The 144,179-nt window shown below is 44.8% G+C and overlaps 2 protein-coding genes across 2 annotated transcripts; one reads left to right on the top strand and one right to left on the bottom strand.

Annotated features, from left to right (window-relative positions):
• Positions 1–7,247: 7,247 nt before the first annotated feature.
• Positions 7,248–22,674, bottom strand: LOC140465574 (probable G-protein coupled receptor 139). Its single transcript, XM_072561117.1, has 2 exons — positions 22,584–22,674; positions 7,248–8,179 (listed from the first exon to the last, which is right to left on the bottom strand). Exons 1-2 carry the CDS (start codon positions 22,672–22,674, stop codon positions 7,248–7,250), a joined length of 1,023 nt encoding a protein of 340 aa, XP_072417218.1.
• Positions 22,675–60,354: 37,680 nt separating this feature from the next.
• LOC140465575 (uncharacterized) lies at positions 60,355–99,224 on the top strand. The gene is made up of 5 exons (XM_072561118.1): positions 60,355–60,421; positions 61,728–62,403; positions 76,042–76,266; positions 97,749–97,911; positions 99,081–99,224. The coding sequence occupies exons 1-5, from the start codon at positions 60,355–60,357 to the stop codon at positions 99,222–99,224; spliced, it is 1,275 nt and encodes a 424-aa protein (XP_072417219.1).
• Positions 99,225–144,179: the final 44,955 nt, after the last annotated feature.

Genomic DNA, 144,179 nt, shown 5'->3' on the forward strand with positions numbered 1-144,179 from the left:
CCTGTTTTTAACCAATTAGAAAAGATTTTCAGGATTACTCTATTGTCTTTATTAAATATTCCAATAATGTCCTTGACCAACATCTGAACTGGCCCCGCCGCGGTTTCAATATCCATCGCCTTAACGGCCTGATTGAGATCTTCCACCAAAATGGGGCAGGTCAGCATGTCATTCAAGGTATTATCTATATTACCTTTATATTTGGCAAAACCTGTTAGATTACTCTTTTCATTGGGAATTGATTGTCTATTAATAAAATATTCTTCCAATTCATCCTTACTTAGTGGACATACACATTTAGTTGGAGCTTCCATCAATGGTCTAGTTAGATATTGTTTTTTATATTTATATAGTGTCAGTGTTCCTTTAAATTGTCCTTTTTTCTTGCTCTATGACTTTCTAGCATTGTCAGGTGTTGTCCTATAACTTTGTCGAGTGGTTCCATTTTTATTTTCAACTTTTTCCTTATCTACTTTTTTACTATCCTTTTAATTACATAATTTACTAATTATCTCATTCATAATTCAGTGTTATTCACTTGTTTTTACTTATTTTGTCCTCAATAATGTCGAGTAATTCCATTAATGCTTTATTAGTCAATTCTGTCCTCCTCTTGTCCCTAATATTTCTTTGGTACTTATTTCCATCTATTATTCTTTCCTCAATTCGAACAACTATATTATTCTCACTATGCTCTTCATTCTCATTATCATTATTGGGGACTATTTCCTTGTTGCATGTATTATCCCTTGTTTTATCACTTTTTTTGTTCAATTAATCATCTTCTTTTGTGCGAAATCTGTTTTGACGTTTTTGTTTTTAATCCCTCAGCGATTAGTTTATTGATATTTTTACAGCCACTAAATTCTTGTTCCAATGTTTTTAATATCTCTATTTCGGAGCTGGACCAAACTCCTTTTCTTTTTTTGTACCCTTTCAGGATTATCTCTTTTATCTTTGTTCCTTTTAGTATTTCTTACTACAAGGTGCATGTGCCTCTCATGCTGCCCCAAACCTATAGCCGTTGTAAATTTTAGTGGACAAACTTCACATTGAAACATATTTTCTGTTTCTCTATTTTCTCTATTGTTATTACATTTTGGACAGTGACATGTGACTGAGTGATAGCTACCTTCCCAGTCGCATTTACTACATTTTATTCAAACCGATTTTACCCCTTTACATTTATTTGTTTCCTAAATTGTCCTGTTGTATGATAGATATTATTGCAAAATTTACATGTAAAATTACCTGTCGGATATTTAATCATTACTTCTATTTTATCCTTCTCAATGACAACAGGTGGAATTACCCTGAACTCAGTACTCTCTCTTTCTCTCTCTGATTCTCTCCTGCAACTAAAATCAAAGGGCCCTTCAAAACTCGAGTTAAAAATTGTCCATCTATCGAGAGGACAGGATGCGAGAGGGGCCTTCTCTGCGGATCTTTCAACTCGATTGTGTCTCATCCCGACACTATATTTGGTCCCCTCATGCCTGCCTGAGGGCAACTGTGTCAGGATAAGGATAAAAGTCCCATCCGTCCGTGTAGAAACAGATGGCATATTCCTTGTTTGGCTCATACACTTTGTGCATGGTGCCGCCAATAGCAACTGTGCGGGGCGGTTATTTGCCCGGTTTCCCACCCAACCGGGGTCGATGGAGTTGTGCATAATCGCCAAACTCCCAACAAGGTTATCTATTAAATGAGCTGAAAATGTGTTGCTGGAAATGCGCAGCAGGTCAGGCAGCATCCAAGGAACAGGAGAATCGACGTTTCGGGCATGAGCCCTGCTCCTTGGATCCTGCCTGACCTGCTGCGCTTTTCCAGCAACACATTTTCAGCTCCGATCTCCAGCATCTGCAGTCCTCACTTTCTATCTATTAAATGACCAAAGGTCACCAGCCACCTCGTGTTTCTTCTTGGGTCGTATTCACCAGCCTGACAAGAGTAATACTCTGGCAACGGAAGAGAAGATCAAAATCCCCTACTCTCGCTAACATTAGCACTGGATAAAATCAATGATAAAATCCATACCAATAAAACCACACAGAGCAGATTAAAACACCTCTCCGTTATTGAGTTTCCTCTGTCAGGTCGTTACCGGGGGGGAGCCACATGGAAATTCGACTAAACTTCGCAATCGATAAAAACACGTAAAAACGATTACAAAGGTGACTACGCAGGCAGTTGGGAGACCAACCAAACAAATCAATCTGTAGTCACATCCCCCAACAAGGCTGCCAGCTTTATTCCCAACTATTTCCCCGTTGGCATCCTGCTCATTAATAGTGTCCAAAGTCTGTTTCCCTTGTTGGGTCAGGACTCTGAGCTTATTGTCCTGGTCAGCCAAATCAAGGGCACGACTGGTTGATGCTCCTGTCCCATGTGCTGTCGCTAAGTCATTCAATATTTCCCTTTTATGTTGTATCTCTGTCCCAGGTTTGGTCTTTCTGTCATCTGTTCCTATCGCTCGTCCCAGTAATCAGTGGGACACTGGGAGGTATAGTATTTGAAGTTGGGGGGAGGGGGAGCACCATTCGGGCAGTTGGGTTCCTGCTAAATTCACCACCTTAGATACCAAATTCATGGGGATGGTATCATGCAGGACTTTTCCGATTAGTTTTAAACTGGCCTGTTTTGTGAACCTGATGTGGCTTCAAGACAAAAGGGTTAGGGTGCCTTTGCTGCTGGTTTCAGGCCATTCCTAATCTCTTATAGAATGAACTTTCCCTTTTTAGATTAGATTACTAACAGTGTGGAAACAGGCCCTTCGGCCCAACAAGTCCACACTGCCCCGCCGAAGCGCAACCCATCCATACCCCTAATCTACCCCTTACCTACACTACGGGCAATTTAGGATGGCCAACTCACCTGACCTGCATATCTTTGGACTGTGGGAGGAAATTATTGGGGCATCCCCACAGCACACCATCCTCCTATTCGCCTGCGTCTGGTGGGTCAAACCGTCTGTACCCCAGGGGCATGGACCCAGGTTTGTTTGATATCTCCTGTGGGTGGTTCCTGATGATCCCGATGAAGTAATCTTTATTGCGTTCCACGCTCTTGTGGTTATCCTGAACAGTGATCAAGGTTGTTTCTATCATTATCTTGTTTAATAGCTGAATACCTTTGAACTAAGGTAATGCCTATGATGTATATGCCCCAACCCTCCCCATTACAAGAGACCAATCATTGAAATGGAAGCAAAAATAAAGCTGACCTGACTGACAGAGACCACTTTAAATGGAAATGAAGATGAAAGTGATGGAAACGTGAAGAATTACTAGGAGGGCCCCCAGGAAGATCCTGACTCGCTTTCGTTCATTAGCGTCGAGCCCAGGTGCCTGGCGAGCAGCGTGGGCCGACCAGTAAACTCTCTCACAGGAGCTCCAGCGGTCGAGCGCCAGTTGGGCTCTATCCTGGTGACTCTGAGTTCCATCCCACACCTCATTGCCCTTCCATCTCTTTTTCCATCTCTCCCTACCTGTCTGTCAGCTCCTCTCCATGTCTATCCTTCCCCCTCTCTAGAACATAGAACATAGAACAATACAGCACAGAACAGGCCCTTCGGCCCACGATGTTGTGCCGAACATTTGTCCTAGCTTAAGGACCCATCCATGTACCTATCCAATTGCCGCTTAAAGGTCACCAATGATTCTGACTCTGCCACTCCCACAGGCAGCGTATTCTATGCTCCCACCGCTCTCTGGGGAAAGAACCTACCCCTGACATCCTCCTATACCTTCCACCCTTCATCTTAAATTTATGTCCCCTTGTAACACTCTGTTGTACCCGGGGAAAAAGCCTCTGTCTACTCTATCTATTCCTCCGATCATCTTATAAACCTCTATCAAGTCACCCCTCATCCTTCGCCGTTCCAATGAGAAAAGACCTAGCACTCTCAAACTATCCTCATATGACCTATTCTCCATTCCAGGCAACATCCTGGTAAATCTTCTCTGCCCCCTCTCCAAAGCTTCCACATCTTTCCTAAAGTGAAGCGACCAGGACAGCACACAGTACTCCAAATGTAGTCTAACCAAGGTCCTGTACAGTTGCAACATCACTTCATGACTCTTGAATTCAATCCCTCTGCTAATGAACGCTAATACACCATAGGCCGCCTTACAAGCTCTATTCATCTGAGTGGCAACTTTCAAAGAGCTATGGACATAGACCCCAAGATCCCTCTGCTCCTCCACCTTACTAAGAACCCTACCGTTAACCCTCTCTCTGTATATCTCTCAAACATACATTCTCTTATGATCACAATCCTCTTCAATCATTCCCGTGTTCACCATTTCTGACAAACAGCTCCGAATCACAGAAGGTTACTGTGATGATCCAGCCACCAAGCTGGAGGACAATTCCTGCTTTCCCATTTATTGCCAAGGGATTGGCATTGAAAGAGAAGAAGGCATCAGATTATTATACATCTACAGTGAAAAGATCAAACTTAACCTGGGATCTCAACTGCCTTTTGCTGATAAAATTGAGAAGCTTTATTTGACATGTCAATGTCCAGAATTTCCAGAAAGCATTCAATAAGGTGCCCCATAAAACATCCATCCATAAGATAAGAATGTATGGAATTACAGGAAGGGGACCATCGTGGATAGAGGACTGATTAACCTATAGAAAGCAGAGAGTTGGAATAAATGGGTTTTTCTCTGGTTGGAGATCGGTGGTGAGTGGTGATCTCATGGAAATATAGAGATCTTTTTAGGGTTGTGACAGGGTAAATATTAAAAGTGTGTTTCTGCTCATTGGAGAATCTCTGTTCAGACAGCACAGTCTGAGAATGAAGGGGCACCAGTTTCAGACTGAGGTGAGGAGGAATTTCTTCTCTCTGAGGTTTGAGCGTCTTTGGAACTCCTTGCCCCAGACGGCTGTGGGCCAGAGTCCTCGAGTATGTTTATGGCTAAGAGATTCTTGATCAGTTGGGGAATCAGGGTTACCGGGAAAGGACAGGAAAGTGGACCTGAGGAATCCTGGATTAGCCGTGATCCTGTTGAATAGTGGAGCAGACTTGAGAAGCCGAATGGCTGCCTCCTGTTTGCGATTACGTATCATCGTATTTATAGTTCTCTTTGTTTATGACACAATTGATTACCAAAATGAACACTAATCTTTGCACATTTGTATACAAGTATTGGTTTAAGTTAGCAAGTTTACATTAATGATAATGTATAATACAATTGAACATGGTTTAGCCGAAATTTCATGCAAATTTATGACACAAACGTAAATCTATTTTACAAATGAATGTACAATTTTATAAGAAATGCACTGAGGTTTATTCCACAATTGAATGTAAGATTATAAAACAAATGTACTTAATTTCTAGTAGCATTACAAGGGATATGACAACACTTAGTTTTTTTCATCAACAGTTCATCTCAAAGTAGGTGATTGAGACAAATTGTGTCAAAGATGTTCAAATTCAGGGTAGTATTAATAATTGCATATGTGCGTGCGTGCACACATTTTGTCACCTACAGCGATGTACTGAGGACTGTAAATATCTCACAAACTGTTAAACACACACCACAAACATGCGAGCGCATGAACACACACACGCACACAGACACCAACACCGGGGTTACATCGTGAGGAAAAATTAAACACATTAGATCAGATTTTGTTCTGTGAAGTTAGAAAGTTAGGGATGCTCTGATTGCAGTCTTTAGGATATGAACATGAAAAGAAAGGGTCAATGAAGAGAAACCATTTCCACTGGTTGGAGATTCTAGAACTAGGAACACAGTCTGAGAATTAGGGTCGGACCGTTTAGGGGAGCTTTTAGAAACATTGTTACACACGGGGGAGTGGTAGAGATATTGAACTCTCTTTTACAAGTGGTTGGCAGTGGATGCTGGATCCGTTGTTAGTTTTAAATCTGCAAAAGATACATTTTTCTTAAACAAAAGTATTTAGGGATATGACCAAAGGCTGATCCATGGAGATAGGCCACAGATCAGTCATGATCTCATTGATTGGTGGAACAGGCTTGAGGGGCCGAATGGCTTACTGCTGTTCCTATGTTCCAATTTAGAACTCAACAACTCACCAGAGTTTGATCTCTATCTGAAGTGTGATGAAAATATCTCACCCACCCACTCCCTCAGAGCTTCCTCTCCCTCTGCTTGGGACTGTAACTATCCCTCACACACATGCACACTCAGGCACCTCCCAACAGAATGAGAAACTAGCCTGCATGCAGGTAAACACACAAGCGCGTGTGCACACACATACAGCCTCACACAAAAATGTAGACAGATGTACAAACAGGAACAAATCCAGGAGCACACAGACTCACAGACCCTAAACTTGCACATAACCCCACACAGGAGAAAGTGAGGACTGCAGATGCTGGAGAGCAGAGTCGAGAGTGTGGTGCTGGAAAAGCACAGCAGGTCAGGCAGCGTCTGAGGAGCAGGAGAATCGATGTTTTGAGCATAAGACCTTCAGGAATGTAGAGAGAGGAGGAGAACTTCAATATCGGCATCCTTGGAATAGGCCTCACAGTAAGGTTATAATCAACTCGGAGAAAGTGAGGACTGCAGATGCTGGTTATCAGGAATGATGAAGGGCTTATGCCCAAAACGTCGATTTTCCTGCTCCTTGGATGCTGCCTGACCAGCTGTGCTTTTCCAGCACCACACTCTTGGACTCATAACCCCACACAGTCAGAGACAGATACTCATTGGACACACGCACTCACACAAAGATACACACAAGTCTACATTACAATTGTCCGAGGACATGTACAATTGCCGAGTAAGTTCAGCTGTGAATGAGAGTCAGGTTCCTGATGACAGAGCGGCCATACTGGAGAACATGTCTGTCTGGGAGGATTGACCACCTGAGCTGGATGACCGTCACTGAGCAGAGCTCCTTGACTTGCTTAGGGCTATTTCTGTCACTCTGTGATTGGCTAGTCTGGTTGTTAGGTGAAAATGGGGACTGCAGATGCTGGAGATCAGAGCCAAGCTTAGAGTGGTGCTGGAAAAGCACAGCAGGTCAGGCAGCATCCGAGAAGCAGGAAAATTTGAAGTTTCGGGCAAAAGCCCTTCATCAGGAATCTGGTTGTCAGACAAGGGACAGAATTCTGCGATTGGTTGACATTACAGTAAGTTAGTGGGCAGAGTTCTCTGATTGGCTAAATCAGCTACCAGTCACTGCGTAACCTTTCATGATTGACCATGAGAGCTGTCAATCACTGAGTAGAGCACCCTGGTTGTTTACCCCACTCTGGACATGTCCCTGTTCATATGTTTCTTCACTAATGGAAGAATTGAAGTAACTGGATATTTCACCATACTCTTCAGCTGATCTCGGAATTTGGATTGAGTCACCATGTAAATAAAAGTGTTTGTGCAGCAACTGAGATTCCGCATCATTGCTCCCACTTGTTGGAAAATGTATTCTGATGGTGTGTAATCTGTTGGATCTGCTCCAGTGATGTTATAATATACAAATTCTAAAACAAATACTGACCAGAGAAGGATGAAGCTGCCAGATATTGTGAACAGTAAAATCATAGACTTCCTTCTGCTCTCCATTTCGGTGTCTCTGTGACTCTCTCCCTTGCTCTGACCCCTCAGGCCCTTACGCACTCGACTGGCTACTAAAATGTATCTGACGGTCAGAGCATTGATCAGTAAAATCAAAGCAAAAGGTAGCAATGAAGTTAAAACAGTGTCAAACCAAGAAAACCCCATCCATTTGTGATCTGTATAATAGCTTGGCTTCACAACACAGTACCAAGGCACATTGTCAATTATCACCCAAGGTTTGTATGCAAAGTTATAGGGGATGTTTTTCAAACAAAGGAAGATACATGATGTTGCTAGAACCACAGTCGCAATCTTCCCCGTGCAATATTTTGTTTTCAGCTTCTGGCAACAAATGGCCACAAATCGATCAAAGGAGAAAGTGACAGTGAACCAGACAGAACAGTCAGTGGCTGCCGATGACACGACAGCGTTTACACTGCACACAGGAGTGATATCGAGGAAATTCTTTGGGAAATAATAATAATTGATTTGATAGATGATGACCTCAGTAATAATGACCAGTAGATCAGCTATTGCCATGGACACCAGGTAGCGTGTTGTGCAGGTAGAGAGACCACACTTTCCATGGGAAAGAATCACAATTCCCAGTAAATTCACTACAGGAGAGAATGGAAAATGAACTGTAGTTAATGATCAATCATCTTGCATGTCACACTAACACAGCAAGGGTAAGACTGCAGCAATAGAAATGAAATGGTGGTTCAGATGGTTGTTATTTGGGAACAGGAAGCCCACTCGCTTGCCCGTTTAATGACATCCGGACAACAATCAGGCGGATAACTGCACCCAGTGGTAGATTGCTCATTTTGGGAATAGTGATCACAATTCCATTAGTTTTAGAATACTCATGGACAAAAACATAAGTGGTCCAAAAGGAAGAGTGCTACATTGGGGGAAGGCCAACCATAACAAAATTGAGCAGGAGCTGGGGAATGTTGATTGGGAGCAGCTGTTTGAAGGTAAATCCACACTTGATAGGTGGGAGGCTTTTAACAAGAGCTTGATTAGAGCGCAGGAAAGACATGTTGAGGGATAGAAATGGAAAGGTTAGGAAATAGGCCAAAAGGGCCTGTTCCTTTGCAACAATTTTCTTTGTTCTTTGAATGACAGGTGAAATTGTGAGACTAACGAAGAGAAAAAAGGATGCGTACATAAGGTCTAGGTTCCTGAAGACAGACGAAGCTTTGGAAGAATATCGGGAATATAGGACCAATCTGAAAGAAGGAATTAAGAGGGCTAAAAGGGATCATGAGATATCTTTCGCAAACTGGGTTAAGGATAATCCTGAAATCTTTTATTCAGATATAAGGAGCAAGAGGGCAACTAGAGAAAGGGTTTGCCCACTCAAGAGCAAAGGAGGAAAGTTATACGTGGAGTCAAAGAAATTGTTGAGATTCCGAATGAACACTTTGCATCGATATTCACTGAGGACAGAAACATGAAGGATGCTGAGGTTAGGGATAGATGTTTGATTACTCTAGGTCAAGTCAGCATAAGGATAGAGGAAGTATTGGGTATTCTAAAAGGCATTAAGGTGGACAGGTCCCCAGGTCCGGATGGGATCTATTCCAGGGTACTGATGGAAGCAAGAGAAGAAATAGCTTGGGCTTTAACAGATATCTTTGCAGCATCCTTGAACAGGGGTGAGGACCTGGAGGACTGGAGAATAGCTAATGTTTTCCCCTTGTTTAAGAAGAGTAGTCGGGATAGCCCAGGTAATTATAGACTGGTGAGCCTGACGTCAGTGGTAAGGAAGCTACTGGAGAAGATACTGAGGCAAAGGATCTATTTACATTTGGAAGAAAATGGACTTATCAGTGATAGACAGCATGATTTTTTGAGGGAAGGTCATGTCTTAGCAACTTGATAGAATTCTTTGGGGAAGTGACAAAGTTGATTGATAAGGGAAAGTTGATGTTGATATTATATACATGGACGTCAATAAGGAATTTGATAAGGTTCCCATAGTAGGCTGATGGAGAAAATGAAGGTGCATGGGTTCCAGGGTGTACTAGCTAGATGAATAAAGAACTGGCTGGGCAGCAGGGGACAGAGAAGAGTAGAGAAAAGGAGTTTCTCAAAATGGAGACCTCTGACCAGTAGTGTTCCACAGGGATCGATGTTGGGACAACTGTTGTTTGTGATATACATAAATAAATTGGAGGAAGGTGTAGGTGGTCTGATTAGCAAGTTTGCAGATGACACTCAGATTGGGGGAGGAGCAGATAGTGAAGGGGACTGTCAGACAATACAGCAGAATATAGACATATTGGAGGGTTGGGCAGAGAAATGGCAGATGGAGTTCAATCTGGGCAAGTGCAAGGTGATGCATTTTGGAAGATTCAATTCAAGAACAAATTATACAGGAAATGAAAAGGCCCTGTGGAAAATAGATGCACAGAGAATTCTGGGTGTTCAGGTCCACTGTTACCTGAGATAGCAACACAGGTCGATAGAGTGGTCCAGAAGGCAAATGGCATGCCTTCCTTCATTGGGTTTTCCAGGCTGAGTTCACCACTCACTGTAACCGTGTCTAATCTTAAATGGTACAGTTGTCATACCAGGTAGTGGTATATATCCAGACAGAATGCTCTGGATGGCATGCCTATAAAAGTTGGCAAGAGTATTTGGGTCATGCCAAATTTCCTCAGCTGCATGAGGAAGAAGAGATGTTATTGGACCTTTGTAACCAATGCATCTACGTGAACAGTCCAAGAAAGCTTGTTGTGGATGACCACTCCCTTCCGTTCCATCTCTGTGCTGTTAATCTAGCTGTGATCTCCACTTTCAAGAAACTATGAACCTTCATATGCTCATAAAATATCAGAGCAGGATTAGGCCATTCAGCCCATCGAGTCTGCCCCATCATTCATTCATGGCTGATATACTCTTCATCCCCATTTTCCTGCCTTCTCCCCAGTTCCTTTCAACTCATTAACAATTAAAAATCTGTCGAACTCCTCCTTAAGTGTACTCACTGTCCCAACATCCACCGCACTTTGGGGGAGCGAATTGCACAGATTCACAACCCCTTGGGAGAAATAGTTTCTGCTCGACTCTGTTTTAAATTTGCTGCCCCTCATCCTAAGTCTATGATCACTCGTCCGAGATTGCCCAACAAGAGGAAGCTTCCGCTCCACATCTATTTTATCCACACTCTTTATCAATTTAAATCCCTTAATTTGGCCTCCGCTCATTCTTCTAAATTCCCCACAGTATCGGCAGAAACTCTTCAATCTCTTTTCATACAACAAACCGCTCGTCCTTGGGATCTATCGAGTGAACCTCCTCTGAACTGTTTCCAACAACACCACATCTTCCCTCAAATAACGGGACCAAAACTGGACAATACTCCAGGTACAGTTCACAAATGCCTTGCATAGTTGCAACAATATTTCCTTACCTTTATATTCTATTCCTGGAGCTATAAAAGCCAACATTGCATTCACTCTCTTTATTATCTGCTGTCCCTGTATGCTCGTTTTCTGTGACTCATTAAATGTGGATACCCAGATCCCTCTGTATTGGAGCACCCTGAAGACTCTCCTCAGTCAGGTAACAGGTCACTCCATTTTGATCAAACACAGTTTTTTTTCAGAAACACTTATCCACGTTACCTCCATCTGCCACCTTCGGCCCACTCTCCTCACCGATCTATATCCATTTGTATTGCTCTTATTTCCTCAGTGTAATTTCCCGCCCAGCTGATTGTTGTGTCATTCACTAATTTGGCTGTACAGCCTTCTATCCCTGTATCCAAGTTGTTAACGTCGATGGTAAATACCAAGGACCAAGCCCTCTGTCACCCCACTAGTTACAGCTTGCCATCCATAAAAAAACCCCTTTATCCCAACTCTTTGTCTTCTCTCCATCAGCTAGTCACCTCTCCAAGATAATAAATTAGCCCAATCTCAGATTATCCAACCTTGTGAATTAACCATTTGTGTGGCACTTTATCAAATGCCTTCCAGATGTCCAGATATATTACATTGACAGGATCCTCTTTGTCCACTTTGTTTGTTACATCTTCGAAAAACTCTGGCATATTAGTCAAACATGATTTGCCCTTCATAAAACCATGCTGACTCTGATGGATAGCATTTTGACTTACCAAATGTCCTGATATTGATATTTGATTCTGACACTTGACCAACAACAGATGTTATACTAATTTCTCACATTTTGTCTCCCTCCCTTTTTGAATAAGGTTGTTACATTAGCACTTTTCCAATCCACTGGAACCTTTCCCATGTCCAGGGAATTTTGGAAAAGTGTAACTAATAGATACACTACCTCTACCACTACTTCCTTTAATCCGCCAGGGTGTAGGCCATCAGGCCCGGGGGTCTTGTCTGTCCTCAATCCTAATAGTTTACTGAGTATCTTCTCTCTATCGATGTTGATTGTTCTAAGTTTGGCCTTATCTATTACGTCGGTCTTGCCCGTTCTAGTGGGCACGGCACTGTAGTGCCCCAGCGTGAAAACTGAGGCAAAGTATTGATTCAGCATTTCTGCCATTTCTGTGTTCCCCATGAGGAACTCTCCAGTTTCATCTTCCAAAGGACTAACATTCACCTTAGTGATTCTTTTCCCTTTGAAATGCCGACAGAAGCCCTCGACATCCTTTCTGATGTTTTGTGCTAGTTTTCTTTGATAATTTACCTTAGCTTTTTTTATTAAATGTTTAGTATCCCTTTATTTATTTGGTAAGTTTCTCAATTTTCCAGTCTGTCATTGGAATTTGGAATTTGGTTTGCCTCTGCTGGCCCTGGAGGGGGTTCAGAGAGGGGGTCACTAGGTTGATTCCAGAATTGGGGAGGTTGGATTCTGAGGGAGACTGAGTAGATTTGAATTATATTCATTGAACTTCAAAAGAATGAGGGAGGGATCTTATAGAAACATATAAAATCATGAAGGGGATCGATAAAATAGAAATAGAGAGGATGTTTCCACTGGTAGCTGAGACTAGGACAAGAGGGCACGGCGTCAAAATGAGAGGAGGCAGATCTGGAACCGAACTGAGAAGGAATCTCTTCACCGACAGGGTTGTTAATCTATGGAATTCCTTGCCCAGGGAAGTAGTCAATGCTACTTCAGTAATTGCTTTTAAAGCTAAGGGAGATACTCTTTGAAAAATAAAGGAATTAAGGGACAGAGTGAAACTGCGGGTAAGTGGAGCTGAGTCCATGAGAAGATTAGCCATGATCTTATTGAGCGGCGGAGCAGGCTCAAAGGGCCGGACGGCCTACTCCTGCTCCTAGTTCTTATGTTCTTATCTTAGTTTTTGACTTTATGTTGTCCTTGATTTCCTGGTTTAGCCATGTGCTAACCACCTTTCTTCCTGTTGGAACATATTTTAATTGTGAGGCATCGAGTAGTTCCTTAAACATCAGCCACTGTTCATCTGCTGACTTACCTTTAAACCTTCCTGTCTAATCTACTCAGGCCAAATCTGTCCCATGGCTATGTAATTTATTTTCTTTAATTCCAGAACACTACTGTGGGACTCCACTTTCTCACCCCCAAACTGAAGTTTGAATTCTATCAGACTATAGTCACTACTCCCCAAGGGATCCTCCTTTAAAAACTTACCTCATGAGATCAGCAGCCTCCATTCTTGCAGCAGCAATGGAAACAGTGAGAGCAAGGACCAGGGAACTGCTGGCAAATTAATTTAATCTTTAATAACTTACCTGATGAATATCCGGAGCGCACAGAGCAGGAGCAGACACAGGGGCTGCTGACAAAGTGAGGTATTATATTTGTGCGGCTGCTTTACCTGAAACTCGACTTAGGTAGTGCCTCCCACCCAACTTCCTCCACTAACCAAATCAAAAAGCTTCACTGTGCCCATTTGATATGGTTACTAGTTTTTTCAATCAACTCCTTGGGAATTCAGAACAATGGGAATTGATGTTAGGACATTTGCATGCTCCTCCTGTCGGATATGGGAGGTAAGGGTCACCACTACTGCCCCCACTGACATCATCTGCAGCAAGTGCACTCAACTCCCACTCCTCAGAAACCGTGTTAGGGAAATGGAACTGAAGCTGGATAAAGTTCGGATCATTCGGGAGGCGGACGGGTAATTGAGTAGAGTTACAAGGAGGTAGGCACACCTGAGGTACAGGGTAAAAGGTAGATGGGTTACAGTCAGGGGACAGAAAGGGAACTGGCAGACAATGCAGGGATCCCCTGTAGCTGTTCCCCTCAATAATAAGTATACCGTATTGGATACTGTTGGGAGGGGGAACAATCTACCGGGGAAAGCCATAGTGGCCAAGTCTCTGGTACTGTGCCTGGATCTGTGGCTCAGAAGGAATGGGGGAGAATAGAAAAGCTGTAGTGGGAAGAGACTCAATAGTTGGAGGGACAGACAGGAGATTCCGAGGTTGCGAGCGGGACTCTCGGAAAGTATGTTGCCTTCCAGGTGCCAGGGTCTGGGATGTCTCTGATCGAGAGAGTGGTGCTGGAAAAGCACAGCAGGTCAGGCAGCATCCAAGGAGCAGATAAATTGATGTTTTGGGCAAAATCCCTTCATCGGGAATGTATTTTTTTCAAGCTTTTGCCTGAAACATTGATTCTCCTGCTCCTCGGATGCTACCAGACCTGCTGTGCTTTTCCAGCACCACATTCTCAGCTCCAATCTACAGCATCTGCAGTCCTCACTTTAACTGACTGTCTCTGTCTTAGTCTATAAGATTCTGAAGGGGGAGGGGGAGCAGCCAGAATATGTGGTGCACATTAGCACCAATGACATAGCCAGGAAAAGGGATGAGGATCTAAAAAGTGATTTCAGGGAGTTAGGTTGGAATCTAAAAACCAGGATGAGTGGAGTAGTAATCTCAGGATTACTACTGGTGCCACATGTTCGTGAGGCGAGGACCAGGGAGAGAGTGTAGCTAAACACATGGCTACAAGGTTGGTGCAGGAGGGAGGGCTTCAGATACGTAGGTCATTGGGGTACCTTCTGGGGAAGATGGGGTCTGTACATGAAGGACGGGCTGCACTTAAACTGAAGGGGCACCAATGTCCTGGGCGGGAGATTTGCTAGAGCACTTTGGGAGGGTTTAAACTCATTTGGCAGGGGGATGGGAACCAGAGCTACAGATCAGAGGAGAGGGTAGCTGTTGAATGGGCTGAAATGGAATGTAGAGTCTGTCAGGAAGAATACACAGTTGCTAGGACAAAGGGGTGGGTTAACGTGTGTCTGTTTCAATGCAAGGCAGCACGGTGGCTCAGTGGTTAGCACTGTTGCCTCACAGCACCAGGGACCTGGGTTTGATTCCAGCCTCAGGTGACTGTCTGTGTGGAGTTTGCACATTCTCCCCATGTCTGTGCAGGTTTGCTCTGGTTTCCTCCCACAATCTAAAGACGTGGCCCGTTAGGTGAACTGGCCATGGTAAATTGCCCATAGTGTTCAGGGATGTGTTGATTAGGTGCATTCGTCTGCGGTCATTGTAGAGTAGTAGGGGAATGGTTCCAGGTGAGTTACTCTTCGGAGGGTTAGTGTGGACTTGTTGGGACGAAGGGCCTGTTTCCACACTGTAGGGATTCTATGATTCATGGAGTGTCAGGAATAAGAGTGATGAACTGACAGCATGGATCAGTACTTGGAACTACGATGTAATGACGACATGGATTTTACAGGGCAGGAATGTTTGCTGGATGTGCCAGGGTTTAGATCTTTTACCCCTCCCTGTTCTTTTTAAAAGGGGAGGGGAGTAGCATTGTTAATGAGAGAGTGCATCACAGCTGCAGAAAAGGAGGTTGCTGAGGAGGGTTTGTGTCCTGAGTCAGCGTGGGGGTGGAAGTCAGTAACAGGAAAGGGGCAGTCCCTTTATTGGGTGTTTTCTACAGACCCCCTCCACAATAGCAGCAGAGAGATGGAAGAACAGATTGTACAGCAGATCTTGGAAAGGTACAGATGGAACAGAGTTGTTGTTATGGGTGACTTCAGCTTCCTCAAGATTGATTAGAACCTCCTTAGTGCAGATGGTCTGGATGGAGCTGATTTTGTCAGGTGTGTCCAGGATAGATTCCTGATTCAATATGTAGCTAGGCCGACTAGGGAAGAGGCCATATTGAATTTGGTGCGAGGCAATGAGCCAGGCCAGGTGTCAGATCTCTCAGTGGGAGAGTATTTCTGGGACAGTGACCACAACTGCCTCACCTTTACCAGAGCCACGGAAAGGGATAGGAACAGACAGTACAGGAAGGTATTTATTTGGGGGAGGGGACATTCTACTGCTATTAGACAGGAGCTGTGGAGTATAAATTGGGAATAATTGTTCTACTGGAAATGCACAACAGAAATGTGGAGGCTGTTTAAGGAGCACTTATTGTGAGTATTGGATAACTTTGTCCCACTGAGACAGGCAAGGAACAGGAAGGTGAAGGAGCCTTGGATGACAAGAGAAGAGGAGCTTCCTACCAAGAGGAAGAAGGAAGCTGACTTAAGGTTAAAGAAGCAAGGAGCTGGCACAGCTTTAGAGGATTAGAGGGTAGTGAGGAAAGAACTCCAAAATGGACTGAGGAGAGCTAGGAGGGGACAGGAAAAAGCCTTGCTGGAAGGATTAGGAAAACCCAAAGGTGTCTGACATTTATGTGAGGAACAAGAGAATGATCAGAGAGAGAGTAGGGTCAATCAGGGATAGTGGAGGGAACTTGTGCCTGAAGTCTGAAGAAGTAGGGGAGGCCCTAAATGAGTTCATTCCTTCAGTATTCACCAGAGAGAGGGACCTTGTTGGTAGTGAGGATACAGTGGATCAGGTTAATAGGCTTGAACAGATTGATATTAAGGAAGTGGATATGCTGGAAATTCTGGGAAGCATCAAGATAGATAAGTCCCCAGGGTCAGACCAGATATATCCAAATTACTGCAGGAAGCGAGGAATGAGATTGCTGTGCCTCTGGCGATGATCTTTGTGTCCTCACTCTCCATGGGAGTCGTACTGGATGATTGGAGGGAGGTGAATGTTGTTCCTCTGTTCAAGAAAGGCAATAGGGAAATCCCTGGGAATTGCAGACCAGTCGGTACTATGTCTGAGGTAAGCAAGGTACTGGAAAGAATTCTGAGAGACAGGATTTATGACTATTTGGAAAAACATAGTTTGATTAAAGTTAGTCAGCATGGCTTTGTGAGGGGCAGGTCTGTACAGACTTTGCACATTTTCCCCGTGTCTGTGTAGGTTTACACTGGGTGCTCTCGTTTCCTCCCACAATCCCAAATGTGTAAGTTAGGTGATTGACCATGCCAAAAAATGCCCATAGTATTCAGGGGTGTGTAGGTGAGTCAGGAGTTAGTCAGAGGTAGGTTCTTTATGCATTCGTCGGGGCAAATGTGGAGTACTGGGGAAAGGGGTCTGGGGGGTTACTCTTCGGAGGGTTGGTGTGGACTTGTCGGGCCGAATGGCCAGTTTCCACACTGTAGAGATTCAAACATTCTAACATATGTTACAAGTGTTATTGAGTTCTTTGAGGATGTGACAAGGCAAGTTGATGAACGTCGAGCAGGGAATATGGTGTATATGGATTTCAGTAAGGCATTTGATAAGGTTCATTCAGAACATTAGGAGCTATGGGATACAGGGAAATGTGGCTGTCTGGATACAGAATTGGCTGGCCGAAAGAAGACAGTGAGTGGTAGTGGATGGAAGGTATTCCACCTGGAGGTCCACCAGTGGTGCCTTGTAGGGATCTATTCTTGGACCTCTGTTCTTTGTAGTTTGGATGAAGAAATGGAAAGGTGGGTTAGCACGTTTGCTAATGACTCAAGGATCAGTGGTGTTGTATATAGTGACAAGGCCTGTTGCAGGCTTCAACAAGACATTGAAAGAATACAGAGCTGGGCTGAGAAGTGGCAGATGGACTTTAACCTGGATAAATGTGAAATGATTCATTTTGGAAAGTTGAATTTGAATGCTGAATACAGGGTTAAAGACAGGAGTCTTGGCAGTATAGAGGAACAACAGGATTTGGGGTCCACATACATAGATCCCTCAAAGTTGCCATCGAAGTCGATTGCATTGTTAACAAAGGTGACGGGGATTGAGTTTTTTAAAACCGTGTGGAAACAGGCCCTTCGGCCCACCAAGTCTACACCGACCCTCTGAAGAGCAACTCACCCAGACCCATTTTCCTGTGACTAATGCACCTCACACCATGGGCAATTTAGCATGGCCAATTCACCTGTCCTACACAGCTTTGGACTGTGGCAGGAAACCGCAGCACCCGCAGGAAACCCACGCAGACACGGGGAGAATGTGCAAACTCCACACAGACAGTCGCCCGAGGCTGGAATTGAACCTGGGACACTGGTGCTGTGAGATTTTGCTGCAGGCCGATAAAACCCTGGTTCAGCCACACTTGGAATATTGTGTCCAGTTCTGGTTGCCTCACTATAAGAAGGATTTAGATGCTGCAGAGAGAGGTACAGCGGAGATTTACCAGGATGCTGCCTGGATTGGAGGGCTTGTCTTATGAAGAGTAGAGAGTGGATAGAATACGAAAGAGAGGTGACTTGATAGAGTTATACAAGGTAATGAGAGGCATAGATAGAGTGGATAGCCAGAGACTTTTCCCCAGGACAGAAATGGCTGTTATGAGGGGTCATAATTTTAAGGTGATTGGAGGAAGGTTTAGGGGATTAGGGGATTTGTCAGAGGTAGGTTCTTTATGCAGAGAGTGGTGGGTGTGTGGAAGGCACTGCTAGCCGTGGTAATAGAGTCAGAGACATTAGGGACATTTACGCGACTGCTGAAGAAGCACGTGGCTGGCAGAAAATTGAGGGGTGTGTAGGTTTGGTCGATCTTAGATGAAGATAAATACTCAGCACAATATTGTGCGCTGAAGGGCCTGCTCTGTGCTGTACTGTACTATGTTCTATGATGTAATCAATTAATCTCTCCTTATTTCACAATACTAAACCCAGAGTAGGCTCTCCTTGGGTGGTTCCACAGTGTTCTGTTCCAAGAAACAATCTCTAATCCATTCAATGAACTCTGCCTCCAGGCTGCCCTTGCCTGTTTAATTTTTCCAATCTCTGTGCATGTTAAAATCATCCCTGATTATTGCCATACCTTTTGTGTAAGCCTCTAATATTTCCTGGTTTATACAGTGCCCCACTGTTTGGGGACCTATCGATTACATCCACCACGTACTTATTCCCTTTGCTATTTCTTATTCGTACCCAGACTAGTTCCACAACACGATCTCCTGCATTTATGCCATTTTCCATTACAGCAGTGATCCCTTCCTTCACCAACAAAGCTACAGTACCTGCTTTTCCTGTCAGTCTATCTTCCTTGGATATTCAATTCCTCGACCTGGTCTCCTTGGAAACATGCCTCAGAAATCACTACCAAATCAAACCCATTTGTTTCTATATGTGCCATTTACTCATTAATTTTATTTCAAATGTTTTGAGCACTTAGGTACACAGCTTTTAAGTTTGTTCTCCTGGAACATTTCCCTCCATTTTTATAATAGCTTGGTGCACAAAGACGTTGACCAGTTCTGTCCCTCCCCTTTATTGTCTGGTAACCATCTGTCACATCGTTGACCTGCATTATTACCTCCTCCTTTCATTTGGGATTTCGAATTCCCCCGACAACTGAACCCCTCCACCCCTCCCATTTCATTAAACCCCTGTCTTCAGGGTTTTAATCTGAGCTCCAAGGTCTCTTTGTTCAGCAACACTCCACAGGATCTTACCATGAAGTGTACAAGTCCTACCCTGATATATCTTTCCAAAATGCAGCATCTCACATTTATCTAAATTAAACTCCAACTGCCACTTCTCAGCCCATTGGCCCATCTGATCAAGATCCTGTTGTAATCTGATGTAACCTTCCTCACTGCCCACTACACCTCCAATTTTGGTTTCATCTGCAAACTTACTAACCGTACTTCCTATGTTCACATCCACATCATGTATAGGATGCCTCTGATCAAATCTCTTTTACAGCTTTCACTGACCAGTTGTGTTTCCACATCAGGCCCCACACCCTACACAGAGACAAACTGCTATTGCTGATAGAATGATCTTAGCTTCAGAACCGATGGGAATCAGACCCCACAATTTCATATCCTCTCGCCAGGGATCCGAACAGACACCAGGAGTCAGGGAATTCAGAAACACAAAGGGAAAAGAAAGACTCATCATCCGAATAATCGTCAGCCAGCAAACTAAAGAATGAGAACCAGTTTGTAAATAATTTTGTGTCTCCAATGAAGAATCAAAAGGAATATGAGAACAACTCATTCCATTTTGTGGTCCTGACTGATGATCCTCAACAATGTTTCTCTGACAATCTTTATTTCCCTCCTAAATGTTTTATTCTCTTTGTGTGTCTGTCTGCATTTGGTGGGAAGTTGAAAGAAAATAGAAATTCATTTTTCAGTTCTCCCCATCAGTTACAAAAATTGTATTTTTTGCAATATTTTGTTCTGTTAATGACAAAAAATAATGTGAATTCCCTTTCACCTGAATCAGACAGTTAGGACACTGGGCATTTTACACATTTATTTACATTTTGACTTTTCTAGTAAAAAAATGAGTTTGCAATCCTGACCAGAGAGAATAGTGACTGCTCAACATCAATGGCCCTCATGGTTCTCCATAGGAATACAGAGAGGGTGAAAAATGACGAGGAGTACGTATGAGTCAGAGCATAGAGTATGAGAGCAAGGAGGTGATATTGAAATTGTACAAGAGACTTATTCGACCTCAGCTGGAGTGCTGTGGGCAGTTGTGGACATCACATTGTAGGAAAGAAGAGAATGCATTGGACAGAGTCCAGAAGCAGTTCACAGGAATGATTCCTGTGGTGTGGATAGATTGAATAGTTGGGACTGTTCTCCTTGGAGAGAAGGAGGCTGAGAGGGATACCTGACCAATGTTTTCAAATGTATGAGTAGGCTGGATAGAGGAGATAGGACTAAACTTCTCCCACTTGTGAAAGAAACAGGAACAAGAGGGCGCAGATATGAAGAGATGTGCAAAAGAAGTGAGGGAGATCTGAGAAAAAAATACCTCTGCCAATCAGAGAGCAGTTAGAGTCTGGAATGTACTGACTGGGAAGGTGGGGAATTGAAACATTGAGGAGGGTATTCGATGATTATTTAGGTTAAAGTATACGGAAGGGCATGGGAATAAAAGCAGGCGATTGGCACTCGGTGATGATGCTCATTTGAGCCGTCAATGAGGTCACAATGGGCTGAGGAGGAGAAAGTGAGGACTGCAGATGCTGGGGGTCAGAGTCCAAGAGTGTGCTGCTGGAAAAGCACAGACGGTCAGGCAGCATCCGAGGAGCAGGAGAGACAACGTTTCAGGAATAAGCTCTTCCTGATGAAAGGCTTTTCCCCAAAATGTTGACTCCCCTGCTCCTCGCAGACTGCCTGACTAACTGTGTTTTTCCAGCACCAGACTCTTCCACAATGGGCTGAATGGTCATCTTCTACACGTGCTCATGTTGGGGGAGACAAACAGGAAACATGTCAGACAGTGACAGAGGACTTTTGAGTGTGTTTTGATGTTGAGAGCTGGCCAGTCCAACCACACCCACCATACTTAACGAGCCAAAATAAAAAAAAATGAACATTGGGAACCTTTGTGCTTGTCTCACGATCAGTAAATGCAGCCTCAGAACAAGCTCCAGTATGCAAAATTAATTCAACTATAAGACCGAAACCAAACTCTGATCAAACCAGCTCCCCCTTCAGGGTAACATGGTGGAACCTACACCCTCAGGTTCACAGAACAATGAAAACAATTTTCAGTTTGATGAAATCTCCCACAGGACAGTCTTGCAAATTAGTTAGTATTATTATTAGAAGCTAACAGCAACATTTTATTTCATGGCTATTTTGAATTCACCGTTTCTGTTGTGTTTATTCACCTGAGAAGAATGTGTAATATTTGCTGTGCGTACATTCACTGTTTGACCACTGACCCATCTCTGAACAAAGTTATACATTCTGTTGCAGACAACTCTCTCCTGAATAACTTTGTTTATATCTCGAACAGACTGGCTCATGTTCTACCCAGTGTAGAAATCTTTAGTGTTATACTCCATTTTCCCTCATGAACTTTCTCAACCAGATTATAGTAACATCGGAGGAGAGGAAGGTCATTCAGTCACTCAAGACTGTTCCACCATCCAATGAGATCATGGCTCATCTGTGGCCTTACTCCAGATACTTGCCTTTGGCCAATATCCCTCAATACATTTAGAATTAGAATTAGAATCCATTCAGTGTGGAAACAGGCCTTTCAGCCCAACAACTCCACACTAACCCTCTGAAGAGCAACCCACGCAGACACATTCCCCTACCCTATAATTTACCCCTGACTAATGCACCTAACCTACACATCCCTGAACACGATGGGACAACTTAGCATGGCCAATTCACCAAACCTGCACACCTTTGGATAGTGGGAGGAAACAGGAGCACCCAGAGGAAACCCACACAGACACAAAGAGAATGTGCAAACACCACACAGTCAGTGGCCCAAGGCAGGAATTGAACCTTGAACCCTAACACTGCGAGGCAGCAGTGCTAACCACTGAGACACCAATAAAATAAAAATCTCTCTCAGATTTCAAACTAAGAACTGATCCAGTATCCATTGCTGTTTGTGGAAGAGAGTTCCAAACCTTGAATACTGTTTGTGTGTAGCCATGCTTCCTCAGATTGCTCTGAACACTGGGCACTACCTTGCAGACTATTCAGCCTCGTTCTAGGATCCACTGCCAGTTGAAATAATTTCTCTTTTTCAACCCTATTTTTTCTCGTTAACACCTTGAACTCTTCAGTCAGATCACCCTGTAACTTTTTAAAGTTGTGGACAAAACATGCCTAATCTCTCGTCATAATGTAACCCTTGGAGTTTAGGTATCACTCTTTTAAACCAACATTGAGTTCCCTCCGAGACTAATCTACTCTTGCTCAAATGTGGTGCCCCAATCTGCTGACAGTCTTCAAGTGGGGTCTTACCAGGGCTTTTGTTTAACTGCAGCATAACTTCTGCATCCTTAGACTTTAACTCTAGTTCTCCAGATATAAAGACCAACATCCCATTAGCCATCTTGATTATTTTCTGAACTCTTTGTGATATTTTAAAGATCATTGCATCTGAACCTCAACTCGCTTTGGCCAACCACTTTGTACCATCTAGAGAATGCATTGACCTACCCTTTTTCACTCCAAATTGGATAACGTCATGCTTGTTTATATTGAACTCCATCTGCCACAGTGTTACCCATTAGTTTATCAATGTCCATTTGTAATTTTATGCCGTCATCCACACTGTCTACACTTCAGTTGAACTTTATACCAGAGGAAATTGATATAGATGACCTTCTATCATGAGAGAGGGACAACTGGCGGTAGTTCAACCTGAGAGTTGCCATCCCTCAGGCAGAGAAGAGCTTGAGAAGGAGAATCCTTCATGGTAACCTCAGCCATTGGGGATTGGAAGCTACACTATTGGCATCACTCCACATTACAAGCCAGTCATTTAGCCAAGTGACCAGTGGTGTGCCACCAGGATCAGGGCTGGGTCCACTTCTTTTTGTCATTTATATAAATGATTTGGATGTGAACATAGGATGTATAGTTAGTAAGTTTGCAGATGACACCAAATTTGGAGGTTTATTGGACAGCAAAGAAAGTTGTCTCAGAGTACAATGGGATCTTACTCAGATGGCCAATGGGCTGAGGAATGGCAGATGGAGTTTAATTTAGATAAATGAGAGGTGTTGCACTTTGGAAAAGCAAATCAGAGCAGGAATTATACATTTAATCCTGGGGAGTGTTGCTGAACAAACAGAGTTTGGACAACAGGTTCATAGCTCCTTGAAAGTAAAGTTGCAGGTAGATAGGATAGTGAAGCAGGTATTTGATATGCTTTCTTTTATTATTCAGTGGAGGAGTAGAGAGGCCATGTTGCATCTGTAGAAATTTTCCCACCATCGCAAGCTTCCCCTCTGCGGGGCCTGCTCTTCGACACCACAGTTTTTTTTCTGCCAATGCGTATTGGCAAGGGCAATTCTGATCTCTTTCCTATTGGAAGGATGTTGTGAAATTTCAAAGAGTTCAGAAAAGATTGTCAAAGATGTTGCCAGTGTTGGAGGATTTAAGCTATAGGGACAGGCTAAATAGGCTGGGGCTAAGAACAAAGAACTAAGAAAATTTACAGTCCAGGAACAGGCCCTTCGGCCCTCCAAGCCTGAGCTGATCCAAATTTACTGTCTCAACTTGTCATCCACTTCCTAAGCATCTGTATTCCTCTGCCCCCCATCTACTCATGCATCTGTCCAGACGCATCTGAAATGAATCTACCGTGCCGGCCTCTACCACCTCTTCTGGCAATGTCTTCCAGATACCCACCACCCTCTGTGTGAAGTACTTGCCGCATGTATCCCCCTTAACCTTTCCACTCTCACCTTGAAAGTGTGATCTCTCATTATTGAATCCTTCACCCTGGGAAAAAGCTTGTCTCTATCCACCCTGTCTATACCCTTTATGATTTTGTAAATTTCAATCAGGTCCCCCCTCAATCTCCTTTTTTCTAAGGAAATCAAATCTAACCTACTCAACCTCTCTTCATAGCTGGCACCTTCCATACTGGGCAACATCCTCGTAAACCGTCTCTGCACCCTCTTCAAAGTTTCCACATCCTTTTGGTAATGTGGTGACCAGAACTGTACACAGTATTCTAAATGTGGCCGAACCAATGTCTTGTACAATTTTAACATGACTTGCCAGCTCTTATACTCAATACCCCGTCCAATGAAGGCAAGCATATCATATGCCTTCTTGACCACTCCATCCACCTGTGCAGCAACCTTCAGGGTACAATGGACCTGCACTCCCAGGTCTCTCTGCCCATCAACTTCTCCCAAGGCTCTTCTGTTCAATGTATCATTCACTCTAGAATTAGTCTTGCCTAAATGCATCACCTCACATTTGCCTGGATTGAAATCCATTTGCCCCTTTTCCGCCCAACTCTCCAGTCTATCTATATCCTCCTGTATTCTTTGACAGTCCCTTATGCTTTCTGCTACTCCACCAATCTTTGTGTCATCTGGAAACCTGCTGAACATACCAACAGTGCCCTCTTCCAGATCATTTATATATATTACAAACAACAGTGACCCCAGCACTGACCCCTGTGGAACACCACTGGTCACCTTTCTCCATTTCGAGAAACTCCCTTCAACTACTACTCTCTGTCTCCTGTTGCTCAACCAGTTCTTTATCCACCCAGCTAGATCACCCTGCCCACCATATGACTTCACTTTCTCCATTAGTCTACCATGGGGAACCTTATCAAATGCCTTACTAAAGTCCTATGTATATGACATCAACAGCTCTTCCTCCATCTATCAACTTGGTCACTTCCTCAAAGAACTCTATTAAATTAGTAAGGCACAACCTCCCCCGCACAAAACCATGTTACCTATCACTGAAAAGCCCATGCTTTTCTAAATATAAAAAGATCCTATCCCTTAGTATCCTCTCCAGCAACTTTCCCACCACTGACGTCAGGCTCATTGGTCTGCAGTTACCCGGAATATCCCTACTACCCTTCTTGTACAGGGGGACAGCATGTGCAACCCTCCAGTCCCCTGGCACCTCACCTGTATTTAAGGATGCTACAAAGATATGTGTCAGGGCCCCATCTATTTCCCCTCTCGCCTCCCTTAGCAACCTGGGATAGATCCCATCCAGTCCTGGGGATTTGTCCACCTTAACCTCTAGCCTACCCAGCACATCTTCCCTACTTATGCCAATGTGATCCAGACTAATCAAATTTCTATCTCGAATCTCAACATTCATCATGTCCCTCTCCTCAGTGAACACTGATGCAAAGTAATCATTCAGAATCTCACCCATTCTCTCAGGTTCGACACACAGCCTTCCTTCATTATCCTTTAGTGGACCAATCTTTTCTCTAGTTATCCGCTTGCTTCTTATATAAGAATAAAATGTTTTGGGATTCTCCCTAGTTCTGCTCACTCAAGCTATTTCATGACCCCTTCTCGCCCGCTTGATTCCTTGTTTAAGATTTGTCCTCCTATTCCGATATTCCTCCAGGGCCCATCCTGTTCTTAGCTGCCTAGACCTTATGTACGCTTCCCTTTTCCTCTTGGCTAGTCGTACAATTTCTCCTGTCATCCACGGTTCACGAATCTTGCCCTTCCTATCCTTTGCCTTCAATGGGACATGTCTATCCTGCACTATTTTAACCTATCTTTGAAAGCCTCCCACATCTCAGATGTGGACTTCCCTTCAAATAGCTGTGTCCAATCCACATTTCCGAGCTCCTCCCTAATTTTGATATAATTGGCCTTGGCCCAGTTTAGTACTCTTCCCTTAGGACCACTCTCATCTGTAGTTTGAGCTTGCAGCACTTGCTACTGGGGTCCTGAAGATGTGGAAGCTGTTTCTCCCTCTCTCTGTTCCAGCTACAAACTGAGAGTTCTCTTCTTGCTGCTCGAATTGGATGTGAGACAAATCTGTTTAACTGAATGTGCCTTTGTCAAGGGGTGTGGTTATGGGATGTTCCTAGATTGGAACAGGTAATTATTAATAGTTACTCCATCTATTATTTGGTTCTGGATTTGAATCAAGTTACACATGTAGCTTCTGTGCATGTGCTGCAGCTTCTGGCCAATGAGGGCCATTGTGTCCCACAGCCCAGCCTGCTGCCCCTGGCCCTCCCTGTGCATCTGGATGAAGTCCCTGATTGTCAACACCACAGGCTCCTCTCCTGCCTGGGCCTGAGCAGGTACCCGGTGTCTGACCATCCTCCCAATGCCAGCCACCTGGGGCATGTCTCCCTCACCAACTGGGGAGCTCTCACCGTGAGCTGCTCACCAGATTGTGCTCCCGTACTCTCTTAAAATTACAACATGTATTATGGACCTGACTGAACACCCTCAACATACAATAAGATGAAAGACTAGACCTGAACTATTTTGTATTTGAAAGGTAAGTGTGAGATGTTGTGTTCCAGGTGCAATTGGATTGGGAAAACCAGATATGAAGCAAAACACACTTTATTTGTACACTATCGTTAAAAAGACAACAGAAGGAAGATAAAGAAAAGAACTGGCTCATGTGGACCGTCCATTTTGTAATAGACCCACCTTCCCCAGAACCGGTCTCAGTGTCCAACAAACCTGAACCCCTCCCTGCTACACCATCCCTCAAGTCACGTCCTCAACCTGCTTATTTTTTTTTTCATTTCTATGCTGGCCAGCACGGGGCTGTTTTCCCTGGAGCGTTGGAGGCTGAGGGGTGACATTACAGATGTTTATAAAATCATGAGGAGCATGGATAGGATAAACAGACAATGTCTTTTCCCTGGGGTTGGGAGCCCATTACTAGAGGGCATAGGTTTGAGGCACGGTGGCTCAGTGGTTAGCACTGCTGCCTCACAGCTCCAGGGTCCCAGGTTCGATTCCAGCCTCGTGCGACTGTCTGTGTGGAGTTTGCACATTCTCCCCGTGTCTGCGTGGGTTTCCTCCTGGTGCTCTGGTTTCTTCCCACAGTCCAAAGACGTGCAGGTTATGTGAATTGGTCATGCTAAATTGCCCGGAGTGCTCGGTGCATTAGTGAGGGGGAAATAGGTCTGGATGGGTTACTCTTCGGAGGGTCAGTGTGGACTGGTTGGGCCGAAGGGCCTGTTTCCACACTGTAGGTAATCTAATCTCAAACAAAACTGGGTCTTTGAGGTAATAGCATAATCGAGAGCAAGCTAAATACAAAAACACATCAGTATGCTGATATGAAAGGAGTTTATTCCAAGTTGCTCAGATCGAATGGATGTTTCAATAATCAGAGACAAATACCAAATTCAGTGTTGAAGCAATTGTCTAAGAGACTCTCTTGAACCACAGATTCTCCAGGTTAAATGAAGGGGCAAGGGAAAGTCACATGAAATACAAATCAGTGTTTGCAGGAACCCTTTGCAGTGTCAGAATAAATCGATCGAGTTGGTAACAGTGTTTCCACATTCGGGAAATCGTTTACATCTGTTCCTGCTGGAGAACCTCAGTAAGAAATAGACAATGTTGATGCATTGCTCCTCGTGTACTTATTTCTGAGCATCTTCCAACAATGGGAAATAGGGTTCTGCTCACACTGCATAAAATCCAGAAGTACAGACTGTTTCGTCAAATGGAACCATCAATCCACTCAAACATTGATTTCATTATTGAACCAACTTATGTCAATCCACTGTGGCTTTATGTACCTTCTATACTGGCCGAAACGCACTGTATACATATTCAGTACGATCATAGAGTCATAAAGTCATCGAGCTTGACAGCACAGAGACACACCCTTCAGCACAAACTGGTCCGTGCTGACCAAACTGTCCATCCACACTAACCTCATTTCCTTGTACTTGGCCCATTTCCTTTTGAACATTATGTATTTGTCCACGTGTCTTTTAAATGTTGTTAATGTACCCACCTAAACCACTTCCACTGACAGCTCATTCCATATGCGTTCCACCCTCTGTGTAAAAATGTTGCCCCTCAGAATCCCTTTTACTCTTTCCCCTCTCACCTTAACCTGATGCTCTCTGGTCCTCGATTCCCCAACCCTGGGAAATAGAATGAGTTCATTCACCATATCCATGCCTCCCATGACCTTATATGCTTCTCTAAGCTCCCCCCATTAATCTCCTACATTCGAACGAAAAACAACTTAGCTTGTCCAACCTCTCCCTATAACTCAGACTATTGAGTCCTGGCAACATCCTTGTAAACCTTTTCAGCACTCTTTCCAGTTTAATAACGTCCTTCTTACAACAAGGTGACCAAAACTGAACATAATACTCCAAGTGCCACCTCACCAACATCCTGTACAACTACAACATAACTTCCCAACTTCCATCCTTAATGCCCTGACTGATGAAGGCCAGTGTGCCTAAAGCCTTCCTCCCACTGCCCTGTCTACATGGGACTCCACTTGCAGAGAACCATGTACCTGAACTCCAAGGTCCTTCTGTTCCACTACACTCCTTACGTCCCTACCATTCACCATGAAGCCCCTATCTTGATTTCACTTTCCACAATGCAAAACCTCACACTTATATTAAACTCTACTACTCTTTCTTGGCCCACTTCCCCAGCTGATCAAAATCCTGCTGCAATTTCTGATCACCTTCCTCACTGTCCACGATACCTCCTATTTTAGTGTCATCAATAAACTTACTAATCATGCCTTGTACATTCACACCCAGATCATTGATATCGATAACAAACAGTAATGGGCCAGCACTGACCCCTGAGGCACTCCACCAGTCACAGGCTCCAGTCTGACAAACATCCTTCCACTATTCCCCTCTGCTTCCTACTATCAAACCAATTGTGTATCCAAATTGTCAGTGTCCTCTGGATTCCATGTAATCTAACCTTCCAGAGCAGCCAAACATATGAGACCTTATCAAAGGCCTTACTGAAATCCACAGAGATTAGTTTACTGCCTTGCTCTCATCAACTTTCCTGGTCACACCATCAAGAAACTTTAACAAATTTGTGAGGCATGATCACCCACTCACAAAGCCATGTTGACCACTCCTAATCAAACCCTGTCTTTCCAAATACATGTATACCTTATCTCTCTAGAATATTCTAAAGTAATTTACCTCCCACAGATGTTAGGCTTACTGGGCCTTGGTTCCCAGGTTTTTCTTTGCAGTCCTTCTTGAATAATGGCACAACATTCACTACCCTCCAGTCTTCTGGGACCTCACCCATGGTTAACGATGATGAAAAAACATCAGCCAATTTCTTCTCTAGCTTTTTGCAGTGTTCTTGGATAAATCTGATCATGACCTGGCGTTTTATCCATCTTCATATATTCCAACACATCCAACACCACCTCTACTGTGATATGGACTTTCTCCAAGATAGTACCACTAACTTCCCCATGTTACCAAGTCTTTATGTCTTTCTCCATGGTGAACACTGAGGAGAAATATTCATTGGGGACCTCACCCATCTCCTATGGTTCTACACATACATGTCCACTTTCGTCATTGAAGGGCCCTGTTCCTCTCCCTGGTTATTCTTTTTCCTTTAATATACTTAGAGAACCTCTTTGGATTCACGCTAATTCTCTCAGCCAAGGCATCTCATGCTCCTTTCTTGCCCTCCTGATTTCCTTCTTCAATAAACTCCTCTATCCCCTATATACCTGCTGGGATTCCCTTGATCCCAGTTTCCTTGTACCTGAGCCATACCTTGTTCTTTCTTCTGGTCAAAGTCTCAATATCCTTGTCATCCAGGGTTCCCTATTCTTGCCAACCTTACCCTTAGATATTGATTCCCATTCCCTCTAGTGTATGGCCTTTTATTGTATTTTATTGTTTCCAAAGACCCAGAGTTGGTACAGTTCCACATTGAACGATACTGCCAGTAATTAATTATCTCTTGAAACAAAGAATCGTACAATGCAGAAATGGCCCTGGGTCTATTGAATTCATACTGCCAAAAATGTACAATAAACTGAATTAGTCCCACTTTCCTGCATTAGTCCCACTTTCCTGCATTAGTCCCACTTTCCTGCATTAGACCCACTTTCCTGCATTAGTCCCATAGCTTAGAATATTATGACATTTTCAGTGCACATCCGAGTAATTTTTAAAGGTTGTGAGGTTTCCTGAGTGAACTCCCTTCCAGGCATTGTATTTCAGACTCCCACGCCCTCTGTGTGACAATGTTTCCCTGAAATCCTCTCTAAACCTCCTGATTTTCATTTTAAAATGATGCCCCTTGTTATTGACTCTTTACCTAAAGGGGAACAGCTACTCTCACCCCACCCTGTTCATGCCCTTCACAATCTTCCACACGTCTATCACACCTCCCTCAAACTTCTCTTCTCTAAAGAAAACAACTCGAGCTGAGCCAGCCTCTCTTCATAGCTGAAATGCTCTATTCTAGGCAGCATCCTGGTGAATCTCCTGTGACCCCTCCCCAGTGTAATCACTTCCTTCCTAGTGTAATCAGCAAGAAGAACTGTAGACAGTACTCCAGTTACGGTCGCACCGAAGAGTCATACAACATGGAAACAGACTCTTCAGTCCAATCAGTTCATGTCAAACATAATCCCAAACTAAACTAGTCCCACCTGCCTGCTCCTGGCCCATACATCTCCAAACATTTCCTATTCATGTACTGATCCAAGTGTCTTTTAAACATTGTAACTGTGACCACAGCCACCACTTCCTCAGAAAGTTCATTTCACAATCAAACCACCTTCTGTGTCAATACTTTGTCTGTCATATCTTGTTTTTAAATTTCTCTTTGCTCACCTTAAAAATGTGCCCTTCAGTTTTGAAATCTCTCACTCCAGGGAATGGGCACCTACCATTAACCCTATCTATCGTCCTGATGATTTTATAAACCTCGATAAGGTCACCTCTCAATGCTCTTGAGCTCCAATGAGAAAAGTCCCAGTCTCTCCAGACTTTCTTTATACCTCAAGCCTTTCACATTTGGCAACATCCCTGTGAATCTCTTCTGAACCCTCTCTTGCTGAATAATATCTTCCCTATAACAGACCAACCCAAGAACTGGAAACAGGAGAGACCTCAGTCATGTTCAGTGCAACTTCAACATGACTTTCCAACACTTATACTCAAAGAACTCAGCAATGAAGGGAAATGTGCAAAACGCCTTTTTAATCACTTTATCTATTTGTGATGTCAACTTCAATGAATCATGTACCTGACCCCCAGGTCCCCCTGTTCAACAACACTACCCAAGGCTGTATAATTAATTGTATAGATCCTGCCCCTGTTTGTTATAACAAAATGCAATGTATTACGTTTATCCAAATTGAACTCCTTCTACCATTTTTCAGCCGATTGACCAATTTAAAAATCGATGGAAAATATTCACTTTTGATCTTTCCTATATACACGGGTTTAATCCAAAGGCAATCTTTTTGATCTTTAAGAGGCCCTACCCTCTCTCTAGTTACCCTTTTACTATTAATGTCCTTGTAAAATTTCTTTGAATTATCATTAACCTTATTTGCTAATGTAATTGCATATTCCCTTTTTGCTTTCATATTTTCCTTTGTCAGAATGCCATAACACCCTTTGTTTTGATTAAGAGATTCATTTGAACCAAGTTGTCTATATCTAAGATTCTCTTTTATTCTTGACCAGAACCTCTTTATTACCCCATTGTTTCTTAATCTTACAAACCTTACCCTTCACTCTAACTGGAACATAATTCCTCTGAACTCCCGTCATCACAATCTTCACAGCCTCCCACTTGTTTAAAGTCCTGTTACCTGTGAGCAATCTACACCAATCAACTTTTGAAAGTTCTTGTCTCATAGCATTAAAAGTTGTTTTTCTGTAATTAAGATTTTAACTTTGATACAAGGCTTAGCTTTCTCCATAACCATTTAAAAACAAATAGAGTTATCATCACTGGAACGAAAATGTCTCCCTCCTTTCACTTCAGTCACCTGCCCTGCATTCTTGCCCAAAAGAAGGTCTAATTTTGTTCCTCCTCCAGTCGGAGCAGCCACATATTGATGAAGAAACTTTTCTTGAATTCATTTGACAAATCCTTCACCATCCAAACCCTTAACACTGTGGTAGCCCCAGTCAATGTTTGGAAAATTAAACTCTCCTTTTGTTACAACCTTATTAAGCATATATACATACATCGGAGATGTCCCCACATGTTGGTTTCTCAATTTCTCTCTGACTATTGCGCACGGGGAAGCTACCAATTGATCTTTCTTCTCTTACTTATAACTTTTTACCCATGTATTTTCACTGGATGATTTCTCACAAATATCTTCTCTCGTTACAGCAGCAATGCTTCTTTAATCAAAGATGCCACTCCCCCTCCTTTCCTGTCTTCCTTTCTATTCTTACTATAGCATCTGAAACCTGGAACACTGTCTGCCAGTTCAGTCCCTCGCTCAGCCAACTTTTTATAACAGCTGTGATGTCCCAATCCCATGTTCCTAAACATGCCCTGAGTTCATCAGCCTTACCTGGAAGACCCCTTGCACTGAAATAAATGCTATTTAATTCTTTACAGGTGCTCTGTACTCTGACTTTTTCTTGTCTTTCTTTCCTAATTGACTTGAACCTTTCACATTTAGAACCATCCTCATCAATCTTTCTATTTACACAGCTCCTTTGAATTCCTCCACACCCCGCACCACCTCTCTCTCACAGTATAAAGTCTTGCTTAATGGAGATAGTAAATCTCCCGCTAAGATATTGTCCCTTTCCAGTTCAAGTTAAAACAAGCCTTTTTGAACTGGTCTTTTCTGTCCCAGAAGATATTCCAACTGTCCAAAAACCTAAATGCCTGGGGACGATCGCCTAGTGGTATTATCGCGTGACTGTTAATCCAGAAACCCAGAATAATGCTCTGGGGACCTGGGTTCGAATCTCGACATGGCAGATGGCGGAATTTGAATTTAATAAAACAAATCTGGGAGTAAGTGTCAACTGATGACCATGAAACCATTGTCAATTGTTGGAAAAACCCACCTGGTTCACTAATGTCCTTAGGGAAGGAAATCGGTCATCCTTACCTGGTCTGGCCTACATGTGACTCCAGAGCTATATCAATGTGGTTGACTCTCAGCTGCCTCTGAAATGGCCTCACAAGCCACTCAGTTGTGTCAATCGCTAGAAAGTCACAATAAAGAAATGAAACTGGACGAACCAACTGGCATCAACCTTGGAACCGGAGAAGACAACGGCAAAAGCACAAACAGCCCTGTCGAACATGCAAAGTCCTTACCAACATCTGGGGGCTACTGCCAAAATTGGGAGAGCTGTTTCACAGACTTCTCAAGTTAAATCCTGATATAGTCATTCTTTCAGAATCATACCTTACAGGTCACACCCCAGACACCAACATTACCATCTCTGGATATGTCCCATCCCACACAGGACAGATCCAGCAGAGGGGCTAGCACAGTGGGCAGCACGGTGGCACAGTGGTTAGCACTGCTGCCTCACAGCGCCAGAGACCTGGGTTCAATTCCCGCCTCAGGCAACTGACTGTGTGGAGTTTGCACATTCTCCCCGTGTCTGCGTGGGTTTCCTCCGGGTGCTCTGGTTTCCTCCCACAGTCCAAAGATGTGCAGGTCAGGTGAATTGGCCATGCTAAATTGCCCGTAGTGTTAGGTAAGGGGTAGATGTAGGCGTATGGGTGGGTTGCGCTTCGGCGGGGCGGTGTGGACTTGTTGGGCCGAAGGACCTGTTTCCACACTGTAAGTAATCTAATCTAATCTAATCAGTCAGGAGGGAGTTGTCCTGGGAGTCCTTGACATCAAATCTGGACCCCTTGAAGTCTCATGGCTTCAGGTTAAACATGGGCAAGGAAACCTCTTACAGGTTACCACATACTTTCTTCCTTCGGCTGATGAATCAATACTGTTCCAAGTTGAACAACACTTGGAGGAAGCACTGAGGGTGGCAAGGGCACAGGATGTGCTCTGGGTGGGAGGCTTTCAAAGTCCTCCACCAAGAGTGGCTCGGTAGCAGCATGACTGATCGAACTGGTCGGGTCCTAAAAGATATAACTGCTAGACTGGGTCTGCAGCAGGTGGTGAAGGAACCAGCAAGAGGGAAAAACATTCTTGCCTTCATCCTTACCAATCTGCCAGCTGCAGATGCATCTGTCCATGACAGTATCGGTAAAAGTGACCACCGCACTATCCTTGTGGAGATAAAGTCCCACCTTCACATTGAGAATAACCTCCATTGTGCTGTGTGTCACTATCACCATGCTAGTTGGGTCAGACTTCAAACTGCTAGTCTTGATCTAGCAGCTCAAGACTGGGCATCGATGAGGTGCTGTGGGCCATCACCAGCAGCACAGTTGTACTCCAGCACAACCTGTAACCTCATGGTCCAGCATATCTCCCACTCAACCACTACCATCTTACCAGGGGATCAACCCTGGTTCAATGGAGAGTGCATGAGGGCAAGCCAAGAGCAGGACCAGTCATACCTGAAGATGAGATGTCAGCTTGGTGAAGCTACCAAACAGGACGAACTATGTGCCAAACGGTATAAACAGCAAGTGATAAACAGAGCTAAGCGATCCCACAACCAATACATCAGATCTAAGCTCTGCAGTCCTTCCACATCCAGTCGTGAATGATGATGGACAATTAAACAACTCACTGGAGGACCAGGCTCCACAAATATCCCCATCCTCAGTGATGGAGGAGCCCAGCACATCAAAAGATAAGGCTGACGCATTCACAGCAACCTTCAGTCAGAAGTGCCGAGAGGTGAATCCATCACCGGCTCCTCCAGTGGTCCCCAGTATCACAGATACAGTCTCCAGCCAATTTGATTCATTCCACGTGATATCAAGAAACAGTTGTAGGCACTGGAAACTACAAAGACAATGGGCCCTGATAACATTCTGGCAATAGTACTGAAGACTTGTGCTCCACAACTTGCCCTCCCCTAGCCAAGCTGTTCCAGTATAGTTACAACACTGGCATCTACCCCACAATGTGGAACATTGCTCAGGTATGTCCTGCACACACAAAACAGGACAAATCCATCCCGGCCAATTACCACCCAATCGTCAGTAACGTGATGGAAGGGGTCATCGACAGTGCTACCAAGCAGCACCTGCTCAGCAATAGCCTGCTCAGTGACTCCCAGTTTGGTTTCACCAGGGTCACTCAACCAGGACCTCATTACAGCCTTGGGTGATACATGGACAAAAAGAGCTGAATTTCAGAGGGGTGGGGAGAGGGACAGCCCTTGACATCAAGACTGCATTTGATCGAGCATGGCATCAAGGAGTCCTGGTAAAACTGGAATCAATGGGTATCGGGGCAAACTCTCTGCTGGTTAGAGTCATACCTGGTACACAAGAAGATGGTTGTGGTTGTGGAGGGTCAGACATCTCACCTCCAGGACACCTCTGCAGGAGTCCCTCAGGGTATAGTGCTGGGCCCAACCATCTTCAACTGCTTCATCAATGACCTTCCTTCTGTCATAAGATCAGAAGTGGGGATGTTTGCTGATGATTGCACAGTGTTCAGCATCATTCACGACTCCTCAAATACTGAAGCAGTCTGTTGTCAAAAGCAACAAGATCTGGATAATATCCAGGCTTAGGCCAACAAGAGGCAAGTCACATTCGCGCCATACCATTGCCAGACAATGACCATCACCAATAAGAGACACTCTAACAATTGCACATTGATATTCAACGGTATTACCATTACTGAACCCCCCCACTGTCAACATTCTTGGGGTTACCATTGACCAGAAACTCAACCGAACTCACCACAGAAACACAGTGGCCACAAAGGCAGGTCGGGGGTAAGGAAACTGCGGTGAGTAACTCACCTCCTGACACCCCAAAGTCTATCCATCATCTACAAGGCACAAGTCAGGAGTGTGATGGACTACTCCCCACTTGCCTGGATGGGTGCAGCTCCAACAATACTCAAGAAGCTTGACACCATCCAGGACAAACCAACCTGCTTGATAGGCACCACACCTACAAATATTCAATCCCCCCACCACCGGTGCTCAGTAACAGCAGTGTGTACTATCTACAACATGCACTGCAGAAATTCACCAGGGATTCTTAGACAGCACCTTCCAAACTGAGGACCACTTGCATCTGGAAGGGCAAGGGCAGCAGGTACTTGGGAACACCACCCCCTGTAGGTTCCCCTCCAAGCCACTCACCATCCTGACTTGGAAATATACCATTGTTCCTTCACAGCCTTTGTGTCAAAATCCTGGGATTCCCTCCCTTCCAGCATTGTGGGCCAACCCACAGCAAGTGGACTGCAGTGTTTCAAGAAGGCAGCTCTCCACCACCTTCTCAAGGGCAAATAAGGATGGGCTATTAATGCTGCCCAGCCAGCGATACCCAAGATCCACCAATGAATTTTTAAAAAATCACTGAACAATACACCAGCTCTTCAGCCATTGGTTTATCTGCTTTAACCTTTTTGTTCTTTCCCTCATTCAAGTTTGGCATCAGAACTAAACCAGAGACTGCTACTTTTAAGATTCTGTTTTTTAATCTTCTTCCTAACCTCTTATATTAACTCCATAAAATTTATGTTAGGCAACGTTTGACAGAATTTAAAAGAATTATTGTTATAGGGGACTCTCCTGTCAGGAGAAAACAACAGGATCTTTTCCCTAAAAATGGCATAACTCCAAATGTGTGCAATCATTTCTGGCTTCTCAACCTTACATTTATCTGTATGCTTGATATGTTCAGAGAGGTCTTTCATCCTAGTACCAGGAAAGTGACATACTATCCAAAATTTAAGCTCACTGGTACAGAATAGAACATAGAACATATAATATAATATAAAAGCAGAGATGTACTACTAAGACTTTATAAAGCTCTGGTTAGGCCCCATTTGGAGTACTGTGTCCAGTTTTGTTCCCCACACTCAGGAAGGATTAGAGGGGGTCATTTCAGAACAGAAATGCAGAGACATTTCTTCAGCCAGAGAGTGGTGGGCCTGTGGAATTCATTGCCACGGAGTGCAGTGGAAGCCGGGACGCTAAATGTCTTCAAGGCCGAGATTGATAGGTTCTTGTTGTCTAGAGGAATTAAGGGCTACGGGGAGAACGCTGGCAAGTGGAGCTGAAATGCGCATCAGCCATGATTGAATGGCGGAGTGGACTCGATGGGCCGAATGGCCTTACTTCCACTCCTATGTCTTATGGTCTTATGGTCTTATAACATAGAACAATACAGCACAGAACAGGCCCTTCGGCCCACGATGTTGTGCCGAACTTCTAACCTAGATTAAGCACCCATCCATGTACCTATCCAAATGCCGCTTAAAGGTCGCCAATGATTCTGACTCTACCACTCCCACGGGCAGCGCATTCCATGCCCCCACCACTCTCTGGGTAAAGAACCCACCCCTGACATCTCCCCTATACCTTCCACCCTTCACCTTAAATTTATGTCCCCTTGTAACACTCTGTTGTACCTGGGGAAAAAGTTTCTGACTGTCTATCTATTCCTCTGATCATCTTATAAACCTCTATCAAGTCACTCCTCATCCTTCGCCGTTCCAACGAGAAAAGGCCGAGAACTCTCAACCTATCCTCGTACGACCTACTCTCCATTCCAGGCAACATCCTGGTAAATCTTCTCTGCACCCTCTCCAAAGCTTCCACATCTTTCCTAAAGTGAGGCGACCAGAACTGCACACAGTACTCCAACTGTGGCCTAACCAAAGTCCTGTACAGCTGCAACATCACTTCACGACTCTTGAATTCAATCCCTCTGCTAATGAACGATAATACTCCATAGGCCTTCTTACAAACTCTATCCACCTGAGTGGCAACCTTCAAAGATCTATGTACATAGACCCCAAGATCCCTCTGTTCCTCCACCTGACCAAGAACCCTACCATTAACCCTGTATTCCGCATTCTTATTTGTTCTTCCAAAATGGACAACCTCACACTTGGCAGGGTTGAACTCCATCTGCCACTCCTCAGCCCAGCTCTGCATCATATCTAAGTCCCTCTGCAGCCGACAACAGCCCTCCTCACTGTCCACAACTCCACCTATCTTCGTATCATCTGCAAATTTACTGACCCACCCTTCGACTCCCTCATCTAAGTCATCAGAATCTCCAGTGTCTCTTTCTCCTGACAGGGGAGTCTCTTCGAAAATAATTCTTTTAAGTTTTGTCAAATGCTGCCTAACGTAAGTATCATTCCTATTGTCCAATAACTGACAGCGAGGTAAAAACAATGACTGCAGATGCTGGAAACCAGATTCTGGATGAGTGGTGCTGGAAGAGCACAGCAGTTCAGGCAGCATCCAAGTAGCTTTGAAATCGACGTTTCGGGCAAAAGCCTTTTATTCCTGATGAAGGGCTTTTGCCCGAAACGTCGATTTTGAAGCTACTTGGATGCTGCCTGAACTGCTGTGCTCTTCCAGCACCACTAATCCAATAACTGACAGCCCCTGCCATTTTCTTCTGACAGACTGTCCCTTTGAACAGTACCCAAAACTGAATATTTATTCAGGATTAGTGGTGCTGGAAGAGCACTGCAGTTCAGGCAGCATCCGAGGAGCAGTAAAATCGACGTTTCGGGTAAAAGCCCTTCATCAGGAATACAGGCAGTGAGCCTGAAGCGTGGAGAGATAAGCTAGAGGAGGGTGGGGATAGGGAGAAAGTAGCATAGAGTACAATAGGTGAGTGGGGGAAGGGATGAAGGTAATAGGTCGGTGGGGGGTGGGGGAGTGGAGGGTGGATTGGATAGGTGGAAAAGAAGATAGGCAGGTAGGACAAATCATGGGGACAGTGGGGAGGGAAATATATCTCTGGTGGCGGGGTCTTTTTGGAAGTGGCGGAAATGTCGGCGGATGACTTGGTTTATGCGCAGGTTAGTAGGGTGGAAGGTCAGCACCAAGGGCGTTCTGTCCTTGTTACGGTTGGAGGGGTGGGGTCTGAGGGCAGAGGTGCGGGATGTGGACGAGATGCGTTGGAGGGCATCTTTAACCATGTATGAAGGGAAATTGCGGTCTCTAAAGAAGGAGGCCATCTGGTGTATTCTGAGCTGGAAGTTTGGAACTGCAGTGAGGTGGGGGAAGGGGAAATGAGGAAACAGTTGAAGTCCACATTGATGTCCTGGGGTTGAAGTGCTCCGAGGCAGAAGATGAGGCATTCTTCCTCCCTGGCGTCTGGTGGTGAGAGAGCAGCGGTGAAGGAGGCCCAGGACCTCCATGTCCTCGGCAGAGTGGGAGGGGGAGTTGAAATGTTGGGCCACAGGGCGGTGTGGTTGATTGGTGTGGGTGTCCCGAAGATGTTCCCTAAAGCGCTCTGCTAGGAGGTGTCCAGTCTCCCCAATGTAGAGGAGGCCGCATCGGGAGCAACGGATACAAAAAAGATATTGGTGGATATGCAGGTAAAATTTGATGGATGTGGAAGGCTCCTTTAGGGCCTTGGATAGAGGTGAGGGAGGAGGTGTGGGCGCAGGTTTTACAGTTCCTGCGGTGGCAGGGGAAGGTGACAGGATGGGAGGGTGGGTCGTAGGGGGGTGTGGACCTGACCAGGTAGTCACGGAGGGAACGGTCTTTGCGGAAGGCGGAAAGGGGTGGGGAGGGAAATATATCTCTGGTGGTGGGGTCTTTTTGGAGGTGGTGGAAATGTCGGCGGATGATTTGGTTTATGCGAAGGTTGGTAGGGTGGAAGTCAGCACCAGGGGCGTTCTGTCCTTGTTACGGTTGGAGGGGTGGGGTCTGAGGGCGGAGGTGCGGGATGTAGACGAGATGCATTGGAGGGCATCTTTAACCACGTGGGAAGGGAAATTGCGGTCTCTGAAGAAGGAGGCCATCTGATGTGTTCTGTGGTGGAACTGGTCCTCCTGGGAGCAGATACGGCGGAGGCGGAGGAATTGGGAATACGAGATGGCATTTTTGCAAGAGGTAGGGTGAGAATAGGTGTAATCCAGTTAGCTATGGGAGTCGGTGGGTTTATAAAAAATGTCAGTGTCTAGTCAGTCATCGTTAATGGAGATGGAGAGGTCCAGGAAGGGGAGGGAGGTGTCAGAGATGGTCCAGGTAAATTTAAGGTCAGGGTGGAATGTGTTGGTGAAGTTGATGAATTGCTCAACCTCCTCGCGGGAGCACGAGGTGGCGCCAATGCCTTCATCAATGTAGCGGAGGAAGAGGTGGGAGTGATGCCGGTGTAATTATGGAAGATGGACTGTTCTTTATAGCCAACAAAGAGATAAGCATAGCTGGGCCCCATACGTGTGCCCATGGCTACCCCTTTGGTCTGGAGGAAGTGGGAGGATTCGAAGGAGAAATTGTTAAGTGTGAGGACCAGTCCAGCCAAACAAATGAGTGTTGATGGAAGGGTACTGTTGGGGACGCCGGGAGATGAAGAAACGGAGGGTTTGGAGGCCCTGGTCATGGCGGATGGAGGTGTAGAGGGATTGGATATCCATGGTGAAGATGAGGCGTTAGTGGCCGGGGAAACGGAAGTCTTGGAGGAGGTGAAGGGTGTGGGTGGTGTCTCGAACGTATGTGGGGAGTTCCTGGACTAGGGGGGATAGGACAGTGTCGAGGTAGGTAGAGATGAGTTCAGTGGGGCAGGAGCACGCTGAGACAATGGGTCGGCCAGGGTGGTCAGGCTTGTGGATCTTGGGAAGGAGGTACAACCGGGCAGTGCGGGGTTCCCGGACTATGAGGTTGGAAGCTGTGGGTGGGAGATCTCCTGAGGTAATGAGGTTCTGTGTGGTCTGGGAGATGATGGTTTGGTGATGGGGGGTGGGGTCATGGTCGAGAGGGCGGTAGGAAGAGGTGTCCTCGAGTTGGCGTCTGGCTTCAGCGGTGTAGAGATCAGTGCGCCAGACTACCACTGCGCCCCCTTTATCCGCTGGCTTGATGGTGAGGTCAGGATTGGAGCAGAGGGATTGGAGGGCTGCGCGTTGTGAGGGTGAGAGGTTGGAGTGGGGGAGGGGGGTCGGCAGGTTGAGGCGGTTAATGTCCCGGCGGCAGTTGGAAATGAAGAGGTCGAGGGCAGGTAATAGGCCAGCGCGGGGTGTCCAGGTGGATGCTGTGTGTTGGAGGTGGGTGAAGGGGTCCTCGGAAGGTGGGCGAGAATATTTATTCAGTCGAGGAATAGCCACCAGAGAGTTTTGAACTAACTGCTTACTTTCCTGACAGTCACCCATCTGACTGACCCTACTGAGTAATCATTTTTGAAATCTATTAGCTATCTCACTCTGTGTCTCTTTCTGCTCATAGTAACGTTAAGCCTAAAAAAGCAACTTTCAAAACACCTTGTACATATAACAAACTCACTTTCGATACGTACAGAAAGTAATGTTAAAAGTGCAAAACAATTTAAAAAGAAAGCCGATCATATAAATCTTTCATTAACCACTTTATATCATTAACTGAATTAAAATGACTCCTCTTCAATAAGGTTTTGAAACAAAATTCTTCTCCAGAGTTGAACACATGTCGGACTCTCCAAAATGAAAACACAATTCCATCTAAAAAAACGTACTCGGTTAATCAAAAAAAACCTATTATAATGTGGAGAAAGAACTGCAAATGTTTCTATAAATTCTGTGTTACGATCGAGCCCTCCACTATCACCTGATGAAGGAGCGTCGCTCCGAAAGCTAGTGTGCTTCCAATGGGCGGCACGGTGGCACAGTGGTTAGCACTGCTGCCTCACAGCGTCAGAGACCCGGGTTCAATTCCCGCCTCAGGCGACTGACTGTGTGGAGTTTGCACGTTCTCCCCGTGTCTGCGTGGGTTTCCTCCGGGTGCTCCGGTTTCCTCCCACAGTCCAAAGATATGCAGGTCAGGTGAATTGGCCATGCTAAATTGCCCGTAGTGTTAGGTAAGGGGTAGATGTTGATGTAGGGATATGGGTGGGTTACGCTTCGGCGGAGCGGTGTGGACTTGTTGGGCCGAAGGGCCTGTTTCCACACTGTAAGTAATCTAATCTAATCTAAACCTGTTGGACTATAACCTGGTGTTGTGTGATTTTTAACTTTGGAGAAAGAACCTCTTCTTAAAATGTGTATAGTCGTTTTTTTTGGGCATTTCTCGGTGAAGCAACCAATGGTCAGCCAGTCACTGTAAGCCTTTGAAGAGCTGGGAAAGAGAAAGTCTGTTTGAAAACAAATCTTTTTTGATGTTTACATTTTAAAGAAACAAAATGAATAAAAATCTTATATTGTTGAAATATGACTATAATAAAACTATCATCAATCTGTAAGTAAGCCTGCAATCTCAGGAGCAACTGCAAGATCCATACTGTGCATCCAGCCATGTACAGCTCCAATATCATCTCCCTGCTCTTATAATCTATACCGGGACTGATAAAGGCAAGTGTCCTTTATGCCTTCTTAATAACCCTCTTCACCTGTCCTGGTCCTTTCTTGGGTCTGTGTACACACCCCCCAAGATCCCTCTGTTCCTCTGAGCTTCCTAGCATCCTTCTATTCATTGAGTATTCTCTTGTCTTGTTCCTTTTTCCAAAGTGCATCATTTCACATTTGCCAGAATGAAATTAGGCTAGCATGGTGTCTCAGTGGTTAGCACTGCTGCCACACAGCACCAGGGACCCCAGTTCAATTCCAGCCTTAGGTGACAGTCTGTGTGTGGAGTTTGCACATTCTCCCCATGGCCGCGTGGGTTTCCTCCGGCTGCCTCCCACAATTGAAACATGAGCAGGTCGGGTGAATTAACCAGAAGTTGCCCAAAGTGTTTGGTGCATTAGTTTGGGGCATAAATGTAGGGTAAGAGGGTAGGAGTATAGGTCTGGGTGGGTTACACTTCTGAGGGTCAGTTGGGCCAAATGGCCTGTTTCCACACTGTAGGGAATCTAATCTAAAGTGACACTGACCTCCCCATCTGACCAACTCCTCTGTATGTTCCTCTCTCCTCCTCACTGTCAACTACCCAGAGTCGAAGAGGGTGGTGCTGGAAAAGCACAGCCAGTCAGACAGCATCTGAGGAGCAGGAGGATCGAGGTTTCGGGCATAAGTCCTTCATCAAGTACCCAGCCAAGCTCTGTGTCATTCACAAAGTGATTTGTTATTGCCACTCTCCTCCAATAGTGTACAGTCTCCTCTACATCATTCATGGGCATCACAAAATATACAAAAGGGTGACAAAATATTCAGCTTGTTGAATGACCTACACCCAGTGTTCTGTTACTCTGACTTCATCTAATATCTTCCTTCAGAGAGTTTCCCTTCTCTAAGGCCTGATTCAATATCGCACAATGTTCCACTAAAGGCAATACCTTTGTAATGTGTGGAGTTTTTGAGTTATAAGCAGAGGTTTCTTATGAATTGAAGATATAAAGAATGAAGAAAGTATTTATTCCAGATATCTGATCAACCAAATGATATCACTGAGACAGTGTTTCTGTAACAGTGACCAATAGAGTCGAATGGAACATGAACAGTTCAAGAATAAAACCCGGTAGCATCTTACACACAGGTTTGTGCAATATCAATAGTTACCATGACTTACCAGTGACACCCGTAATGGCAAGTATCACCTAGAATACTTTGTCAATAATCCCAAATGTTTCAAGCATTTTCTAAAGTATTTTGCCCTTTGTGCTGCAGGCAATTCTCTCTTTAAACTCTGCGCTGTTGAATTCTCAAGGCCTTTAATTTATAGCCTTTGGGAGGGAGTCCCAACTTGGGGATAGTAAGATTGCTACATCACTCAACTTCTGTAAAAAAAACAACATTGTGACACAATGTTCCATCCATATTGTGATAAATATATTTAACGCTGTGACTCATGTACCATCTCTATTCACAAGAATTCAGTTGTCGATATGTGAAGATTTATTTGGCCAATAATTACGATATCCATTCGATCTACCCCGTCCCATCTGCAAACCTCACATTGTTTCACTGGACTGGACCCATTCAGTGATTATACCCCAAATGTGAGATGCCAACTTCCAAGGTGATACAATTGCCCTCCAGAATGTGTTTAAACTGCGGACAGTGATTGATGAGGAGAATTTATGATACTATTTCATGTGGAATGCAGCCAATAAAGAATTTGAAATGAATTCAAGTAACACCAATATATACACAGTCAAAATCAAATCTAGTATCTCAAGTCAATACACAAGGTTACAACAACACACACAGCAATAATAACACTGCCTCCAACTGATAGAGAAGCTGACACAGAGTCTGTAACAATTACTGGTCTTGGATCTGATGCAGAAATGGCAACCCATGTAGATTGACCACCCATTACAAACCTGTAAATGATAAACCAGACACCACCCCTCCAACTGATACAGCCCAGTGACCTGCAGAACGAGAGGGAGAACAATAGTGGGAGGAAAGTTAATAGTGAGGGGTAGAGACTGACATTTCCTCAGTTGCAGATGGTGTTCTGGCTCTCTCTGAGATCAGAGCCAAGGACATCACAACTGCAGGACACTCTTTTGGCAGTGTCTGTAGTGTGTAGCAGTGTGATGGTCCTGGATGTAGGTTTGCTCGCTGAGCTGGAAGGTTCATTTCCAGACGTTTTGTCATCCTACTAGGGAACACCTTCAGTGGGCCTTCGGGTGAAGCACTGTTGATGATTCCTGCTTTCTATTTGTATGTTTGGGTTTCTTAGGGTTGGTAGCCAATTGAGCCTGCTGGACCATTCAATATGATCACTCCTGATGATCCAAATCAATAGCCTGTTCCTGCTTGTTCCTACGCGGCTTTGATGGATTCGCCCCCAAGTGTCATATCCAACTTCTTCCTGAAATCAAACAACATCTTGGCTTTGACACAGAGGGCAGAGCGTGTATGGAATGAACTTTCTGTTGAAGGGGTGAGTGGGAGCACAGTTACAAGATTTAAAAGACACTTGGATAAGTACATGAACAGGAAGGGGTTTGGAGGGCTATGGGCCAGGAGCAGGCCGGTGGGACTAGTTTAATTTGGGATTATGGCCAACATGGACAAAATAGGAGGAAGGGTCCATTTCCATGTTCTAAGACTCTATGACTGCTTTCTGACATAGCAAATCAGAGTTAGTACATCTCCCAGGTATTTGTATGTGTGCATCTGTGTATACGTGTAGCTTGGCGTACGTGTTTTTGTGTGTGCATGTGTCTCTTTGGGTGAGGGTCTATGCGCTTATGTGTGTTTCACTTTGGATGTGAATCTGTGTGCCTGTGTGTGTGTCTCTTTGGATATGAATCTGTGTGCCTATGTGTGTGTGTCTCTTTGGGTGTGTGCCTGTGTGCCTGTGTGCGTGTATCTTTGAGTGTGAGTCTGTGTGCCTGTGTGTGTGTATCTTTGAGTGTGAGTCTGTGTGCCTGTGTGTGTGTCTCTTTGGATGTGAGTCTGTGTTGCCTGTGAGTGTGTGTCTTTCGGTGTGGGTCTGTGTGCCTGTGTGTGTTTCTCTTTGGGTGTGGGTCTTTTTGTCTGTGTGTTTCGTTTTGTGTGTGTGTGCCTGTGTGTGAGTCTGCATGACTCTGTGTGTGTGTGTGTGTGTGTGTGTGTGTGTGTGTGTGTGTGTCTCTTTGGGGGTGTGTGTGGTGTGCCTGTTTCTGTGCCTCTTAGATTGTGTGTCTGAGCATCTGTGTCAGTTTCTCTTTGAATGTGAATCTGTGTCCCTGTGTGTCTCTTTAGGTATGAGCCTAGGTGCCTATGTGTGTACCTCTTTGGGTGTGATTCTGCGTACCTCTGTGTGTTTGTCTTTGTGAGTCTGTGTGCCTCTGTCTGTGTCTCTTTGGGTGTGTGTCAATGTGCCTGTATGTGTGTCTCTCAGGGTGGGGGTCCGTGGGCCTGTGTGTGTGTCTCTTTGGGTGTGGGTCTCTGTGCCTGTGTGTGTATCTTTTTGGGTGTGGGTCTGTGTGCTTGTGTGTGTCTCTTTGGGTTTGAGCCTGTGTGTGTTTCTCTTTGGGTGTGTGTCTGTGTGCCTGTGTGTGTGTCTCTTTGGGAGTGGGTCTGTGTGCCTGTGTATGTTTCTCTGTGGATGTGTGTCTGTGTGCCTGTGTGTGTGTTCCTTTAGGTGTGAGTCTGTGTGCCTGTGTGTGTGTCTCTTTGGGAGTGGGTCTGTGAACCTGTGAGTGTGTCCTTTGTGTGTGGGTCTGTGTGCGTGTGTTTGTGTCTCTCTTGGGTGTGAGTCTGTGTGCCTGTGTGTGTCTCTTTGGGTGTGAGTCAGTGTGCCTGTGTGTGTGTGTCTCTTTGGGTGTGAGTCTGTGTTCTGTGTGTGTGTCTCTTTGGGTTTGAGTCTGTGTTCCTGTGTGTGTGTCTCTTTGGGTGTGAGTCTGTGTGTCTGTGTGTGTGTCATTGGGTGTGAGTATGTACACCTGTGTGTGTTTCTCTTTGGATGTGAGTCTGTGTGCCTGTGTGTGTGTCTCTTTTGGTGTGGGTCTGTGTGTGTGTGTCTCTTTGGGTGTGGATCTGTGTGCCTGTGTGTGTCTCTTTGGGTTTGAGTCTGTGTTCTGTGTGTGTGTCTCTTTGGGTTTGAGTCTGGGTGCCTGTGTGTGTCTCTTTGGGTGTGGGTCTGTGTGCCTGTGTGTGTCTCTTTGGGTTTGAGTCTGTGTTCTGTGTGTGTGTCTCTTTGGGTTTGAGTCTGTGTTCCTGTGTGTGTGTCTCTTTGGGTGTGTGAGTCTGTGTGCCTGTGTGTATCTCTTTGGATGTGCGTCTGTGTGACTGTGTGTGTCTCTTTGGGTGTGAGTCTGTGTGCCTGTGTGTGTGTCTCTTTGGGTGTGGGTCTGTGTGCCTGTGTGTGTGTCTCTTTGGGTGTGGGTCTGTGTGCCTGTGTGTGTCTCTCTTTGGATGTGAGTCTGTGTTGCCTGTGTGTTTCTCTTTGGGTGTGCGTCTGTGTGACTGTGTGTGTCTCTTTGGGTGTGAGTCTGTGTGCCTGTGTGTGTGTCTCTTTGGGTGTGGGTCTGTGTGCCTGTGTGTGTCTCTCTTTGGGTGTGGGTATGTGTTGCCTGTGTGTTTCTCTTTGGGTGTGGGTATGTGTGCCTGTGTGTGTCTCTTTGGATGTGAGTCTGTGTGTCAGTGTGTGTGTCATTGGGTGTGAGTATGTACACCTGTGTGTGTTTCTCTTTGGATGTGAGTCCATGTGCCTGTGTATCTGTTTCCGTGTGAGTCTGTGTGTGTTTCTCTTTGGGTGTGAATCTGTGTGCCTGTGTGTGTGTCTTTTTGGGTGTGAGTCTGTGTGCCTGTGTGTGTGTCTCTTTTGGGTGTGAGTCTGTGTGCCTGTGTGTGTGTCTCTTGGGTGTGAGTCTGTGTGCCTGAGTGAGTCTCTTTGGGTGTGAGTCTGTGTGCCTGTGTGTGTGTCTCTTTGGATGTGGGTCTGTGTGCCTGTGTGTGTGTCTCTTTGGGTGTTTGTCTGTGTGCCTGTGTGTGTGTCTCTTTTGGGTGTGAGTCTGTGTGCCTGTGTGTGTGTGTCTCTTTGGGTGTGGGTCTGTGTGCCTGTGTGTGTCTCTTTTGGGTGTGAGTCTGTGTGCCTGTGTGTGTGTGTCTCTTTGGGTGTGGGTCTGTGTGCCTGTGTGTGTCTCTTTCGGTGTGGGTCTGTGTTGCCTGTGTGTGTTTCTCTTTGGGTGTGAGTCTGTGTGCCTGTGTCTGTGTCTCTTTGGATGTTTGTGTGCCTGTGTGTTTGTCTATTTGGGTGTGAGTCTGTGTGCCTTTGTGTTTCTCTTTGGGTGTGGGTCTGTGTGCCTGTGTGTGTGTCTCTTTGGATGTGCATCTGTGTGCCTGTGTGTGTGTCTCTTTGGGTGTTTATCTGTGTGCCTGTGTGTGTGTCTCTTTTGGGTGTGAGTCTGTGTGCCTGTGTGTGTGTCTCTTTTGGGTGTGAGTCTGTGTGCCTGTGTGTGTGTCTCTTTTGGGTGTGAGTCTGTGTGCCTGTGTCTGTGTTTCTTTGGGTGTGGCTCTGTGTGCCTGTGTGTGTATCTCTTTGGATGTGCGTCTGTGTGACTGTGTGTGTCTCTTTGGGTGAGAGTCTGTGTGCCTGTGTGTGTGTCTCTTTGGGTGTGGGTCTGTGTGCCTGTGTGTGTTTCTCTTTGGGGTTACATAGAACATAAACAAGTCCAGCACAGAACAGGCCATTTGGCCCATGATGTTGTGCTGAGGATTCATCCCAATGCAAAATAAAATAACTTAACCTACACATCCCTCAATCACTGCTATCCACGTGCATGTCCAGCAGTCGCTTAAATATCCCTAATGACTCTGCTTCCACCACCACCACTGGTATCGCATTCAATGCATTCACAACTCTCTGCGTTAAGAACCTACCTATATCTTCCTCCTAACATCTTAAAACTATGACCTCTTGTACCAGTCAATCCTGCCCTGGGGAAAAATCTCTGGCTTTTGACTCTATCCACGCCTCTCATTACCTTGTATACCTCGATCAGGTCACCTCTCTTCCTCCTTCTCTACAGAGGGAAAAGTCTGAGCTTAGTCAAACTTTCAAGTTTGTGAGAAGATTTGTAGCTCGGGCGCTCGTTGTTGTGGTTGTGTTCGCCGAGCTGGGAATTTGTGTTGCAGACGTTTCGTCCCCTGTCTAGGTGACATCCTCAGTGCTTGGGAGCCTCCTGTGAAGTGCTTCTGTGATCTTTCCTCCGGCATTTGTAGTGATTTGTATCTGCAGCTTCCGGTTGTCAGTTCCAGCTGTCCGCTGCAGTGGCCGGTATATTGGGTCCAGGTCAATGTGCTTATTGATTGAATCTGTGGATGAGTGCCATCCCTTTAGGAATTCCCTGACTGTTCTCTGTTTGGCTTGTCCTATAATAGTAGTGTTGTCCCAGTCGAACTCATGTTGCTTGTCATCTGTGTGTGTGGCAACTAAGGATAGCTGGTCGTGTCGTTTCGTGGCTAGTTGATGTTCATGGATACAGATTGTGAGCTGTCTTCCTGTTTGTCCTATGTAGTGTTTTGTGCAGTCCTTGCATGGGATTTTGGAGACTATGTTGGTTTTGCTCATGCAGGGTATCGGGTCCTTTGTCCTGGTGACTTGTTGTCTGAGAGTGGTTGTGGGTTTGTGTGCTGTTATGAATCCTAGTAGTCGGAGTAGTCTGGCTGTCAGTTCAGAAATGTTCTTATTGTATGATAGTGTGGCTAGTCCTTTGGGTTGTGGCATGTCCTCGTTCCGTTGTCTTTCCCTTAGGCATCTGTTGATGAAATTGCGAGGGTACCCTTTTTTGGTGAATACATTGTATAGATGTTCTTCTTCCTCTTTTTGCAGTTCTGGTGTACTGCAGTGTGTTGTGGCACTTTTGAATAGTGTCTTGATGCAACTTTTTTTGTGTGTGTTGGGGTGGTTGCTTTCGTAGTTTAGGACTTGGTCTGTGTGTGTGTCTTTCCTGTAAACCTTTGTGGTGAATTCTCCGTTCGGTGTTCTCTGTACCGTCACGTCTAGGAATGGGAGTTGGTTGTCCTTTTCTTCCTCTCTAGTGAATCGGATTCCTGTGAGTGTTGCGTTAATGATCTGGTGTGTGTTCTCTATTTCTGTGTTTTTAATGATTACAAAGGTGTCATCCACATATCTGACCCAGAGTTTGGGTTTAATTTGCAGTAAGACTATTTGTTCTATCCTTTGCATGACAGCTTCTGCTATGAATCCAGAGATGGGTGAGCCCATGGGTGTGCCGTTGATTTGATCATATATTTGATTGTTGAATGTGAAGTGTGTTGTGAGGCACAGGTCCAGGAGTTTGAGTATGCCGTCTTTGTTGATAGGTTCCCTGTCTTGTTGTCTGTTCTATATGTCCAGCAGGTTGGCTATTGTTTCTCTGGCTAGGGTTTTGTCAATAGAGGTGAACAGTGCCGTTACATCGAACGAGACCATGGTTTCTTCCTTGTCTATGTGTATATTTCTGATGATGTCCAAGAATTCCTGTGTTGATTGTATAGATTGTCTGGATCCGCTGATCAGGTGTTTCAGTTTCTGCTGTAGCTCTTTAGCCAGTTTGTGTGATGGTGTCCCTGGGAGTGATACGATGGGTCTGAGTGGGAAGTCTGGTTTGTGCACTTTAGGTAATCCATAGAATCTGAGAGTGTTGTTGCTTTCAGGTTTCATTCTCTGTAGATCAAACCTGGTTATCTGTCTGTTTTTTTGTAGGTTCCTCAGTGTGTTGTTTATTCTATTGGTGAGCTGTGGGGTGGGGTCAAATTTTCTCTTTTGGTAGGTGTTGGAATCTGCAGATAGTTGTTGTGCTTTTTGGATGTACTCTGCTTTGTCCAGGATGACCGTCATTCTGCCTTTGTCTGCTGGTAGTATGATTATTTTCTCATCGTTTCTTAGTGATTTTAGTGCTTCTCTCTCCTTGGTGTTGAGGTTATGTGTTTGTCTTTTCCTTGTTATCAGCGGTACGATACTTTGTCTCACTGTTTGTTGTGTCTCTTCTGTCAGTCCATTGTTCCTGAGTGTGCATTCTAGTGCTGCTAAGAAGTCTGCTGTCTTGGCGTCCCTGTGGTTGTAGTTGAGTCCCTTGGCCAGTATTGTTCTTTCCGTGTCTGTGAGCTGTCTGTGGGAGAGGTTTCTAACCCCGGTGTGTGTTGTGGTGTCCTCTCTGTTGTGTGTTAGTTTGGCCATTTTTTCTTTGAGTGCCGTTTTTTTGCGGTGTGTGGTCCTGTTCTGTCCTATGGTGACGGCCTGTATTATGGTCCGGGTCCAATTTCTTGTCTGTATTTGTGAAGTCTGTTGTGTGCGTTTGTAAGCATTACCTTGATCATCCTGAGTCCGTTCTGTCTGGCTGTGTCCCTGGCTTGTGGATTGTTGACTGATGGTCTGTATCTGACACGTGGTGGAAGGATTCGATTCTTTCGGCATTCGTGCAGGAACCAGAGTTGTTCGTATGTGGCGCTTAGGCGGTTGGCACAGGATTCCCATTTCCTGGCTTGTCTTAGCATCTCTCGCCCGTAGGAGTTCAAGGTTTGGGAGAAGATTTGTAGCTCAGGTGCTCATTGTTGTGGTTCTGTTCGCCGAGCTAGGAATTTGTGTTGCAGACATTTCGTCCCCTGTCTAGGTGACATCCTCAGTGCTTGGGAGCCTCCTGTGAAGCGCTTCTGTAATCTTTCCTCTGGCAATTATAGTGGTTTGTCTCTGCTGCTTCTGGTTGTCAGCTCCAGCTGTCCGCTGCAGTGGACGGTATATTGTGTCCAGGTCGATATGTTTGTTGATAGAGGCATGGCACTCATCCACAGAGTCTAGGAATTACCTGACTGTTCTCTGTTTGGCTTGTCCTCTAATAGTAATGTTGTCCTAGTCGAACTCATGTTGCCTGTCATCTGCGTGTGTGGCTACTAAGGATAGCTGGTCGTGTTGTTTCGTGGCTAGTTGATGTTCATGGATGCGGATCGTTAGCTGTCTTCCTGTTAACCCTGTGTAGTGTTTTGTGCAGTCCTTGCATGGGATTTTGTACACTACATTGGTTTTGCTCATGTTGGGTATCGGGTCCTTCGTCCTGGTGAGTTGTTGTCTGAGAGTGGCTGTTGGTTTGTGTGCTGTTATGAGTCCTAGTGGTCGCAGTAGTCTGGCTGTCAGTTCAGAAATGCTCTTGATGTATGGTAGTGTGGCTAGTCCTTTGGGTTGTGGCATGTCCTCGTTCTGTTGTCTTTCCCTTAGGCATCTGTTGATGAAATTGTGGGGGTACCCATTTTTGGCGAATACATTGTTTAGGTGTTCTTCTTCCTCTTTTTGCAGTTCAGGTGTACTGCAATGTGTTGTGGCCCTTTTGAAGAGTGTCTTGATGCAACTTCTTTTGTGTGTGTTGGGGTGGTTGCTTTCGTAGTTCAGGACTTGGTCTGTGTGTGTGGCTTTCCTGTATCCCTTTGTGGTGAATTCTCCGTTCGGTGTTCTCTGTACCATCACGTCTAGGAATGGGAGTTGGTCGCTCTTTTCTTTCTCTCTAGTGAATCGGATTCCTGTGAGTGTGGCATTGATGATCTGGTGTGTGTTCTCTATTTCTGTGTTTTTAATGATTACAAAGGTGTCGTCTACATATCTGACTCAGAGTTTGGGTTGAATTTGCGGTAAGACTGTTTGTTCTCATCTTTGCAATACAGCTTCTGAGGAGCTCCTGCAGAGATGACTTGGGAGTTCAGATGACCACCTTGAACAACCACAAGCATCTTCCTCTGCCAAGCACGGCTTCAGCCACTTGCCTGATTTTACTCTCTAACCTGTTCATCCATAACTGTCAGGATGCCTTGATGCAAAACTCAGGCAAATTTCATTCAATGTAAAGAGCAGTCACTCTCTCCTCACCTCTGCAGTTCATCTCTTTTGTCCATGTAGGTACAGGGCGCTTAAAAAGGTCAGGAGCAAAATGTATGTGTCTGAACCCACTCTCACCGTCATTGAAGAGGTTCGAGTTGAGTAGACACTCCTTGCTAGCACGGCTGATGACAGGACCATCAGTTGTGGATCAGTTCAGTGAATAACCAATAGGGCAACAATTCATGGAGCTAGATATTATTCACTTCGTGGTGATAGGACAAAGCCAGATTATTTGTCACCCTTCCGCAGAAGTGTCTGGTCTAACTGTGCTGGATAAAGTGAGGCCTGCAGATGCTGGAGTACCAGAGTTTGAAAAATGTGGTGCTGGAAAAACACAGCAGGCCAGGCAGCATCATCCTGAAGAAGGTCTTATACCTGAAACGTCGTTTCTCCAGCTCCTCGGATGGTGCCTGGCCTGCTGTGTTTTTCCAGCACCACATTTTTTAACTGTTCTGGATGTTTGGTTCGAGATGCAGCTGGAAATGGAGCACATATCTTTAGTCCCATTGTCGAAATGGTATTACTGCGTATAGCATTTGGAAGATTATATGCCAACTGGCATTTCCTAATTTCTCCTTCAGTGAATCGAATTGACTGAACACAGGGAGATACAATCCTGGTGACCTCAGCAGAATGTAGAAGTGAACAAGTCACTATGCTGGTCCAGATCGAGGTGGTTGCAAATTCTTCAGTGTGATCTTTTGTATTAATGTACAGTGTTCACAAAGCGACACAGTTTTTGAATGCTTCCATGACAATAACTTGCTGTGTATTCTCTAAACTCTCATCCAGCAACTTTTACCTTCTGCCCGCCTTGAAGATCACTCAGTTCATTCTTCCCAATTCTGCAGGTATTCCCTTTTCTCCATCACACATTTCTGAATTTGAGTGTATACAGCTTTCTGCAAAGAAGACATTTAGGCTCTTCACAAACACGTTTAAATCTTTCTGAAAGAGATGAGTGCTCAAGACCTTTCCTTGTGAAACCATGTCGTTTCAGCAGAGTGTGACGACAGGAAGAGGGACATCAAATTCATTGCATTTTCATCAATACACACAATGTTGTTTACCTTCTCACTGAGGTTAGGTATGAAGTAAATACTCCTCCCTGAATATATGATTGAATCCCTACAAGGTGGAAACTGACCATTTCTCCAAACAAGTCCACACCGGCCCTGCCAAGAGTTACCCAGCCGGATGCATTCCCCTCCCCCACTACTCTAGATTTACCCCTGACCCATGCACCAAACCTGCACATCCCTGAATACTACAGACAATTCAGCATGGCCAATTCACCGAACCTGCACATCCTTGAATACTACAGACAATTCAGCATGGCCACTTCACCAAACCTGCACATCCCTGAATACTACAGGCAATTCAGCATGGCCAATTCACTGAACCTGCACATCCCTGAATACTACAGGCAATTCAGCATGGCCAATTCACCGAACTTACACATCCCTGAATACTACAGGCAATTCACCATGGCCAATTCACCGAACCTGCACATCCCTGAATACTACAGGCAATTCAGCATGACCAATTCACCGAACCTGCACATCCCTGAATACTACAAACAATTCAGCATGGCCACTTCACCGAACCTGCACATCCCTGAATACTACAGGCAATTCAGCATGGCCAATTCACCGAACCTGCACATCCCTGAATACTACAGGCAATTCAGCATGGCCACTTCACCGAACCTGCACATCCCTGAATACTACAGGCAATTCAGCATTGCCAATTCACCGAACCTGCACAAGCCTGAATACTACAGACAATTCAGCATGGCCAATTCACCAAACCTACACATCCCTGAATACTACAGGCAACACAGCATGGCCAATTCACCGAACCTGCACATCCCTGAATACTACAGATAATTCAGCATGGCCAATTCACCAAACCTACACATCCCTGAATACTACAGGCAATTCAGCATGGCCAATTCACCGAACCCGCACAAGCCTGAATACTACAGACAATTCAGCATGGCCAATTCACTGAACCTGCACATCCCTGAATACTACAGGCAATTCAGCATGGACAATTCACCGAACCTACACATCCCTGAATACTACAAACAATTCAATATGGCCAATTCACCAAATCTGCACATCCCTGAATATTACAGGCAATTCAGCATGGCCAATTCACCGAACCTACACATCCCTGAATACTACAGGCAATTCAGCATGGCCAATTCACCGAACCTACACATCCCTGAATACTACAGGCAATTCAGCATGGCCAATTCACCGAACCTACACATCCCTGAATACTACAGGCAATTCAGCATGGCCAATTCACCGAACCTACACATCCCTGAATGCTACAGGCAATTCAGCATGGCCAATTCACCGAACCTACACGTCCCTGAATACTACAGGCAATTCAGCATGGCCAATTCACCGAACCTACACATCCCTGAATACTACAGGCAATTCAGCATGGCCAATTCACCGAACCTACACGTCCCTGAATACTACAGGCAATTCAGCATGGCCAATTCACCAAACCTGCACATCCCTGAATACTACAGGCAATTCAGCATGGCCAATTCACCGAACCTACACGTCCCTGAATACTACAGGCAATTCAGCATGGCCAATTCACCAAACCTGCACATCCCTGAATACTACAGGCAATTCAGCATGGCCAATTCACCGAACATACACATCCCTGAATACTACAGGCAATTCAGCATGGCCAATTCACCGAACCTACACATCCCTGAATACTACAGGCAATTCAGCATGGCCAATTCACCAAACCTGCACATCCCTGAATACTACAGGCAATTCAGCATGGCCACTTCACCAAACCTGCACATCCCTGAATACTACAGGCAATTCAGCATGGCCAACTAACCGAACCTGCACATCCTTGAATACTACAGACAATTCAGCATGGCCACTTCACCGAACCTGCACATCCCTGAATACTACAGGCAATTCAGCTTGGCTAATTCACCGAACCTGCACATCCTTGAATACTACAGACAATTCAGCATGGCCACTTCACCAAACCTGCACATCCCTGAATACTACAGGCAATTCAGCATGGCCAACTAACCGAACCTGCACATCCTTGAATACTACAGACAATTCAGCATGGCCAACTCACCGAACCCCTACACATCCCTGAATACTACAGACAATTCAGCATGGCCAATTCACCGAACCTACACATCCCTGAATGCTACAGGCAATTCAGCATTGCCAATTCACCGAACCTGCACAAGCCTGAATACTACAGACAATTCAGCATGGCCAATTCACCAAACCTACACATCCCTGAATACTACAGGCAATTCAGCATGGCCAATTAACCGAACCTGCACATCCCTGAATACTACAGGCAATTCAGCATGGCCAATTCAGCGAACCTGCACATCCTTGAACACTACAGACAATTCAGCATGGCCAACTCACCGAACCCCAGCACATCCCTGAATACTACAGGCAATTCAGCATGGCCACTTCACCAAACCTGCACATCCCTGAATACTACAGGCAATTCAGCATGGCCAATTCACCAAACCTGCACGTCCCTGAATACTACAGGCAATTCAGCATTGCCAATTCACCGAACCTGCACATCCTTGAATACTACAGGCAATTCAGCTTGGCCAATTCACCGAACCTGCACATCCTTGAATACTACAGGCAATTCAGTATGGCCAACTAACCGAACCTGCACATCCTTGAATACTACAGGCAATTCAGCATGGCCAATTCACCGAACCTACACATCCCTGAATACTACAGGCAATTCAGCATGGCCACTTCACCAAACCTGCACATCCCTGAATACTACAGGCAATTCAGCATGGCCAACTAACCGAACCTGCACATCCTTGAATACTACAGACAATTCAGCATGGCCAACTCACCAAACCCCTGCACATCCCTGAATACTACAGGCATTTCAGTATTGCCAATTCACTGAACCTACACATCCCTGAATACTACAGGCAATTCAGCATGGCCAATTCACCGAACCTGCACAAGCCTGAATACTACAGACAATTCAGCATGGCCACTTCACCAAACCTGCACATCCCTGAATAGTACAGGCAATTCAGCATGGCCAATTCACCGAACCTGCACATCCTTGAATACTACAAACAATTCAGCATGGCCACTTCACCGAACCTGCACATCCCTGAATACTACAGGCAATTCAGCATGGCCAATTCACCGAACCTACACATCCCTGAATACTACAGGCAATTCAGCATGGCCAATTCACCGAACCTACACATCCCTGAATACTACAGGCAATTCAGCATGGCCAATTCACCGAACCTACACGTCCCTGAATACTACAGGCAATTCAGCATGGCCAATTCACCAAACCTGCACATCCCTGAATACTACAGGCAATTCAGCATGGCCAATTCACCGAACCTACACGTCCCTGAATACTACAGGCAATTCAGCATGGCCAATTCACCAAACCTGCACATCCCTGAATACTACAGGCAATTCAGCATGGCCAATTCACCGAACCTACACATCCCTGAATACTACAGGCAATTCAGCATGGCCAATTCACCGAACCTACACATCCCTGAATACTACAGGCAATTCAGCATGGCCAATTCACCAAACCTGCACATCCCTGAATACTACAGGCAATTCAGCATGGCCAATTCACTGAACCTACACATCCCTGAATACTACAGGCAATTCAGCATGGCCAATTCACCGAACCTGCACATCCCTGAATACTACAGGCAATTCAGCTTGGCTAATTCACCGAACCTGCACATCCTTGAATACTACAGACAATTCAGCATGGCCACTTCACCAAACCTGCACATCCCTGAATACTACAGGCAATTCAGCATGGCCAACTAACCGAACCTGCACATCCTTGAATACTACAGACAATTCAGCATGGCCACTTCACCGAACCTGCACATCCCTGAATACTACAGGCAATTCAGCTTGGCTAATTCACCGAACCTGCACATCCTTGAATACTACAGACAATTCAGCATGGCCACTTCACCAAACCTGCACATCCCTGAATACTACAGGCAATTCAGCATGGCCAACTAACCGAACCTGCACATCCTTGAATACTACAGACAATTCAGCATGGCCAACTCACCGAACCCCTGCACATCCCTGAATACTACAGACAATTCAGCATGGCCAATTCACCGAACCTACACATCCCTGAATGCTACAGGCAATTCAGCATTGCCAATTCACTGAACCTGCACAAGCCTGAATACTACAGACAATTCAGCATGGCCAATTCACCAAACCTACACATCCCTGAATACTACAGGCAATTCAGCATGGCCAATTCACCAAATCTGCACATCCCTGAATATTACAGGCAATTCAGCATGGCCAATTCACCGAACCTGCACATCCCTGAATACTACAGACAATTCAGCATGGCCAATTCACCGAACCTGCACATCCTTGAACACTACAGACAATTCAGCATGGCCAACTCACCGAACCCCAGCACATCCCTGAATACTACAGGCAATTCAGCATGGCCAATTCACCAAACCTGCACATCCCTGAATACTACAGGCAATTCAGCATGGCCAATTCACCAAACCTGCACGTCCCTGAATACTACAGGCAATTCAGCATTGCCAATTCACCGAACCTGCACATCCTTGAATACTACAGGCAATTCAGCTTGGCCAATTCACCGAACCTGCACATCCTTGAATACTACAGGCAATTCAGTATGGCCAACTAACCGAACCTGCACATCCTTGAATACTACAGGCAATTCAGCATGGCCAATTCACCGAACCTACACATCCCTGAATACTACAGGCAATTCAGCATGGCCACTTCACCAAACCTGCACATCCCTGAATACTACAGGCAATTCAGCATGGCCAACTAACCGAACCTGCACATCCTTGAATACTACAGACAATTCAGCATGGCCAACTCACCAAACCCCTGCACATCCCTGAATACTACAGGCATTTCAGTATTGCCAATTCACTGAACCTACACATCCCTGAATACTACAGGCAATTCAGCATGGCCAATTCACCGAACCTGCACATCCCTGAATACTACAGACAATTCGGCATGGCCACTTCACCAAACCTGCACATCCCTGAATAGTACAGGCAATTCAGCATGGCCAATTCACCGAACCTGCACATCCTTGAATACTACAAACAATTCAGCATGGCCACTTCACCGAACCTGCACATCCCTGAATACTACAGGCAATTCAGCATGGCCACTTCACCAAACCTACACATCCCTGAATACTACAGGCAATTCAGCATGGCCAATTCAATGAACCTGAACATCTCTGAATACTACATGCAATTCAGTATGGCCACTTCACCAAACCTGCTCATCCTTGAATACTACAGGCAATTCAGTATGGCCAATTCACCGAACCTGCACATCCCTGAATACTACAGGCAATTCAGCATGGCCAATTCACCAAACCTGCACGTCTCTGAATACTACAGGCAATTCAGCATGGCCAATTCACCAAACCTGCACATCCTTGAATACTACAGACAATTCAGCATGGCCACTTCACCAAACCTGCACATCCCTGAATACTACAGGCAATTCAGCATGGCCAATTCACCAAACGTGCACATCCTTCAATACTACAGGCAATTCAGCATGGCCAACTCACCGAACCCCTGCACATCCCTGAATACTACAGGCATTTCAGTATTGCCAATTCACCGAACCTACACATCCCTGAATACTACAGGCATTTCAGTATTGCCAATTCACCGAACCTACACATCCCTGAATACTACAGGCAATTCAGCATGGCCAATTCACCGAACCTGCATGTCTTTAGATTGTGTGAATAAACCCAGCCAGACACCCGCACATTGTGCAAACTCCACAGAAACAGTCACCCGAGGCTGGAATCGGTCCTGGGTCCCCGAGCGCTGTGAGACACTAGTGCGAACCACTGAGCCTCCGTGCCACCCACAAAGGTGAAGGGTTTGCTTGTTGGTGAGATGAAGAGTTTTCTCGAGATTGTCCCCATCTTTCATGACCAAAATACGTTCATGTACTTTGAGACCTCTTGTTTCAGGAGTATTTCGCCCCCACAAAACCGCCTATCTGTGCCTCAGTTATGGGACTGGAGTCACGTATAGCCGTAGACCAAGATGACACAGCACATTTCCTTCCCTAATGGACAATAATGATGTGGAGATGCTGATGTTGGACTGCTGTGGGGAAAGTCAGATGACCCCAGGTTCTAGTCGAACAGATTTATTCAGAATCTCCTGCTTTGGGAGCGCTGCTCCTACATCAGTTGAAGTGCTTCCTGTTGTGATTTGGAATAAATCTGTTGGATTATAATCTGGTGCCATGTGACTATTGCCTTTGGACAGTAATGAAGAAGATGGGCTTTTCTGACATTCAGAACTTGTTTCCTGTTCAGTATTAGAACCTTAATCAATATTTAACTAAAAATATAATTTCAAACCCCACGTTGATGCCATCCTTGTATTTAAATGCAGATTCCCATGAAAATATAAACTGGTTCTTTTGAGCAATAATCTAGTGATAATAACATTGTAAAGTCACCTCATGGCATCATATGAAATGAAGGGGCTGATAACATTCTGAGTCCGGATTCAATCAGAAGCCAATTCATTGACAGATAGAGGTAACAATGTCCCACAGGTCAATGGGGACGAGGAAGGGGGCTGGTACTAATGAAGTTGTCCTTGCAGCGATTCGATAAACCTCATGAGAACATTGCGTTGTACCACCTCATCGCTAAACCTGTCCCATCAACAGGGAATTAAGGCAACAATTGCAAGCTGTTTGCTCAAATGAGGCGAAAACAGGTTGAGCAATGTTGAAACCTCAGTGTCCCAGTGGATAACTTTTAGGGCATAAGATACATGCTCTGGAAATGAAGGTAATTCAGTGATTTGCCCATCAGCACGAAGGGACAGAATAATTCAAAACGAAAATGCATCGAACAATTCAGTTAGTCAGAAAAATATGTTACCTGAAGCTGGCGGTCATTGGGGTACCTGGTAAGTGTCTGTAAACCAGGAGGTTGCAGAATGATGTACATGAGGTAATTACTGTTCTGTGTGGAATTACTCAACAGCTCGAGCTGCTTCCGTGACCGTGGAAATAGCTCGACATTCTCGAGTGTCATCTGTCTCTTCATGTGGAGCTTGTTGTGCCATCTCTATAAAGGTAGTCAGGAATATCATTACAGTCATCGTGAATGACTTGTGTGAATTAATCTGTTGGCTCAACTGCCTGGATTTCAATTCTGTTCTCTGTTATAACATTTTATACTTTTTTGGGAAGTCATGCACGGTTAAATCAATGGTCCCTGTGTGAACCCATTCTTATTGGCCCCGTTGAGTATATTATCATTTTACCGAGTTCAGGCCCGAACGGGAATACAAACCTGACTGCACTGACCCTCTGGGTTTCTGAAGGACCGTTCGGTCCAGGATGCTTTTCAGAGCAGATCAGAAATAGACATTTCTTCCAAGTCGTGTTATTGTTGGACTCACTGCTGCTGCCTGAGCTATTCCCCTCCCCAGGAAGCTGCCAATTTGGGGCCATGAGCAAGCTGATATAATGATTTAAATATTATGTAGTAAACATTTAGTATACCAGTTTTCCAGAGTTTGAGAGATTTCGCTTCCTTTATACAATTATTCATCTCGTTTACTGCACATGGCAGACATTCCATTTTCTCACAACTCTTTGAGTAAAGGATTTATTTGAATTCATTCGTGGATTTCTGAGAGACCGTCTTTTATTAGTGAAATTCAAACTGGGCGCCCACAATGTCGTCATTATGTTACCCCACATTCCATTTCTAAACACTTTGTTATTTATATTGTCTCTGTTGGTTCATGACTAATGTCTCTCATATGCGCTGAACGGAAACACGTCTAACAAAAAAAGTCCTAATTTCTGCAATGTCTCCGATATAATTTGAATATGCGACCAGACCAATTCCCATAACCCCACCATCCCAAACCTCTCAAAATATACTCCGGAGACAGCCCTGAGCCGAACTCTTATTGATCTGAATGTAAGTGTAAGGCGCTCTGTTCCAAATGTGGTTCAATCATTCGGCTTGAAGCAGAACACACATTTGTCTTATTTAACCATGTTATGAGGCTAATGAAATCAAGAACAGACATAATTATAATTTTATTGAAATATTTAACAAAATAATCTATGACTTAACCGTAGCCGGGTCCTCACGCATTTTGTTTTAAATCTCGCCCTTGTAGTCTTGGCTTTAATCGGGAAACTGTCAGTGATATCACATCTCAGTTGTGGTGTGTTCTGCTTCTCTTTGTACAGTTAATGTGTTGGCAATCGTGGTTTTATCGCAGGGAAAGTGTGGTCTTTCTCCATGCATCACTTTGTACCTGGTTGCCATGGCAGCAGCGGATCTATTGGCAATAATCACTGATGTCATACTTCATCGAATCAATGACTATTATTTCCCATTAAATTTCCTGAGTATCACTCCTGTATGCAGTGTTCGTTATGTCTTGCTCCGTGCAGCTATCGACTGTTCTGTCTGGTTCACTGTCTCTTTTACCTTTGACCGATTTGGAGCCATTTGTTACCAGAAGTTGAAAACGAGATATTGTACCAAGAAAACTGCAGCCGTGGTTCTCGCAACAACAGGCACTCTGCTCTGTTTAAAAAATATTCCCATCTACTTCAGATTTAAACCTAAAGTGATAATTGATAATGTACCGTTTTCCTGCTCTAATAAGCAAAGTTATTTTACTGACCCGAGATGGATTGGATTTCGGAGGTTTGAAAAGGTTTTAACCCCATTGATACCATTCGGGTTAATTCTGTTCCTCAACATTCTGACAGTCAAACACATTTTCAAGGTCAGTCGAATCCGAAAGGGCCTAAAGTGTCAAAACAAGGCCCTGGACCACAGTGACCCAGAGATGGGAAACAGAAGAAAGTCTGTGATTTTACTCTTCAGCATTTCGGGCAGTTTTATACTTCTTTGGTTAGTGTATATTTTATATATTTTTAATGTCTCTTCTTACCTAGATGAGTATTCCTTCTATATCTTTGAAAATGTTGCCTATATGCTGCGGAATCTTAGCTGCTGCACAAACACATTTATTTACGTGGTGACTCAGGCCAAGTTCAGAGAGCAATTAAAAAGTTCAGTAAAATGTTTGGTGACGTCAATTGTTAAATTCTTTATAAAAAGTTGCAAACCAACAGTTTCGGTTTCTTCAGCAGATCAGGGGAAAACTGTCAAATAGAAATTCTGAAAGATGACAGCTGAAGGTACAACCCAATGTCAACAACACTGACTGTCCCAACTTCAGCTCAATCACATCGATTGTCTATTCTTCATACCTACTCAGGGAAAAAAATAATTAAACTCAGTACGGAATCAAATATCCCATTCATTGGAAATGTTGACTCAAGTTATTATTCTCGTTTTCGCATTATCGCTACTTCTGTTATTATAAACATGTCTTATTATTAACAGTAGTTATGGTCGTGTTAGTGAGGATCGTGATGGCTGTGGATAAGGAAACATAATGTCTTAAATAATGTGAGCTGGGCAAATTACTCATGGGGTACACATCAAGGAGGATTCCCAGGTTCTTGGACAGTCAAACTGACAGTGGAGGAGATTTCTGTTCTCAAGAAATTCAGGGTTGAAACAGTGTCCCAGAGTTAGAATTCACAGAAGCCAATCAAACTGTGGGCTGTGTGGAAAAGAACAATCCAGTGTTTTTAATCCAGTGTATAATCTAGAGCTATACAACAGCGTGCAAAAAGGAATAAAGTGAAATTATGTAGCTGCTGTAATTACCTCACAACGTACTGAAGCTATCCAGTCAGTGACAGCCAGTTACTTTATTGTTTCAACATTCTTGTCATGTGTGAGTCTGAGAGAATTGAATTGAATTTATTGTGTACTGAGGCACAGTGAAAAGCTTTGTCTTACGAGCAACACAGGCAGATCACAGAGTTAAGTAGCATAGATGAGTAAATAATAGATAAACAGCAGCAAAAACAAAAACACAGGTACAGCTGAATGTTAAGAGTTTGTGAGTTCATTCAGTATTTGATCGAAGTAGGATAGAAACTGTTACGAAACCGGCTGGTGTGTGTGTTCAGGATTCTGTACCTTCTCCCTGATGGCAGAGGTTGTAGAAAAACATTGCCAGGATGGGATGGATCTTTGAGAATGCTGGCGGCCTTTCCTTGACAGCGGGCCTGGTAGATGGATTCTATAGATGGGAGGTTGGCCTTTGTGATTGTCTGGGCCGGGTTCACCACTCTATGTAACCATCTCCAATCAGGAATGGTACAGTTACCATAGTGATATACCCAGTCAAAATGCTCTTGCTAGCACACCTATAAAAATTGGCAAGGGTATTCACCATCATGCCAAATTTCCTCTGCTGCCTGAGGAAGAAGAGACGTTAAATAGAACATGGAACAGTACAGCACAGAACAGGCCCTTCAGCCCACGATGTTGTGCCGACCATTGATCCCCATGTAAGGTAAACCTAATGTACGAATTCTCAAATGTCTGTGACCATATGCATGTCCAGCAGTCTCTTAAATATCCCCAATGACCTTGCTTCCACAACTGCTGGCGATGCATTCCATGCTCTTTCAACTCCCTGCGGAAAGAACCTGCTTCTGACATTCCCTCTATAATTTCCGCCAAACAGCTTAAAACTATGACCCCTCGTGTTAGTCATTTCTGCCCTGGGAAAAAGTCTGGCTATTGACTCTATCTATGCTTCTCATTATCTTGTACACCTCAATTAGGTCCCCTCTCTTCCTTTTTTTCCAATGAAAAAAGTCTGAGCTCAGTCAACCTCTCTTCATAAGATAAGTCCTCTATTCCAGGCAGCATCCTGGTAAACCTCCTCTGAACCCTCTCCAAAGCATCCACATCTCCCCTATAATAGGGCGACCAGAACTGGACACAGTATTCCAAGTGCAGTCTAACCCAAGTTTTATAGAGCTGCAACAAGATCTCACGGCTCTTAAACTCAATCCTCCTGTTAATGAAAGCCAAAACACCATATGCTTTCTTAACAACCCTGTCCACTTGGGTGGCAATTTTAAGGGATCTATGTACCTGCACCCCAAGATCCCGCTGTTCCTCCACACTGCAAAGAATCCTGTCTTTAATCCTGTACTCAACTTTCAATTTCGACCTTCCAAAATGCATCACCTCACATTTATCCAGGTTGAACTCCATCTGCCACCTCTCAGCCCATCTCTGCATCCTGTCAATGTCCCGCTGCAGCCGACAACAGCCCTCTATACTGTCAACAACACCTCCAACCTTTGTGTCATCTGCAAACTTACTAACCCATCCTTCAATCTCCTCATCCAAGTCATTAATAAAAATTACAAACAGTAGAGTCCCAAGGACAGAGCCCTGTTGAATACCACTCACTACTGACTTCCAGGCAGAATATTTTCCTTCCACTACCACTCGCTGTCTTCTGTCGACCAGCCAATTCTGTACCCAGACAGCTAAATTTCCCTGAATCCCATTCCTCCTGACCTTCTGAACGAGCCTACCATGGGGAACCTTATCAAATGCCTTGCGGAAGTCCATATACACCACATCCACAGCTCGACCCTCACCAACTTTTCTAGTCACATCCCCAAAGAACTCAAGCTTTGTGAGGCATGACCTGCCCCTCACAAAGCCGGCTGGCTGCATTTAATCAGGCCATGCTCTTCCAGTTGGTCATAAATCCTATCCTTCAGAATCCTTTCTAACACCTTGCAGACGATAGATGTGAGACTGACTGGTCTGTAATTGCCGGGGATTTCCCTATTTCCTTTCTTGAAGAGAGGAATTACATTTGCCTCTCTCCAGTCCTCAGGTACGACTCCAGTGGAGAGCGAGTATGAAAAGATCTTCGCAAGTGGTGAAGCAATCACATTTCTCACTTCCCAAAGCAGCTGAGGACAAATCTGGTCCTGGCCTGGTGACTTGTCAATCTTAATGTTTGACAAAATTTTCAGCACATCAGCTTCCTCAATCTCTATCCGTTCCAGCATGCTTACCTGCTCCTCAATGATTTCATTCACTACAAGGTCCTTTTTCTTTAGGATAAAGGCAGAAGCAAAAAAACTCATTTATGGGTTCCCCTACCTCCTCAGACTCTATACTCAAATTCCCTTTGCTATCCCCGATCGGCCCTACTCTTTCTTTGATCATTCTCTTATTCCTCACATAAGTGTAAAATGCCTTTGGATTCTCCCTAATCCTTCCTGCCAAGTCTTTTTCGTGCCCCCTCCTGGCTCTACTCAGACCATTTTTGAGCTCCTTCCTCACCTGCCTGTAATCCTCCAGAGCTGAACAAGACCCTTGCTTCCTCCACCTGATGTAAGCTGCCTTCTTTCTTTTGATGAGAAGCTCCACTGCTCTCGTCATCCAAGGTTCCTTTATCTTACCCCTTCTTGCCTGTCTCGGAGGGACATATTTATTCATCACTTGCAACAACTGTTCCTTAAACAGTCTCCACATGTCTATAGTGTCCTTTCCATGGAACAATTGCTCCCAGTCCATGCTTCCCAACTCACGTCTGATCGCATCATAGTTTCCTTTTCCCCAAATTAAGTATCCTCTCATTGTGCTGGGCCTTTGTAACTAGTGTGTCCACATGAAAAGTCCAAGAAAGCTTGTTGTGGAAGACCACTCCCAGGAGCTTGATACTCTCCACTCGTTCCACCTCTGTGCTGTTAATGTGTAGGATGGAATGAGGAACATCCTGCCAAAAGCCAATAATGAATTCCTTGGTTTTGCTGGCATTGAGAGCTAGGTTGTTCTCAGTGCACCATTTTTCCAGGTCTTCCACCTTCCGTCTATAGTCTGTTTCGTCGCCATCTGAGATTCGACCGAATATGGTGGTGTCATCAGCGAACTTGTGAATAGTGTTAGTCTGGTATTTGGTGATGCAGTCAAAGCTATACAGTGAGTACAATAGGGGGCCAAGTATACACCTCTGGGGGGCTCCAGTGTTGAGTGTTCGTGAGGATGAAATATTGTCCCCAATCTTCACGGATTGTGGCCTGTGGGTCAGGAAACTGAGGATCCAGTTGCAGAGAGTGGGGCTTAGTCTGAGTTCACTAAGTTTAGTAATCAGTCTGAAGGGGACAATAGTGTTGAAGGCTGGACTGTAGGCAATGAGTAGGATTCTTATGTAGCTGTTCTTGGGGTGAAGATGTTCTAGGCAGGAGTGAAGGGCAAATGATTATGGCATCTGACATGGATCTGTTGGTCTGAAAGGCAAATTGGAGTGGGTCAAGAGTAGTGGGGAGGCTGGAGTTGATTAATACCATGACCAGCCTTTCAAAGCACTTCATGACCACTGAAGTTAGGGCCACTGGGCGGGAGTCATTGAGACAGGCTGCATGAGCCTTCTTCGGCACAGGGATGATGTCAGCCTCTTGGAACAGGCAGGGAGAGTGGCCTGCTGCAGGGAGAGGTTGGAGATGTACATGAAGACCTCTGCGAGTTGATCTGCACATGCTCTAAGTGCACGGCCTGGCACTCCATCTGGTCCCATCGCTTTCCTTGGATTCACACAAAGGAAAACTGATCTGACCTCTGATCCAGTGACTGTTGGGCTAGATTCGTCAGGACTTTTCTGAATAGGTATTACCTCTCTGCTGAAATTCTGCTCAAAGCGAGCACAGAAGGCATTGAGACGATCCGGGAGGGATGTGTCATTGTCTGCTATCTTGCACTGTCTCTTTTTCGAACCTGTGATGTCATTCAGTCCTTGCCATAGTTGCCGGGTGTCTGGGTCTCTAGTTTGGAGCGGTATTGGTCCTTGGCTGTCTTAATGGGTCTGTGAAGGTCATACTTGGATTCCTTATATTTAAGTGGATCTCCTGATCTGCTTGGACTCTTGTGAAAAACAGGATCTCACAAAGAAACTTAGATAATGTTACGATGTGTTACTCTAAATCCTCTGCGAAGGAAAACTAAAACATTCAGAAAAGCTCACCTCACCTCGCAATCTGTTAAATGTGAGAGTGAAGGAAAGAAAACCGCTTGATTTCCACAGCTTAAAGAAAATAACAGTTTATTTTTTCTAATTCTAACAGTGGACACTAAATAAAAACTTTCAACAAACCCAAGCTCCCTTTGTTCTTCAGTAATCACTGTCTGATCCCAACTCTATAAAAATACTACTGCAATAACACAATTCTTAAACATTAAATCAACTTAATCTCTCAAAATCCATCCAGTTCCTCTGCTGTCTTCCTTCTGTTCTGAATCTGCTGCTTCCTTCTGTCCATCCCAATCTGCTGTATTCCTCTGTCCTTCCAAATTTACTGCTTTCTCCCTGGGCTGTTGTCTTTGAGGTTTTTTCTCTTTTCCGACCAGTGCCTTTGTATAAAATTCCTTGGTCTCTGTCATAGATGGGGCCTTCTGGGAGATTTCGTTTGAAGCTTTGAGAGCCTGTTTCAGATGAAATGCACTCTCTGGTTTAATCAGCAGTTCACTCTCATTAATGTTCAAAATGTCCTTCCTTTCCACATCCCCAACATCGTACCCTCTCATTGGTCTGATGTCGTCAATACTATAAAATTTAAATTCAATTGGTTTTTTGCATCCTGGGCATAATTATTAATTGGTTAAATTCAAATTTGGTTACCTTAACATCAAAACACCTCCCCCCCCAAGTGGATTGATACATATTATCAATGTCGAGCTCTCTCTTCACCCATCACAGACACATGTACTGTTACAATCTCTTAGCTCATAAAGGGCAACTCTCTTTTAAAGTGACCACACACTCTTTCGACTTGGTAACAAGAAAAGCAACACCATCACCCACAGGTCGATGATCAGTTTCCATCAGAATTTGGGTCTCAGTGCTCTCTGCTTTCACAGTTGGCAATATGTGGAGTTGTCGTTGTTAAGGAGAAAGTGAGGACTGCAGATCAGAGCTGAAAATGTGTTGCTGGAAAAGCGCAGCAGGTGAGGCAGGATCCAAGGAGCAGGAGAATCGACGTTTCGGGTATGAGCCCATCTTCAGGAATGAGGAAAGTGTGTCCAGCAGGCTAAGATAAAAGGTAGGGAGGAGGGACTTGGGGGAGGGGTGTGGGAAATGCGATAGGTGGAAGGAAGTCAAGGTAAGGGTGATAGGCCAGAGTGGGGGTGGGGGCGGAGAGGTCAGGAAGAAGATTGCAGGTTAGGAAGGCAGTGCTGAGTTCGAGGGATTCGACTGAGACAAGGTGGGGGAGGGGAAATGAGAAAACTGGAGAAATCTGAGTTCATCCCTTGTGGTTGGAGGATTCCTAGGCGGAAGATGAGGCACTCTTCCTCCAACCGTCATGTTGCTATGGTCTGGCGATGGAGGAGTCCAAGGACCTGCATGTCATTGGCGGAGTGGGAGGGGGAGTTAAAGTGTTCAGTCACGGGGCGGTTGAGATGGTTGGTGCGGGTGTCCCAGAGGTGTTCTCTGAAACGTTCCGCAAGTAGGCGGCCTGTCTCCCCAATATAGAGGAAGCCACATTGGGTGCAGCGGATACAGTAAATGATGTCTGTGGAGGTGGAGGTGAAGTTGTGACGGATATAGAAGGATCCCTTGGGGCCTTGGAGGGAAGTAAGGGGGGAGGTGTGGCCGCAAGTTTTGCATTTCTTGCAGTTTTGGGGGAAGGTGCCGGGAGTGGAGGTTGGGTTGGTGGGGGGTGTGGATCTGACGAGGGAGTCACGGAGGGAGTGGTCTTTTCAGAATGCTGATAGGGGAGGGGAGGGAAATAAATCCCTGGTGGTGGGGTCCGTTTGGAGGTGGCGGAAATGATGGCGGATGATACGCTGCATATGGAGGTTGGTGGGGTGGTAGGTGAGGACTAGTGGGGTTCTGTCCTGGTGGCGGTTGGAGGGGCGGGGCTCAAGGGCGGAGGAGCGGGAAGTGGAGGAGATGCGGTGGAGAGCATTGTCAACCACATCTGGGGGGAAATTGCGGTCTTTGAAGAAGGAGGCCATCTGGGTTGTTCAGTTTTGGAACTGGTCCTCCTGGGAGCAGATGCGGCAGAGACGAAGGAATTGGGAATATGGAATGGCGTTTTTACAGGGGGCAGGGTGAGAGGAGGTGTAGTCTAGGTAGCTGTGGGAGTCGGTCGGTTTATAGTAAATATCCGTGTTGATTCGGTCGCCCGAGATAGAAATGGAAAGGTCTAGGAAGGGGAGGGAGGAGTCTGAGATGGTCCAGGTAAATTTGAGGTCAGGGTGGAAGGTGTTGGTAAAGTGGATGAACTGTTCAACCTCCTCGTGGGAGCACGAGGTAATGCCGATACAGTCATTGATGTAGCGGAGGAAAAGGTGGGGGGTGGTGCCAGTGTAGCTGCAGAAGATGGACTGTTCCACATATCCTACGAAGAGGCAGGCATAGTTGGGGCCCATGTGGGTGCCCATGGCCACTCCTTTGGCTTGGAGGAAGTGGGAGGAATGGAAAGAGAAGTTGCTCAGAGTGAGGACCAGTTCAGTCAGTTGAAGGAGGGTGTCAGTGGAAGGTACTGGTTGGTTCGGCGGGAAAGGAAGAAGCAGAGGGCTTTGAGTCCTTCCTGATGGGGGATGGAGGTGTACAGGGACTGGATGTCCATGGTGAAGTTAAGGCGTTGGGGACCGGGGAAGTGAAAATCATGGAGGAGGTGGAGGGCGTGGGTCCCGAACATAGGTGTCGTTGTTAGCCCGGGGTGGGAAAAGGCCAAAGTTACACAATATCAGCCGATAGTCCAATAGGTTTAATTGAAATCCCAAGTGTTTGAAGAGTTACCCTGTTGTCAGGTGCAGTGAGATGTAAGCACACAGGCACACCATTTATAAGCAGAGAGATTAATGACCAGAGAGAACAAAAGATCAGACAAATGGGGTGAGTGATGTGTCGAGAGGCTGAATAATGGACATCTGCATTTGATCAAGGGCATCACGCCCTGTAAGAAAAATATCAACAGGTGGGTAACAAGCAGAAGGCTGACCGATGTACCCATTAAATGAGGTCGAGAGATAATTAACAAATAACGTGATGCTGGAGACGAGTAAGATAACTGGAATAACACAATAAGTAGGAGAGTCTCATGTGAATGTTTTAAGCAATGTGGTAAGTCATTCAAAACTGTACAAGTTAATTTACTCAGATTAAACAATTTATGAAGATACTGGCGTCAAAATAGACAGTAAGGAAGATTTTACAAATACAGAGCAGTCTGGTAGTATCATGTGTATCGCAACATAAACCCAGGACCACAGTTGAGGCTGTCTTCATGGGTACATAATCTTAGCTGACAGACTCTGCTCAGCGATTCTATGTTGTTGTGTAAATCGAAGTTCTCAGCCGAGGGCTCAATTTCTGCCCCACGGACAAAGTGTCTGCCCCATTGGTCTCGTGTTAGACACAGAGGAATTCGTAAGGCAAATGAGGTTTAGGGAGTTCTTCCACAACCCGAAAGATGTCAGCAGTGAGCCCAGTGAGGGAACCAATGAACCGGAACAGTTGGTGGAGAGATCCATAGTGCAGCCACTAAAGAAGAAAGAGTTGAATTGGACCCCTGCAGAAGGCCCTCTGCTCTAGGCTCGCCATGTCTGCTCAATCAGCCCGGAGATGTGGGAAAGCCAGATTCATCACCTGCACTCACAAGGCAGTGCAGAATGTCACCGACGCACAACACAACGCCATCCATGCTCTCATGGCCAGACGCAACATTGTTATCAAACCAGCAGACAAAGGAGGAGCCACCATCATATATAATAGAATGGATTACTCCACAGAAGCATACCGACCAGTGTACACCCAGGAACACACAGACAACTAGCTACTGAACCAACCAAAGAACACACCCATCAACTCAATGAGCTGATCAAGACCTTAGACCAAGATCTTCAGAAAATCCTCTACACTCTCGTCCTTCATACTTCTCACATCCTGAGACCTCTCCTGTCATCTGAAAATACACAAAGCCAATACACCTGGTCAGCCAGTTGGATCAGGCAATGGGACACTCTGTGAGACCCTTTCTGGTGATGCTGAGGCCATCTTGAAACCCATTGTATGATGAACTTCCAGTTTCTGTCATGACACGATAGAGTTCCGAGAGAAATGCACCACCCACAGACCAGTGATATCAGGAACATTCCTCATCCTAATGGACGCTTCGGCACTCTGAACCAGCATCCCATACGGCAACGGCATTGCTGCAACAGCTCAGTACGCAACACCATTAACTGCTAATTTCCAGACCCATCCTCCAACTCATCTGCTTCATCCTCGATCACAGCACCTTCACCATCGATAACCAGTTCTTTAACCAGACACACGGAACAGCCAATAGAGGTCGGATCTGCATCCCAATATGCTAATATTTACAGGCACAAGTTCTAGTGAGAATTCTTGGCTGCACAGGACCTCCACACAACGCTGTCCACCAGGTACATCGATGACATTTTCTTCCTATGGACTCATGGTAAGGAATACCGAAAAGGCTACACAGTGATATCAGCAAGATTCATCACAACCATCAGACTGACCATGAAGTGCTCTTCACAACTGGGACTGTTTTTCGATGCCCGTATATCCAGAAAGGACAAACCCCTCAGGACTTCACTCGACCACAAGCCCATGGGGTTCGGCATTTCTCCAGCTTCTACCCTCAGGGTGTTAAAGAAGCAATTCCCTACAGACAGGCCATACACATGCATAGCATATGAACAGATGAGGAGAAACGTTGGATAAAGGTTTAAAAGGACACCCTCAGTACCATGAGACACAAAGCTCAACTCATTTATTTGCCAGTTCCGACTTGCCAAAACGAAAATGACCTCCTCAGAAGACAGACACAGAATACATCACATCGAGTACCTTTCATCATCCAGTACATCCCCAGAGTGGAGAAGCTCCACCATGTGTATATCACAGCCTTCAACATGTCATCAATGACAACGAGCATCTTGTCAAAGCCATCCCTACACTGTCACTTCTCATCTTTAAACACCCACAAAACCTCAAACAGACTATCGTTCACCTCAAACTACCCAGCTTTCAGGAGAACATCGAACAAAACACCACACAACCCTGTCATAGCAACCACTGCAAAACATGTCAGATCTTCAACATGGGTTGTACCATCACACGTGTTAACACCACCGCCACGTACACTGCAAGTACTCATGTGTCTCAGTCAATGCTGTCTATCTCTCACGTGCAGACAAGGTGCCCCTTCATCAAGTGGTTGTGTACTCTGAAAGCCAGTGCTTCCAATTAAACCTGTTGGACTAGAACCTGGTGTTGTGTGATTTTTAACTTTGTACACCCCAGTCCAACACCAGCATCTTCAAATCAAAGCAAGGGTACAGTATCCTTAAGAAAAGGAGCAGCTTTGTGACACATCCCCCTGAAAAAAAATCAATCTCCAAAAATCTGACAAAAAACTGGATCGTAGCTGAAACACACAGACACACAATACTAACTACACCCCTGCAAACATACACAGGCACCTACAAATTCAGGCCGGGCCACACACCCCCACTGAACACCTCTGTGTCTCATTCGAGTCTCGATAACGCATCAGCAATCCCCTTTTCGTGACCTGCCACCTGCACAATTGTCAAATGGAAAGGCTGCAACAACAAGCTCCATTGAAACAGTCTGAACTTCTCCACAAATGGCAATGGGTGATGATCAGAGAATACGATTATCTCAGATACATTGCTGATATAGACACTGAAATGTTATAATGGCAACACCAAGCTCAAAGTCTCTTTATCCACCATTGAATATTTCTGTTGAACGTTCAACTTCCTGGAAAAATACCCAATGGGTCTTTCTATTCCCCATCGCCCTCCTGCAGGAGCACCGCACCGACACCCACATCACTGACATCGATAGGCACCTTCAAAGGCTTCACGTAAACAGGTGTGGCTAACACTGGGGCAGTGACTAACACAGAATTGAGGCTGGCAAATGCCTGAAACTTACCCTTTATTTAACAACTCAGTGAATGGGTGATCCACACTGCTCAAATCCGATACAATCCTCTCAAACCCAGGAATGGTCGTGCTGCTCCTGTTGTCAATGCTGTGGGAAATTTCCCAATTACTTTTGTTTTCACATCCCGTGGGGCCATTTGTCCATGTCCAACAACATGGCCCAGGAAGGTGACATGGACTTTGACAAATTCACCTTTCGCTCGGATTACCACCAAGCCTGCCTTCTGAAGTCAATCGAACAAGTCGAATAAAACTGTAAATGTTCCTTCCATGAGTGACTAAAAATCACCAGGTCACCACGGCAGGTTGGTGTCGAGGAGAAATGGGCAGAAATGCACCAGATTGTGTTGCTGGGAGCATACAGACAGGAAGTGATACAGGTAGCATCAGGAGGCGGTCACCTAGGTGTGAGGAAGACTCAGGCTATGGTCCAAAATCATTTCTATTTGCCTGGACTGCACAAGGATGTTAACAAATTTTGCCATAGCTGTCATTCTTGCCAAATGGTAGGGAAGCCACAGGCAGTAATAAAACCAGCAACTTTGTTGCTAATTCCTGCATTCGAAGAATTTTTGACATGGGTTATCATTGATTGTGTAGGTCCTCTTCCTAAAACTAAAAGTGGGAACCAGTGCTTTCTAACTATAATGGGTGTGTCCACCAGATTTCCGGAGGCAATTCCATTGTGGAGTATTTAGGCCAAAAGGGTGGGAGAGGAGTTAGCAGCTTTTTTTTAATGGAGTACGGGCTACCCAGAGAGATTCAGTCAGACCAAGAGTCTAATTTTACTATTAGCCTGTTTAAAGAAGTCATGGACAACTTAGACATACAGCACTTTAAATAAAGTGCATACCATCCTGAATCCCAGGGAGCTTTGGAAAGGTGGCTTCAGACCATGAAGACCATGTTAAGAGCATACTGTCAGCCAGGGCTCCCTGATTGGAACAGGTTAACATCCTCAATCAGGGAACTCCTATTCTATGAGATCCACCTGGCTGACCTTGTTACAATCACTCCACTCCCTAGAACCCAAATTAGGGCCTCAGTTTTCTATTATATTTATTAATGACTGACAGTAATCCCTCAGTCATCCTCTTGTTTTTAAAGCTTACAAAAAGATATCAAAATATTCAGGTTTGAGATGAAGGCCAATGAACCTGGTGTTGTGTGATTTTTAATTTTGTACACACCAGTCCAACACTGGGACCTCCAATCATGTCCTGTTTGTGTCTGTGCTGGAGATTTCAATAAGCTATCCTGAATTACCCACCCATGAATTAAACACATTGATCAGGACTTTGGATCCAGTCCTTCAGAGTTCCCTACGTGCCCTCATCCCACGTATTTCTCATGTAGGTAACTTCTACTGCCTTCCAAAGGTACATAAAGCCAACACACCAGGACGTCCCATCGTATCGGGCAATGGGACCCTGTGTGAGAATCTGTCCAGCTATGTTGAAGGCATCTTGAAATCCATTGTAAAGGAGATCCCTAGCTCCTGTCGTGACGCTACGGGTTTCTTACAGAAACTCAGCATCCACGGACCAGTCGAACCGGAAACATTCCTCGTCACAATGCACATTTCCGCATTCTACACCAGCATCACCCACAAGGATGACATCACGGCAACAGCCTCAGTACTCAACACCAACAACTGCTCATCTCCGAGCACCATCCTCGAACTCATCCACTTTATCCTCGATCACAACGTCTTTGACAACCAGTTGTTCATCCAGACACATGGAACAGTCATGGGAACCAAATTTGCACCCCAATATGCCAACATCTTCATGCACAGGTTCGAACAAGACTTCTTTTCTACGCAGGATCTCTAACCAACATTGTACACCAGGTACATTGATGACATTTTCTTCCTCTGGACCCATGGTGAGGAGTCACTGATAAAACTACACAGTGACATCAACAAGTTTCATCCCACCATCAAACTCACCATGGACTACTCTCGACTATCTGTCTCATTCTTGGACACATGCATCTCCATCAAGGATGGGCACCTCAGCACCACACTCTACCGCAAACCCATAGACAACCTCACAATGCTACACTTCTCTAGCTTCCACCCAAAACATATTAAAAACAGCCATTCCCTATGGACAAGCCCTACGCAAACACCGCATCTGCTCAGATGAGGAGGAATGTGAAGGGCACCTGTAAGTACTCAAGGATGCCCTCACAATAACAGGGTACAATGCCCAACTCATCGACCACCAGTTCCGACGTGCCACAGCAAGGAACCGTAATGACCTCCTCAGGGGACAGACACGTGCTGCAACTGACAGGGTACCCTTCGTTGTTCAGTACTTCCCAGGAGCTGAAAAACTACGCCATGTTCTTCGTGACCTGCAAAACATTATCAATGAGGATGAGCACCTCACCAAGACCTTCCCCACACCTCCACTACTTGCCTTTAAACAACCGCCAAACCTCAAACAGATCATTGTTCGTAGCAAACTGCCTGGCTCTCAGGACAATTCCATACAACCCTGTCACGGTGGACGTTGCAAGACGTGTCAGATTGTGGACATTAGATACCACTATTTCGTGTGGGAACACCTCCCACCTTGTACATGGCAGGTACTCATGTGACTCAGCCAACGTTGTCTATCTTATACGTTGCAGGCAAGGATGCCCGGAGGCATGGTACATTGGGGAAACCGAGCAAAGGCTACGACAACGGATGAATGGGCACCGCACAACAATCAACAGACAGGAGGGTTCCCTCCCAGTTGGGGAACACTTCAGTGGTCCAGGACATTCGACCTCGGACCTTCGGGTGACCATCCTCCAAGGTGGACTTCAGGACAGGCAGCAGCGAAAAGTGGCCGAGCAGAGGCTGATAGCTAAGTTCGGTCCCCATAGGGAGGGCCTCAACTGGGACCTTGGGTTCATGTCACAATACAGGTGACCACCATTGCACTATACACACACACACACACACACAGGCACTCCTATACACACATACACAGGGACACACATATAAACAGACACGCACACAGACACTCACACATACCCTTATAGACACACGCACTCCTACACTCACACATGCACCCCCTCATAGACTTAAGACACTCTGCACTCACCACACACACACACACATATACACTTTCTCACACTCACAACTCCCAACCCAGACAGACACACACACACTCACACACACGACAAAGACCCACATGCACACATATATTTTGTGGGGTGAATTTGTACTTGCAGAGTTACATTGTACTTTGCTCAAAAGTTGCATGAATTAACGTAAAACTCTGTTATCTCACTTTTTTAAATTAGAATAAATCTAAACATTATGGTATAGACAGAGAACACAGGGGGCCAAAACCTTCAACATATTGTCTAGCTATCACCATTGTTAACAGCTAACCTGAGAATGGAACTTTTAAAAAAGGTTTTGTGATTTACACATGAAAGGAGTGAAACTATCACTGTATTCGAACAGACAATCCAGGTGTGTTTCAATGTATTTCAGATACATCACACTGTAAATATTTGCTATAAATTCTGTGCCTTACAATTGTGTCCTCGACAATCACCTGATGAAGGAGCGACTCTCCGAAAGCTAGTGCTTCCAATTAAACCTGTTGGACGAGAACCTGGTGTTGTGTGATTTTTAACTTTGTCCACCCCAGTCCAACACAGGGACCTCCAGACCATGTCCTGTTTGTGTCTGTGCTGGAGATTTTAATAACCTATCCTGAGTTCTGCACTCTTCTCTCTTCCTTTGATTCGGGTTCTCTAATTTGCCCTATAACTGAGCTCCCACCCCCCCCCCACCCCACCCCACTAACTTACAGCATGGTGACAAACAGTGTGGAGTCCATTTAGCGGAATCCTACACACTGGCAGTAGTGGAGAGCTGAAGGTTTCTTCAGGCTCAGCTTTAAGGAGGCTGCTGGTACAGACAGACCACAACTGAAAGAGCTGAACTTTAGAGAACCAGACAGAATAACCTTGTGACAAGATTCTACAAGGTGAAAACAACAGCTGAGGATTAAAGAAAAGAACATTTCAGCCCTCATGGTTGAGTTTAAAATCCTGTCTACAGCCCTAGTTATGTGATTCACTTGGTCTCTGATCCCTCCAGACCAGGTCCTTTCTTTCCCAATACCGATGTCAATGTCTCAATTCAACCAGATTTCTCCCACACCAATTTTTGAGCCATGCATCGACCTGCTTAATCTTATCAACCCTGTGCTAATTAACTCATGGCTCAGGTAGTAATCCAGAGACTGCTACCTTTTTCGTCTTATTATTTAGTTTAGCTTCTCGCTGTTAATACTCCCTAAGCAAACTGTCTGCCCTAGTGTTATCTATGTCATTGATACTACATGCACCACAACCACTGGATCTTTACCCGCCCACTATGCAGCCCAGATGAGATATCCTGGACCCAAGCTCTGGGCAGGGAACACAACCATCGGGACTCTCAATCCTGGTCACAGAGAACAGTGTCTATGCCTTTAACTACACTATCCCCAGTTACAACAATATTTCTCTTCTCTTCCTCCCCTTGAATGGCTCCCTGCACTGTGGTGCTGCAGTCAGCTCATTCTCCCTGCAGTCCCTATTCCTGTCCACACACAGGGAGCAAACATCTTGAACCTGGTTGACAAGGACAGGGGCTGAGGCTCCTGCAACTCTACCTCCTGGATCCCTCAACCTGTCTCACGCACAACTACACTCTCCTATCCCTGATTACATAACGCTTTTCAGCTCTTTCCTAACTTCCTGCACTCACTCTGCAGGACCTCATCCCTCTTTTTACCTATGTCATTGGGACCAATGTGCACAATGACCTCTGGCTTCATACCCTCCTCCTTAAGAATTTTGTGCAACAATTCAGAGATGTCCTTCATCCTGGAACCAAGGAGGGAACATACCATCCTGGAATCTCAAACACGACCACAGAAATGCCCGCGTGTGTGCCCCAACTAGCGAGTCTCCCATCACTGTCACTTGTCTGGATGTTGACTGACCCTGATATACAACAGAGCCAGTTGTGGTGCCACAAACCTGGCTGCTGCTGTTATACTCCCCTCTGAGGCCAGCCTCCTCAACAATATCCAAAATGGTGTACCTGTTAGTAGGGTCTACCACACACTCTGCCCACTGTATGCTCCTCAGTGTGTCCAACTGCTGCTCCAACTGAACAATGTGGTCTGTGAGGATCTGCAGCTGGTCACGCTTACTGCAAACATAGACGTCAGGGCCACTGGACTGCTTCCTGATCTCCCACGTCTGGCAGGGGGAGCACACCATTGACCTAACTACTAGATTGGATGGGATTGAGGTTAACAAGGAGGAGGTGTCAGCAGTTCTGGAAAGTGTAAAAATAGGTAAGGCCCCTGAGCTGGATGGGATTAATCCTAGGATTCTCTGGGAAGCCAGGGTGGAGATTGGCACTGATCTTTATGTCATCATTGTCTACAGGAATAGTGCCAGAAAACTGGATTACAGCAAATGTCGTTCCCTTGTTCAATAAGGGGAGTAGGGGCAGCCTTGGATATTATAGACTCTCCCAGACCTGCAAAGGACCTCTGTTCTTTGACATCCTCAGGAGAATTCACACTCTCAACAAATGCTCATTCTCCACCATATCAGACATAAAATAATGTACCCACTCCCAGCACCTTTCCCTGCCAATGCAAGAAGTGCAAAACCTGCGTCCACACCTCCCCCCTCACCTCCATTCAAGGCCCCAAAGAAGCCTTCCACATCTAACAGAAATTTACCTGGAACTTCCACATACGCCATCTACTGTATCCATTGCATCTGATGTGGTCTCCTCTACATCGGGAAAACAGGCCGCCAAACTGTGGAATGTTTCAGAGAACATCTCTGGGACACCCAAACCACCCCCATTGCCCTGTGACCCAACACTTTAACTCCCCCTCCCACTCCACCAAGGACATGTAGGTCCTGGGCCTCCTCCATTGCCAAACCCTAACCACATAACACCTGGAGGAAGAACTCCTCACCTTCCACCTTGGGACCCTGCAACCACATGGGATTAATGCGGATTTCACCAGTTTCTTCATTTCCCCTCCCCCACCTTATCCCAGTCTCAAGCTTCCAACTCGGCACCGCCCTCTAGACCTGTCCATCTTCCTTCCCACCTATCCGCTCCACCCTCCTCTCCGACCTAATATCTTTCACCCCCACCTTCATCTTCCAATCACATTCCCAGCTACCTTCCTCCCAGCCTCCTCCCCATTCCCATTTATCTCTCATCCCTCCCGGCCCACAAGCCTCATTCCTGATAAAGGGCTTATGCCTGAAACGTCAATTCTCCTGCTCCTCGGATGCTGCCTGACTTGTTGGGCTTTTCCAGCACCATAGTCTCGACTCTGGTTTTCAATGAAGCATGTGGCTACAGAAGGCTGTCTTTCATCTCCTTTCAGTTACTTTGTGGTTAATGTGTATCTTAGTTATCTTTCCTTGTGTTTGAACCATATATCTTAATAATCTTAACTAACAAAAATGAACCAATCAAAGTCTTAGAATTCAGTTGACATCCTGCACTTTGTAGGAATTTCTCTTCTCTTTCTCTGTGTGAAAATTCATAACCTGTTCCCACTATTGTGGTTTTGTTCGCCGAGCTGGGAATTGGTGTTGCGCACGTTTTGTCCCCTGTCTAGGTGACATCCTCAGTGCTTGGGAGCCTCCTGTGAAACACTTCTATGATGTTTCCTCCGGCATTTATAGTGGTTTGAATCTGCCGCTTCCAGTTGTCAGTTCCAGCTGTCCGCTGCAGTGACCGGTATATTGGGTCCAGGTCGATGTGCTTGTTGATTGAATCTGTGGATGAGTGCTATGCCCCTAGGAATTCCCTGGCTGTTCTCTATTTGGCTTGTCCTATAATAGTAGTGTGTTGTCCCAGTCGAACTCATGTTGCTTGTTATCTGCGTGTGTGGCGACTAAGGATAGCTGGTCGTGTCGTTTCGTGGCTAGTTGGTGTTCATGGATGCGGATCGTTAGCTGTCTTCCTGTTTGTCCTATGTAGTGTTTTGTGCAGTCATTGCATGGGATTTTGTACACTACATTGGTTTTGCTCATGCTGGGTATCGGGTCCTTCGTCCTGGTGAGTTGTTGTCTGAGAGTGGTTGTGGGTTTGTGTGCTGTTATGAGTCCTAGTGGTCGGAGTAGTCTGGCTGTCAGTTCGGAAATACTCTTGATGTATGGTAGTGTGGCTAGTCCTTTGGGTTGTGGCATGTCCTCGTTCCGTTGTCTTTCCCTTAGGCATCTGTTGATGAAATTGCGCAGGTATCCAATTTTGGCGAATACATTGTAGAGGTGTTCTTCTTCCTGTTTTTGCAGTTCTGGTGTACTGCAGTGTGTTGTGGCCCTTTTGAACAGTGTCTTGATGCAACTTCGTTTGTGTGTGTTGGGGTGGTTGCTTTCGTAGTTCAGGACTTGGTCTGTGTGTGTGTCTTTCCTGTATCCCTTTTTGTGAATTCTCCGTTCGGTGTTCTCTGTACCATCACATCTAGGAATGTGAGTTGGTTGTCCTTTTCTTCCTCTCTACATTTCACCACAAAGGTATACAGGAAAGACACACACACAGACCAAGTCCTGAACTACGAAAGCAACCACCCCAACACACACAAAAGAAGTTGCATCAAGACACTGTTCAAAAGGGCCACAACACACTGCAGTACACCAGAACTGCAAAAAGAGGAAGAAGAACATCTATACAAAGTATTCGCCAAAAATGGATACCTGCGCAATTTCATCAACAGATGCCTAAGGGAAAGACAACGGAACGAGGACATGCCACAACCCAAAGGACTAGCCACACTACCATACATCAAGAGTATTTCCGAACTGACAGCCAGACTACTGCCACCACTAGGACTCATAACAGCACACAAACCAACAGCCACTCTCAGACAACTCACCAGGACGAAGGACCCGATACCCAGCATGAGCAAAACCAATGTAATGTACAAAATCCCTTGCAAGGACTGCACAAAACACTACATAGGACAAACAGGAAGACAGCTAACGATCCGCATCCATGAACACCAACTAGCCACGAAAAGACACAACCAGCTATCCTTAGTAGTCACACAATGAGATGACAAGCAAAAAGAATTCGACTGGGACAACACACTACTATTATAGGACAAGCCAAACAGAGAACAGCCAGGGAATTCCTTGAGGCATGGCACTCATCCACAGATTCAATCAATAAGCACATCAACCTGGACCCAATATACCGGCCACTGCAGCGGACAGCTGGAACTGACAACTGGAAGCGGCAGATTCAAACCACTATAAATGACGGAGGAAACATCACAGAAGTGTTTCACAGGAGGCTCACAAGCACTGAGGATGTCACCTAGACAGGGGACAAAACGTCTGCAACACAAATTCCCAGCTCGGTGAACAGAACCACAACAACGAGCACCCGAGCTACAAATCTTCTCCCAAACTTTGAACCTGTTCCCACTGGCCTAGCTCCAAGCCTCAGATTATTCTCCATTGTTTTGATGTCCTCCTTCAAATTCTTATCCTCGATTAAACTGCACCAAAGTTCATCTTTAAGCCCTGGTATCATTCTGGAGAATCTGTTCCGTGACACTCCAAACAGTCCGAATCCTGTCTCTCTTGTTCTGGCACTGCCAGACCTAAGATCCTTTTCTAAATGGTTCCAGATCCCAATAGTAGAGAGATTAATTTTCCTGATAATATTTGACACAGAAACACTGCTCTCCTGAAAACCGACTGTCCTGGGAATTTTGATGTCAACATTTACAATGTAAAATGTCAACACAAACCTGTCCCTATCATGATACTCTCCTGCCTGTGACTTTAACGAGACATAGAGATCTACAGCACAGAAAAAGGCTCTGGCCCAGAGTAGGGACTGAACTCTATCTGTATTCTTTGAGTGAATTATAGTTCACTGATAACCCGACTTCAGTTAAAGACCACACTTGGATTTAATTTCACGTGGCAATGCTCCATGAGATGGATTAGTTCCACATCAGGTGCATCGATGTGCACTTTCTCACACCAACTGTGACAAATTGGGCACACCTATGACATAAATTACACTCTTGGAATTTTAATTCTGTAAGTATCCACTGTCTGTAGTGATCTTGTATTTGTAGCTGTGGCCCCAGTAAACAGCATTCACATCTCTGAGCCAAAAGGTCATGAGTTCAAATCTCTCTCTAGAGATATGAGCACAGAGTCAAGGCTCAAAAACCTGAGGGAATGCTGATTGTTGGAACTGCTGTCTTTCAGAAGAAAGTTAAAGCCAGATCTCATCTCCCCTTGGGTAAGCAATGGTTACCATGGAGCTATTCAAAGAAGAACCTGGAAGCTCTCAGCCAACAAATGATTACATTGCTGTTTGGGGGACATTGCTTTGCCCAAATTGACCGTCCTATTACCTCCACCAAAACAATAACTATACTACAAATATATTCACATAGTTCTGAAAGTTGCCTGATAAATGCAAATTATTCTCTCTCTCTCTCAGTGCTGCTTTTACAGGTGGCAGTATTTTTCAAATTCCTTCCAAGGTGGAGCTGCAGCATCCTCTAAAATGTTTTCCATTTTCAGACCGTTTCATTTCTTTCACAGGCCCACTTCCTGCCTTCCTGTCAGCCCACTAGCTCCTCCCTGTATGGTCACTTTCAAGCCTGCTCTCACCAAATCATACCACCCAGCCTTTCTCTGTTCCAGGCTTCCCATCACCATAACCTGCTTTCAGGCACTCTGCCCCACTGCATATCCCCTGATCGAGTACCCTCCCTCCCCCATGGTTAGGGACTCGTGCTCCCTTGGTCTTTCATGTGAGGAACACCTTTATTCTGAAATACTTTCAGACTTCAGGTTGGGGGGCAAAGTCAGAAGGTTTTCTATAAAAACAGAATTTGAATCCTGGCTTCACAAACAACAGCAGAGAATAAAGAAACCAGATCAAACCTTTAAATGAGGCCTTACCAATGATTAATCGTAATATCATTTGTAGTGAGATCTGTCTGTTTTGTAATCATTCTACAAACCTATTATTACTGAGGTTGGAGGGAGAAATAAGTCTGTCCTCATTCTGGTGAGCAACATTTATTAACTATTAACACTTTGTGCTTCAATAATTAGGGAACAACATTCTTAAAATCTTGCAGACTCAATCTGAATTTTGAAAATGTCGCCTCTCACAGGCATCACTGATATTGTGTAGTATTGATTAGCATAACGAGACTTACACATTATCCTACATTGTTTAATTCAGAACAATTTTCAGTATAGGTTCAATTGTCACACCATTTGGGCAATGTGGATTATTGGCCATCTTCATGTCCTATTATTTGCAGGAAGCAGGACAAATCCAATCTAGTCCCCAATGTTCTGGATGTGACATGAGAGTGACTGTGTTGATGCCAAGGTGCCATTTGACAAAGCTGGCACAAAGTGCCTGTCCAAACTGAAATCAGGAGGAATCAGGGGATAACTTTCTCTGGTTGGAGGTGTGATGGCTGGCTGTCACTCAGCGACTGTTCCTCTGCGACTGTCCTCGGACCAACCATCTGCTTCATCAATGATCTTCCCTCTATCATAAGGTCAGAAGTGGGGATGTTCACTGATGCTGGTGCAATGTTCACCACCATTCACATCATTGAAGCAGGTCATGGCCAAAGAAGCAAGAACTGGATAAATTCTTGTCCCTCTTGGATGCAGAGGTTGTGGGCTCCATAAGTATTTCTAGGAAGAGGCTTGGAGAGCTGTTGCAGTGCATCAAGCACATGGTGCACACTCCAGCCACATTATGCTGATGGTGGAGAGAATAAAAGTTTAAGTTGATGGATAGGTTATCAATGAAATGATCTGTTTTGTCCTGAGGTATCAAGCTATTAAATGTTGCTACAGCTACATTGATCAAGACAAGTAGATAGCACTCAAACACATGCTCGACTTGTGCCTTGTTGATGGTGGTAACATTGAGAGTCAGAGGTGAGTCACTTGTGATCGAATTCCCAACTTGCTCCTGGAGCTATGATATGTAAGTGGCTGGCCCAGCTTTTGGTCAATGCCCCAGGATATTTATGAGGGATCTGTGTGTGTGATCTGTAAGACTTGGGTTGATAAATGGCAAGTAACATTTATATCACCTGAGTACCAATCTTCAATAAAAGGGAATTTAATGATCTGCCTTTGACATTCAATGCTACCAATAACTCCCACTCTTACAGACCACACCGACAGATCCCTCAGAAACACCCTTCCAGACAGTGACGAAAAAAAATCAATATTGGCCCTTTTTAATCTCCCATTTATGTTCATCACAAGCAGCATTTCTGTTTCCTAATTTCCAGTTTCATTTGGGGGTTTGAGTTCCTTTGTGATGTTTGTGGGGGTTTTAAGTCTCGATCAGGTGAAATCACATGGAAAGCCAATGCTATTATTTTTGAGGTCACACCACATACCTTTTTTTATGGATGTAGGTTTATTATAATCCTTCTTACACCCACTCCATCCTCCATTAAGCTATGTTTTCTGAACAGTTGTATAACTCAATGAAGCCGTCGGATCTTGCATTTATTTTTATTGATGTAACACCTTTACTTAGAGCGGTTAGAATGTGGAACTCACTACCAGAGGGGATACATGAGGTGAATAACATTGCTGCATCTAAGAGGAAAGCTAGATAAACACATGAGGGAGAAGGAATAGAAGGAGACATTGATCGGGTGAGATGAAGGAGCCTGGGAATAGGCTCATGTGGAACATGGACATTGACGTTGGTCAGTTGTGTCATGTGACCTATTTCTGTGCAGTAGATTCGACACAATTCCTTGTAAATTGTCTCCCTTTTATTCAACCTGTCCTCTGCTACATTTCAGCACAAATGTGTAATTATCCTCAGGAACTTCCCTGAAATAATCCCCTAACATGGCTCCTATTCATTCACCCATCAAAGATATTTCCAAACAATGTGTCCATTGCCATTTTCAAGCAGCTGTAGCTCCCTCATGCAACGTGCCAGAGTGACCTCTTGAACCTGGCCTCAACCTTTAACCTCCTTCTAAATAAAACTCATACGTGAGGAATAAGAGAATGATCAGGGAGAAGGGAGGGCCGATCAGTGACAGTGTAGGACACTTGTGCGTCGAGTATGAGCAGAAAAGGGAAGCCTTAAGTTAGTTTTTTGCTTTGGTTTGCACTACAGAAAGGTACCTTATTGTGAATGAGAACTTTGAGGAGCTAGGATATAGGCTTGAACAGATCGAGATTGATGAAGTTGATGTGTTGGACATTTTGGTGAACATTAAGATTGATGAGTCCCCAGGGGCAGACCAGATTTAACCTCGGTTGCTCTGGGAAGTGAGAAAGGAGGTTGCTCGGCCGTTGGTGAAGATCTTTGCTTCCTCACTCTCCACACAGTCATACTGGAGGATTGGAGGGAGGCAAATGTTCCTCTTTTCAAGAAGGGTAAGAGGGAAATCCCTGGCAATTACAGACCAGTCAATCTTACATCTGGTCAGCAAGATTTTTGAAGGAGTTCTGAGGGATAGGATTTATGACTATTTGGAAAAGCATAGCATGATTAAAGGGAGTCAGCATGGCTTTGTGAGGGGCAGGTTGAGACTATTTAATCTAATTGAGTTCTTTGAGCAGGTGACAAGACATGTCGACGAAGGTCGAGCAGTGGATGTGGTGTACATGGACTTCAGCAAGGCACTTGGTAAGGTTCCCTATGGTAGGCTCATTCATAAAGTCAGGAAGTATGGGACACAGGGAGATTTGGTGATCTGGATTCAGAATTGGTTGGCAGACAGAAAGCAGAGTCTCGTTTAGAGTGGTGCTGGAAAAGCACAGCAGTTCAGGCAGCATTAGAGGAGCAGTAAAATCGGCGTTTCAGGCAAAAGCCCTTCATCAGGAATACAGGAAGCAGAGAGTGGTTGTAGATGGAAAGTATTCTGCCTGGAGGTCAGTGTTGTGTGGGGTCCCGCTGGGCTCTATTCTTGGGCCTCTGCTCTTTGTAGATTTTATAAATGATTTGGAGGAGGAGATTGAGGGGTGTGTTACCAAACTTGCCGATGACACAAAGGTTGGAAGTGCTGTTGATAGTATTGAGGGCTATTGCAGGCTATAGTGTGACATTGACAAGATGCAGAGCTGGGCTGAGAAATGGCAGATGGAGTTCAACCTGGATGCATTTTGGAAGGTCAAACTCAAATGCTGAATATATGATTAAAGACAGTATTCTTGGCAGTGTGGAGGAGCAGAGGGATCTTGGTGTCCAAGAACATAGGTTCCTCAAAGTTGCCACTCAAGTGGATATGGTTGTTAAGAAAGCATATTGTGTTTTGGCTTTCATTAACAAGGGGATCGAGTTTAAGTGCGACGAGGTTTTGCTACAGCTCTACAAGTCCCTGGTGAGACCACACTAGGAATATTGTGTCCAGTTCTGGTCACCCTACTGTAGGAAAGATACAGAGTTTTTGTAGAGGGTGCAAACAAAGGTTTACCAGGATGCTGCCTGGACAGGAGGGCTTGTCTTATGAAGAGAGTTTGACTAAGCTCAGATTTTCTCTCTGAAGAGAAGGAGGAAGAGGTGTGACCTGATCGAGGTATACAAGGTAATGAGAAGCATGGATAGAGTCAATAGCCAGAGACTTCTCCCCAGGGCAGGATTGACTGGGCCGAGGGGTCATAGTTTTAAGATATTAGGAGGAAGGTATAGAAGAGACGTCCGAGGTAGTTTCTTTCTGCAGAGAGTTGTGAATGTATGGAATGTGTTGCTAGCGGTGGTGGTGGAAGCAGAGTCAGTCGGGATATTTCAGCACCTGCTGGACATACACGTGGACACCAGTGAATTGAGGGGGGCATAGGTCAGGTTATTTTATTTCACATTAGGATTAATCCTCGGCACAGCATCGTAGGGTGAAGGGCCTGTTCTGTGCTGTACTTTTCGATGTTCTATGTTCTAAAACACAACATTCTCAGCTTCATCTGCTCCCTGTGAAAACCTGACAATCCTCTGTGTAAAGAGATCCCTTTGTTCACACTCGGCCCTGATAAGGGAGTGGGAAAAGAAGTGAATGTGTGGGTTTATTATCACATCATTGAGGTGATGGGCCATCTTTCCAGCAATAGCCTAAACCTGAGTCACTTCCCGAAAGGCTGAGTCACGGCTGGAATGGCGACCTGTTCGGAAGCAGCAAGCAGGAAATGGAACTAAAAGGAGAGTGAAAAGGATTGATCAGAGGAGCCTCAGAGAAATGTTTCAGTCTGTGTGCAGTCACTCTCTATCACACCCTTTCCCACACCCTTACCCAGAGGGCATGGGTAGTGTTTGAGCTGCCTGTCTGGGGATGGTCTGGAGGTGGCAGATTGCCAATCCAGGCAGCCTGAGGTACCCCAGTGGCTGCAGGTTTCCCTCCACAATATTGAGCTGGTGGCTGTGCCCATTTTCTTTCAATAAAACCTTCTATAAATGCTGAGAAAATGCTCCAAGTAGGAAGCTACCTGTCTCTCCCTTACATTGGCATGGCAGGGTGCAGCTCCTTCTCATAGAATCCCTACAGTGTGGAAGTAGGCCATTCAGCCCATAGCAAACCTCCAAAAAGCATCCCACTCAGACCCACCCCCATCCCTGTAACCCTGCGTTACCCATGGCTAATCCACCAAGCCTGCACATCTTTGGATTATCAGAGGAAACCCACACTGACATGGGGAGAATGTGCAAACTCTACACAGAGAGTGACCAGAGGGTTGAATCGAACCCAGGTCCCTGGTGGTGTGAGGCAGCAGTGCTAACCACTGAGCCACCGTACCACCCTCATACTGACTCAGTATTTCTGTACTGCTAGACCTCACAGTTCCTCAGGCTTCGAAAGCCCAGCCATCATCCTTCACTGTCCAGTCAGCATCCCCTCTGGACCATTGATTGGTGACTGCCCTTTACAGTGCAGCTTGGGGAAACTCAGTTTGAGCTCCGAACTCAAAAGGGAATATCTTACCATCGAACGCAGGAAAGAAACAGCCTTTACCTCTTCACCTGAACAAAGTGTTCATAATTTTAAATACCCTTATTAAATCTTTCCTAACCTTTACAGCTCTGATTGAACGAATCCCAATATTTCAGAAATAGTTTATGGGAATGACATCATCTTTTAAAATCTATACATCTATCAGAGTTTAAACGTACATAATGGGGTATCCATAATATTGTTACACTTTCTGCAATCTATCTTGTATGCTATAACCCTATCGGTGAAACCAGAAATAGTGATGGGCCATTTGTGTGACTTTATTTATTTCCACTCAAAATATTTAAGTTCTATGTTTGCACCCTTCAGTCTCTCTGTTGAACCACTGTATTTTCCATTAAGTGTGCACTGTCACTCCTATTTATTTCTGCAAAGATTCGTGCATCATAGTTTCCCTCCTACATCAGCACCCTTTCCATCCCATCTACTCAGATCTGAAGGGCAGGGGGTTTAGGGGATACTGTTGCAGAGGTAAAGCTTGCATTTCCCAGCATGACCTCGTGTATATGGGAGATAGTGAGTGAGGAAGAGAGAGAATATATCTGTTGGAGTGAGGGTGAGAGAGTATGTGTGTGTGAGTAGGGGAGAGCAGGATAGAGGGTATGTGTGATGGACAGAGAGTATATGGATGAGGGAGAAAGGGTGTGTGCAAGAAAGGGAAGGAGGGATATTGAGGGCATGAGTATGTGTGTTGGGAGGAGGAGAAAGGAAGGAACAGGAAATTTGGCAGTATATGGAAATGAGAGAGCAAGAGAGTGAGAAGGAAGGAGGGAGAGGGAAGAACGTGCAGATGAGAAGGAAAAAGTGTGTGAACCTTGAAAATTAGAGTGAGCCAAGCACTCACAACCTTTCCTTCCTCTTCCTCCCTTCTCAAAAACCCGATCTACACAGCAGGGGAGAAACCCCAAATTAACCTACTTTCAACCCCCAGTATCATCTGACGACTTCCAAGGCTAGTCCAGAGTGTACATCAATGAAAGTGAACAAAGATTAGTGTAAAATAGCCCAACTCCTTGGCTACACTCTTTCCCCTTCTTTGTGATCAGGGCTTGGGTCTATTCTGGGGGTCTTTTTGTAGATCTGCTGGTTAATTGAAAAGAAAAAAAAATCTGAGTTCTCCGTTGGCACATTTTCATGGCCATTTTTTATTATTTATTTGTTAATTTAATTATTGGTTTATTGTTTTGGAACTTTTCTCTTCTGAAATTCATGTTTTCTGTTTGAAATAAATCCACGGAGGTCGGTATCCCATCACCAAGTCCCCCTTTGTTTACATATGCAAAGGACATGGACTCTGACCAGCTAGCTCAGAGCCAGTCCCTCCAGGCCGCATCTGGAGTATTGTGTGCAGTTTTGGTTGCCATATTATAGGAAGGATGTGGAGGCACTGGAACGGGTGCAGAGGAGGTTTACCAGGATGTTGCCTGGTATGGTAGGAAGATCGTATGAGGAAAGGCTGAGGCACTTGGGGCTGTTTTCATTGGAGAAAAGAAGGTTTAGGGGTGACTTAATAGAGGTGTACAAGATGATTAGGGGTTTAGATAGGGTTGACCATGAGAACCTTTTTCCACGTATGGAGTCAGCTATTACGAGGGGGCATAGCTTTAAATTAAGGGGTGGTAGGTATAGGACAGATGTTAGGGGTCGATTCTTTACTCAGTGAGTCGTGAGTTCATGGAATGCCCTGCCAGTAGCAGTGGTGGACTCTCCCCCTTTATGGGCATTTAAACGGGCATTGGATAGGCATATGGAGGATAGTGGGCTTGTGTAGGTTAGGTGGGCTGGGATCGGCGCAACATTGAGGACCAAAGGGCCTGCACTGCGCTGTATTTTTCTATGTTTCTATGTTTCTATAACATAGGACTAATAAATTAAACTGCATTTATTTCAATGCAAGGGGCCGAACAGAGAAGGCAGATGAACTCAGGGCATGGTTATGAACATGGGACTGGGATATCATAACAATTACAGAAACATGGCTCAGGGATGGGCAGGACTGGCAGCTTAATGTTCCAGGATACAAATGCTACAGGAAGGATAGAAAGGGAGGCAAGAGAGGAGGGGGAGTGGCATTTTTGATAAGGGATAGCATTACAGCTGTGCTGAGGGAAGATATTCCCGGAAATAGGTCCAGAGACATTATTTGGGTGGAACTGAGAAATAAGAAAGGGATGATCACCTTATTGGGATTGTATTATAGACCCCCCAATAGTCAGAGGGAAATTGAGAAACAAACTTGTAAGGAGATCTCAGCTATCTGTAAGAATAATAGGGTGGTTATGGTGGGGGATTTTAACTTTCCAAGCATTGGCTGGGACTGCCATAGTGTTAAAGGTTTAGATGGAGAGGGATTTCTTAAGTGTGTACAAGATAATTTTCTGATTCAGTCTGTGGATGTACCTACTATAAAAGGTGCAAAACATGACCTACTCTTGGGAAATAAGGCAGGGCAGGTGACTGAGGTGTCAGTGGGGAGCACTTTGGGGCCAGTGACCATAATTCTATTTGTTTTAAAATAGTGATGGAAAAGGATAGACCAGATCTAAAAGTTGAAGTTCTAAATTGGAGAAAGGCCAATTTTGACGGTATTAGGCAAGAACTTTTGAAAGCTGATTGAGGGCAGATGTGCACAGGTAAATTGACAGCTGGAAATGGGAAGCCTTCAGAAATGAGATAATAAGAATCCAGAGAAAGTATATTCCTGTCAGGCTGGTAGGTATCGGGAATGCTGGATGACTAAAGAAATTGAGAGTTTGGTTAAGAAAAATAAGGAAGCATATATCAGGTATAGACAGGATAGATCGAGTGAAAACTTAGAAGAGTATAAAGGCAGTAGGAGTATACTTAAGAGGGAAATCAGGAGGGCAAAACAGGGACATGAGATAGCTTTGGCAAATAGAATTAAGGAGAATCCAAAGGGTTTTTACAAATATATTAAGGACAAAAGGGTAAGTAGGGAGAGAATAGGGCCCCTCAAAGATCAGCAAGGCGGCCTTTGTGTGGAGCCACAGAAAATGGAGGAGATACTAAATGAATATTTTGCATCAGTATTTACTGTGGAAAAGGATATGGAAGATATAGACTGTAGGGAAATAGATGGTGACATCTTGCAAAATGTCCAGATTACAGAGGAGGAAGTGCTGGATGTCTTGAAATGGTTAAAGGTGGATAAATCCCCAGGACCTGATCAGGTGTACCAGAGAACTCTGTGGTAAGCTAGAGAAGTGATTGCTGGGCCTCTTGTTGAGATATTTGTATCATCGATAGTCAGAGGTGAGGTGCCGGAAGACTGGAGGTTGGCAAATATTGTGCCACTTTTTAAGAAGGGTAGTAAAGACAAGCCAGGGAACTATAGACCGGTGAGCCTGACCTCCGTGGTGGGCAAGTTGTTGGAGGGAATCCTGAGATCCAGGATGTACATGTATTTGGAAAGGCAAGGACTGATTCGGGATATTCAACATGGCTTTGTGCATGGGAAATCATGTCTCACAAACTTGATTGAGTTTTTTGAAGTAAGAAAGAAGATTGATGAGGGCAGAGCAGTAGATGTGATCTATATGGACTTCAGTAAGGCGTTTGACAAGGTTCCACATGGGAGACTGATTAGCAAGGTTAGATCTCATGGAATACAGGGAGAACTAATCATTTGGATACAGAACTGACTCAAAGGTAAAAGACAGAGGGTGGTGGTGGAGGGTTGTTTTTCAGACTGGAGGCCTGTGACCAGTGGAGCGCCACAAAGGATCAGTGCTGGGCCCTCAATTTTTGTCATTTACATAAATGATTTGGATGTGAGCATAAGAGGTACAGTTAGTAAGTTTGCAGATGGCACCAAATTTGGAGGTGTAGTGGACAGCGAAGAGGGTTACCTCAGATTACAACAGGATATGGACCAGATGGGCCAATGGGCTGAGAAGTGGTAGATGGATTTTAATTCAGATATATGCGAGGTGCTGCATTTTGGGAAAGCAAATCTTAGCAGCATTTATACACTTAATGGGAAGGTTCTAGGGAGTGTTGTAGAACAAAGAAACCTTGGAGTGCAGATTCATAGCTCCATGAAAGTGGAGTTGCAGGTAGATAGGATAGTGAAGAAGGCATTTGGTATGCTTTCCTTTATTGGTCAGAGTATTGAATACAGGAGTTGGGAGATCATGTTGTGGCTGTATAGGACATCAGTTAGGCCACTGTTGGAATACTGCATGCAGTTCTGGTCTCCTTCCTATCGGAAAGATGTTGTGAAACTTGAAAGGGTTCAGAAAAGATTTACAAGAATGTTGCCAGTGTTGGTGGATTTGAGCTACAGGGAGAGGCTGAACAGGCTGGGGCTGTTTTCCTTGGAGCATCGGAGGCTGAGGGGTGACCTTCTAGATGTTTACAAAATTATGAGGTGCATGGAGAGGATTAATAGACAAAGTCTCTTCCCTGGGACCGGGGTGTCCAGAACGAGAGGGCATAGGTTTTGGGTGAGAGGGGAAAGATATAAAAGAGACCAAAGGGGCAACTTTTTAACACAGAGGGTGGTACGTGTATGGAATGGGCTGCCAGAGTAAGTGCTGGAGGTTGGTGCAAGTGCAATATTTAAGAGGCATTTGGATGGGTATATGAATAGGAAGGGTTTGGAGGGATATGGTCCGGTTGCTGGCAGGTGGGACTAGAATTGGGTTGGGATATCTAGTCGGCATGGACAGGTTGGACCGAAGGGTTTTTATTCCATGCTGTACATCTCTATGACTCTATGACTCAATGAACAAAATGTTCATTCAAAACAGACCACAAAGAGTTAACACTTCACAGTAAGTCTCTCTCTCTCTCTGTGTCTCTCTCTGTCTGGCTCTATCTCAGGTGGCAGCGGCTTCTCAGTTTATTCTGTCCATTTCACCCTTTTTTTGGAATAAGTCATAGTTTTGGAATAATTTCCCCATGCCTGTCTCTCACATGCACACTATCACAATCATTCAACGATTCAAACAGAGTGTCCTTTAAAATATCAATTAAAATTCAACAATTTGCCCAATTCATGCAAAAGGATTTAACAAAATGCCCAATTTATCTGTGTGGCTTCCAAACACTAGGAATCATTTTCCTGATCAGATATTATCTCATACATAGTCTGAAAGGGAGAAGTCTTTCCAACTGCATCGAGGGGCTGTCCCGTTGTAGCTTATGACTCCGTGCTCTTCAAAATAAAAATCAACCGGCCTTGTCCTCCTTTCTCTATAACCTCATAACTTTAACCGATCATATTAACACAATGGAGTGTCTAATATCTCATAATTTCCACTGGCCATATTAACACAACTGAGTGAGAAAATTACCGAGACTCCCTTCCATTTTCAATGATCTAAAAGGTTCTCCTGGCCATATCTGATAGAGTCAGTTCTCTGTGTGGAACACAGAAACACCAAGGTCACCCCACAGTAAACAAAGAGACATTTCAGCTGGAAACATAAACAAAAAGTCTCACATTTCAAACGGCCATATTAAACAAAACATATCAAATTTCAACAGACGATATTAAACAAAAACAGAACAGACTTAAATTTACCTAAAACTGACGGACCAAATTGTCCTTTTTAACCCTTCAAGGGACAAGTCTCACTCGGCAAGGGGCAGATCATCTCTTGGGACACAAGGAGTGGTCTGAAGGTAAAATACCGAAGGGACCCCACCACAGGGTTGAGTCTGACACAAACTTTCGGTTGTTTAATCAGCCTAGAGAAATGTTCCCTATGTTGGGAACCGAGTCACGGCACCAGATGGGAACTTGGGAATTCTCGGACCACTCAGAGTTTGTAAAGTAGCCCTCTTGTATTGTTAGCTAGCCAGCTCAGAGATCAATAGGCAAAAAGATGAGGTAATCAATCAGATAGGACTGATAGGTTATCTCTAATTCTCAGGAGAGAGGCAGCATAATTTGTACCCTGAATGTGCACAATCATATCATTTTTCTCCAATTCCCACTGTATAATGTTTCTCGTTTTGATTAGATTCTCATGAGGTAATTCATACATTCGTGTTGTTTTGCATGTAAAATAAACAATTCTGTAAATGTGGTGTTATTGTGTCACTGAGATAATACCGAGGTTACAATCTGTATTACGTTATAGTGACTGTCTGGGAAACAGGCAGTTACTTGATTCTGCCAAGATTCATCCATTCATTATTCCATTCTCATGGTCACTGTGCTTGGCCATTTTAAAAGACAAGTAATTACTGTGAAAAGGAGACTTACAAAGTGGAGGATCTTAGCTACTATTTCCCTAATACTTCATCCCTCTCACACGTATTAGACAAGGCTGGATAACCTCTCCTTTTACTGGCTGCTGCATTACAGTTAATAGAAATATGCCAAGGACTTGAATTTCTACATGGAACTGCAATGTAGTTCCCATCACGGAGACATGGTCTAGGGAGGATCAGGAATAGGGACTTCCCATTCTGAGGTACAGGATCTACAAGAGGACAATCCTGTATGCAAGTGTGGAAGGGCTGCTGTGGTGTCGGTTATTGTGGGGAGGAAGGATGATCTCTTTGATGGGTCGTCAAATGGGAGACTTCCAAAAGAGGGTTGAAAAGGGTCCAAGCTGGGTACATACCCATGAGAAATAAATCTTGGCTATCCAGAGCGAGAGGACCCTGGATGACTAACGATATTGATAAGAACATGAAGAAGAATGATGAGGTATATGATGTAAACCAGAATAGAAAATAGCAATTAATATCAGAAAGGGAATCTCAAATGCAGGAGAGAGCTTAAGGCTACAACAAGGAAGGCTCAGAGGAAGCATAAGGTGTGGATGGAGGGCTGTTCTCAACATAGAGAGTAAAATGTCCTTCAATCATATTAATAATAAAATATTAGTGAAGGATAGAGTGGGGCTGTGAGAGAAGGCGAAAACATTTTGCTTAATGACCATTTTGTTCACTGAAGCCAGTCTATCCCCAGCTAAAAGAGAGCCTTCCCATAATACCATTAATGGCTCATGTTAGCTCTACCCAGGAACTGACTGTGAATGGGACATTACCGAATTGGAGGGAACACATTCTCTAAACAACCCGCTAATGAGATTCTCTCCCTCACAATGTCACAGCACCTCCAGAAGCCCCGAAAACTCTCTCTGTCTCTATGAGATCCCAGCTGACACAATACTTCACCAGACAAAATGTCACCAAACTAATCACTATGGATGAGCTGAGCCCTATGAGACACTGTGGACAGGGTGATACTGAATCGTCAATCAATGGTCTTTCTCCTGTGGCCATTGTTTAACTGATGGATACTGGTTAAGTATTGTGAGCTCTCTTTCAATACAGTAAAACTATCCATTGTAATTAAAACTGTATTGTCTTACAATCAGCCATCAACCTCTTGTATCCCTGTAAAACCTGGATATACCTGTACTTCAGGGAATAGGCTGAGACTCCTCTGTGTAGAGTGACTATTCTGTGTATGAGCGGTCTTTAGCTCCTTCTCACGATAACATGAAATAAAAAAAGCATTTCAATGTTGTGGTTGTGTTCGCCCAGCTGGGAATTTGTGTTGCAGGCGTTTTGTCTCCTGTCGAGGTGACATCCTCAGTGCTTAGCAGCCTCCTATGAAGCGCTTCTGTGATGTATCACTATAAATACCAGAGGAAACATCACAGAAGCGCTTCACAGGAGGCTCCCAAGCACTGAGGATGTCACCGAGACAGGGGACAAAACGTCTGCAACACAAATTCCCAGCTTGGGGAACAGAACCACAACATCGAGCACCCGAGCTACAAATCGTTTCACAAACTTTGAGCGTGTCAATTTCACAAGGTCTGAGTACGAGCTCCATTTGAAATTGGACAATACTTTGACAATTTGGCGTTAGTTTGCAGGCCCCATTACTTAGTATGGGCATCAGGACCAGACATAAATTTCCCAAATGTTACCATTTGTGTGATCCTCCCGTCAGCCAGCCTACCTGTACTGGAAGATGACACATGACAGGGCAAGAAGGAAAACAGCAAAGATGCCTAAATTTTTAAGTTTACAAAATTGTCCCAAAATGTGGTCACTTGCGTGATCCTCACCTGAACCCGCGTACTTGTAATGTAAGAGGACAGACAACTAGGTAAGAAGGTAGACTGGAAAGATCACCTCAATTTAATCCCTGCTACATTTTTCATAATTCTGCTCTGAGCGTGATACTGAGCTGAGCCAGTGATTTAGTGCTGTAAGAGAATGCACGGCCAGTGAGAGGGAAGATTGGAGAGATCTATCCTTTAAATTTCTCAGGTACAGAGTAGGGAGACCATGGGAACTTGACCAGGCCGCCTGTGCTTGTCTTGTTTATTTATTCAGTGTCCTGTCCTGTCTGTGTGTCCTCCCTGCTTGTCCTGTCCTGTCTGTGTTCATCCATGCTGTACTCTGTACTTTGTTCCCAGTGTGACTCCTCACAGGTAAATGGGATTGTGGGACTCGATAATGTCCAGAGAAGGACTGCCCCTGGGAGGACCGGTCTAACTTGTCCTGCTGGGGTGGGTGGTGCGCGGCCACTGACCCTCTCGCAGAAAATGCAGAAGCACCATGATCAATCCGCGTACTGCAAGAACAAGGTAGGAGATCCTCTGGTTACACCAGGCTCACCAGCTCACATGGTATGGAAGGAAACTGGGGACAGGAGATATGTAACCCCTTTTAGCACCAATTTGTACAGTTGGTCCCACAGGAATTAGCCATATCAGGGCTCCTTCAAACCAGACAAAATTGACCAAGGGAGGACAAAAATTGTGGGCAGTTATGGAGATCCATCCTGGGACACTGGGTCGGTGCTTCAGTGCTGAGACAAATTTAAGGAAGTTGCGACTGGACATCAGCCCGCTGAAGTTACAGAGTGTCATCAGGCCTCAGACCCAACTCCATCCTCCGATTCACTGCCCACTGCCCTGCTGCCATACACCCCCCCCCAGTACCCTAAGATTTCCCTCCTGACCCCAGAGCCAGACCCACTGGAAACAAGCTCACTGCAATCATTACCAGGTGATCACACACCCTCCCCATTACAGCACCTCAGGTAGTTCAGGAGGAGGCAATTGGTGGGTGGGCATCAGGTTCAGAGCACCCTGATCAGGCAGCACCCGACCCCGCTCCCAGCACCAGACGGAAACACCGTGAGGCTGCAGCTTTGAGATCACAGACCCGTGACCACCAATACCCCCACATCATGATATGCACTACACCTCTGGACAAGCCCTGGACACACACAGAGGTCTGGGGTATGCCCCAGGATGTCTCAGATCCTCAGGATGTCCAGACTCTCCTGCAATTGGCTGACAGGAGTCACTGGGCACCTGCCCGTCTGTCTATTGAATTTCCAGCCGGACAGTGGAATAGCGACATGAGCACAATCACTGGTTCGAAAATCCTGGTCACACCGTCATTAAGGCAGCCCCAAGGCAACAGGCTGACTTCAGGGGAAGGTCCCCAGTACCTGCAGAAGGTAAACAAGTCTGTCCCAGATTTTATTGCTGGCTTTAAGGATATCTGAGTCTCCTCAGTGGGCATCCCTTTATCAGAAAATGAAAAGTTAGTGATGCAGACTCTTGTGAACTGCATGCTGCCCCGGCATGCTCAAGGTTATAAATCACACAACCGAACCTGGCAGACAGACGAGGGGGGGGAGGGGGGAGGGGGGGATACACTAACCACTTGAAACAATTGGGACAGATAGGGACTGTTTGAGACTATGAAGTAGAGGGAGGCATACCCCCAGCTCGTGCAGCCAGAATACCAGGGAGCAAGTCGGAGCCCGGCACAGAGAAGTCGGGGCAGGAATAGGGATTAATGTCGGGTATGTGGGAAGTGGATTCTGGATTATTGGTGCTGGAAGAGCACAGCAGTTCAGGCAGCATCCAAGGAGTTTTTACCTGTTTTCGAAGCTCCTTGGATGCTGCCTGAACTGCTGTGCTCTTCCAGCACCACTAATCCAGAATCTGGTTTCCAGCATCTGCAGTCATTGTTTTTCCCGATATGGGAAGTGGGGTCACTGGGTAAGGGAATGTTGGGCAGCGACCCCTCAGCAGCAGCTGAATGTTTCCACCCATACACTTCCCTGGCAGACTCAGCGACACCGGGCCCCTCCACAGAGGCAGCCTCAGCAGGCAGCCTACACTGTGAATGAGCCATTCCCCCACTCCCTGAGACCCTCGGGCTACCACGGGAGGGAGGCTGCCTCTAGACACCTCTCACACTCCCTGTCGGAGAATCCAATGGTGGATATGGAAGTGGGGAGTTGTCTCATTTCAGTTTTGGTGGACCCCAGAGTCACTCACTCATCTGCACCTCCCTCTGCAGAACTCCCCCTCAGTTCCCAAAATGTCCACACTGTGGGTATCTCCGGAGTATCCATGGTAGAACCACTCTCCAATCCAGTCCCCCCTTCAGTGTCAGGTCGGTGACAGTCCCTAACACAGCTATAGCATCCTTATCCTGTCCAGTTGCCCTGTTGGGTTGTAAATTAAATGCCTCCATTCGCTGCTCTCCCCAGGGTCCCACCTTAGAAATTGTAATTCTTGTCCTTATCACGATCCTCATTATGATTGATCAACAGTGCTGTGTGTGCACTTGTGTTCACTGCTACTGCCCCCCCCTGCTCCACTGAACACCCAGATCACCAAGATTCACCTGAATGATGACTCTGGCCAAGATTCAGAGCACCCAGGCACAGAATACATTGAGTCCGACCAGTCTGAGTCTCAGGGCTACCCGTCTGATAATGAGTCTCCCCCACCAGACAATCCCCGGCGTTGGTGACAGTCCCCCTTTTGCCGCAGGTCCTGGTTATAAAAAGGGGGGAATTGTGAATAAGGGGAACACATTTTGCCTCGTGACCATTTTGTCCCCAACTAAAAGAGGGCCTTCCCATAATGCCATTGATGGCTCACATGAGCTATCCCCAGGAACTGAATGTGAATGAGACATTACCGAATCGGAGGGAACATATTCTCTAAACAACCTGCTAATGAGATTCCCTCCCTCACAATGACACAGCACCTCCAGAAGCCCCGAAGACTCTCTCTGTCTCTATGGGACCCCAACTGACACAATACTTCTGCAGATAAAATGTCACCAAACTAATCAATGTGGATGAGCTGAGCCCTACTGTGGACAGGGCGAACCTCCTGTTGCCACTGTTTAACTGATGGATACTGGTTAAACATTGTTAGCTCTCTTTCAATACAGTAAAACTATCCACTGTAATTAAAACTGTATTGTCTTACAATCAGCTATCAATCTCTTGTATCCCTATAAAACCTGGATATACCTGTACTTTGGGGTAGAGGCTGAGACTCCTCTGTGTAGAGTGATGACCATTCTGTGTGTGAGTGGTCTTTGGCTGTTTCCCATGATACCGTGAAATAAAAAAGCGTATCAATTTCACAAGGTCTGAGTATGAGCTTCATTTGAAATTGGACAATTCTCTGGCAGGGCCCATACTGAACAAACAGCAAAGATGCTCACTGAAGCAAGAGGTAGGGTACTAAAGGAAGTCATTACATCTGTCCCTCCCAAATTTGTTACTAATTGCGAAATGGTGACAATGGTCTTGTTGAAAATGTGAGTGTTGAGCAGCTGGGATTTATAGTCACAGCTAATGTCGAGGAGTTGAAAAGCCTGCAGCACTCCCAGTGAGAAATTCCCTGGCCCTGGCAGGACACAGCCTGGATTGCTGAAGGAATGAAGGGAGCAAATTGCAGGGTCATTGAAAGAAATTCTCCAGGATTCTCTGAACGCAGGATTAGTGATAGGGAACTGGAGGATTGCAAATGGGACACCATTGTTTCAGAAAGGAGTAAAAGTTAATCCAGGAACCTATATACATGTTAGCTCAGCATCAATAGTGGGATAACTGACAGAGAATATAATACGGACTAAGGTAAATACCCACTGGATAAAAATAAGTTAATACCAGACAGATAACATGGTTTTGCCAAGAGAAGATCATGTCAAGAAAGAAACTTGAGTTCTTTGATGAAGTGACACAGGCAGTGAATGAGAGTACTCCTGTGGATGTTGTATATTGGAACTTTCAAATAGCATTTGATGCCACACAGCAGGGTGGTTCCCAAATTAGAAATGTCTGGGAATTGGTTAGTCCTCGGCAGCACGGAATTGAAGTTGGCGAAATGAGAAGATACAGGGTGGAGCTGTAGGTGGGCATTTTCCAGTTTGGAAACGAGTTGAAATGAGTGTTTTCCAGGGATTGGTATTCAGACCCTTACATCCTCTGATTGAGAGATGGGTGTTGTTGCAAACTCTCTCAATGTGTCGATGTTACCGCGATAGGGAGAATTGTGAATTGTGAGAATAGAGTCATGCAGCATGGAAACAGACCCTTCGGCCCACCCAGCCCATGCAGACCATGTTCCTAAACTAAACCAGTTCCACCTGCCATATTAAGGCCTATATTGGTCCAATGCTTTCTTATTCAGGAACTTATCGAAACCGATCAACTCCATTGGTCCACGACAAGTTGGTCAAAACGCACAGATCCCTGGCAAATGAATGTCAATGCTGAGAAATGTGAGGGAGTGTATTTTGGTCCAATAAGTACAGACAGAAACCACAGGCTCAATGGCACAATTTTGAGGGGAATACAGGAGCTGAGGGACTGAGGGGACCATGTGCATAATTCTATGAAGATTATCCGGCAAGTGGCAAGAGCAGGTAATAAGGCTTATCGGATCGTTGGGTTTATAAACAGAGGGATAGAACATGAAAGCACAGGAGTAATACTACACCCCGGCAAATTATTGGTCAGACTACATTTGGATTATTGTATTCAATTGTTGGAACCTTATACATTGTTTCCACGAGTTTGTCTGTCAGTATCTGGATGATAGATTACAGAGTTAAACAGCACGTAAACAGACTCTTCAGACTAACGTGCCCATGCCGACCAGATTTCATAAAGTGCAGCAGTCCCATTTGACAGCGTTTGGCCCATGTCACTCTAAACCTTTCCTATCCATGTCCCCATCTGGATGCCTTTTAAATGTTGTAACTGTACCTGTCTCCACCACCTCCTCTGGTGGCTCATTCCACACACGCACCAACTTCTGTGTGAAAAGATTGCAGCTCGTGTTCAGTTTTAAATATTTCCCCCTCACCTAAAGACAAAGGCCCTGCCTGAAACTGTGTAAACCTACCCTGGTTTATCGGAGCAAAATGGAACTCCTCACATTGATCGAAATCAAACTCCATCTGCTATTTATCGGCCCACCAGACCAGCTGATCAAGATCACATTGAATGCTTGGATAACATTGTTTACAGTTCACTATATCATCAATTTTGGTCATGATTTTTAACTTTGTACACCCCAGTCCAACACCAACATCTCCAAATCATCAATTTTGGTGCCATGTACAAACATACTAACCACGTCTCATAAAATTCTCATAAAATCATTTATCCAAATGACAAACAACAGTAGACCCAGCGTTGATCCTTGCAGCACACTGCTAGGTGCAGGTCTCCAGTCTTAACCAAAACCCTCTACCACCACCCCGTCTCCTACCATCAAACCAATTTTGTGTAGAGTTGCCTACGTCTCCATAGACCCCATGTGATTGAACATTCCTAACCAGTCTACCATGCAGAACCTTGGTGAAGACCTTGCTAAAGCCCATGTAAACAATGTCTACCGCTCTGCCTTCATGTATCTTCATGGTCACCTCTTCAAGAATCACAATAAGTTTTGTGAGACATGATTTCCCAGGTACAAAGCCATGTTGGCTATTCCTGACATTTCCAGAATTGGAAGGTCATTCCATCCCTCGTGTTGAAGTTTCCAGAAAGGAAAGGTAGTAAATATGGTGCCCTGGGAGGAGCAGGAACCTGTTTTGGACTCATCTGTGGCAGGAAATATGTCCTCACGGTCATTCTCTAGTTTAGATGGAGAGTCACGAGACAATCCCAGATCACTGTATTCATGGGAATTTGTAGCTCAGGTTGTGGATGAGGTTGTTGACTTGCTCACTGAGCTGGTAAGTGTATTCTCAGACATTTCCTCACCATTCTAGGGAACAGAATCAGTGAGCCTCCAGTGAAGCATTGTTGTTCTGTCCTGTTTGCTGTTTAAGTGTCCGGGTCTGCTGGGGTTGGTCGTGTCATTTACAGCTTTGCTGCTGGTTCTGTTTCTTAGTGGTTGGTATATGGGATCCAACTCGACATGTTTGTTCATGGAGTTCCAGGTTCAGTGCCAGGCTTCCAGGAATTCCCGTGAATGTAACTGGCATGTCACAGGATGGATACATTGTTCCAGTTACACAGTCACAGAGTCATAGAGTCCTACAGAATGGAGAGAGACCCTTCGGCCTAAACTGGGTCATGCTGACCAAAATTCTCATCAATACTCAGTCCATGTCCCTGCACTGGACCCTTGTCCATCTCATCCTTTCCTATCCATGTTATTGACCAAGTGCCTTTTAAATGTTGTCAGTGTACCCACCTCACACACTTCCGCTGGTAACTCATTCCACATGTGTAATACCCTCTGTGTCTAAAGTTATAGAGTCATAGAGATGTACAGCATGGAACCAAACCCTTTGGTCCAACCCATCCATGCCGACCAGATATCCCAACCCAATCTAGTCCCACCTGCCAGCACCCGGCCCATACCCCTCCAAACCCTTCCTCTTCACATACCCATCCAAATACCTTTTAAATGTTGCAATTGTACCAGCCTCCATCACTTCGTTTGGCAGCTCATTCCATACATGTACCACCCTCTGCGTGAAAAAGTTGCCCCTCAGGTCTCCTTTATATTTTCCCATCTCACCCTCAACCTATGCCCTCTAGATCTGGACTCACACATCCCTGGGAAAAGACTTTGTCTATTTATCCTATCCATGTCCGTCATAATTTTGTAAACCTCTATAAGGTCACCCCTCAGCCTCCAACGCTCCAGGGAAAACAGCCCCAGCCTGTTCCACTTCTCCCCATAGCTCAAATCCTCCAACCCTGGCAACATCCTTGTAAATATTTTCTGAACCCTTTCAAGTTTCACAACATCTTTTCGATAGGAAGGAGACCAGAATTGCACGCAATATTCCAAAAGTGGCCTGCCCTTAACGTTCTTTTTATTCTTTCCCCTCTGACCTTAAACTGATGCCCTCTAGTCCTCAATTTCCCAACCCTGGGGAAAAAAAACCTGATGTATTCACTCTATCCATGCGTCATATGATGTTACATAACGTCCTTCGATAAGATCCCCCCTCACTCTACTACCCTCCAAAGATAAATGTTTTAGCTTGTCTAACCTCTCCCTGTAACTCAGACCATTGGATCTTGGCAACAGCTTTGTACATTTCTTCTGCACTTTTTCCTGTTTCATAACATTGTTCTGACAGCAAGGTGACCAAAACACAATACCCCAAGTGCGGCTTCGCCAATGTCCTATAAAACTGCAACATGACTTCCCAACTTCAGTGCTCAATGCCCTGACTGATGAAGGCCAATGTTCCAAAAGCCTTTTTCCCTGCCCTGTCTGCCTGGGACTCCTCTTTCAGAGGACCATGTCCCTGAACTCCAAGGTCCCTCTGTTCCACTACACTCCTTATGGACCTACCATTCTCTATGAAACTCCTTCTTGATTTTATTCTCCAAAATGCAAGTCCTCACACTTATCTATATTAAACTTCATTTGTCATTTCTCAGGCCACTTCTCCAGCTGATCAAGAATCTTCTGCAATTTCTGATAACCTTCCTCATGGTCGATGATATTATATTATCATCTGAAACCTTACTAATCATGTGTAGTGCATTCTCATTCAAACGGAATGGGCCCAGGACTGACCCCTGAGGCCTCCAGTCTGACAAACATCCTTCCACTATTAGCCTCTGCTTCTGACCATCCAACCAATTGTGTATCCAATTTGCCAGCTCCCACTGGATTCCATGCAATCTAATATTCCAGAGCAGCCTACCATGTGGAACCTTATCAAACGCTTTACTGAGATTCATATAGACTACTTCTACTGCCCTACCCTGGTCAATTTTCCTGGTCACTTCATCAAAGAACTCTGACCGATTTATGCGACTTGATTCCCACTCACAAAGCCATGCTGACTACTCCGAACCAAACCCTCTCTTTCCAAATGCATGTATACCTTATGTTGAATTGGGGTCTTTCATTGTCCGTGTGTCTGTCCAAGTGATAACTGGTCATGCCTCTTGGTGGCTGGTTGGTGTTCATGTACCCTGGTGGCTAATTTCCTTCCTGTTTGCGCTATGTAGTGCTTTTGACAGTCTTTATGTGGTATTTTGTCTCAATTCACCCGTGTTACTGCTCTCTTCTTCCTCAGTGAATTGCATGCTGGGAAGGATGTTGTTTGTGAGTTGATAGGATTCCTTGGCATCAAATGGACAGATAACCACACTCCAGCAAGAAACGATATGTGTCAGACTGGCCTGTCCATTCTATACTGCATTGCCATAGTTAGACAAGAGTCTGCCTTGGGAGGCACAGTGGCTCAGTATTTAGCACCTGCTGCCTCACAGTGCCAGGGAGTTGGGATCGATTCCAGCCTCGGGATAGTGTCTGTGTGCGGTTTGTACATTCTCCCCGTGTGTGTGTGTGTTTCCTCCAGGTGCTCCGGATTCCTGCCACAATCCAAAGATGTGCAGGTTAGGTGAATTGGTCACACTAACATAGCCCAGAGTGTTCAGGGATGTGTAGGTTAGGGTAAATGGAGAGTAGAATGGTAGGGAATGATTCTACTTAGGATACTCTTCAGAGAGTTGGTGTGGACGTGTTGGGCCAAGTGATTCCACTCTTAGGGAATCCATGATTCTGTCATCCATTAGGAAAGTAATTGATCATCCGTCAAGAGAATCTCCTTTGGAACATATGTCTGGGCATGCAATGAATGTAAAAGTGTGTTTTTGAGAATGCAAATAAAACAAAACATCATTATTTGCAAAATGTTTTATCAAATTATCATATCATATTAAAACACAGAATGTTCAAGAGTAATGAACAATTAATATCTGAACTTTGATCTAGGTTTGCCTGACAACCAACTTATCTAACTGTATAAGAGGGCTGGAATATTCTTTGATGTCCTAATTGGTTCATTGGAGATGTTTCATTCCAAATAGCCTGACGTTACATTCATATATTCCACCCGGGTCCATCGGACCTGATAGTCATTAAATATGGCAGTTCACCAAATGGGACAATGTGCCCATGTTTCTGAAACTCAGCCTTTTTCAATCATCACAATAGAGTCCTCCAAAACACAAATCACAAACTGACTGTATTGTACCTTTCCTACACTGTTTGTGTTTTGATTGTTTCTTGAATCATTTTGATATTTCTTTTCAGCTCAAGCACAAGACGTGAACTTCAGCTACAGACTGTGTTTCTCTCATGTCACCGTCCATCCTGAAACTGATTTGGAGATGTCGGTGTTGGACTGGGGTGTACAAAGTTAAAAACCACACAACACCAGGTTATACTCCAACAGGTTTAATTGGAAGCACTAGCTTTTGGAGCATCGCTCCTTCATCATGACAACCACCTGATGAAGGAGCGACACTCTGAAAGCTAGTGCTTCCAATTAAACCTGTTGGATATAACCTGGTGTTGTGTGGTTTTTAACTTTGTACATCCTGAAACTGATCTTCTTATCGTTTGAAATTTCTTCCCTGAGAAAATCGGTCGGCATATTGTTGTCAGAACCCAGGCATTAAAATCCTTCAGGTATATCGGGCTACAGCAGAAAACACTTACACCTGAAATGTTATCCTTCACATCTCATTCTTGTGCTGCGTTAAATCGCTCTGTAAAACTGTCCTGAATTCTGACTTTGTAGAAATGACTTAATCGTAAGAGTTACTGAGCTCTGACTGAGGCAAAATTATTCACTCAGATAATCAATAGGAAAGGTATGTAAACATAGATTTAAATATTTATTCCAAGAAGATCAAAGCACAGCAGTTGTTCAGACTGCATGTAGTTTTTGACTGACGCCATTAAGTAAAAAATACTTTTCATTTCTCAATATGGGGAACACGAAAATCTTTGTGCTGCACTACAGCATAATGATGAGCTATCTGCTGAGTTGGCCATGAGATACTCCATGCAGAATCACTGTCTCTGAAACATTAATGCAGTTCCTGTTCAGGATGCTGCCAGACCTGCTGTGTCTCCCTTTATTCTTCTATCCAGACTCCCCGGATCTGCAGTTCTTTATTTTATTGTATTTAATTATATGGTGACTCCTTGATGGACGGCACACATTTCAGAGACATCATGAAACCAGACTTTGATTTGACAGAACACTAACTCTGTGGTCGGTAATGCTCCTCAGTGGTTCAGGTATTGGGCTTTGTAAAACTTTAATAAAACCTCGAAAGCCTTGAATGAAGTTCCACATTTGTCTCAAAGTTGCCGTGTTGCCCCAGAATTCATGGCCCGAGCTGAGTCACACACTGGAGACTATCCAGAGAATGAACATTCGTGAAATTAGTGACCAGAGGCCTCACTCAATGCAATGCTGCTCAGAGACTTGATGGTACATATACCCAACATTGTTTCACCCTTTTATAATCTTCACGACTTTGTCTTTCCCCCAGTTTCATCTGAACACATTTGTGGTGATGAAAGAGCGTTTCCTTATAAATATGGAAAGCACCAATGGGTGGTCTTTCCTTTCATTGACGTTTTCTTCCTCCCTTGTCAGATTAGTGGGTTTGATCATTCATTTCTGTTCCATCCTGTGTACGGCTGAGGATCAATGTTCGACTCTGTGAGAATTCTTTTGAGTGGACAGGAGATGGAAAATGAACATGGCTGAATCTGTACGGAAATAATTCGAGACTGTTGAAGTGAAATGTTCATGAAATAACTTTCTTTATGGATAACGATACCTTTGCAAATCAAAGTCAGAAACAGATTGTGTATAATCTGCGAATATCGATGGAATGCATTTTTGTCAGAATGTGCAACTATTCTGCATAATAGATATTCCAAACGTTTGCAAGAACGATAAGTTCCTAACCAATGAGAAAGGTAGGATGAGATCGACAAAATGGGAACTGAAGAATCAATATGATAGGTGTGTCTGATAATTATAAATATTTAGACAGGTGAAGTAACTCCAATGCGACTGGTACCCAGTCACCAAGTCACCTTTCCTTTACACGTGTACGGTACATGGAGTCTGCCTCCCTCACTCAGAGCCAGTCCCTAGAATGAGGTGATTCTCTGAATCTCCTGGATGTACCCATTAGCCAGGGCTCTCTGGCCCAGGGGAACAAGCCCAAGCAAAGATCTCATTGTCAATGAAATCCACCTTGCCCCAGTCCCAGTGATGGAGGCCTGTTCCTTACCATGTAGCTTCTCCTGGGGTGTTCTCATCTCTGGTCCAATTCTTCTGTCTCTGACTCAGACGTGATCGTCGTGTATCAGACTGTAGCCCATCTGTTGTATCTGAAGAGGCCACACTTAGAGCTTTGCATTCAGTTCTGTACGCCACAATACAAAAGGGAAGTGGAGGCTTTGGAGAGAGTGCAGAAGAGGTTTGCCAGGATGCTGTCTGGCTTAGAAGGGATGAACTATAAGGGGAGATTAGAAAATTTCGGTTGCTTTCTCTGGAGGGGTGGAAGCTGAGGGGAGATTTGATAGAAATATATAAGATTATGGGATGTACAGATAGGATTGATGGTCACAGTATTTGCCTCTGAATTGAAATGTCTAATACTGGGGAGCATGCATTCAAGGTGAGAGGGGGTTAGTTCAATGTCTTTTTACACAGAGAGTGGTTTGAGTCTTAAATGTGCGGCCAGGAGTCGTGATGGAGGTAGGTATAATCGGGATGTTTAAGGGTCTTTTAGATATAAATATGCATGAATATGCAAGGAATGGAGGGCTAAGACAGGCAGAAACTATTAGTTTAATTTGGCATCAAGTTTAACACAACTTTCTGGGCTAAAGGGCCCTTTCCTGTGCTGTACAGTTCCATGTTCTGTGTTCTATTTTTGGAGGTCAAATGCAAAAGGAAATAATACAGTCGATGACAGGATCCTTCGGAGTATTGATTTACAGAGGGATCTCGGAGTGACAGGATACAGCTCCCTACAAGTGGAAGTACATGTCGATAAGGTGCTGTAGAGGGTGTATGGCAGCCTGTGTTCATTCATTGGGACATTGTATATAAAAGTTGGCAACTCATGCCAGTTGGCAGCTGTAAGTAAACAGTTCGGTTCCAGTGCAGTAGGGAATGCTGTTCTGGTTATCACCCCGTAGGCAGGACATGGAGGCTTTGTGTGGAACATTATGAGAAGCAGGAATAAAGTGCAGAGTTGGAGTCATGTTTCGAGGATGGAAATGTCAAATACAAGGTTTTATTGATAAGGTGAGAGGGAGAAAGTTTAAAGGAAGTGTGTGAGGTAACAGTTTCTTTCCTGCGATGTGTGGTAGATGCCTAGAAGGTCCCGTGATAATAGCAGACGTGATAGTAACACCTGAGAGGCATTTAGATGGGGATGTGTCCAGGCTGGAATAGAGGGAAATGGGTCCTGTGCAGCCCTGATGGAATTAGATTAACATTGAATTATTGTCAGCAGAGACATGATTGGCTGAAGGGCCTTTTGCTGTACTGTATGTTTCTATGTTCTGTGTGCTATCAGTCCCCCTCTGATCTGTTTCCTTAAGAAAACTTGCGTCACAGCCTGTCAAGTCAGAGGACTGGCTCAGTACAGTCGTGTATTTTTCTGTTGTTTTTCTTTTCCTTTTCCCATTTAATATTCCACATGCCAGTAACACCATTTTCCAGGATATCTGGGCTCATTCAGGACTGAATATGAGAGGTGTATGTTATTTACATCTTCATCAGATGAAGTGTAAAAATGCAAAGTTTGGTATATTCTTCACACATACTTTGCTGGGTTTTTTTGTTTTGATTATTTAGGCCAGGATGCAATTAAATACAAAACAGGCAGAGCACCAGCTGTGGATGTGCCAGAGTAAGGGAAACAGTCGGTTCCAGTCGTACTCCAGCGTTTAGTAGCTAGTTAGTGTTCATGGATGCGGATTGCTAGTTCTCTGCCTGTTAATCCTATAATGTGCCGTGTGCAGGCTTTGCATGGAATCTTGTAAACTGTGTTTGTCTTGCTCATGATGGGTATCAGCTCTTTATGCTAATGAATTGTTGGCTGAATGTGGATGCTGTTTTATGCCCTGTCATGAATCTTGAGTGGTTGGAGAAGTCTGTCAGTTCTGAGACAGTTTTTCTATAAGGTAGCGTGGTTAGTGAGTGAGTTTGTGGTGCGCCCGTGTCACATTGTTTGTCTGTTTGACATCTATGGATGAAGTTCTGGCGAATGCTCTGTCGAGGTGTTCTTCGTCCCTTCATAGGTCGGGTGTGCTGCAGTGTGTTGTAGGCCTTTAGAACAGGGTCCTCATGCAGCTTCTTGGGTGGTGGTTTCCCATCTGTTCTGCTTGTTCAGGAGGTCAGCCACTGTCTGTCTCTGGCTCGAGTTTTGTAAATTGAAGTAAGCAGTGCTGTTACATCAAATGAGATCATTGCTTCATCCTTGCCTATGTTAATGTTTTCGGTGTTGTCTCGGAATTCCTGTGATGATTGTGTGGAGTGTTTGGATCCGTGAATAAGATTATTCAGTTTTAGTTGAGGTTCCTTTTCCAGTTTATGTGATGGAGATCGAGGGAGTGCCTCAATGTGCCTCAGGCGTATGTCTGGTTTGTGTATTTTGGGTAATGCATAAAATCTTGGGGTGTTTTTTCTTTCTGATTTCATCCTTTGTAAGTCCAGGACATGCCACAAACTAACTCACTTGCCATGATATCTTGCTTAAAAAACGTCATGGAACTGACAATCAGATTTCTCCGAACACTCAGATTCATGACAACTCATCAACGCTCAACCAAGAACTCACCTGGACAGAAGAGCCTATACTCATCATGTGCAAACAGACATAATTTACAAGATTCCATGCAAAGACTGCATGCAACACTTTATAGGACAAGCAAGCAGACAACCAACAATCCATATCTGTGAACATCAACTAGACACGAAACACCATGACCAGCTCTCCCTAGCAGTCACACACGCAAATGACCAGGACTGCAAATTTGACTGGGACAACACAACAATCATAGGACAAGCTAAGCAGAGAACAGCCAGAGAATTTCTAGAAGCATGGCACTCATCCACAAACTCCATCAACAAACACATAGATCTTGACTCAATATACCAGCCACTACCATGAACAACCAGAACCAGAAACCAGAAGCAGTAGGAAAGGAACCAAATAAAGGCCAGATGGCACAGTATAGCAGCGCTTCACAGGAGGTTCCAAAGCACTGAAGATGACACCTAGACAGGGAACAAAACATCTGTATATCGACTTCCCAGCTTAGCAATAACCAAAACTATGAGTCTCAGAATGTAATGGAAAAATGTGTAGATGTAACATTTGGCTGTGAAGTGTCTTATTGGAAGAGCATCTTGTTATATAGTTGGAGGCAGATAGTAAACAATTCAGAGAAAGAGGGTTTCAGAGTTGTGAGAAGTTGTTTTTTTTAATGTTTACTTTTAATCTTAAGTATAAATTGATGCTATTTTCTTTAAATAGAGGATTTGGAAGTTCTCTTTCACTCATATTTTAACAGATTATGAGGCAAGGTAAGCTTCTCTGAGTGTTTGGTTTAATTTAAAGAGGGGTTCACCTCTGTGTCATAACAATGGGAAACTGAAGCAGCAGCGATGAGACAGGTTGAATGGAAGTAAACTCGAGGTAGTCATGCATTTCCTCATTTTATTTTTTTGAATAAATTGATGAATGATGATTTACAGGAAGTTTGACACTTTGCATCGACTGATGACTTTCTTCAGATTTTCAGCAGCTGAGGAAAACTGAAATTCAAACTGTGCTGATGTGAACAAGACTGAGTCTATTTCTGCCCCTCCTTATATCCAGACATGTTGATTCCTACAAAATTCTGACTCTGAAATTCACACATTTGTTATTTTTTTATTAATTAAATGTGCAACTCTGTTAACTTGATGATTTACATCTTAATTGATCTGTTCTCTGAACTTGCACCGAGTCACTCCAGTAATAGCAACTTCAGTTACTATCATAGTTTTTATTGCAAAGCACTACATTGCTGCTGCTATAATGTAAGAAATACACAACACCAACCAATCTCAAGAGTTGGTAGACATCTCATATCATTAAGTATAAGTGTATAGATTTCTTTCTGCTGTCCATCTCTGGACCAAAGTCACTTTCATTAAGCCTTCCATCCCTTCCACATTCCACATTCCATTTCCCGTGAAAATATATCTCCATGTCAAAAAACATTAACCAGAAATGTAGAGGCAAATGTGAACGAGGAAATAACATTACATCAGACCAAACAAATCAATGCACTGAAATCAGTTTAAAAACAAACTCAGCTTTGTACAATGATTCTTTGCTGTATTGTCCAGCATCACTAACAAAGTAGAACAAGATGTTTCATTTTTAACAGAGAAAAATACAGGTTGTTGCTTGAACCACAAACAATGCTCCCTTATTGCAAAATATCTATTCAGATTTTGGCAATAAATGTGCAAATATTATTCAGAACAAATGAAAAGAACAGTAAACCAGATGGGCGATCTTCAATACCTTTGTAAATCAGGACAGAGACAAAACTGCAGACAGGTTTCATACACGAATAGAAGGCTGATGGGGCACATGATTGTGATTTCAAATTTCCTGAGTAGACTGGGTCAGAAACCACCCATCCTTGTGTGAACGATCAATAACAAGAGGGTATAATTCAACGCAGAACATCAGGACGATTTGAGGGGATTTGAGGGAAAAACGAAAAAGAAATTGTCCAGAAATTATTGGGATTTTAAAATCAACTGCTCAGAAAGGTAGTAGAGGAAGATAACCACACCATCAATAAAAAAAGTATTTCTGGCCGATCTGGTATAGGGGAGTACAAATGTGACTCTCACAACCAATTGTTTTAAGGTTATATGGACAGTCCAATTGGCTCGGAGGAGAGTGTGGGACTAGCCTGATAACCAGCCCCTGCTGTCAGCCATGAGGAGGGCTGATGTTTCATGTATAATGATTGACCCATTTCGAATCCATCCCAGACATGAATTCTGTGGGCAACCATTCCTCAGAATTCCAGGCTTCTCCCAACATCAGCCATGATGGATGATTGCGATGGAGCTATAGTTGTTGCCAGCAGCTCACTGAAAAGATCCTGGGTGTGTGGTTATACATGCAAATCATCTCCTTGTATCACAGCTCTGATGCTCTGAAGGAAGGTTGTGAGGTATGTCACAATTTTGGTCACATTAAGCTCCAGGTTTCTTGGTGGGTGGCACGGTGGCACAGTGGTTAGCACTGCTACCTCACAGTGCCAGAGACCGGGGTTCAATTCCTACCTCGGGCAACTATCTGTGTGGAGTTTGCACATTCTCCTCCTGTCTGCGTGGGTTTTCTCCGGGTGCTCTGGTTTCCTCCCACAGTCCAAAGATGTGCAGGTTTGGAGAATTGGCCATGCTAAATTGCCTGTAGTGTTAGGTGAAGGGGTAAATGTAGGGGAATGGGTCTGGGTGTGTTACGTTTCGGCGGGTCGGTATGGACTTGTTAGGCCAAAGGGCCTGTTTCCACACTGTAAGTAATCTGATAAAAACTTTAAGGAACCACAGAGGTATTCGATGCTGAGTCATTGAGAAATTCAAGTTGGAGTTAGATAGATTTTTATTCAGTAATTGAATCAAAGTTTTAAGAGGAAATGGAAGGAGAGTTGAGAACTATTCGAACAGCCTGCGCTCTCAATGGAATAAATGTTCGAACAATCTTAGGAAGCAAGACGGCCAAATGGATTGTATTGCTAACTGAAGAGCAGTTTCTGCTGGCAACTGGGAAGCCTGTCTGAGTTTATCTGAACAGGTGTAGCATGTCTTCAAGGCTTCTGGCATTGTCATTAATATCTCTTATTGCTGCAGCAACAGTGTAGGCTATTGTTAATATACTGGGGAGAGCCACCATGCCTGGAACCTCAAGAACGTTCACAAAATGAAGACAAGTAAACCCAGAGATTGAGGCCTCAGAGCGTAGTGGCAGAAATGTGAGAGCACGACACCGCAGCGTCTGGTATTGTGTTAGTAGTGCACGCTATGTACAGTTAGATTCAGATGGGAACGACTTGTGTGATATTTCCTTTTGTATTAAGTAACAATATTAAGGAATAATATTCTTTCACCTCTGCTGAAGAATCTTACATCTTTCAGAAATGACAGCTTTCAAGCTTCCAAACTCCAGCACCAGTGGATTACCGTTGGTCATAAACTGAACCGCACTCTACATATGAAAATGGTCACAACAAGAAGAGGTGGGAATTCTGCCAAATGACACACAAATGGAAGTGATAGTAATGGGAATAATTATAGTCATAATGGAGGTAATAATGACAGGAATAAATGTCGTAAGAAAGATAGTAACAAAGGTGATAACAAGAATTGACCCAAGAGGGTCTCTTATATCTCCAGAATTTGCTTTTCAAGAATATTTTGATCTTTCTGAATAAATATGATGAGTTAACAATCCAAACAGTGCAGTTGCAGGATTATTTTACACTTCACTTCCCTCCAAATGCTCCAGGAAGTGTCATTCCCACCTGTCAGTCCCTTTCGGACACTCATTCAAACTTTAGCTTTAATAAGACTCTCATCTTATTTTGTATGACTAATTTATACCGTTCATGTATATTTAGGTCACAAGATTAAATGTATTTGATTATCCTATTGATCTTTTTCCTCCTCACTAACTTGAGGTGCCCCAGGTGTCAGATTTCATAACGGGCTCTCTCCAATATCCAGCTAATGCTGGGAGTTTATTTCCGACTGAACATTCCACCGTAACTGCTCACACAGTCAATAATTATATTTAGGGTGTAGGTTTGCTCGCTGAGCTGTAGGTTTGACATCCAGACGTTTCTTTACCTGGCGAGGTAACATCATCAGTGGTGACCTCCAAGTGAAGCAAAGCTGTTGTCTCCTGCTTTCTATTTATGTGTTTGTCCTGGATGGGGTTCCTGGTGATGTCATTTCCTGTTGGTTTTCTGAGGGGTTGATAGATGGTTTCTAGATCTATGTGTTTGTTTATGGCGTTGTGGTTGGAGTGCCAGGCCTCTAGGAATTCTCTGGCATGTCTTTGCTTAGCCTGTCCCAGGATAGATGTGTTGTCCCAGTCGAAATGGTGGTTCTGTCTGGTGACAGCCAGGCTACTAAGACCCTTCGGAATTGTGGTTCTGTTCGCCGAGCTTGGAATTTGTGTTGCAGACATTTCGTCCCCTGTCTAGGTGACATCCTCAGTGCTTGGGAGCCACTTGTGAAACGCTTCTGTGATCTTTCCTCCCGCATTTGTCGTGGTTTGAATCTGTCGCTTCCGGTTGTCAGTTCCAGCTGTCCATTTCAGTGGTCGGTATATTGGGTCCAGGTCAATGTGCTTATTGATTGAATCTGTGGATGAGTGCCATGCCTCAAGAGCATTCCTGAACTGACAGCCAGACTACTGCGACCACTAGGACTCATAACAGCACACAAACCAACAGCCACTCTCAGACAACAACTCACCAGAACGAAGGACCCGATACCCAGCATGAGCAAAACCAATGTAATGTACAAAATCCCATGCAAGGACTGCACAAAACACTACATAGGACAAACAGGAAGACAGCTAACGATCCGCATCCATGAACACCAATTAGCCAGAAAACGAAACGACCAGCTATCCTTAGCAGCCACACACGCAGATGACAAGTAACATGAATTCAACTGGGACAACACTACTATTATAGGACAAGCCAAACAGAGAACAGCCAGGGAATTCCTAGAGGCATTGCACTCATCCACTGGTTCAATCAATAAACACATCGACCTGGACCCAATATACCGGCCACTGCAATGAACAGCTGGAACTGACAACCGGAAGCAGCAGATTCAAACTCACTATAAATGCTGGAGGAATGATCACAGAAGCACTTCACAGGAGGGTCCCAAGCACTGAGGATGTCACCTAGACAGGGGACGAAACGTCTGCAACACAAATTCCCAGCTCGGCGAACAGAACCACAACAATGAGCACCCGAGCTACAAATCTTCTCCCAAACTTTGAACCCCTCGGAATCCTAGTAGCACACAAACCCACCTTCACTCTCAAACAAAAACTAACAAACTTAAAAGACCCAGTGCAACCCATGGACAAAACCAACGTCATCTACAAAATTCCATGCAAGGACTGCCTCAAACACTACGTAGGACAAACAGGAAGAAAGTTAGTCACCAGGCTACATGAACTCCAGCTAGCCACAAAAAGACACGACCCTCTCTCCCTCGTTGCCCTACAAATGGATGAAAAAACTACCATTTCGACTGGGACAACACATCTATCCTGGGACAAGCTAAGTAAAGACATGCCAGAGAATTTCTGGAGGCCTGGCACTCCAACCACAACGCCATAAACAAACACATCGACCTAGGTACCATCTATCAACACCTCAGAAAATGAACAGGAAATAACATCACCACAAACCCCAGGAACCCCATCCAGGAGAAAGATATAAATAGAAAGCAGGAGACAACAGCTTCGCTTCACTTGGAGGTCACCACTGATGATGTTACCTAGCCAGGTAATGAAACGTCTGGATATCAAACCTACAGCTCAGCGAGCAAACCTACACCCTAAACCTCAACCTGAGCTACAAACCTTCACAAACCTTGCAAAAAATATTTTTTTTCTAGTTCCTCCTCCAGGCATTTTCTTTCTGATTTCGGGCAATCAGCATTAGTCCCCCATTGCTCCCAATGGATTTTGCTGCAGGTCCCATTAAACAACTTAGGAGAAAAGAGCTTTCACTGTGTTCCGAATTTTCTCCCGAAACTTGGACAGTGTCACTTCGTAAATAATAGTATTTGTGCAGGAACCTAAATCCCGAAGCATGTATGCAATTTTTTTCAAACCTATATTCAGAGTCATCATCTAACAAATGCTTTAAAACTCGAAAATAATCGAAGAGGTACCACAGCCACAGAATGATGAAGCTGCCAGATATGGTGAACAGTAAAATCATACCCTTCCTTCTGCTCTCCATCTCAGTGTCAGAGTGATCCTGCCTCTGTTTCTGACCCATCAGTACTTTACGAACACGGCTGGCCATTACAATGTGTCTGATAGTTAGAGTGTTCAACAGCAAAATTAAAATGAATGGGAGCATTGGGGTTAGAACCTTTTCAAATCGTTTAAATCCCCTCCATACAGGATCATGATAATAAGCTCGTGTGTTCCAACATTTCCAGGGTATATTGTTTAAAATCTCAGAAGGCCGAAATCTAAAGTAGATTGGAATATTTTTCAGCGAGAGCAGAATGCCACTAGTTGCAAGAACCACAACTGCGGTTTTCTCATTGCAATACTTTGATCTCAGCTTCGAGCAACAAATGGCAATAAAACAGTCAAAAGTAAAGGCGACAGTAAACCAGACAGAGCAATCTGTGACTGCACGGCGGAGGGCATAGCGAACAGCGCAAACAGGGGTAATGTCCAGGAAATTCTGAGGGAAAAAGTACTTACTGTATCGGTACATTATAATCTCAAGTATAATGAACAGTAGATCTGTCGTTGCCATTGCCACCAAATAGCGTGTGGTACAAGTGGAAACACCGCATTTTCCCTTGGACAAGATCAGGATGGCCACTAGATTCACTATAAGAGAGAGAAAAGGGAAACGTGATTATAAATTATGGATAAACAAATATCCAATCAGACCAACTCCAATCAGAACAGAATTTATTGAATCTGAAACATGAACTCAACATTGCTACAAAGTGTGCAACTCTCAGTCTGACACATCTGACACAGTATATCCAATTAGCTGCTCCCAGGAGGCAGAGCTGCAGTGTGATGAAGAAACCAAAGGCAGGTCACTGAGAGACACCTGCTGAGGTTGAACAAATTCCCTGGGATGGGATGGTATCACCATCGTCCTCTTGGATCATTTCTGGGATTAGGGAACCTTCCTTCCAATTATGTACAACACAGTCAGGCTTTAGGCCCTCGGCTTTCTTGGAAATTGTATGATGATTGGTGTATAATGGATAGAAAGGTGCAGACAATTCATGTTTAAAATTAAATTTCCAACACCTTTTAAGAATGCTCCAAAAACTGGTTTTCAATTTTTGAGGTTGATTGTGATATCATGATAATGCAGACTTTGGGGGCACATACCCCTTGATTACTTTATGCAGTACTCATCTTCACTTCATAAAACTATTGAATTTTGGAGCATGTATCAATGTTCTATTTAATGATCACACAGCACCTGAGATATTAAAAAATGTTGGGAAACGTGACGTGGATTGTGACCATTGAATAGTTCCTTTGAATGAATGGGCAATGCCTCAAACCAATGAAAGGTATGCCTGAAATTGCAAAAGGGCAGAGCATAGGAATGGAACTTATGGCTAATCTTTCTGTGGTAAACATGATGTCATTCTAAACAGATCCCATCTGTCTGCACATGCTCCATAACCCTCTGTTGTCTGTCTGTCCATGTGTCTGTGTAAATGAAGCTTAAACATTGTTATCTTGTCTATTTCTATCATCTCCCCAGGAGCACATTCCAGTCACCTCGCGCTCTCTCTGTCAAAACAAATAGTTTAGTTCACACATATCCTTCAGAGTGTCGCCATTTCAACGTAAAACTATACCCTCCAGTATTTGATATTTCCACCCTGGAGAAGATTATGTGAATATCCTACTCAGAGAAATCATAGTATTTTATATAAGTGTGCCTTTCATAATATATACTTCTATCAGGTCACACTTCAGCCTTTGAAGAAAACAGTCCATTCATATAGGAAGCTTCAAGATAGACAGAACAGAGTTATGCAGAGTGAACAGTTTGTGTGCTGCAATTAATTGGCTTGAATATTTAATCAGTATTTTTCCCATATTTTCATATCTATTATAACATTAGAACATAGAACATAGAACAATACAGCACAGAACAGGCCCTTCAGCCCATGATGTTGTGCCGAACATTTGTCCTAACTTAAGCACCTATTCATGTACCTATCCAATTGCCGCTTAAAGGTCACCAATGATTCTGATTCTGGCACTCCCACAGGCAGCGCATTCCATGCCCCCACCACTCTCTGGGTAAAGAACCTACCCCTGACATCCCCCCTATACCTTCCACCCTTCACCTTAAATTTATGCCCCCTTGTAACACTCTGTTGTCCTGGGGAAAAAGTCTCTGTCGACTCTATCTATTCCCCTGATCATCTTATAAACCTCTATCAAGTCACCCCTCATCCTTCACCGTTCCAATGAGAAAAGGCCTAGCACTCTCAACCTATCCTCGTATTCTCCATTCCAGGCAACAGCCTGGTCAATCTCCTCTGCACCCTCTCCAAAGCTTCCATATCTTTCCTAAAGTGAGGCGACCAGAACTGAACACAGTACTCCAAATGTGGCCTTACCAAGGTCCTGTAAACCTGCAACATCACCTCACGACTCTTGAATTCAATCCCTCTGCTAATGAACGCTAATACACCATAGGCCTTCTTTCAAGCTCTATCCACCTGAGTAGCGACTTTCAAAGAGCTATGAACATAGACCCCAAGATCCCTCTGCTCCTCCACCTTACTACGAACCATACCGTTAACCCTGTATTCCGCATTCTTATTTGTTCTTCCAAAATGGACAACCTCACACTTGACAGGGTTGAATTCCATCTGCCACACCTCAGCCCAGCTCTGCATCATATCTAAGTCCCTGTGCAGCCGACAACAGCCCTCCTCACTATCCACAACTCCACCAATCTTCGTATCGTCTGCAAATTTACTGACCCACCCTTCGACTCCCTCTTCCACGTCATTAATAAAAATTACAAACAACAGAGGACCCAGAACTGATCCCTGTGGAACTCCACTCATAACTGGGCTCCAGGTTGAATATTTACCATCTACCACCACTCTCTGACTTCGACCGGTTCGCCAGTTCTCTATCCAACTGGCCAAACTTCCCACTATCCCATGCCTCCTGTCTTTCTGCATAAGCCTACCATGGGGAACCTTATCAAGTGCCCTACTAAAATCCATATACACTACATCCACTGCTCTACCCTCATCCACATGCTTGGTCACCTCCTCAAAGAATTCAATAAGACTTGTAAGGCAAGAGCTACCCCTCACAAATCCGTGCTGGCTGTCCCTAATCAAGCAGTGTCTTTCCAGATACTCATAAATCCTATCCCTCGGTACCCTTTCCATTACTTTGCCTACCATCGGAGTAAGACTAACTGGCCTGTAATTCCCGGGGTTATCTCTATTCCTTTTTTGAACAGGGGCACAACATTCGCCACTCTCCAGTCCCCTGGTACCACCCCCGTTGACAGTGAAGACAAAAAGATCATTGCCAACGGCTCTGCAATTTCCACTCTTGCCTCCCACATAATCCTAGGATATATCCCGTCAGGCCCGGGGGACTTGCCTATCCTCAAGTTTTTCAAAATGTCCAACACATCTTCCTTCCTCACAAGTATCTCCTCTAGCTTACCAGTCCGTTTCATACTCTCCTCTTCAACAATACGGTCCCTCTCATTTGTAAATACTGAAGAAAAGTACTCATTCAAGACCTCTCCTATCTCTTCCGACTCAATACACAGTCTCCCACTACTGTCCTTGATCGGACCTACCCTTGTTCTCGTCATTCTCATGTTTCGCACATATGCATAAGAGGCCTTGGGGTTATCCTTGATCCTCCCCGCCAAAGATTTTCATGCCCTCTCTTAGCTCTCCTAATAGCAGGCGACTGACTGTGTGGAGTTTGCACGTTCTCCCCGTCCCTGCGTGGGTTTCCTCCGGGTGCTCCGGTTTCCTCCCACAGTCCAAAGATGTGCAGGTCAGGTGAATTGGCCATGCTAAATTGCCCGTAGTGTTAGGTAAGGGGTAGATGTAGGGGCATGGGTGGGTTGCTCTTTGACAGGTCTTGTTGGATTTGTTGGGCCGAAGGGCCTGTTTCCACGCTGTAATGTAATGTAATCTAATCTACTCTAACCTTTCTTCAGCTCCCTCCTGGCTGTCCTGTATCCCTCCAACGCTCTGTCTGAACCTTGTTTCCTCAACCTTATGTAAGCCTCCTTCTTGCTCCTTACAAGACATTCAACCTCCCTCGTCAACCAAGGTTCCCTCACACGACCATCTCTTTTCTGCCTGATAGGTACATACATATCAAGGACACGTCGTATCTGTTCCTTAAAAAAGTTCCACATTTCAACAACATCCTTTCCTGACAGCCTATGCTCCCAACTTATGCTCCTCAGATCTGTCTTGCAGCATCGTATTTACCCTTCCCCCAATTATAAAACCTACCCTGTTGCATGCACCTATCTCTCTCCATAACCAAGGTGAAAGTCACAGAATTGTGGTCACCATCACCAAAATGCTCACCCACTAATAAGCCCATCACTTGTCCCGGTTTGTTACCGAGCACCAAATCCAATATGGTGCTCAGACAATCTACATACTGAGTTAGAAAAGCTTCCTGGACACACTGCACAAACACTGCCCCATCCAATCTACTTGATCTAAAGAGCTTCCAATCAATATTTGGGAAGTTGAAATCGCCCATGACTACTACCCTGTGGCTTCTGCACCTTTCCAAAATCTGTTTCCCAATCTGTTTCTCCACATTTCTGCTGCTACTGGGGGGCCTATAGAAAACACCCAACAAAGTGACTGCTCCTTTCCTATTTCTGACATAAGCCCATACTACCTCCAAACTGCAGATCTCTCTCGAACTGCCTTTCTGCAGCCGTTATACCATTTCTAATTAGCAACGCCACCCCCCCTCCTTTTTTACCACCCTCCCTAATTTTACTGAAACATCTGTAACCAGGAACCTCCAACAACCATTCCTGTCCCTCTTGTATCCACGTTTCCATGATGGCCACAACATCGTAGTCCCAAGTACCGATCCATGCCTTAAGTTCACCCACCTTATTTCTGATACTCCTTACGTTGAAGTATACACACTTGAGCCCATCTCTGTGTCCACAAGTATTCCCTGTCAGTGCTACCTTCTCCACAGCCTCCCTACGTTCTTGGACATCCTGAAAAACAGCTAACCTACTTGCTGGACTACAAGTCCGGATCCCATCCCCCTGCCAAATTAGTTTAAACCCACCCGAAGAGTGCTAGCCATCCTACCTCCCAGGATATTGGTGCCCTTCTGGTTCAGGTGCAACCCGTCCTGCTTCTACAGGTCCCACCTTCCCCAGAATGCAGTCCAATTGTCCAAATACCTGAAGCCCTCCCTCCTACACCATCCTTGCAGCTACGTGTTCAACTGCACTTTCTCCCTATTCCTTGCCTCATTGTCACGTGGCATCGGCAACAACCTAGAGATGACAATTTTGTCCGTCCGAGCTTTTAGCTTCCAGCCTAACTCCCTGAGCTCCTGAATGACCTTCCCACCTCTCTTCCTACCTATGCTGTTGGTGCCAATGTGCACCACGACTTCTGGCTGCACACCGTCCACCTTAAGGATTCTGAAGACACGGTCCGAGACATCTCGGGCCCTGGCACCCGAGAGGCAACAAACCATCCGAGGGTCTTGCCCATGTCCACAGAACCGCCTGTCTGTCCCTCTAACTGTAGAGTCTCCTATAACTGGCGGTCTCCTCCTCTCCCCCTTTCCCTCCTGAGCCTCTTCGCCGGACCCCGTGCCAGAGACCCGGTCATTGCAGTTTACCCCTGCTAGGCCGTCCCCCCCAACAGTATCCAAAGCGGTATACTTATTGTTGAGGGGAACGACCACAGGGGATCCCTGCACTGCCTGCTTCCTCCCCTTCCCACCTCTAACTGTTACCCAGCTACCTCTGTTCTCCGGCGTAACTACGTCCCTGCAGCTTCCATCTATCACCCTCTCAGCCTCTCGAATCATTCTCAGTTCGTCCAACTCCAGCTCCAGATCCCTAACGTGGACTATGAGGAGCTGGAGCTGGCTGCACTTCCGGCAGATGCAGTCGGCAGGAGCATAGGTGGTCACCCCTACCTCAAACATCCTGCAGGAGGAACATTCCACTGCCTGCGCTGCCATAACTCCACACTTAGTCTCCAAATCAAGAACACTAAGTAGCTTACCTTTTGTTTTAGGTTAGAGGAGGAGGGAGGGTGGGAGACACTACATGTGTAGTGTCTCGGGTTCCTTTTCCACTCAAATATCAATCACTTACCTTCCCGACCAGCTCCGCGCCCTGACCCCACTTCCACCCAGCTCCCACTGCTCTCCGCTGTGATTATCATCGATGCGCTTCCACATAAAGATATTTGGTAAAGCTGTGTCTACCCACGAATGAAAGGACTTCATGGCCTTGTTCAGGAAGGATTATTAATTGATCCCAGATAGATCTAAGTCGAGCTGAACTTGCAGAGAAGTTGTGATGATCTACGACGATGCTTGTAAATATTCAATACTAATTACTAGAGATGAGACACAGTCTCTGGGGCATTAGCTCTATACCAGGGAGTCTACCTCACTCCCGATATTGTTAGTGGGCAGTTAATGCCATGAACCCATGGACATTTGTTGACATGCCCTTACAATGATGATGACACACGATCAGTGATATTCTACACTGAAAGATGATCCCAGTCTTACTCTCCCTCACAGTGTCCTTTCACATTCAACAGGACAAAACCCTGCACTGTGATGACTCACATAATATTCCCAAGCTGCTGTGAAATAAGGAGGGTTGGAGCAAGAGTAAAACCACAGGCAATGTATGACCCTCTCCAGCTAATAGCACTTCAATAGGAGGCTGTCACAGAATTGCAGAATTGGTACTGCACATGAGGAGACCATTCACCCCTCTGTGTCTGCACAGCCCGCTCAAACGGGCAGCTTCCCCTGATTCCAATCCCCTGCTTCTTCTACAGAATGTTGCAAACTATTTCAATCCAAGTAATGATCCCCTGCCCCTTTGAATGCTTCGATTAAACATGTTTCCATTACATTTCAACACACTTTATCCGAACGACTGAGGACAGATTGCATCCTTTGGGTGACAGTTGAGGAGGGAGTGGCCCAGTGTGAAAACTAATTTCTTATAACATCAATCAAAATCCACATTACACATTAAATTGTTCCCCTCTCATTTTTCTTTTGACTTCACAAGCAATAACAGCTTCTTCATAGCTGTTCTTTACAGCTGGCTCATGATTTTGGAAATCACAATCAAATCTCACCTCTGCCTCCTTCCCTTCAGGGAGAACAGTTCTAACTCCTTCAACCTGTCGTCCTTATTGAACTTTTCCTTTTCTGATGTAGCAATATATGAATAGTTAGAAGAGAGGATATTTGAATTAACAAAAATATTTTGATGACTAGCCGTCCTTCCAACAGTTCCATCAGATTAGCAAGTGACGTTCTCAATCACAGTTTAATGGCAGAAACCAGCTCACTCAGAATTATGCAGAACCCCCAACGGTTATAGTCACTTACCAGGAAGGCCAATTATACCAAGGATCAGATAGAATATGTTCCTGACTGTCTGAATGGGACGATGCATTTTCTACCAGAAATGATACATTCATTCAAGTCTGAGGGTGTCAACGTAAATCATATTCTGATATGATACAATCTCTTTTTATATCACCTGCATGATCTCTCTCAGGATCGGAGGTTACAGCACTCTTTCTGATGTCATGTTTGAATAAACAGAATGCAGCAGCTGGGTTAATTCCCTGATGTTGAAATATATTTAGAACAGGGAAATAATTTGACTGGCAACCAGGCATTACAACAGGACAAGTCTGATCTAAGAATGAGTAATTATTCATACCCGTAACTGTGTTGGAAAGTAATGGAGTTACTGTTTCTAACATTGCTCACACTATCCCTCACCATTTTAGAGATGGCCCCTGCAGACGAGGAAGTGCTCTGCAGAGTGTACCATCAAACTGTGCAGTGCCCTGTTGTTAACCAAGCCATTGGACTGGGAGAGCACCAATGAAAGTGATAATGGTTGGTAATGCGATAATTAGGAGGACAGATAGCATCCTTTGAGCGACAGATAAGGAGGGAGTGGCCCAGTGTTATTAACAAAAGAATATTACTCACGAGATCCAGGTAATGTTCTGAGTTTCAGGGTCTGAATCGCATCATGATAGATGGTGAACAAAATCCAATTTCAAACAAAACTGGAATTAAGGTTCTGGTGAAGCCCATCGCCAATTGTCAGAAAATAATATGCATCGCTGGGGTGGCACAGTGGCTCAGTGGTCATCACTTCTGTCTCACAACACCAGTGACCCAGGTTCAATTCCTGCACTGGGGTGACTGTCTGTGTGGAGTTTGCACATTCTCCCTGTGCCTGCGTGGGAGTCCTCCAACAATCCAAAGATGTGCTTTCGGAGTGAATTAACCATGCTAAATTGCCCATTGCGTTAGGTGCTTTCGTCAGGAGCAAATGTAAGGTAGGGGAATGGGTCTGGGGCTGGTTAGATTGCTCTTTGGATGGTCGGTGTGGACCTGTTGGGCCGTAAGGCCTGTTTCAATACTGTCGGGAATCTAACTTAGTTCAATAACTTCATTTCAGGAAGGAAGATGCATCCTTCCCTTTTCTGAACTACATGCAACTCTAAACATACAGCAATGTGGTTTGCTCCTCACAGCCCCCTCAGAGAGTTAGCGATGGGCAATAACTTCTTGTCTAACCATTTAATCACTGAAAAAGATCGGATGGGGGACAGTCTGTCTGATGCCATTGTGAAGCACAACACGAGTGGAATTGAGAGGATACTGGAGAACGAACAGGAGGATTTAGTTGATGCACAGAATCATAGAATGTGCAGAGTGTGGAAGCACACCATTCGGCCCATTGAATCTATACTAACCTTCAGAAGAGCATCGCACCCTGACACTCCCCTGACCTGTAACCCTGCATTCACCATAGTCTAATCCACGTATTTTACACATCCCTGGATACAATGGACAAATTAGCATCACTAATCTACCTCATGTACGCATCTTTGGAATGCGAGAGGAAACCAGAACACCCAGAGGGGACCCACGCAGACATGCAGAGAATATGAAAACTTTACATTTCCAAGGTTGAAACTGATGCAGGATCCTTTTGCTGTGAGGTGCCAGTGCTAACCACTGAGTCACCGTGCCGTATCATGGTGCCGGTTAGCACCAAAAACATAGGCAGGAACAGGCAAGAGGTACTTCGGTAATTAGGGACAAAATCTGTTTAAAAAGGACTTCAAGGGATATAATCACTAGACTATTACCTGAAAAACAGGTAAAATGCCCAAGAGATGAGATGATCCGGGAAGTAAATACATGGGTACAGCCGGATGTGGGAAAGAGGGATTGACATTCCTGGGACACTGCTGTCTACGTTGGGACAGCAGGGGACTACACCACTGGGACAGGCTCCACCTGAACTGATCTGGGAACAAACTCCCAGTCCAAAGGCAAAATATGTGTCACAAGGACTTTAAACTAGGTAAAGCAGGATGGAGTTTTAGGGGAGATTATTAAAGTTCCCACTCCGCCAATGACATGCAGGTCCTTGGCCTCCTCCATCACCAGACCCTGACCACACGAGGCCTGGAGGAAGAGCGCCTCATCTTCCGCCTAGGAACCCTCCAACCACAAGGGATGAATGTAGATTTCTCCAGCTTCCTCATTTCCCCTCCCCCAACCTTATCTCAGTCCCAACCTCGGATTCAGCACCGCCCTCTTGACCTGCAATCTTCTTCCCGACCTCTTCGTCCCCAACCCCTCTCAGACCTATCACCCTCACCCTCACCTCCTTCCACCTATCGTATTCCCAGCACCCTTCCCCCAAATTCCTTCCCCCTACTTTTTATCTCAGCCCGCTTGGGACACCAGCCTCATTCCTGCGGAAGGGCTTGTGCACGAAACGTTGATTCTCCTGCTCCTAGGATGCTTCCTGGCCTGCTGTGTTTTTCCAGCACCACATTTTTAAACCCCAATCATATTCAGGTCACTATTTTACTCCTGACATTCCGATAGCAAGCTTAAAGGTTTTTCTTGATCTTACCTGTGAAAGACATCTCGTGTCCCCACCTGGCTCTTACTACCTCTCTCTTTAGGTCTTTCCTGACTAACTTTTATCTCCCAAGCGCCTAATTGAGCCTTCATTCCTCATCTTTACGAAAACCTCCTTATTCCTCTTGACAAGAGATTCAACTTCTTTAATAAACCACAGTTCCCTCTTCAACCACTTCCACCCTGCCTGACAGGTACATACTTATCAAGGACACACAGTAGCTATTCCTTGAACAAGAGCCACATTTAAATTGTCCTCAACCACTGCAATTTTCTTCCACATCCTGTGCATTCTAACTCTGACCTAATTGGCTCATAATTGCGTTTCCTCCAGATATAACTCTCGCCCTGCCACATGTACCTATCCCTTTCCATCTCGAAAGTAAATGTAACCAAATTGTGATCATTATCACCAAAGTGCTCACCTACCTTCAAATCTAACACCTGGCCTGGTTCATTACCCAGTACCAAATCCAATGTGTCCTCGCCTCTTGTTGGCCTATCTACATACTGTGTCAGGAAACCCTCCTGCACATACTGGACAAAAAATTTCCCATCTAAAGTACTCAAATTATATTGTTTTCAGTCAATATGTGGAAAGTTAAAGACCCCTTAACAACTACCCAGTTACTTTCACTCCAATCCAGAATCATCATTGCAATCCTTTCCTTTACATCTCTGGAACTTTTTGCAGGCCTATAGAACACTGTAATGTGAGTTCATAATGTGGGTAAATATAGGGAAGGAACCTGGACACGATTAAGTAACCCACAATCCATGCTACAGTTCAAGAGGGATCTAAAAGAGTGGTAGACGTGTCTCAATACCATTAAGGGGGAAATCACTGGGCACATTCAGAAGACATGATCACAGAAGGGCTGATGAGAACAGTTCATTGTCTATCCTGCCAGTGAATAACCAAACATTTCTTAAGAATGCCTTAATAAGAAGTACCGACCATGTCACTACAGCAGCCTCAGGATATCAAAAAGGAAGGATTTTCCAGCATTTTCTCCTTTGGTTTCAGATTCTAGTATCTGCAGTAATTTGCTTTTATTATGTAAACATAAGTGCTTTGTGGTATATCTGACTATTCATTCATTTGTCATTGGTATTCAGCTTCTGTAAATCTTACAAGATGTGAAATGTGTGCAATAAATTATTTGCGATGGAATGAGACTGATTTGTAACTCTTTTCATTTTTATGACTATAATTTTGATAAGTACAATGATCTCAATGCCATTTCAGATAACACAACTGAAATAATGCTGTTGAGCGTGAATCACTGTAAGGAGGCGTGCTTACCACTGTCTGGAGGTTCCCTGGGGGATGTAGCAAAAACAATAGAGATGATCCTCAGGTAAGTCTTTGGATCAAAAGGATTAAAACTATTGGTTAAGGCACAGAGATTCATGTAGGAAGAGCTTGAAGAAATCCCCTTGCTCAACACCATTTCGAAGACTAACATTGTGAAAGAAGGTATCCAACGTCTGGAGGCTTAGTGAAGCCGTTGGATAGTTTTACCCTGACTAACTGTGCACATACTCCATTTTGTTGGTGGCAGTTGGAGTGGGAGGAACGACAGAAATGTCAGTTTAAAATATATAATCACTTACCTTCTGTATCGGCGAAGTGCACACTGAGCAGGAGCAGACTTGGGACTACTGGGTAAGTGAGGCTTTATATTCGGGATTTCGCTTTAACTGAAACCCTACTCGGGGCGTATCTCACACCCGTCCTCCTCCTCTAACCAGAAAAAAGTTCTGTACGCCTTGGTAAGGTGACTAGTTTCTTTTATTTTTGTAATGGTGTATGGAATGCTCTGCCCCAGAAGGCTGTGGAGGCCAAGTCTCTGGATATTTTCAAGAAAGAGTTGGATAGAGCTCTTAAGGATAGTGGAATCAAGGGTTATGGGGATAAGGCAGGAACAGGATACTGATCGAGGATGGTCAGCCATGATCATAATGAATGGTGGTGTTGGCTCGCAGGGTAGAATGGCCTACTCCTGCACCTATTGTCTATTGTCTATTATTCAGTAGTCTCGTTGGGAACTTAGAATATTGGTAATGGTGATTAGGGCAGTTGAATGTTCCTCTTGCAGAATGTGAGAGGTAAGGATCACCATTAATGTCCCTGCTGATTTCATCTGTGAGAAATGCACCCAAATCCATCTCCTCAAAAACCGTGTTATGGAACTCGAGCTGGAGCTGAATGATCTTTGAATCATTCGGGAGGCAGAGGGTGTTATTGAGAGGAGTTGCAAGGAGGTAGTCACACCTCAGGTAAAAGAAGAAGATTGATGGGTTACTGTCAGGGGTAGGAAAGGCAACTGGTAGGCAGTGCAGGGATCCCCTCAATAACAAGTATACCGTTTTGGATACTCTTGGGGGAGGACACTATCGGGATCCTTGAGGGAGATAAGTAGCAGCCCCAAGTCGTGGTCCACATAGATAACTAACGGCATAGGTAGAAAAAGAGATGAGGATTTAAGGCAGAAATTCAAGGAGATACGATGGAAGTTTGGAGCAAGAACAACAGACTTGTTATCGCTGGTTTGTTACCCGTGCCTCATACTAGTGATGTGAGGCATATGGAGAGAGAGGAGGTGAACACATGGTTTCAGGGATGGTATAGGAGGGAGGGTTTTGGATTCCTGGATATCTGGGGGTCTTTCTGGGCTAGGTGGGATTTCTATGATCAGGATGGTCGTCACCTGAACCAGAAGAATACCAATAACCTGGGGGCAATATTTGCTAACGCTCCTTATGGGATTTTAAACTAATTCAGCAGGAGAATGGGAACCTAAACTGTAGTTTGAGTGTACAGGAGGTTGAGAGTAGTGAGATCAGATCCTTCCACTTCCTCCAGACCAAAGAGGTAGCCATGGACACCTGTATGGGCCCCAGCTATGCCTGTCTCTTTGTTGGCTACATAGAACAGTCCATCTTCTGTAGTTACACTGGCACCACTACCCACCTCTTCCTCCGCTACATTGATGACTGCATTGGCGCCACCTCATGCTCCCGCGAGGAGGTTGAGCAATTCATCAACTTCAGCAATATATTCCACCCTGACCTTAAATTTACCTGGACCATCTCTGACACCTCCCTCCCCTTCCTGGACCTCTCCATCTCCATTAATGACAACCGACTTGACACTGACATTTTTTACAAACCCACCGACTCCCACAGCTACCTGGATTACACTTCTTGCCACCCTACATCTTGCAAAAATGCCATCCCCTATTCCCAATTCCTCTGCCTCTGCCATATCTGCTCCCAGGAGGACCAGTTCCACCACAGAACACACCAGATGGCCTCCTTCTTTAGAGACCGTAATTTCCCTTCCCACGTGGTTAAAGATGTCCTGCAACGCATCTCGACCACATCCCGCACCTCCACCCTCAGACCCCACCTCTCCAACCGTAACAAGGACAGAACGCCCCTGGTGCTCACCTTCCACCCTATCAACCTTCGCATAAACCAAATCATCCACCGACATTTCCGCCACCTCCAAAAAGACTCCACCACCAGGGATATATTTCCCTCCCAACCCCTTTCCGTCTTCCGCAAAGACCGTTCCCTCCGTGACTACCTGGTCAGGTCCACGCACCCCTACAATCCACCCTCCCATCCTGGCACCTTCCCCTGCCACCGCAGGAGCTGTAAAACCTGTGACAACACCTCCTCCCTCACCTCTATCCAAGGCCTGAAATGATGCCTCCCACATCCTTCAAAGTTTTACCTGCACATCCCCTGATATCATTTATTGTATCCGTTGCTCCTGATGCGGTCTCCTCTACATTGGGGAGACTGGGCGACTCCTAACAGAGCGCTTTAGGGAACATCTCCGGGACACCCGAAACCAATCAACCACACCGTTTATCTCTCCACGCATCAGGCTCTCTGCCTGTATTCCTGATGAAAGGCTTTTGCCCGAAATGTCGATTTTGTTGCTCCTCGGATGCTGCCTGAACTGCTGTACTCTTCCAGCACCACTAATCTAGAATCTGGTTTCCAGCATCTGCAGTCATTGTTTTTACCTATGGTATGTACAGTCAGATTCAGATGGGAACGACTTGTGTGATATTTCCTTTTGTATTAACTAAGAATATGAAGGAATAATATTCTTTCACCTTCGCTAAAGAATCTTACATCTTTCAGAAATGACAGCTTTCAAGCTTCCAAACTCCAGCACCAGTGGATTACTGTTGGTCATAAACTGAACCGCACTCTACATATGAAAATGGTCACAACAAGAAGAGGTGGGAATTCTGCCAAATGACACACAAATGAAAGTAATAGTAATGGGAATAATTATAGTCATAATGGAGGTAATAATGACAGGAATAAATGTAGTAAGAACGATAGTAACAAAGGTGATAACAAGAATTGACCCAAGAGGGTGTCTTATATCTCCAGAATTTGCTTTTTCAAGTATATTTTGATCTTTCTGAATAAATATGATGAGTTAACAATCCAAACAGTGCAGTTGCAGGATTATTTTACACTTCACTTCCCTCCAAATGCTCCAGGAAGTGTCATTCCCACCTGCCAGTCCCTTTCGGACACTCATTCAAACTTTAGCTTTAATAAGACTCTCATCTTATTTTGTATGACTAATTTATACCGTTCATGTATATTTAGGTCACAAGATTAAATGTATTTGATTATCCTATTGATCTTTTTCCTCCTCACTGACTTGAGGTGCCCCAGGTGTCAGATTTCATAACGGGCTCACTCCAATATCCAGCTAATGCTGGGAGTTTATTTCCGACTGAACATTCCAACGTAACTGCTCACACAGTCAATAATAAGATTTAGGGTGTAGGTTTGCTCGCTGAGCTGTAGGTTTGACATCCAGACGTTTCTTTACCTGGCTAGGTAACATCATCAGTGGTGATTTCCAAGTGAAGCGAAGTTGTTGTCTCCTGCTTTCTATTTATGTGTTTGTCCTGGATGGGGTTCCTGGTGATGTCATTTCCTGTTTGTTTTCTGAGGGGTTGATAGATGGTTTCTAGATCTATATGTTTGTTTATGGCGTTGTGGTTGGAGTGCCAGGCCTCTAGGAATTCTCTGGCGTGTCTTTGCTTAGCCTGTCCCAGGATAGATGTGTTGTCCCAGTCGAAATGGTGGTTCTGTCTGGTGACAGCCAGGCTACTAAGACCCTTCGGAATTGTGGTTCTGTTCGCCGAGCTTGGAATTTGTGTTGCAGACATTTCGTCCCCTGTCTAGGTGACATCCTCAGTGCTTGGGAGCCACTTGTGAAACGCTTCTGTGATCTTTCCTCCCGCATTTGTCGTGGTTTGAATCTGTCGCTTCCGGTTGTCAGTTCCAGCTGTCCATTTCAGTGGTCGGTATATTGGGTCCAGGTCAATGTGCTTGTTGATTGAATCTGTGGATGAGTGCCATGCCTCAAGAGCATTCCTGAACTGACAGCCAGACTACTGCGACCACTAGGACTCATAACAGCACACAAACCAACAGCCACGCTCAGACAACAACTCACCAGGACGAAGGACCCGATACCCAGCATGAGCAAAACCAATGTAATGTACAAAATCCCTTGCAAGGACTGCACAAAACACTACATTGGACAAACAGGAAGACAGCTAACGATCCGCATCCATGAACACCAACTAGCCATGAAACGACAAGACCAGCTATCCTTAGCAGCCACACACGCAGATGACAAGCAACATGAATTCAACTGGGAAAACACTACTATTATAGGACAAGCCAAACAGAGAACAGCCAGGGAACTCCTAGAGGCATGGCACTCATCCACAGATTCAATCAACAAGCACATTGACCTGGACCCAATATACTGGCCACTGCAATGAACAGCTGGAACTGACAACCAGAAGCAAAAGATTCAAACTCACTCCAAATGCTGGAGGAATGATCACAGAAGCGCTTCACAGGAGGCTCCCAAGCACTGAGGATGTCACCTAGACAGGGGACGAAACGTCTGCAACACAAATTCCCAGCTCGGCGAACAGAACCACAACAATGAGCACCCGAGCTACAAATCTTCTCACAATCTTTGAACCCCTCGGAATCCAAGTAGCACACAAACCCATCAACACTCTCAAACAAAAACGAACAAACTTAAAAGACCCAGTACAACCCATGGACAAAACCAACGTCATCTACAAAATTCCATGCAAGGACTGCCTCAAACACTACGTAGGACAAACAGGAAGAAAGTTAGTCACCAGGATACATGAACACCAGCTAGCCATAAAAAGACACGACCCTCTCTCCCTCGTTGCCCTACACACGGAAGAAAAAAACTACCATTTCGACTGGGACAACACATCTATCCTGGGACTGGCTAAGTAATGACATGCCAGAGAATTCCTGGAGGCCTGGCACTCCAAACACAACGCCATAAACAAACACATAGACCTAGATACCATCTATCAACCCCTCAGAAAACAAACAGGAAATGACATCACCACAAACCCCAGGAACCCCATCCAGGAGAAAGATATAAATAGAAAGCAGGAGACAACAGCTTCGCTTCACTTGGAGGTCGCCACTGATGATGTTACCTAGCCAGGTAATGAAACGTCTGGATATCAAACCTACAGCTCAGCGAACAAACCTACACCCTAAACCTCAACCTGAGCTACAAACCTTCACAAACCTTGCAAAAAATAATTTTTTTTTAGTTCCTCCTCCAAGCATTTTCTTTCCGTTTATAGTAATCAGCATTAGCCCCCCATTGCTCCCAATGAATTTTGTTGCAGGTCCCATTGAACAACTCAGGAGAAAAGAGCTTTCACTGTGTTCCGAATTTTCTCCCGAAACTTGGACAGTGTCACTACGTAAATAATAGTATTTGTGCAGGAACCTAAATCCCGAAGCATATATGCAATTTTTTCAAACCTATATTCAGAGTCATCATCTAACAAATGGTCTAAAACTCTAAAAACAACTAAGAGGTACCACAGCCACAGAATGATGAAGCTGCCAGATATGGTGAACAGTAAAATCATACCCTTCCTTCTGCTCTCCATCTCAGTGTCAGAGTGATCCTGCCTCTGTTTCTGACCCATCAGTACTTTACGAACACGGCTGGCCATTACAATGTGTCTGATAGTTAGAGTGTTCAACAGCAAAATTAAAATGAATGGAAGCATTGGGGTTAGAACCTTTTCAATTTGTTTAAATCCCCTCCATACAGGATCATGATAATAAGCTTGTGTGTTCCAACATTTCCAGGGTATATTGTTGAAAATCTCAGAAGGCCGAAATCTAAAGTAGATTGGAATATTTTTCAGCGAGAGCAGAATGCCACTAGTTGCGAGAACCACAACTGCAGTTTTCTCATTGCAATATTTTGATCTCAGCTTTGAGCAACAAATGGCAATAAAACGGTCAAAAGTAAAGGCAACAGTAAACCAGACAGAGCAATCTGTGACTGCACGGCGGAGGGCATAGCGAACAGCGCAAACAGGGGTAATGTCCAGAAAATTCCGAGGGAAAAAGTACTTATTGTATCGGTACATTATAATCTCAAGTATAATGAACAGTAGATCTGTCGTTGCCATTGCCACCAAATAGCGTGTGGTGCAAAGGGACACACCACATTTTCCCTTGGACAAGATCAGGATGGCCACTAGATTCACTATAAGAGAGAGAAAAGGGAAATGTGATTATAAATTATGGATAAAAATCAATTCAGTTTCTTAGTAATTGATGAAAGTTTGTAAAACCACACAAACTCCAATCAGAGCAGAATTTATTGAATCTGAAACATGAACTCAACATTGCTACAAAGCGTGCAACCCTCAGTCTGACACATCTGACACAGTATATCCAATCAGCTGCTCCCAGGAGGCAGAGCTGCAGTGTGATGAAGAAACCAAAGGCAGGTCACTGAGAGACACCTGCTGAGGTTGAACAAATTCCCTGGGATGGGATGGTATCACCATCGTCTTCTTGGATCATTTCTGGGATTAGGGAACCTTCCTTCCAATTATGTACAACACAGTCAGGCTTTAGGCCCTCGGCTTTCTTGGAAATTGTATGATGATTGATGTATAATGGATAGAAAGGTGTGGACAATTCATGTTTAAAATTAAATTTCCAACACCTTTTAAGTATACTCCAAGAACTGGTTTTCAATTCTTGAGGATGATCGTGATATCATGATAATGCAGACTTTGGGGGCACATACCCCTTGATTACTTTATGCAGTACTCATCTTCACTTCATAAAACTATTGAATTTTGGAGCATGTATCAATGTTCTATTAAATGATCACACAGCACCTGAGATATTAAAAAATGTTGGGAAACGTGATGTGGATTGTGTCCATTGAATAGCTCCTTTGAATGAATGGGCAAAGCCTCAAACCAATGAAAGGTATGCCTGAAATTGCAAAAGGGCAGAGCACAGGAATGGAACTTATGGACAATCTTTCTGTGGTAAACATGATGTCATTCTGAACAGATTCCATCTGTCTGCACATGCTCCATAACCCTCTGTTGTCTGTCTGTCCATGTGTCTGTGTAAATGAAGCTTAAACATTGTTATCTTGTCTATTTCTATCATCTCCCCAGGAGCACATTCCAGTCACCTCGCGCTCTCTCTGTCAAAACAAATGATTTAGTTCACACATATCCTTCAGAGTGTCGCCATTTCAACGTAAAACTAAACCCTCCAGTATTTGATATTTCCACCCTGGAGAACATTATGTGAATATCCTACTCAGAGAAATCATCGTATTTTATATAAGTGTGCCTTTCATAATATATACTTCTATCAGGTCACACCTCAGCCTTTGAAGAAAACAGTCCATTCATATAGGAAGCTTCAAGATAGATAGATCAGAGTTATGCAGAGTGAACAGTTTGCGTGCTGCAATTACTTGGCTTGAATATTTTATCAGTATTTTCCCCATATATTCGGATCTATTATAACATTAAATCTGATTATTATCATGTGCTTCCACATAAAGATATTTGGTAAAGCTGTGTCTACCCACGAATGAAAGGACTTCATGGCCTTGTTCAGGAAGGATTATTAATTGATCCCAGATAGATCTAAGTCGAGCTGAACTTGCAGAGAAGTTGTGATGATCTACGACGATGCTTGTAAATATTCAATACTAATTACTAGAGATGAGACACAGTCTCTGGGGCATTAGCTCTATACCAGGGAGTCTACCTCACTCCCGATATTGTTAGTGGGCAGTTAATGCCATGAACCCATGGACATTTGTTGACATGCCCTTACAATGATGATGACACACGATCAGTGATATTCTACACTGAAAGATGATCCCAGTCTTACTCTCCCTCACAGTGTCCTTTCACATTCAACAGGACAAAACCCTGCACTGTGATGACTCACATAATCTTCCCAAGCTGCTGTGAAATAAGGAGGGTTGGAGCAAGAGTAAAACCACAGGCAATGTCTGACCCTCTCCAACTAATAGCACTTCAATAGGAGGCTGTCACAGAATTGCAGAATTGGTACTGCACATGAGGAGACCATGCACCCCTTTGTGTCTGCACAGCCCGCTCAAACGGGCAGCATTCCCTGATTCCAATCCCCTGCTTCTTCTACAGAATGTTGCACACTATTTCAATTCAAATAATGATCCCATGCCCCTTTGAACGCTTCGATTAAACATGTTTTCATTACATTTCAACACACTTTACCGTAACTACTGAGGACAGATTGCATCCTTTGGGCAACAGATAAGGAGAGAGTGGCCCAGTGTGAAAACTAATTTCTTATAACATCAATCAAAATCCACATTACACATTAAATTGTTGCCCTCTCATTTTTCCTTTGACTTCACAAGCAATAACAGTTTCTTCATATCTGTTCTTTAAAGATGGCTCATGATTTTGGAAATCACAATCAAATCTCACCTCTGCCTCCTACCCTTCAGGGAGAACAGTTCTAACATCCTCAACCTGTCGTCATTACTGAACTCTTCCTTTTCTGGTATAGGCTTATACAGAATATTTAGAGCAGAGGATATTTGAATTAATGAAAATATTTTGTTGACGAGCTGTCCTTCCAACAGTTCCATCAGATTAGCAAGTGACGTACTCAATCACAGTTTAATGGCAGAAACCAGCTCACTCAGAATTATGCAGACCCCCCCAATGGTTATAGTCACTTACCAGGAAGGCCAATTATACCAAGGATCAGATAGAATATGTTCCTGACTGTCTGAATGGGACGATGCATTTTCTACCAGAAATGATACATTCATTCAAGTCTGAGGGTGTCAACGTAAATCATATTCTGATATGATACAATCTCTTTTTATATCACCTGCATGATCTCTCTCAGGATCGGAGGTTACAGCACTCTTTCTGATGTCATGCTTGAATAAACAGAATGCAGCAGCTGGGTTAATTCCCTGATGTTGAAATATATTTAGAACAGGGAACTAATTTGACTGGCAACCAGGCATTACAACAGGACAAGTCTGATCTAAGAATGAGTAATTATTCATACCCGTAACTGTGTTGGAAAGTAATGGAGTTACTGTTTCTAACATTGCTCACACTATCCCTCACCATTTTAGAGATGGCCCCTGCAGACGAGGAAGTGCTCTGCAGAGTGTACCATCAAACTGTGCAGTGCCCTGTTGTTAACCAAGCCATTGGACTGGGCGAGCACCAATGAAAGTGATCATGGTTGGTAATGCTATAATTAGGAGGACAGATAGCATCCTTTGAGTGACAGATAAGGAGGGAGTGGCCCAGTGTTATTAACAAAAGAATATTACTCACGAGATCCAGGTAATGTTCTGAGTTTCAGGGTCTGAATCGCATCATGATAGATGGTGAACAAAATCCAATTTCAAACAAAACTGGAATTAAGGTTCTGGTGAAGCCCATCGCCAATTGTCAGAAAATAATATGCATCGCTGGGGTGGCACAGTGGCTCAGTGGTCATCACTTCTGTCTCACAACACCAGTGACCCAGGTTCAATTCCTGCACTGGGGTGACTGTCTGTGTGGAGTTTGCACATTCTCCCTGTGCCTGCGTGGGAGTCCTCCAACAATCCAAAGATGTGCTTTCGGAGTGAATTAACCATGCTAAATTGCCCATTGCGTTAGGTGCTTTCGTCAGGAGCAACTGTAAGGTAGGGGAATGGGTCTGGGGCTGGTTAGATTGCTCTTTGGATGGTCGGTGTGGACCTGTTGGGCCGTAAGGCCTGTTTCAATACTGTCGGGAATCTAACTTAGTTCAATAACTTCATTTCAGGAAGGAAGATGCATCCTTCCCTTTTCTGAACTACATGCAACTCTAAACATACAGCAATGTGGTTTGCTCCTCACAGCCCCCTCAGAGAGTTAGCGATGGGCAATAACTTCTTGTCTAACCATTTAATCACTGAAAAAGATCGGATGGGGGACAGTCTGTCTGATGCCATTGTGAAGCACAACACGAGTGGAATTGAGAGGATACTGGAGAACGAACAGGAGGATTTAGTTGATGCACAGAATCATAGAATGTGCAGAGTGTGGAAGCATGCCATTCGGCCCATTGAGTCTATACTAACCTCCAGAAGAGCATCGCACCCTGACACTCCCCTGACCTGTAACCCTGTATTCACCATATTCTAATCCACATAGTTTACACATCCCTGGAGACAATGGACAAATTAGCATCACTAATCTACCTCATGTACGCATCTTTGGAATGCGAGAGGAAACCAGAACACCCAGAGGGGACCCACGCAGACATGCAGAGAATATGAAAACTTTACATTTCCAAGGTTGAAACTGAATGCAGGATCCTTTTGCTGTGAGGTGCCAGTGCTAACCACTGAGTCACCGTGCCGTATCATGGTGCCGGTTAGCACCAAAAACATAGGCAGGAACAGGCAAGAGGTACTTCGGTAATTAGGAACAAAATCTGTTTAAAAAGGACTTGAAGGGATATAATCACCAGATTATTACCTGAAAAACATGTAAAATGCCCAAGAGATGAGATGATCAGGGAAGTAAATACACGGGTACAGCCGGATGTGGGAAAGAGGGATTGACATTCCTGGGACACTGCTGTCTACGTTGGGACAGCAGGGGACTACACCACTGGGACAGGCTCCACCTGAACTGATCTGGGAACAAACTCCCAATCCAAAGGCAAAATATGGGTCACAAGGACTTTAAACTAGGTAAAGCAGGAGGGAGTTTTAGGGGAGATTATTAAAGTTCCCAGACCAAACAGACGGCCAGAAAGGGTGGGAACATTCAGGAATCAAACTTCAGGCACAACTATGAGAAGGGGGGTGGTCAATGCAGGTTTGAGTGTGTAAGACCTATGTGCATGTCGTATCTGTATTTGCAACAAGGTTAACACTTTTGAAATTGGCTGGTAAAATGCTGCAGGCATCACAGAGACATTGCAGTGAGGGGAATTAAATGTCCAAGAATACACACCCCATCTCAGGGAGAGGCAAATGTGCAGAACGAGAAGTGTTGCCTTGTTAGAAGAAATGAAATTTAATCAATAGAAAGAAACAGTATACTTTCAGGAAGAATAAATGGTACATGGATAGAATAGAGAAGCTTCAAAGCTGAAAAACAATGATTTGAGTTCGAGGTCATCCAGTTGTCATGTGGATGCAGTGCAGAAAATAAATCATGTCATAGATGGAGCATAAAAAGAAGCAGAGATTTCTGGGAAAACTCAGCAAACGAGCAGCATTTGTGGAGAGAATGCAGTGCTAACTTTTTAAATCAAGTGACCCTTCTTCAAAACTGATTACAGCTTGAAAAGTTTGGTCTGCATGCTGAAGGGATGGCAGGAGATGGAAGGTGTAAATGTCAAGTGGAGATGGAGAATACAGAGAGAGAGCATCAGTTGGACAGACACATGAATGTGTAGAGGTTTGTCTGGGAAGATCAATAGTTGCTGATGTGGCCCAGTGGTAGCCGATAGTGGGATTGCTGTCTAACAGCCGATGTGGTAACAAGGCTGAGCATGTCGGGTTAAGGGAAGGACAGAGGAGAAGGTGCTCAGGCCCTAAAATGATTGAACTTGGTATTGAATTCTGAATGCTGCAGGAACCCCAAGCTTGTTTTAACTGAATCAGTGTGGCAGACCTGGGACAGGGATGTTGGTCAGAGAACATGATGGTGTCTTGAAGTGGCAGATGCACAGTCAATGTCCTGCAAAATGTTGACACAGTCTCCATTTCTCTCATCAATGTGGAGCAGACCACACTGTGATTGGAGAATATAGCAGACCGGGCTGTAGAAAGCAATGGGAAATAATTTCATGGCACTTTGTGTGGGCCCAATACACAAGAGGGAAGAAAAAAGGAGAGGAAAGTCATACATTTAGAGGTTTGTTTCATTTATAAAGGGACCAGAGAGTTATTTCTGGGCAGTGTCACACACACCTCCCTCACAGCCACCCTCACCCTACTCCGACCCCCGCCCCATTACCCTCCTCCTGGTGCCTGGTTCAAGGATGTCACCGAACGGCTGTAGGTCCTTTTGGAAAATAAACCAGCACAGCACACAAACAGGTCCTTTGGCTCACCATGTCTGTGGCAACAGTGATGCCATTCCAAACTAATCCCATCTGCTTGGACTTGGTCCATATCCCTCTATTCCCTGCCTGGTCATGTGTCTATCTAAATGGTTCATAAACATAGCTGTCACATCTGTTTTATCAATGCACCTCACAATGCATTCCAGGCACCTACCATCCCCTAAGTGAAGAAAACACTTATCTCAAACATCTCACTCAAATATTTCCCCTGTCACCTTAGACATATTGGTGAAAGTGAGGGCTGCAGATGCTGGAGATCAGAGCCAAGACTAGAGTGGTGCTGGAAAAGCACAGTTCGTCAGGCAGCATCCAAGGAGCAGGAAATTGAAGGGTAAAAGCCCTTCATCAGGAATGATGTGCTTTTGCCTGAAACATTGATTTTTCTGCTCCTCGGATGCTGCCTTACCTGTTGTGCTTTTCCAATATCACTCTAAACTTGACCTTAGACATACGCCTCAGAGTATTTGACATTCTACTCTCGGAACACAATTCCAAAATTTGAGTAGGTTTGTAGTTCAGGTTGATTTGAGAAGACTTGTAGCACTGGATGTAGGTTTGCTCGCTGAGCTGCAAAGTTCATTTTCAGCCATTTCTTCACCATACTCGGTAACATCTGCAATGATCCTCCAGACGAAGCACTGCAGTGTTTCCTGTTTTCTATTTACATGTTTGGGTTTCCTTGGTTTGGTAATGCCATTTCCTGTGATGATGTCATTTCCTATGGTGATGTCATTTCTTGTTCTTTTTTCTCAGGGGGTGGTAAATGGGGTCCAGGTCAATGTGTTCCCACTACATTCCTTGACTGGCCCTAATCACATTACTGTATCCGTTGCACCCGATGTGGTTTCCTCTACATTGGGGAGAAAGGCCGCCTACTTGCAGAATGTTTCAGGGAACACCTCTGGGATACCCGGATCAACTAACCCAACCGCCCCGTGGCTGAACACTGCCCCTCCCACTCCGCCAATGACATGCAGGTCCTTGGCCTCCGCCATCGCCAGACCCTGACCACACGAGGCCTGGAGGAAGAGCGCCTCATCTTCCGCCTAGGAACCCTCCAACCACAAGGGATGAATGTAGATTTCTCCAGCTTCCTCATTTCCCCTCCCCCAACCTTATCTCAGTCCCAACCCCCGGATTCAGCACCGCCCTCTTGACCTGCAATCTTCTTCCCGACCTCTTCGTCCCCAACCCCTCTCAGACCTTTCACCCTCACCCTCACCTCCTTCCACCTATCGTATTCCCAGCACCCTTCCCCCAAATTCCATCCCCCTACCTTTTATCTCAGCCCGCTTCGGACACCAGCCTCATTCCTGACGAATAGCTTGTGCACGAAACGTTGATTCTCCTGCTCCTCGGATGCTTCCTGGCCTGCTGTGTTTTTCCAGCACCACATTTTTAAACCCCAATCATATTCAGGTCACTATTTTACTCCTGACATACCGATAGCAAGCTTAAGGGTTTTTCTTGATCTTACCTGTGAAAGACATCTCGTGTCCCCACCTGGCTCTTACTACCTCTCTCTTTCGGTCTTTGCTGACTAACTTGTATCTCCCAAGCGCCTAATTGAGCCTTCATTCCTCATCTGTACTAAAACCTCCTTATTCCTCTTGACAAGAGATTCGACTTCTTTAATAAACCACAGTTCCCTCTTCAACCACTTCCACCCTGCCTGACAGGTACATACTTACCAAGGACACACAGTAGCTATTCCTTGAACAAGAGCCACATTTAAATTGTCCTCAACCACTGCAGTTTTCTTCCACATCCTGTGCATCCTAACTCTGACCTAATTGCCTCATAATTGCCTTTCCTCCAGATATAACTCTCGCCCTGCCACATCGCGAAAGTAAATGTAACCAAATTGTGATCATTATCACCAAAGTGCTCACCTACCTTCCAATCTAACACCTGGCCTGGTTCATTACCCAGTACCAAATCCATGTGTCCTCGTCTCTTGTTGGCCTATCTACATACTGTGTCAGGAAACCCTCCTGCACATACTGGACAAACATGGGTAAGTGAGGCTTTATATTCGGGATTTCGCTTTAACCGAAACCCTACTCGGGGCGTATCTCCCACCCGTCCTCCTCCTCTAACCAGAAAAAAGTTCTGTACGCCTTGGTAAGGTGACTTAGTTTCTTTTATTTTTGTCGTGGTGTATGGAATGCTCTGCCCCAGAAGGCTGTGGAGGCCAAGTCTCTGGATACTTTCAAGAAAGAGTTGGATAGAGCTCTTAAGGATAGTGGAATTAAGGGTTGTGGGGATAAGGCAGGAACAGGATACTGATCGAGGATGGTCAGCCATGATCATAATAAATGGTGGTGTTGGCTCGAAGGGCAGAATGGCCTACTCCTGCACCTATTGTCTATTGTCTATTATTCAGTAGTCTCGTTGGGAACTTAGAATATTGGTAATGGTGATTAGGGCAGTTGAATATTCCTCTTGCAGAATGTGAGAGGTAAGGGTCACCATTAATGTCCCTGCTGATTTCATCTGTGAGAAATGCACCCAAATCCAGCTCCTCAAAAACCATGTTTTGGAACTCCAGCTGGAGCTGAATGATCTTTGGATCATTTGGGAGGCAGAGGGTGTTATTGAGAGGAGTTGCAAGGAGGTAGTCACACCTCAGGTAAAAGAAGAAGATTGATGGGTTACTGTCAGGGGTAGGAAAGGCAACTGGTAGGCAGTGCAGGGATCCCCTCAATAACAAGTATACCGTTTTGGATACTCTTGGGGGAGGACACTATCGGGATCCTTGAGGGAGATAAGGAGCAGCCCCAAGTCGTGGTCCACATAGATAACTAACGGCATAGGTAGAAAAAGAGATGAGGATTTAAGGCAGAAATTCAAGGAGATAATGGAAGTTTGGAGCAAGAACAACAGACTTGTTATCGCTGGTTTGTTACCCTTGCCACATACTAGTGATGTGAGGCATATGGAGAGAGAGGAGGTGAACACGTGGTTACAGGGATGGTATAGGAGGGAGGGTTTTGGATTCCTGGATATCTGGGGGTCTTTCTGGGCTAGGTGGGATCTCTACGATCAGGATGGTCGTCACCTGAACCAGAAGAATACCAATATCCTGGGGGCAATATTTGCTAACGCTCCTCATGGGATTTTAAACTAATTCAGCAGGAGAATGGGAACCTAAACTGTAGTTCGAGTGTACAGGAGATTGAGAGTAGTGAGATCAGAAATAAGGTTTAAAGTCACAAGAAGGCACCGGCAAGCAAGACGTTGGTTTAAAGTGTGTGTACTTCAATGCCAGGAGCGTTCGGAATAAGGTGGATGAACTTGCAGCATAGATTGGTACCTGGGATTTCGATGTTGTAGCCATTTCGGAGACATGAGCACAACAGGGACTGGAATGGTTGTTGCAGGCTCCGGGATATAGATTTTTCAGTAAGAACAGAGAAAATGGTAAAGGGGTGGTGGGTATGGTCAGGGGTTTGGCATTGTTAGTCAAGGACAGTATTAGTGTTGTTGAAGAATGTTTGAGGACTTATCTATTGAAGTAGCATGGGCTGAGATTAGAAAAAGGAAAGGAGAGGTCACTCTGGTGGGAGTTTTCTAGAGGCCTCTGAATATTTCCAGAGATATGGAAGATAGGATAGCAAGGATTATCATAGATCGGAGCGAGGTAGTTGTAATGGGGTCTTTAACTTTCTAAATATTGACTGGGAACACTACTGTTCAAGTCTTTTAGGTGGGTCCGTTTTTGTCCAATGTGTACAGGAGTTTTTCCTGACACAGTTTATAGAGAGGCCAACAAGGAGTGAGACCACATTTGATTTGGTACCGGAAATGAACCTGGCCAGATGTTAGATTTGGAGACAGGTGAGCACTTTGGTGATAGCGACTGCAATTCGGTTAAATTTACCTTAGTGATGGAAAGAGATAGGCAAATACTGTAGGGCAAGAGTTATAGCTAGGAAAGAGGCAATTATGATGCAACTAGGCAATATTTATGATACATTGGGTTGGAAGGAAACTGCACGGGCTGGGCACAATTGAAATGTGGAGTTTGT

Source organism: Chiloscyllium punctatum, chromosome 42, assembly GCF_047496795.1.
Source record: "Chiloscyllium punctatum isolate Juve2018m chromosome 42, sChiPun1.3, whole genome shotgun sequence".
NCBI classification, from domain to species: Eukaryota; Metazoa; Chordata; class Chondrichthyes; order Orectolobiformes; family Hemiscylliidae; genus Chiloscyllium; species Chiloscyllium punctatum.

Coding starts and splice junctions, on each gene's coding strand:
- LOC140465574 (XM_072561117.1), bottom strand. CDS start 22,674: ATGGCTAATGGGATGTTGGTCTTTATATCTGGAGAACTAGAGTTAAAG. Junction 8,180..22,583: donor GCAGTTAAACAAAAGCCCTG/GTAAGACCCCAC, acceptor TCTCTCCTGTAG/TGAATTTACTGGGAATTGTG.
- LOC140465575 (XM_072561118.1), top strand. CDS start 60,355: ATGCATCGAACAATTCAGTTAGTCAGAAAAATATGTTACCTGAAGCTG. Junction 60,422..61,727: donor GGCGGTCATTGGGGTACCTG/GTAAGTGTCTGT, acceptor CTCTTTGTACAG/TTAATGTGTTGGCAATCGTG. Junction 97,912..99,080: donor GTCCCCAGTACCTGCAGAAG/GTAAACAAGTCT, acceptor CTGAACACCCAG/ATCACCAAGATTCACCTGAA.